The following is a 144,179-nucleotide window of genomic DNA, read 5'->3' as shown; positions in this document are numbered from 1 at the left end:
TTGAGAATGACCAAAAGAAATAAAATTAATTTAGGTATGCATATACATACAAAACACAGAATGATGAATGTCAGTCACATTTGATATCAGGTTGTGCAACTCATGATGCATCCGCACAATGCAAATCATATTCATATGTTCTGTTATTCTTCAAATAAACACTAGAAAGTATCTAAAAAAAAATTAACATATATATCTTTGCTCTACCAAAGGAAACCTATGTAACTCTCAACTGAACACTAGCATTAGATGCACAACGGGAAGGTAAGTCAATATTAGCAGGACAACTACTTATCAAATATATATATTAGGAGGAGAACTGATGTGAACCCATCAATTGGCATTGCCAAGTTCGTTTCAAATAACCCTATGTTTTTTTTTTGATAAGTAAGAAGAGAATATTATTAATAAGAGAAAAGCGAGAAAAATACAGAGAGTTCACGAAAGTGAACACATGAAAAAGGAAACAAAAAGACCGCTGATTCCGTTCAGTCCAAATAGTCCACATTAAACAGCTTGGGACCAAATTCCAAATGTCAGAACTATGCTTCCCAAGCCAATGATACCAACAAAATAATAAGTCCACAACTGAACCTAGCATGACCCAAACGATCCCAAACAACCGAAGCATATACATCCACAAAGAATGAGCTACCGGACAAAAAAGTAACAGGCGATCCACAGATTCCGCATTACAACAGCACATACAACAACGATTCGCCAAAGGACGACCACGAAGCATAAAGTTATCCAAGTTTAGAATCTGACCATGAGCTGCTGTCCACATGAAAAAAGCCACCATTTTAGGAACTTTAACTTTCCAAATGCCCTTCTAAGGAAAAGTGGAAGGAGCTGCATTTCGAATCTTATGATAAAAAGACAGAGTATCAAACTTCCCACTTCCATTAAGACCCCAGCTCAACCGGTCACACCCTTCACCCCTAGGAGTACAGGTATGGATGAGATGAAGAAGGGAGTAGGAAGCTGCTAACTCCCATTCATTGAAGCCCCTGTAAAATCTTAAACTCCACACTCTGTCATTCTCACCCATAGGAGGGCTTAACACATCCGTAATATAGGTCTCCTTATTGGCTGAACACAGAAATAGCTGAGGATAAAGCAATTTAAGAGGAACATCTCTAGTCCATTTATCATGCCACAAAAGGATACGAGAACCATCTCCCACCACAAAAGAGATATGCTTTGCAAAAATATCCCACCCTTCACTAATACTCCGCCATAACCCACAACCATGAGCCCTACGACAAGCTCTAGTGCACCAATCCCCTTTTCCCTCCCCATATTTCATGGCAATGACCCTTCTCCACAGATGAGTGGTTTCATGGCCATACCTCCAAAGCCATTTCCCTAACAGGGCTTGATTAAAAGATGCCAAATTCCGAATTCTCAAACCACCCAACTCACGCGGTAAGCAAACCTTATCCCAAGCCACTAAAGGATATTTGAAACACTCAACTGATGTACCCCACAAGAAGTTCCTCTGAATACGTTCCAATCTAGTCGCCACAGCTTTAGGGATAGTAAAAAGAGAAAGGTAATAAGTTGGAAGGCTTGAAAGTGTACTTTTCAGCAGGATAAGTCTACCACCCATTGACAAATAAAGCCACTTTCAGCCTAAAAGCTTCTTTTCCATCCTCTCAAGGATGGGATTCCAAATAGATGTTGTTTTATATGAAGTTCCCAATGGCATACCCAAGTAAGTCATAGGCAAACTGCCCACCCTACAACGAAGAATATTAGCCAAAGATTGAATGTTACGCACCTCTCCAATAGGGACAATTTCATTTTTCCCCACATTCACCTTCAAACCAGTACAAGCTTGGAAAAAAGTTAAAACCAGCCTAATAGTAAGAATCTGCTTTCTAGAGGCCTCACAGAAAAGAATGGTATCATCAGCAAATAAAATGTGAGAAACACGGATACAAGTAGCATTAATAGGACCTGCTTGAAAACCCTGAATGAGACCACCTTCCTCAGTTTTCTTCAGGATACGACTTAAAACCTTCATGATCAAAAGAAAGAGAAGGGGAGACAAAGGATCACCTTGTCTCAAACCTCTAGAGCTACCAAAGAAACCAACAGAAGATCCATTAACCAGAACTGAGATGCGAATGATAGATAGACAAGTCTTTAGCCATCTCCTCCATCTATCCCCAAAGCTCATCCTCTCCAACAAATAAAATAAAGTGTCCCAATTCACATGATCATACGCTTTCTCAATGTCCAACCCTATGTTCCACACAATTAATGAAATACACTGAGATCAGAGTCCATTAAGCAAACATAATTTGTAGAATAGATGGTCAATCCCTTCAAACCTTTATAATTAAAATTGCATGAGAAACGTAGTCCAATCATCTTTCAAGCAATTTTTTTAAAACATAAAATCTTTTTGGGGCTTCAATCAGAAAAGATGAAAGATGTGTTTGTAAGCATTTTGCTACACTTGCCATGTGCTTTGTAATATTCCAATGGGGCCTAGAATCACCATGAAGGTTATAGAAGAGTTACCTTGTTTACAATATTCAACCACCTTTATACAACCAGCGAAATAGCATATTTAAATACTTAATTAAATATTAATATCAGGAGATGGAGAGAAACCCTGGAGCTCTCTCTCTCTCTCTCTCTCTCGAACAACACTCAATATTTTCATTAGCCAATCCCAAGGCTATCCAATCGAAGACTCTTGCACTTGCTTTATTGAAACAATGCAAAATTGTAAAGACTTTATTGGCTGTTGGAGTAATACTTAAACAAGGCAAAAGTATAATCATACCAGATCTTGAGAGTTATGTCAAGAATGACTTATTTATCTCCTTTTCTCTTCTTTTTTTTCTTTCTTGATAAGCAAGAACAATATATTAAAAGAAGACTACTTCATGCACAAAGGACACAAAGCAATCAAAAAAATTATGAAAGAATCACGTACAAAAGGACAGAGACTCTAAAAACAATGGAGTGGAATCCAAGAACAACTTATTCAGCTTTACAAAGCCAATCAAGTTGAAGCTGAAAGAATCTATTATGATGTAAAAAATGGAAAGTGATCCAAACAAGTCGCCAACTGACAAAGACCAGGGCACTGTCATAATCTGTTTGGTTCAGTTCCAATTCTCTTTGTTTCCCAAACGGGAATGAGGACGGTAATATAATAACTAACAGGATAATGAACCATGAGTCCTATCCTATATTATGAAGTTGCGCAATTATTGACAAGCAGAACAATATTAACAGGGCATATATGGAGAAAGTTAGCATCCAGGTAAAATTGTCTGGGTCCACCACTATGTCTCACAACTCTCACCTAAAGACAATTCCTAACAAGAATCATTGAAAATGAATGAGAACACCAAAGAAATTTTTTAACAGAAATTTTCAAAATATATCTCAGTACAAGGAGCTGAAGAAGAAAACAGTTGCATCACTATGTTTAACAAATTCTAATTTAAACATAAGAGCATTTTATTTACAAAACAAAAATAGAAAGGGATAATATTGAAGGATGAAGAGCAAACCGTCGTAATAATGCGCAAGAGATCACTGCTCCCCGTGTCACCAATCTTATCTTGAACTTGCTTAGTGAGAAATCCTGAACCTGCCAACAACTCATAATCAACTTTTCCGCTAGAAGACACAGGTATTGACTCTGTAATTGTGAAATGGTTAGGAAGCATTGCTAATGGAAGTTTGTCAACCATCCAACTTCTGATAGAAGATCTGAATATTTCACTGGATATTTCCTCTCTTAAGACTATAAATGCTTCAAGAACCACAAGTTCCCCTTGACCTTTACTTAAAATCACAGCAGCATCAACTACTTCAGGATGTCCCCGTAAAACATCTTCAATCTCCTCCAAAGCAATACGATGCCCATTAACCTTCACGGTGCGGTCTTTTCTTCCCAAGAAAACCAAGTCACCACTCTGGAGCCGCCTAGCAAAATCACCAGTTCTAAAATAAAATTGATTTCCATGGCCAATGGAACTGCTACAAATGGAGTTCTGAGGCAATTTTACACAGTCCAGAAACATATGAGTAGAATCTGAAAAGTATCCACTAGAAACACATGCACCGGCAACATATATTTCTCCCTCATTGGATGTGTCATTTTCACCAACAAGCACTACATCGCAGTTAGAAATAGGCACACCAATCGGAACGCTTGTTAGTGTCTCCATCTCCAAAATCATTGGCAACCTCTTGCAGTCAAAATATGTGCAATCACCAGACACCTTAATTCAAACAATTGATGTAATAGCCATCAATAATAAATCCAGAAAAATGATAAATATGTTCTACAATTTGAACAACCAAATTAGAATGAGAATGTTGCTTTCCAACCTCTGTACTCCCATATAAATTCAAAATGGTGGTCTCTGGTAAAAACTTGGAAAGCATATCCCACAAGGATAAAGGCAGAACTTCACCACTTAGCACTAACACTTTCAATGAACTAGCAATGGCCCTATTACGTTGACTTTGCAAAGCAGGAAGGATTACCCTCATCAATGATGGAACAGCAGTAAGCCTACTAATAGAATAAGCCTAGAAGAAAGGTAAAAGGTACCAGTTAACAATAACAGAGAAATTATTGAATTATAAGTTCTAGATACAGTCAAAACCACAATATGCAAGCATACCTGCAGAAAGTCGAAAACAGAAAATACATTCTCTTTTAGGTCCTTGTAAGGAGGTATAACCAATGTACAAGCAGTTAGTATAGCCCCAAGAAATTCCTGCAGATGGTCAACAAAGCTAATTGATGTCTTGAACAATAGAAGTTCCTCACCATGCAGGGGATACAATTCTTGCATCCATATAAACCGATTTATAAGACCTACAAATAAAAGAAACACACAAAAAACTATAAGAAACACACTAAAAACTAAAAGAAGCACACAGGAGCTCATTGTACAAAAAGAAAACCTCAAACAATAAAAGAAACATTTATATAAAAATAGAGGCTAAAGTCTAATAATTAAAGAGCCAAGTGCAGTCTAAGATACGGTAATTTGCAAATTACCCTTTATCTTTTGCTTGGTTAGTAGCGGGGAGGGGTCATGGGGTTCAAGCCTCATACATCAGACACCACAAAGGGTACCAACATCACTGGACTGTCACTTGAACCCCATAATGTGCAAATTACCTTTTTCAGTGCCACAAACACCTTTAGGCTTTCCAGATGATCCAGAAGTGTACATCAAATAACAAAACAATCTTTCTTTTCCAATTTCACAAGGCCATAAAAAATCCATCGGACATATATACTCTTGAAGGCTTTCTTCCACAGAATAGCATAAGACGGGACAGCTGCTGCATTCTATTAGCCAATCTGATCTATCAAGCCAGGATCTGCTACTCCTCCCAAGTGAAGATGTACGCCCAATAATTAAATCAGCATTTGATGAAGCAACAACCGATAAGATCCTCTCCTTTGGCCATGATGGATCTAACGGCACGAACGCCTCCCCACACCTCAATATAGAAAGAACAGCAACTATGTATTCCACTGAAGGTGGCATGTATATTCCCACTACTTTTGGTGTATACATATCCTTATACTCAATCGATCGCTCCACACTTGACACAAAAGGCACAAAAGATTTTGCCATTTGAGCACGCTCAGCCACCTCATAAGGAGTACCATTACCTTCAAAGCCAAAAATGAAAATGAATCATCACACAACAAACCTAACATGCCTTTAAAATGTAAATTTGCAGCATCAATTACTTGTTGACTATTTCCAATAAGTTAATGGAGCCTACTTGTTGTTTCTAAGTGTGTTAAAGTTTTTTGCAATATCATAAAAGTAATTTTCAAACTAACTCCGAAAGCTTGAAAGATTCAAACACTATGATTTCTTATTTCTTCTCAGATGTTTAGTAACTTTATTTTTTGCAATTTTTTTTATGAATTCACAGAAAATTGAGGAATCAAAATCGTTTTCTTTGGGGAGGGGGGAGGTGCCACCTCATTATGAGTTATTAGTTTCAACAAAGTCAAGAGTGACAATAAATCATCACACAACATACCTAACATGCCTTTAAAAGTTAAATTTCCCGCATTGATTACTCGGTGACATTGCACTTCCAATTAGTTAATGATTTCCAAATTTTGTTGCAATTCAAAAACACAGGCAGTAAAATTACATTTCCAATAACTCAAAATAAATCTCACAAAAGTAAATTTCCAACTAACCTCAAAAACTTGAAAGATTAAAACACAAGCAGGCAGTTACATCAACACTATAATTTTTCATTTCTTCTTGTACATTTTTTGGAATAAACCAAAAAAAAATCACTCAATAAAAATCCAAACACAGGCAGTTAAACAAACGCACTTCAACTCAATCACTAAAATTTTTTACTAACTCCGAAAGCTTAAAAGATTCAAACACTAAAAATTTCTTATTTCTTGTCATATAGTTAATATTTCTTGGTATAATTATAAAGGTTTTGCAATTCACTTTATAAATTCTCGAACACAACAGACCAAACATGCCTTTAAAATTTAAATTCACCGCATCAATTACTCGGTGACATTGCATTTCCAATTGTTCATGATTTTCAATTTTTTTGCAATTCAAAAACACAGACAGGTACATCAACACTAAGAAATTTTTTTTTTTTTTTTCTTTTTGTTTTCATTTCTTCTCTTACATATAAAATTTTTACAATTCACAGAAAATGAGGAATCAAAATCACTTTCTTTAGGAAAAAAGAAAAGAAAATGCCTAACATGCCTTATTAGTTCATAATTTTCAATTTTTGTTGCTATTCATACACAGGTAATTACATCAACACTATGAATTTCCATCTCTTCTCTCTTTAAGTTTTTTTTTTGGTATAAACATAAAGTTTTTACAATTCAAAAGGCGATAAAGGTTGCGCCATTTGAGCACGCACAAGATTAACAATAAAGCATTACACAACAAATTTAAATTTGCCATTTGCGAAATCAAACCTGCTTGTTTCTAAGTGCGTTCAAAATTTTTGTTGCAATCCACACTATGAATTTTCATTATAAATACAAAGTTTTTAAAATTCAGAAAAAATAGAATATAAAATATAAAAATCATTACCGAGGAGAATAGAGCGGAGGCGAGAGGTGAGCGAATCAACGGAGGTCAGGAGATCAGAAAAAGTGAAGAGGCGGTCGCCGTCGTAAAAAGGTGGCGACACCGATTTCAAACGAAGCGGCGGCTTATCAGTGTCAGTGTTATCGACGTCGACGATGCCACTGGTGCGGAGTTGTGTGGAGATTTGGGAATGGACGACGGCGATTTTGTTAGGGTGATTGGATGCGACACTGAAGAACTCGTGTGATATACAGTGGCAATGGCAATCACTGTGCTTTCTTCTCTTTTTGCTAAGGCTTGGGCTTTCATCACTCATCTCTTTGTGCTCTCTCTGTGTGGGTTACTGTTGCTGATGATGTTCCTCGCTTTCTGAATTTTTTTTCCATTTAGCTTTATTTATATAATACTTTAGTTTGTTATCTGGTTTGAAAATTATACTTATTCAGTAAACTAGCATGTCAATTGTCTAAAACTCAAGTTCTAAGATAGAAATCAAGTTTTTAAAACTTGAGTTGTAAGTGGTGTGAAAAAAATTCATATGCAACATGAGTTTTTAAGACTCGAGTTCCACCATTTCTTTTCTTACGTTGCTTCTTCTTCTCCTGTTCTTCTTTCCTTTAGCCCACGTTCTTCTTTGTCGGATCAGCCTATGATTCTTCTTCGTGGAATTTGTGTTCTCCAGAGAGGTTTTCGGATCAATCCGTACTTTTGCTTCTTCTTCCCCTATTCTGCTTCTTCTTCCCATATCTGGTTCCCTTGTTCTGCTTTTTCTTTCCATTTTTGGTTTCTATATCTTCATCGCCATCTTCATTTGTCTTCTTCCTTGGAACTCGAGTTCCATGTGGCAAAAACTTGTCAATCTTAGCAATTATAACTCGAGTCTTTGAGGCTCGATTTTTCCACCAAATTCGAGCCTCTAAGGCTCGAGATGTTATTTTCCTCATTTCTTCCTAGTTCTTGCTAAATAATTATATAGTGTGGTAAACTCCTGCTATGACGAGAAGACTACTACCCTTGGGCTAGTTACACATAGGAAATCTCATGTTCCGCCCAAGACCTCAAGCAGCGTTGCACTCTTACATTCACACTAAGACCGCTAGACCACCCTTCTCGGTGGTTATGCAACAAGTTTTATTACCATTAATAATAGGACTTCTTTTATTTAATTTTATCTTTTTTCATACCAAAAAAACTCTCACGCAAATTCTAAAATTACATACCCTAATTTTTAACCTTATTTCCTACAAAAGACAAAATAATAAAATGTTAAAAGAGTCATTTTAGCATTCTTCAAACTTACCAAAATTTTGGCTTTCAATAACAAAAGAGAAATGTTATATATACACAATATTTTCACAACAAATTTTAAATATTAGGTTGTTATTGATTGTTATGGATGGGCAAAAAAGAAATTTTAATTGTGAATTCAAATTAGAACCAATAACAACTTATCATATATGATTTGTTGTAAAAATGTTGTGAATGTAGCGTCTTCTCATAACAAAAGCTACAACCCAACCATTAGAACAGTTGAGCTAACTAGAGCCCACACATTTCATTCTATTTGAATTCAAATACCTCAACACTCCACTTCTTTTTTTACTTTTTCAAAAATATTCTATTTGTTATCTATTTGACAAATAGATAACAAATAGAATAAATTACCAATAAAATCATAAAGTTGATGATTTAATTTTTACTTTATTAGAGGGTCTTAATTTCTTTTTGCCCCTTTCAATTGTGGAATTGAAAAAGAGGAGTTTTGAGGGAGAGACACCCTTCCAAATCTCTTTAAATTCTTTTTCCCTTACTATTGAATACCATCTACCTCTACCATTGAAAAACATCCAAACATCAATCTCAAATTAGAATGAATAAAAAATTATGACATTAAACTTGGAAAAAAATCCTCATCGCACACAATAGCAAATCAAAGATTAAGATTAAAAGTTTCAAAAGTCACTTTTAATCTCAACAATTGAATAAAAAAAATCTATAGCCTTTAATTTGTTTACCATTTTATTTCTACAATTTATTTTTCACTATTATAAAAACCGGACTAAACCGACCAATTCAATTAGTTGAATTAGGAATCAGGCATGGAACCGATCTAGTAAAAACCGGGAAAACCAACAAAAAACCGGTCAAGAGTTAATTGCATCAGATCTCAATCTCATTATTGTTGCACACACTTAGGGTGAAATTGTAATTGTGAAATGGAAATATATATATATATATATATATATATATATATATATATATTATAACTAAAATCCTATTTGTTGTGTGTAACTATCACTACTATCTATCTATCTATCTATTTATTATAAAAGTTGGATCCCTACAACTTGTGAATGCACAAAATGGTGAGATGTATCTCTTTGAAAATACATAAAACATTGACACATCTTATATTTTGTAAGTTCCTCCCATCTATTAGGTATGATATGGAAAGAAAAATGCCACGTGGTAATTTTATAGCTATTAAGTTTTTTACCATTTTATTTTTACACTTTATTTCTTAACTTCTCTCTCAAAAATAAGAGTTAATTGCATGGTGCAATTGCAATTGCACTCGATCTCAATCCCATTATTGTTGCACACACTTAGGCTGAAATTGTAACTATAAAATGGTAAAAATATTTTTACAATTATAACTAAAATTGTGTTTGTTGGGTGTAACTATCACTACTATCTATCTATCTATCTATTATAAAAATTGGAACTCTACAACTTGTGAATGCACAAACTTGTATCTCTTTGACAATACATAAAACAATGACACATCTTATCTTTTGTAAGACCCTCCATCTATTAGGTATGATATGGAAAGAAAAATGCCATGTGGTGCTAGACAACTATTGGTACTTGTCAATCTTTTTACTATCTATCACTAATAAATAAATAAATAAATAATGTTTTTATAGAGTTTTAATCTATTGTGTCTGCTTTTGGTAATTATGTTCTTTATAATCAGATCAAGACACCAATCGATTTTTAGTGTAGGCAAGAAGTTCAACCATCAGAGACTATCTCAAACCATCTATCTGTATATCTATCTATTATATATATTATAAAAGTTAGATTCCTAAACTATATGATGCACACAATGATGATACAAGTCCATTTCTCCAAAAATACTATGATGACAAGTTCTCTCATCTTAAAACCAAAAGACCCATTCATATATTTTATTAAGAATGACTATTCATTCACTACTAAATCCTTTCATTTTATTTTCTAAAAAAAAAAAATTTTATTTCATATATATTGATTATATATATATATATATATATATATATATATATATATATTAACCAATATTTATCCCCCTTAAATATAATGCTTTGTTCACTTATAATACATATACGATTTAATCAAAATTTTATGTATAGTTCTTATATAATAAATTTTAAAAACTATTATAGCCCCCTTTATGTATAATTCTATGCTCACATATAATACATTTACATATTATATAGTCCCCTTTATTATTAATGTTAGATACCGTATTTTGCCTGCCCCTAATTTGCTTGTTGGACCCCGAAAAATCCAAAAATATCATTTTCTCTCCATGGGTCCACGAGAGCATCTAGAACAATGTGGCACAACCCGTTCGGGCACCAGAGTACTAGAAGTGCCTTTTTCAGCTAAAATGACCAAAATGTCCCTAGTCAGCCCTAGTTTAACCAAATGTCAAACAACGTCCAAACTCTCACAAAGTAACACTTTTCATAGTTTTTACATTAAACTTGAGCTACTTGGAGATTTTTAACAACTTTGACCAAATTTAACTCGAAGTTGATCTTGGGTGGGCCCAAAAACCCTAATTTTGATCCGATTGTCAAAACGGGCTAAAACCAATATCATTGCAGAGACTATCAAATTCTTATTCCAAAGCTTTTCATGGGTCAAAATTAGAGTTAGAACGGCCGAGATATCACAAAAACCAAGATGATGCACCGATTGATGCACCGCAAACTTCCGAAAGCCATAACTTTTTATTCGACCGTTGGATTTTCAAGATCCATACCTTTTCGAAAATAGGAAGTTAGGATCTTTCCAGGGGTGGCCAGATTAACACATTTTTAGGCCCTTTGAGGTTGTCGGCTCTTCAACCAAGAAGGTGATTTTTTTTTCTAAAGTTTGCGCTCTGCAATTTCTCTACAAGTTTTTCTCTCTTCCAGTACCCAAAAACACCCAAAAAAACACATCAAAGTTTCTTGATTCTTCTCTCCTCACCAAAAGCACAAGGTATCGTTCCTATACCCAATCTTCCTTTCCTTTGGTTCTACACTTAAGATTTGGGGTTTAAGGGTGTAGACGTAGCTTTTTGGTTATCATCCACACCCCCTAACCTTCTAAATCCTTCTTTAGCATGTTTCTTGCTTCATGTGTGTTTCTAGCTTAGATTTCTTGGTTGTTATATCTTATGTCATGTTTTATGCTTAGATCTACACCATTACATGTTTACATGTTTAGATCTACATGCTTAGGGTTTTATGCCATGCTTCCCTTTGTTGCATTCCTCTTTTTTGCTTTATGTTGATGTTAGGGTTATATGCTCACATGCTTGTTACGCCTTGCTTAGATCTATGTGTTTATGTGTTTTTTGCCATGTTTTATGCTTGGATCTGCATTCGTACATGTCTATATGCTTGGATCCATGTTCTATCATGTCTATGGTCATGCCTTTCTTATTTCTACATGCTTACATGCATGTTTCTATGCCTCTGTCTAGATCTAGATTCCCATATGCTTGTGTGCTTGGATCTATGCCCCACATGCTTCATGTCATTTTCCATGTACCTTTGTGCTCCATGCCATGTTTATGTGCCTAGACCTAGGCTATGTTTGTCATGCCATGAGATATTGTAGCTCTTTTGTTCCTTTTATTGCATTTTCTTGTGTTTTAGGCTATTCGTTTGGACCTGATCTAGACCTTATGGTCTTTGTCACTATCCGTACACCTTGGCCCATATCAAAGGGTTTAGATCACCCTATTTGCATGTCTATGCTTGCTTGCTTCTATGCTTTATTCTTATGTTAGCTTCTTTATTTCTAGGCTTTGCCGTGCTTGATGCCCTTAGCGGGTTTGTGGTTGTGTGGTTACATCTGACGCCCATGAGACCTTGTTTGGATGTAACCACTTGGGATGCATCACCATGATGCCGGTTGCTTCATGCATACCTTTCTTATTTTTCTGCTCCGTGCAATGATATGCTTACCATGCTTTTTTGTGCCACCCATTGGCTTTATATGCATCTTTACACGCTTGCTTACATGTCCATGCATGAGTCTTGCTTGTTAGTATGTCATCTATGCTTTAACACAATAAAGCTATGGACATCCAATCCAAATCTACATTTGTCCCTCATGGACACCGCCTTTTGTTTCTTTTGTTGCCTATTTGCTTGCTTTCTCACCTTGTTAGCTTTCCTATTTGTCTGCTTATCTTGTTGCTTGTCATGTCTCCTGCCACACGCTATGCTTTGTTCGTTTTCCTACTTGTTTGCCTTTTCGTTTGTTTGCTTGCTTTCCTACTATACTTGCCATGTCTATTACGCTTATCCACTTTATGCCTCTTTCATACACTCTTTGCACCTTTTCTTTCCATTGCTTGTCTACCGGTTTCTTGTCTTTGCCTTTGCATGTACACACATGGAGCCAGGACACTTGGAGCTAAGGCACAGTCTCCCAGGTGAAAGCAAAAGGGGTGTAGACGCGAGCATGTAGATATGAGCCAAGCGGCTGCAGTTAGTAGATTTAGGAGTTTAGCCTTTCCCTTTGGTCATGTACTCTTTTAAACCCCTTCCTTCCTCCTCCCTTTCTCTCTTAGATGGTTTGTATTAAGTATATCATACCATGTACCATTCGTCCTCATCTCTAGAGCATGACGACCCCTATTTACTTTCTTGCACTTATATTTTAGGCCATGCTCTAGGGATGTAGGCATTTACTTTCCCGCTCTACGTGCTTGCATTGTGCATGATGTATGTATATATATACCTGCTCGCCCCTTTCGGTGTGATGGCCACAGTCCATGTCACCTATGGCCAATGATGCCTAATTTTCGTCATGAAAGTAAGGTGACTTGTCGCCGGATTTTCGCTGTGGAAATCTGGCACTTTGCTCGAATGCCTTAGGAAAGCATAGATTGGGACCACACTCATTCAAAAGCCAAACCTCAAACCCCCCCATGCATGCAAAGCCCGATAGCCACTGCCAAGATCATGTTTTTACTACCAATCTCCTAAAATTAAGGTTTTATCTAAACAAAGGACTATCATTGGACAGACGATGTGGGGTGCCTAACACCTTCCTCACATGTAACCAAACTTCCGAACCTAAGAATCAAGATTTCTTGCCATCCGCATTAGATTAGGAAAAATGCCCTTTTTCTTAACCTAGGATCAGTAATAAAATCAACTAGAAGCAAGTGACTAATCGCACCTTAGAAAAACCCAATGATTGGTGGCAACTCCACTTACCTTTTGTAATCCCTTAAAATTTAGCCTAGATTCCTACCATAAGACCAAAGGTAGACCTACCTTCCTACACCGAGAGAGAAAGCACTCGAAACTCTGCGCGAAACACACACATCAATCATCAAGAAGGGCCCTCCAACGGGGCCCTGCACGCGCGGGAGTTGTCGCTACGGCGGGTGATTGAACGAAGGCACGGCAATGGTAGTTTTTTCACTCCCAATAAAGGCTGGGCGTCAACAATTAATAGGTCGGTTTTTTTTAGTAACCTAAAATTACATCTATTATAATTTTAGAAAAAGCTAAATTTTAGGAGTTTTTTTAAAAAAAAATTCAAAATGAAATTTTTTATTTGACATTTATGATCATATTTCTAAGAGAAGTTTTCATTAATTAATTAGAGTATTTTTGAACTACATAAAAGTCAAATTCAAAGAGGGGAATCCTCTTATAGTAGTATAGATATTGATGTTATTTATTGTTATAGAAATGTTAGTATCTTGTGGGTTTCAGTTAGTTCAACCGGTAAAGTTTATGATGGTTAAATAAGAGTTCTGGACTTCAATTTTCGCCTACACCGAAAACCGATTGGTGTCTTAAAATACGTTTGGTAGAGTGGATTTTAAGGAGGATGAGAGAGAGAGAGAGAGGGAAGGAAATTTTTAGAAGTTTTTCGTTGAATGGATTTACGGAGAGAAAACTAATGGGGCTCGAGTATTTTCCCCTTGGACCCACCAAATGGCAATTTCTCCAAATCGAAGAGAAAAGGCAATAGAAAATGAGCTCCTAAGTATAATGGCACAAACACCTTCTTAGGAAAAACTGAGTCACGACTGAATCAAGGACGATTCACTGCAAGTTTCAGTCTAAGCCAACATTGTAAGACTTGTAGATCTTCATTGTGCATCCCTCGTTTGCAACAAATCACTTGCTCGTCCTCGCTCATGCCGCTCATCCTCTGCCAATGGTTCTCCACTTGCATCATTGTCCTCACCATCACCAATTCAGAGCTCCAGTCGTCGGATCTAATACTTCTTCGTTGGATCTAATAGTTCTCCATGGGTTTTTTCTTTTTCATTTGCGTAGGTTTCTTCACCAATAATTCAAGGGTAGGATTCTATTTTTATTCTTTGTTTTTATAAAATTTATTGCGTGATTTGTTTTTTAAATTTGTTATATGCGTGTTTTTTAGCTTTTTATTTGGTGTGGGTTGGCAAAAATGACCCACTACCACTATTTAGCAAAAAAGTAAGCAATCTACTACTGTTTTGGAAATATATGGGGATCTATCACCTTTTTGAAACTCGAGTTTGTGAAACTCAAGTTTGCGGTGAAACTTGAATTCCAAAAACTTGAGTTCTTTGAAAAAATATACCGAAATTTTTTTGAATTTTTTTTTCATGGTACTTGAGTTCATGGAACTCGAGCACCATGAAAAACTCGATTTCGCCAAACTCGAGTACCCAAAAAGTGGTAGATCCCTATATATTTCCAAAACAATAGTAAATTGCAACATAATTTGCAAAAAGGTGCTATTTGACTATTTTCGTCGTGTGAGTTTTTATTTAATTTTATAGTTATATAATCTGTGCATTTGTTTAATATAAGATAATTAATTCTAACCTTTTTGTGAAAAATATTTGTATAAGAGTATTAGGGCAAATTTATACAAATCATATTTTCCATCCTCTCACTTTTTTTCTCAACCAAACAACTAACTTTTCTATCCCTTCTCTTTTTCATCTCTCTTACCAAACACATATGAGGGAAAATTAAACATTTTCTACCCTCTCACCATTTTCTAACCTCTCATTTTTCATCTCTCCAACCAAATGAATCCTTAGTCTGATGATAAAGAAGGATCACCAAGAGCTAGGGACGGACCTAAGAGGGGGCCCGAGCCTCCTAGACTTATGAAAAAAATATTTTAGGCATATTTTTAGCCAAAACAAAATAAAATTTTATATTTTAGCCCCTCTTCTAAATAGCTTGGCCCCCCTCCCCTCCAAAATCATCAACCCAACTCATTCCAATCCAACCTAAACTCATGTAAATCCTTAGCCCATAGCATATGGATGCTTATTTGTTAATATTTTTATTCATAGGAATGTTATGTCCACAACATTTTTACAACACTTTCACAACAAATCTTAAGTGAAAGCTTATTACTGGCTGTTGTTAGTGGATAAAAATTAATTTCAGTTGTTATTGGCTGTTATTGGTGGACAAAAAATTAATTTCAATAAGGGATTCAAATTAGAAATAGTAACAGCTAATCATCCAGAATTTTGCTGTGAAAATGTTGTGAACATAGCATTTTTTTTTTATTGCTCATAGTTTGACACCCCTAGCTTGAAATCCTAGGTCTGTCCCTATGAGGAGCAGATATCATAAGTTGAAACATTCTAAAAAAAAGTATGAGCCTTTTTTTTATCATATTCTTTTATTTAGATTATGTCATTACGTTTCACTGTGATTTTTTTTCCTCCTTTTAGCGATTTCTCCTTAATAAATCCTTTTATTGTGAAAGGGTATTAGCATAGTCAATGATATTTTTTTTTTTTTGAGAAAGAAGCTGACTTGGTTTTATTAAGTTGAATCAACTACATCTAATTGTAAAATCGAAAAAATATGCAATGGGAAATCTTCCATCCATACTTGAATATCTGGTATGCATAATACATTTTTCACCAGACTATGAGCTACCCTATTGCTGTTTCTCTTAACATGAGAATATAACAATATTACATAATTATTAGCAACCCTCTTCACTTCTTCTATCAGCAAACCTATTGGAGATAGGCTACACTCCACTGACTTTAGAGCTTTAATCAGTCCAAGTGAATCCCCTTCAAGAATAGCACTTCGAAAACCCAACTCAAGTGCAAAGGACACAGCCATTAGGGCAGCCAGCGTCTCAATTTCCTTAGGCTTATATGCTTGATGGACTTTTTTTGAACAAGAAGCCAGCACAACTCCATTAGTATCTCGGATTACCACTCCAATTCCGGATTTATTAGACTCACTGAAAACAGCGCCATCAAAGTTTATTTTCACCAAACCATCTTACGGACTTCTCCATCTCGAACCTCCACTGCTGCTATCCGTAACTTGCACTTCAATAAGCTATAGATTAGCTCTAAATTGTGCCAGCATTTGCTTCGCTTGGTCAGCCACTTGATGAAGCAAAACAGCTTGTTAATTCACACGAGCTTTATTTCTTTAAGTCCACACCATCCAAGCCGTATATGCAAACAACTCGAGTGACTTTCCTTCTGCAATCAACCATGACAACAACTCTTTAACATTTGTAAACTCAACCTCAGACCTGAAACACCATTCCTCATGATCACCCCAAACCACTTCCAACTCTGTCCATGACCAAAGAGCATGCTCGATCTCCTTCATAGCAGAAAGAAACCTCTCATAGATCGGGTTAGCTGTGATTTTCCTCTTCATCAACGCTTGTTTTGTAGGAAGAGCATTACGACAAGCACGCCAAAGAAAGTTTCTAATTTTTGGTGGAACTTGCAGCTGCCATATCCCCTTCTAGACCTGCTTATCACGAATTGGTGGGACTTGTGGGCTTGCTTCCATCTCAGATTCTTGTTTGAGGAATATATAACCGGACTTGCATGTGTAGTTACTCGATGTGGAGTATGGCCAATACAAGGTGTCCTTAGTTGCAACTTGGCTAAGAGCAATCTTCTTGATCAACTCAGCATCCTCTTCCACAAATAATCCATCAATCAACTCCTCATTCCATTTTCTTGTGTTTGGGTCTATGAGCAAATCCACCGTATGATTTTCAAAACTCTCTAATGGACAAGTTGGCTGCCTTGAAAGGTGTTTTCTTGGCAGCCAACGTTGCTGCCATATATTTATTTTTTCCCCACTTCCAATCCTCCAAATTGCTGCCCTTTGAATAAGTGAAATTTGAATCATTTGGAGGTTGAAAATAACTTGAAAGGACTAAGGGGAAGATTGATATAATCTATATCGTGATTTTTTTTTTAGAAAACAATAATACTTATTAAAACACACACAAAAATAGTAATATTAGTTTTTTTAAACCGGGTTTATAATACATTATTTAACCAGAATACAATTACCAAAGGGCCTATATATCGTGATTCTAGTTGATTAAACTTTGAACAATATTTTTATATGAAGGTTGTTTAATTTTAAGATCTCTTTATTGATTAGTACATTTTACATGGTTTTTTGCACCAAAAAAATCACAATCGATTGAACTAGTTCTTGAAGATTTCAGATTTTTTTTTAATCTTAAATTAAAGGTTAAAGACTCTGTAAGAGCGAAAAAGAGAAATTTTAGAGAGAGAGAGAGAGGAAAAAAAAAGGCTAAAATATTATTTTGTCCCTAAAGTCTGCATAATTTTTTTTTTTGGCCCTCAACTTTAAAAGTTCATTTTTTTACTAAACTACTAAAAATGTTTTCACCTTTTGTCTTTAAATTTTCAAAAAAGATATATTTTCCATCTCTAAACTATTGAAAAGTTTTTTTTTAGCCCAATTTTTTATTGCTTGACTATTGGAAAAAGCTTTTTATAATATTTAGGGACTAAAATTAAAATTTTTAAAGTATAGAGATGAAAAATGAAACTTTAGCAAACTTAAGGGACAAAAAACAATATTTGAGGCAAAAAGTAAATTGTGAAGACTTGTTGGATTGAAGATAGACTTAGAGAGAGAGAGAGTGAGACTGAGAAATTTCATAATTGGAAAATCATTGTCTATAAACTATACAGTTCTATAATAAAATTGATCTAAAAGAAATTTTAAGTAAATTAATATATAGAATATCATGGGAAAAAAAAGACTACTTCTTTGAGTTCTAACTATTTTAAAAGCTAAACTTTTTACATTGTATTAGAAATCTAACGGTTAAAAACAATATTGTCCACCTTAGCTTTTTTTTTTTTTTGGTTATAAATATGATATAATTTCAACCAATGGTGTCCGTTTTATGATGATTACTTTTTCTTATCAGATTAAGATACTATTTTTTTTTTTTTTTGGTATAGGCAGGGTTATAACCTAGATCTCTTAATATAGCTTCTTTTATTATTCTCTCTGCTCATTTATTACAAACTACAAAATTCCTTCATATTTTCTCTCTCTTGCTTACCCACTATAAAACAAAATTTTCTCATGTTTGTAGTCCCTAACAAAGTTACACATTTTCTATACCATAGATTTCTAAGAAATCTAATGATTAAAAAACACTAATATAAATTTCAACTTACCTAATTAATATAGCATATTTTATTTCTCTCTCTTATATATTACAAAATACTAAATTCTAACCCTATTACATGTGTCAACAATCAATGGTTATTTTTAATGAAACAGTCAATGATTGTTGGAATATATTTCAAAACCACAATTTTAGTTTATTAGAGATCCTTAAAAGCTAAGAACCTTATTATGGTATAATTAGCTTGCACCTTCTAGTATTTTCAACGAAAATATCTAAAATTTAATTATCCTACTCGTTGTAACTATCGACTTATCAAGGAAAAAAAGAAAGAAAGAAAAGAAACCCTTAAAAAAATATACGAAGGCCACCCTTTTTTTGACATCTAATAACGATTTTAATATAAATTAGGTCATTTTTCTCTAAAATTTTTTTGGTACATATGCAATTTTTATCGAGTATTGGACTATTGTAAATAAAAGTAATAGGTATATTATTCTCTCACTTTCGACATTCTTTCAGTTATATTTTGATAGCAAGAAAATTTCTTTAAATGCTAAAAATTTTATAGTTTAATTGGTATATTTTTATGTTTTCAATGAAGATGAGGAATCAAAATCACTCACTTAGGGGAAAAAGAAAAAAAAAAGTGCCTAACATGCCTTTAATCTAAAATTTCAATTTAAGGCATACATAGATTACTTGATGACATTGCATTTCCAATTAGTTCATGATTTTCAACTTCTTTGCAATTTGAGCATGCACAATCACCTTCAACATGTTAGGATTAGTGCCCTTAAATCCTATTGTATGATACTATGTATGTTATTATGTATGACTTAATGTTATAATTAATAAAGTTCTTTTATTATTATCTAAAAATAATGGTAACATGAATATTGAGACATTATCATATAGTCCATAAGATGCATAATATGTGATTTATGTGAAAAGTCACAGAAGATATAAATCACAAGTTCTTTGTAAACTCAGAATTGTAGTTTGTAGTCGGTGATGAAATTGGGCATTTCATCTACGAAGACTATAACATATCAACTAAGATGATTTTTCTTGATCATGGAAATAGAGATTTCTAGTTGATATGTTGATATGTTTTAAGAGTTAAAACATATTGAACTGGACCGGTGTGAGATTTATTATTCTCCTAACAACTGTCAAATGATTAATAAACTCACGACTTATATTTACAGGAACTCTTAATCCTGAGAGAATAATAGACCTGATCATGAGGTGTAGGTTGCTTTGATATATCAAGAGTGAGGTATAAAGAAACGATCAAAACCTTAGTATGTTAGGCAACTACATTTAGTGTTGATGGAACATATATTCTCAAGATAGAATTCATAGTCTCTTAACGAAAATACAAAATATTCTCTTGAGATAAGTTTAATGAGTTTGTTATTTAGAATATTAGGCCTAATTACTTTAGTAAATAGTTACTAGAGTATATATTTATGAAATTGAATTTCATAAATATACAATGAATAACTTAAAGGATTAAATTGGGAACTCAAGGATAAGATATAGTAATTTACAAAGTGGCAGTCTACATTCATGACTTTGTGTTACTACGAATATTTTATGAAGGGGTTGTATGCACAATAAAGTCATGGGATATAATTTATAAATAAGGCCTAGAGTGCAACTATATTTATATAGTGGTATTAAATATAGTTAATGGTAACTTTGGACTTGTCAAGAGTTGACTAAAAAACCCAAAGCCCATTGGTGCTAATGTCTTATTGGTCCCTTTTAGTCTCACTCCAAGCCACACACTTAAGCCAATTGGAAGGGCCCAAAAGGTTAGCCCAATTAGATAATCAGTTGATACAAAGGGAGAAACATACAGAATTTTCCATAGAGAATTGTAAGAACACTATTGCGAAGTTGTGTAAGAAGTATTAGACACTTTGACATTCTCCCTTAGCAAACTAATTGAGAGACCACACATCTTGGGTATTAGTGGAATTGGAGTGAAGATTGAAAGTGTTCCCAAGTGATTTTGATCTTCGGTTTTGAAATTCACCACTCCAAGGTACACTCTCTTGTTCTCAAATGCTAAAACTTACATAGTGCATGTTAACATTTACGAATGAGGTAGATCCGCTTATTTTCCACTGCGTATGTTTTGTATGCGATACAAACATGTCATTTATCCATCACAACAAAGTCAAAGAAGATTAACAATAACGCATTACACAAAAAACCTATCCAGCCTTTAAATTCGCCATTTGCGAAATCAAACCTGACCAAATTTTGTTGCAATTCAAACACAGGCGGTTACATCAACACTGGATTTTTCTTTATAAATACCAAGTTTTCTTCTTTTCTTTTCTTTTTTGGAAAATTCACTTTTTAAATTTAAAAATCATTACTTGGTGTGATCAAGTGAGGGTGATGAGCATCAAGGAGGATGGAGAGAAGGTGAGAGGTGAGCGAACCAATGGAGGATGTCAAAAGATCAGAATAAGTGAAGCAGTCGTCGCCTTCATAGAGGGGGGGGGGGGGCACTGATTTCACGCAATCCTTGAGAAACTTATCAATATTGATATTGACGCTTTTGTGTGAAGAATTGGGAGCGTGAATGACGGCAATTTTGTTAGGGTGATTGGATGTAGCTATACAGAACTTGTGTGATATGCAATTATAATGGCAATAAATGTGGTTTCTTTTCTTTTTACTAAGGCTTTCATAAATCATATCTTGTTGTGTGTGTGTGTGTGTGTGTGTGTGTGTGTGTGTGTGAGAGAGAGAGAGAGAGAGAGAGAGAGAGAGAAAGTGTGTTGCTAAAGATGTTCCTTATGCATTCGCTTTTTTATTTGGGTAGTGTTTATTCTCACTTTTCCAAAGTATATTTTGATAGACTTATAGCAAAAAGTTATTAACAACACTAAATAAGTTGATGTCAAATGCACATCTACCATAAGTTTGAACCAATGTGTCTATGAGCAGCAATATTCTGCAAATTACATGAAAATTCATCATAAACTAGCTAGGTAAACTAGATATAAGATGATCAATCTAAAGCAACGTTTGTCTCTAATTTCCTTAGACCGACGTTGTGTCTTTCTTTGAATTTCATGTATCTATACCACTTATTCCTTTATTTCTGCGAATTCTCCTCTTGTTTCCACCAATTACTGTTTCGTTTTGAACAATTTTTATTTGTAGCTTTTTAACTCATTGTTGATCCCAATCTTGTACTGCGATCAAGAAGAGGAGGATGGGGTAGAAGTAGGGGCCTGGCTAGAGACAAAGCTGCTACTGGATAATGCTGCTGTAGGGGCAATAAGTGTTCCTGACATGCATGGATAAGGCCGAGCTGCTTCAGGATGTTTCTAGGACCTAAGTGTTGGACCTGTTTAGTCCCATCCATCTCTTCCTTGGAACCATTCTTCGTCAACGTCAACGTCAACATCCGGGTCATGGTTATCATAATAGGGGGTCATCATAACCAATAAAAGGATTGGGCATTTCCTAAAGGTCTTCATGTGGCCACTATTATCTATAAGCTTCTAGGGTGCTTGGTCCTGTTTCGGATAAGGTTCCCATATTAAGGGATTCTGCTTATGTAAGAGCACGTTGACAAGATGCCCAAGTGGTGTCCATGTGTTAAGGGTGTCATATGGGTTAGTGACCCAATGCATTTTTGACGGGTGAAAGATACCTTTTGCTCGAATGTCCTTTTATGAATTGAGCTTAGCAATTATACATCCTGTAGTAATTTTGTGACCAAATCTTGGATGTTCAGTGATGGGATACTTTTCCAATCTCCATTATAAGCATCTTTTTTCAAGATTTCAAACCAGAATTTTTGAAAATGTCTATTTTCACAGGGGAAACAAGTCTATAAAATCCTAGTTCAAAATGAAGGCACAAGTAATACTCATTGAGTAAATACCACATGTAAAGATAATGTATGACAATCCAATTGGTTATCCAAAAGGCAAAAGGGGTTTTCCATGGTTGGTCCAAGTCAGGATAAATAGCAAGAAATTGATTGTGGTGTTCCCTTAAGGTAATTATGGAGGACTTTGATGATATTTTTTAGATCTGGCTTCAAGGGTCAAGGTCTTTGTTTGATCTTTTATATCTAGAGGAAGGTTTTCTATCATGTTAAGGATATCATCAAGGGCTGAAGAGGAAGAGCCTGAGGATGAGGGTGGATCTATAATAGGATACACACACAAGGGTAGAGGAACAATTATGGTGTCAATGGCTGGAGGCTTTTTGGAAAGGTAATTAATGATCAGGTTATCTTTTCGTTTGATGTGCTTTACAGTTTCCACAATACGTGGATCCTCTGTATTAATCACATCAGAATACTAGATTAGATAATCAAGTAAGACACTAAGGATTTTGTTTTAAAGGTTTTAAAGAATCCAGTTTACCACAATCACCTTGTGGACATTTGAGCCTAGAGTTGGCATTCTTGTCCTCTTTGGTATTGGGCAAACAATTCTTTCTTAGAGAAAGCAATTTGGCTAGCTTGTCTTCCACAGATATTGATTCCTCCAAAATTCCTCTAATCTTATCTGTTAGGACAAATGTGATTCATGTTAGGAACATATGTCATTTAGAATTAGCTAATTTTTTGACAAAACGCACTTTACTTGTAATTGTGTAGATCTAAAATGTGTTTAATACTTCAAGGAACAAGAGTTCAAGTCCAAATGTTAAAGCCATACAAATTTGTCCAATAAAAAAGTGAAGAAGTGCTAGATTTTAAAACTCGATAGCTTGCTCGACAGATAGCATCTATTGAGGTTTAAAAGGTTTGTTTAGCCCGATGCTCGATAGATAACCTATCTATCAATTTTTATGAAAATCAGCTTTTCAGATCTGATTTCACTTCAATTTGTGTGTACATGTTTAGACTTTCTTTTGTCATAACCTTAAACATATATACATATTATTTTAAGGGCCGTCAAAGGTAGAGCAATTGTGAAGCAAAGTTTTGCTCATGCAAATTGTGACCGGAGACAGAATTTGCCCTAGTTCATCTTTCTCTTGAAAAAGCTGCTGCGTTTGTACACCGTTGGGTTTTGTGACCAAGAGCTTCGTGATCCTCATCGTGTTGATGAATTGAAGAACTTTGCAGCCAAAATCATTCTTAAGTTGGTAGGTTAGTCACGTACTTGGATTCACACAAAGGAGTAAACCGCGTATTGGGATCCGCGCATCGATTGATTAGTCACATACTGGGAGTCGTGTATTGAAAATGAGAGATTGTTACTATAGAACAAGTCCAATTGTGTATTAGGGTAAGAGTTCAACTGTAGGTTAGTATAAGGTATTGAAATTCCTTTACTTGTAACCGCTTGTTATGATAACAGTGGATTCTCGAGAGTGGTGACCTTAAAATCACCCAGTGATGTTTTTGCCTTGGAGGTTTTCCTCATTCGTAAATAAATCATCGTGTCAACTTTATTTTCAGCTTCATATTAACTTAGTTAATGATTTTTTTGTGCTACCACGTGTTTTGCATGTTAATTGGATTAATTAATTAACTTGGCTAATTAATTGGTTAATTCATCACAAGGAGTCAATACATTTTTGGCCTATCATTATCCTCCGTAGTTCTATTTCAAATAGACTAGACTACTTGTATGAAATATCTTATGTACCCGAAAATAGTAAGATTCCTATTACTAACTGTCCCATTGTAAATCCCAACACTATGTTTAATAAGCCCCAGTCTTCCCTTAAAATAAACCATAAAAAATATATTGGCCCCTCTTAATCCTCTACAGTAAAAAAATATGTCCAAGCTTCTAAGTTTGACTAGTTTAATATTCCAGCAAGTGACAGTGAAAATTTCATCACCTTGTGCTTCCCAAAGAATTTGTTGTTCCATGGCAAAAATAAGGGTACACACATCTTCATTTTGGTGTTATGAGATTAGCACTGACCTTTCATGGAAAAAAAGGACTCCTTGCAGTCTCCAGAATTTTACTCCTCGACTCTAAATTTCTGCAGTATCAACATGCAGCTATAGGAACAATTTAGACAACTCTCAATGTAGGAACTGTCTTTGTCACACTCTTTCCAAATTTCAACATGTTTCTCAAAGATCATCGTCTTTGTGATGCTCTCAAGGTTCAAGTCCAGATCACAGAAGTTTCTCAGGTACAAGATACATATGCAACTACACTTCACTATTAGCTTGCTTACAGGCCTCAAAATCATGCCTTTGATATGGCCGTCCCAGCCATGGCTCAAACCAAAGATGCCTTGTTAATCCAAGCTGATCCGGGGATGACCCCTATGTGTACGTTTGTCCCAAGACAACTTACAAGGGACAAGATGACTTCCCTTTTTCGTGAATCATGGATTACAAAATATGAGGCACTTCACCAAATTGTCAAGCCAATTCAATCCAATCCAATAATCCTTTCTACATCGGGAAAGAAAATGGCGAAGTGGAGACAAAGTTTGGATGTATTAAAATAATATATTTTTAAAAAAGTTGATGCTAATGCTCTAAGAAAAAAAAAATGGGGGGAGGGGGGGGGGAGAATAGAAAATGAGTTTATTACCTCTTATTAATCTCATTTTCTCTCATTTTCCTTATTATCGGGTTTCTTCTGCCATTGGGCCTTTTGTCAAAAATGGGCCTCAACAAATGGAAGAATAGAAAATGAGATACGTAGAGTGTATTGTCAAATATTATGCTAAAATTAATAATAAACTTTTAGATGTATTAAAATGATGTATTTTTTGAAAAGTTAATGCTAATGCTCTAAGATAAAATATATCTTTTGGGGGAGGGGGAAAGAAAGTGTGGATGCAATGTATTCAAATTCTTTGTTTGACATTAATATAACTGGAATCAGAATAAACAACAATAAAGAACATGGATCTACATTATTTAACAAATGAATCTGTAAATCCGTAGAACATAAGCTAAAACGTAGCTCCAAACCGATTCTACAAGGCCAAAGTCGTGCTTCAATCGAAAACCAATGAATGTGATTTGCAGAGAAGTGAAAATGGAAATCGGTCAATTATCACAGATCAAGCAAGAAAATAGCTTAGAAGCAAGGGATTTGGATGATGGGCTAGTAGCACAAACAACAATCTCTTCCTCGCTAACTCCACTTGCCCTGGCTTTGTCACATTCATCTAGGAATGTCTTGAATGCATCTTTAACATATTTAGCAGCCTCTAAAACAGTCATGTTCTCCACTAATTTGTCAGGGTAGGTTTCCTTTCTGTGGTCTCCGTTCAATACTGCGGCCAATTGTACTAACTCTTCTTGAAACTCACTAAGTTTTGCCGCATCTGGTGGCCCAGCATCGCGTAGTTTCACAGGTTCCCCTAAAGTAACTGCAATATGCATAATAACATGCATGGTCGCTTATAAGTTAGGAGAGAGAGAGAGATTACACAATGGATAAACCATAGATAGTCTTTACATAATTGCATTGAATTTAGTTACTTTTGGAAAAGATAACAGTATTTATAACTCATTAGTGGAAACAACTTACAACCATTCTTTTGAATTTAATTGAGGAACGGAAGTACTGCATTTAACGACCTGTACCTAAGTTTTACCCAAGTGACAATTATAAAATAGTTGGTGATTAAAAGATGTGAAGGTTTACCTGGACAATCAGATCTTGGGGTTTTTCTTGTCAAAACTCCTTCAAAAGTGCCAGCCCATGCATCACGCTTAGTTAGAAACTCTTTTAGATTGAAAATCTTCTTAACAGTTGCTGCAATGGAGGAATGCTCGAACTGTGAAGTTTCATATGGCCCTGAAGGACCATGCAACACTGCATTTTGATTATCAACAACATGTATTAATACTTTCCTCCCTATAAATTTACCTCATATGCCAACTAATAGTAAGAAAAATTTTAAATGAAGTGCTATAATTGGGTACTAATAATCACAGATGGTTTATTGCACACTTGTTGGACACTCGTTGTCATGTGGGCTAAAATCGTGTTTTGAAAATATAATTTTAGTTAAAATTGTTTTCAAAACACAATTTCATAAGAAATGTGTACTCATAGTGTGCAATCAAGAATATATAACAAGATTTAGCCATAATAATTTATATTTTTTCTGCAACTAGAAGTACTAAAGGAAGAAAAACAATTAATGCTCAAATGATCCAAAAGACAAGCATCTTTCTGTCCACTTTTTTTAAAAAATTTATATTAAGATTAATACACAACAAATATAAGTTTTATTACTAATTACACACCCTAATTTTGATTTGTTTTCAATTTAGTGCTAAGTTTCACCTTTTTTCTTCTTTCTCTTTGTTTTGTTTTTTGTTTTTGTTTTTTTTTCCTGCATTTTAATCCTTTAACTCAATATTTCAATTTAGTCCTCTCACATTTATTTTTCAATGATATAGATTGGACTTAGGTGGACAGAAGGATTACATTGACAAAAAATAGAAGTTTAAGGATTGAAATGAAAAAAAAAAATTTAATTTAATAAACTGAATTAAAAACATTGTCTCTAAGAAGATTATAGTTAAACACATTAACATATGTTAGTGTTTTTAATAGAGATATCCAGGATTTAAATCTTCCCTCTCCTAACAATCGAATTATCAATAAATAAAAAGAGGAAAACATGTCAAAAAAATTTAGAGGGTGTAATTTATAATTTAGTTTAAAAAATAAGACTTAAATTTGCAATTTCAACTAATTAATAACATGCTGAACATACCTGTTCCACGCTCAATCCATGGAGAAATTAAGATGGCTGGAACCCTAACACCAAGACGGTCAAATTTGAAGTAATATGGTGCGGGACCAACAAGGTCATCAGGACTAGGGACTCCGGTCACCGGTGTTGGAACATGGTCGTAAAATCCACCATGCTCATCATATGTAATTATGAACAACATTTCATTCCATTGTGGGCTTGCTCTCAATGTTTCATAGACTTCCTTGATGAATTTTTGACCTACTGAGACATCATGAGATGGGTGGTCATCGTTTGCAGGTATTGATAACAGGTCGAACCATCTTTGTTCAATTACAACGTAGTTTGGTAACTTCCCTTCCGCACAATGCTTCTTGAAATGTAGATCAAAGTCGTGGAAGTGTAATAAGTATTTCAATTTTCTAAGGTTCCTGTTGACAATTGAATTAACCCATCAGATCACATGATAATAGTAAAGAGTCCTAAGTGCAAAGAAAGAAAAGAGAAAAAAGAAAGGTAATAACTGAATAAATAATTTGATTATTGAATATCTTTTAAGTTTTAATTTCCTTTTATATCTAGTCCGAAAATTGAATTAAAGAATAAAATCAACTTGAATTTTTTATGCTATACAAGTTCTAAGCTAGAACCTGAACATCATGCACAATTTCACACTCGTAAAAAAGGCTTATTGCCAAACAAAAATTGTTAAACTTGTAAATTTACAATAGAATTTAGGGAAATTGCCTCATGCACATTCTTTTTTTAATTTACTTGCTTACTTCTTTTCTTCTTTCTTTTTTTCTTTTTTTGAGAAAAACCATCGCATTTCATTGAGCACGAGGACCTAGTACATCATTCAAGTTTAAGAGTTAGTTCTATTAATATAAGTAAAGCTTATTCTCAAAAAAAAAAAAAAAAAAAAGGAGAGATAATAATAGTTTAATATTTCCCGTCAAAAAATTAAGTTTGTACTCCTTGTCTGCCACCAAAGAGATGCAGTGGAGCCTCACGCACATGTATGTTTTTACTTTTTTTTCAATTTTTTTATTTAGAGAAACAAACACACACAATACAAGTGTGTTTTTATTTGGTTACTTATTTGGATTTTTCATTATAGAAAGAAAGTTTAATTTATACTTTCCAAAATGTTACTTGATATTTTTTTTCCATTAAAGAAGTAGTTTTGTATTCCTTGTAACCTCAAAAAAAATAAAAAGTGATTTTGAGTTAGATAATAGTTAGTTTGATGTATTTAGCAAGTCCTCCTATATAGAGCGAGAGACTCACGCTTGTGACTTAAAAATTTGCCTATATTTGAGTAGTAAAATACCTTTATATATATATGAATCAGTAGTATTAATAGTTTGTTTTAAGTTTAATGGGATTTTCTCTGAAAACAAAGTAATGGGATTAATTTGTGTTAATAAAATTTAATTGAATATGGTTATAATTCATATACTAATTGACAGTAAATTTGGGTTAGTATTATCAACATAGATGTAGACTTGAATTTGATAGAACTTTGCATCTTACATGGATACTATTAATTTCTTATTTGTACGAATGCAATAATTACAACAATACTAAGAGTCGAGTTTAAATTTTCTGTCCCACTTTTTCTGCTCCACTCTATACTCCACTAATAAAAACTTGCCACATATTCACCTAATTAATTAAATATTACCATTATTGACTTATTAATGCTACCATTATAGTAGTATTTAATTAATTAAATGAACACGTGGCAAGTTTTTATTGGTGGAGTATAGAGTGGAGCAAGAAAAGTGAGTCTTGTGATTTAAATATTTAGTAGTATTGCCCCCTTTCCTTTAGAAGAAAAATTAGAATTTAAATTCTCCCACTCATTGTCATAATAATCGAAAAAAATTATTACAACTATAAATATAACAGATTACTTGTGATAATTGAAGTGTCAAAAAAATATTTCATGCTAGACTTTGACTAGAAAGTATGATGGGGCAGTGGAGCAGAGTAATCAATGAATTATTGTAAAAGGTATGCATATAATATGATTGGTATTTAGGTGAACATAGAAAAGTACTGTATAAAAAAACAGAAGCTCCATAATGTGCCTCTTTTTCTTTTAACTTTTTTTTTTTTTTTTGGAGAATATTCTATGCCATATGCTAAATTTCTCATATGACTAACATCGATCTCGCAATCACATGGAACTGCAACAAAGTGTCTTCGGATCCAATATGTATATTATAAGAGTTTTTAAATGGACAGGTACCCTTATAAAATTTTGGTATTCTTAAATCTTTTAATTGGTGTATGAACTCTATATATTAAATAAATAAGACCACCTGTTTCTACCAAAAAAATATATATATTATTTTAATAAAAAAAAACAATTTGGGGAAACACCGTGATTTAATTGACTTTGGGGAGCCCACCAACCAACCCTGATTCAACTTTGCAAAAGAGCATCATCATTGTGGGCTCCAACTACTACTTAAAGGAAAAGAAGAAAGGTAGGAAAGATGAGAGAAAAAAGAGAATATATTGAAATCCAGAAGAACAATATTGACATGGACACATATAGCTGTCAAAACTTTTATAATTTATGATCATCTTGATCATGATGCCCTACCAAGCGACACCATATATATATGATAATGATCATGAGTATTTAATTTGTTAGTTGGAATTTCATGTGCCATGTGCATCTTATGCAGTGTGTACGTGACCATACAACTAAGAACATAACTTGAAACTTAATTACATGTAAAACAATATATAGAACATGATTCATGCAAATGGCTTTTCTTTGTTTAGTCATATTATTTAAATGGAAACAAATTGAAAGAAAGATGAATTCGTCAAAAACTAATTATGACTTATGAGCTAATGCCAAAACTAGCGTCCAGCTGGGAGAATGTAATAACAGACAGTCTTTCCTTAATCATTTTAAATTTTATGTATAGATTTTTATTAATTCTTTTGTTTAAAGAAAACTTGGATATATAACTTGACTTTGTGCATTGTAAATTATGTAAAACACCTTCACCAGTAGATATAGAAAGCTTTGCCAATGTAGAAGTTGTTTTGGACCAAACGCTAATCCACACTTCAATTCCTAATTTTTTTTTTTTACTTCATCATCTTATATGATATGATATATACCCAACACACCATTCCTCATCAACTTTTCGTTGATTTTAAGAAGCAAATGAAAATGGCCTAGACCCCAACCAAAATATAAATATGACCTACCGGTCAAAATTAACTAACATCAACCTATTCTAAAACACAAGCTCTATATTAGTTCTTAGAAAAATTATTTACGATAAGAAAAACTTATTAGCTAATATGATAATGAAGAATATGAATATTATATCAACAATATAACAAATAATTTATTTTCTCAAAAAAAATATATAACAAATAATTTTTTAAAATATTTTTATTTTATATTTGAAAGTTCACACATATATAAACTTATACAATAAAGTTTATAATAACTTCAACGTCACTCTTGTTTACAAAAGCGAGGAGTAACCTTTAAGACGTTTGGGTTGAAAAAAGCAGTCATGTTGTTTGCCATAAAATCAAAAGCAAGCTAACTTTCAAGTTTCAACAACATCTAAGTTAATAAAATAAGGCACTAAGTAATTAACAGTCTTACACTTTTTTATTATTTTTAAACAAACATATCAATATATAACTAAAAATCTTCTTGCAGTTCTACTAACATTTTTTTTTTTAACGAAAATATCGATTATTAAAATGAAATAAACCATTAAACCATTCATAAGAACCAAAGAGAGGTCTTTTTTATTTTACCTGTAGTATAAGGTGGCCGGAGGGTACTGATAGTAAATCCCAAAACTGTGACCAGCTTCATCCAAAGATTCAAATATGGTTTTCTGAGGCATCCCTTCAATAAGCAACTTAGTGTCATTGCCAGAAAGCCCATGCGACGTAGCCGAATGCACGTACTGCCGATTCGGCTGAGTAGAAGCCGGAACAGAAGCAAACCATTTATCACACAACGCAAACTCTTGCACCAACTCCTTATAAACAGCCACTTTATCAGGTAGAAACCCATTCATGACTGCCTCAGACATACCCTCTTGATTTCTCTCTGCGTTTTGAGCAAATCCATTCATTTTCGGAGGGAGGTTTTGGGTGGCGTTTTGCTCGGTCCATGGTTCGCCGAATATTTGCTCGTAGATGTCTTGGATTGAGTGACCAGGGTCTGGGACTACGTACACAGACTTGTCACCAAAGTAGAGCTGGTTTGAGTTTGAGTTTGATGTGGAAATGGCGTTGGAGAATTGGTTTGGAGAGACTCCATTGATTTCAGGGTTTAGGGACTTCATCCAACCCATTATGTGATCGAAGGAGCGGTTTTCTTGGACCAAAACCACCACTGTTTTGATGGGGTAAGGTGTGTTGGGGTTTGATGATGATGATTCGGAAGCCATTTTTGGGTTTAATTTTTGAGGGGTTTGATTTCAAAATTTGGTCTATGCTTTGGTCTTAATAAGTTGTACAATCAAGTTGGGTCTCTAACTATTTTTATAGAGAAAAAGAGTAAGGATAAGCAGGGGGGGGGGGGGGGCGAGGGGGGGCAGGTGCCCCTGAACTTGCAAATTTTTTTATATATAATTATAATATAGTATATTGGTATGTTGTGGAATATGGAGTGGACGAAGTGGTAGTCTATAGAGGAGAAAAGTGAAAAGAAAAGTGATCAAAAGTAAAGATAAAGATCGGAGAGAAGGGAAATAATATGTGTGGAGGAGAAAAAAAAAGAAAAAAATAATAAAGAAATGTGTGGATGAAGAAAAAAGAGATAAGGGAAAAATAAAATAAAAAATAAGAAGTTAAAATTAAGAAATGCTATCACAATATTTTCACAATATTTTTACAATAAATCTTAAAGGTAGGGTATGTACTAGCTAATACTAGTGAATAAAAATAATTTAAGTGGTGTGTTCAAATTAAAATCAATAACAACTTACCACACATGATTTGTTGTGAAAGTATTGTACAAATGTTGGGAACATGGCCCTTCATATTAATATTAGATGATTTTACAAGTCATTATATTATTGCCACAAGTGCTTCACTAGATTTGTTAAAAAAATACCATTGGAGAATTAAAACTATTACTGTTAGGTTTTGTTATTTTTATTCCTAAATTTAATACACGAAAACTAAACTCACGTTATTTTTTAAAATTATATATATATATATATATATATATATATATATATATATATATATATGTTTAACTTAGTTAAAAAAAACTTAAAATATATTTTTTTAATTTTTATTATTTAAAAATTTTAATTATATTATTTATGATGTTATCAGTTTGACCACCGGTCTGACCAAAAAACTGGTAACCAGTCTCTTTTTCTATTCTTTTACCGTACTGGTTTTTAAAACCATGATTTTATGTTAGATTCTATATGGTAATTACATTAGCATATAGTTGTTTATTTCTTTTGTTATTAATATTGATAAAAAATTTTCAGATTCATTTTTTTACTTTAAAAATCTTGTCTTCTAATCTTGCCCCCTCTGACCTAAATTTCTAGCCCCGCCACTGAGGATAAGGGAGGCAATCATGAGATTTTAGATTAGAAAATATGGTCGTACTGGTGGGACAAGAAATATTGGCATTTCGTTTGGGACATAAAAGCTATATAGGATATGTCATATGCATATGCCTATATTCCTTTTTTGAAGCGCGTGGCTTCATGATAGGTTCAAGATGTACGTGGGAATCAATTCTTCTAGGCTTCATTCTCAATCAATAAAATTAAAATTTAAAAAAAAAAAAAAAAAAAAACACTCTTCTAGGCTTATGATATTTGTCACAACCTTGATTTTAACTTGATGAAATAGTTGATTGCCACTTTTATATGGATTTATTATATTTTTTCTATCACTTATAATTGATCACATCAAAATCATGATAAAAATTGATTCTATATTTTGTTTATTTTGATGGCAATACTTCACTCATTTTATTTCATAATGTGACCATGTTTTCCTTTTTTGCTTTTCTTTTTCTTTTTTTCCCAAACTATTGTCATTCTTTTCCAAATTATGTATGTTCAACATAAATTAATGAGATCAGATACAAGTTATAATAGATCCTACATAAGTAATGAAAATGTTGAAAAGTAACTGGTGAACTTTTTAATTAGGAGAGTTTTATGTTATAGAAAAAATTAAACATATCACTATAGCTAGGATGAAATTCTCTACAATTTTTCAATTCTTCTCTAAAAAAGGAAGAAATTTTTAATAATATCATAGAGGGTTTTTTTTTTTTTTTTTTTGGGAGAAACAAATACACACAAGGAAGAGGAGATGGAGTTCTTTTTTCTTTTTTTTTTAGAGTTTCAACCTATTGAGTCTGCTCCTGGTGATCAGTTTTTTGTGTAGATCGGAAATTGAACCTTAGATTTCTTATTCAACTATTAAAAACTTTATTAATTATACTATTTGGAACCCACAAGAGATGGAGTTCTAATACAAAGGCATATTCCAAATTCCACTAAAAAACCATTGTAAATTTTAAAAGAGAGTGAGGTAAGTTATACTACAAACAACATATTCTCTTACGTAATATTAGAAAAATGCTCTTTTTAAAATTTTAAAAAAACAAAACAAAACAAATACACAAAGGTAAGGAAGAGGTATTAACTATTAAGTACATAATATTATTCAAAATTGATCAGTAGATTAATTAAAATCGTTTAATCCAATTACCAATATTTTGAACCCATTATTATTTTATGGTTCTAATAATGTGAGCTAAGTCTAAGAGGCAAAAGAAACTAGGTGCTGCTTTACTGGTGGTAATCCAAGCATGCCACGCGCTGCTGTGCCCAAGGGATAGTGTTTTTTGTTTGCTAAAAGGATGTCTTGTCTTCAAACTTATAACTGATAGTTAGATCGATCATACAATTAATAGATGTGAAACTTAGTCGTGATGACTATATTAATCTTAGCTACCTACTTTCTTATTTTTTAATCTTACTTGCAAGAAACATATTTACAATGAATCGTGGCTCACTGTCCCCTCCACGTGTTAAGGCATTTCTACACACTACACACTACAAACTCTCCAATTATTGTCAAAGTGATCAATAATAATAGTGTTTCCAAAATTCTATATAAACAAGTTATTATATATACAAACGAATAAAGCATATGCTATGCGTGTACAATGATTTAATAGCTTTTGTATACGTTGCGTTGGTTTTATTTAGAGCTCAAAAGTCAAACAACAAAGAGCATCCAACATAATAATTCACAATGCAAAGAGTGAACAAAATAGATTTCCTTATTTTGAACATACCGTCTGGGTGGAAAATTTACTAGTTTTTGATGAAATCAAGTTTTTTTTTTTTAAATAAACTTGTTACTCGTTAATATTATGAGCATGTTTAACCTAAAAATAACTAGAGTTAGTAGTTACCTGTGAAGATGGTTTAGCAGTATAAAGTTATTGCGACTCATCATACTTGGAAAATTTAGAAATTGTGAGTTCGAGTAATAACAAGCTCCACTATTGCGTGGATGGTTCCACACCATGCATTATAAAGTTTAAGTGGATCGAAAACAGTAACCAAACCCACAAGTCCCTTTTTTATTCATTAACAAATAAAAACCAAATAGTTCACTTCATTGATTAGGCATCATGAGTCGGCATTAATTTTCTCATCCCGCAAATAGGATTTACAAATTATAAGATTCTACTACACAGTTTGGGCTCATTGCCTATACTACTCTACCCCATTATAAGGATTGAGCTCATGGCCCATGTTTTCTCTCTTCTCACAAGTTAGGCTCCACAACCAATATACCTTATTCACATACATGGGCCAACAAATGAAAAATACTCAAACCCATATTTTAAGATACTAAATGGATTGACTTGTTAAGAAAAAACCAAAGCCCATGATTCTTTCATACCAAACGGGCCATTGGGTCCTTAAAAATGAAATCTTTAAGTTTAAGTCATTTATGAAGCAAAACAAGTTAAAAATTTATTGAAAATAAAAACGTCTAAGCCCACGACACCCATAAGTGAGCTCATGGGTAAACAAGTGCATTGAAGCCTAAAGCTAGACTATCAACAATCAAAAAAGTTGGCCAGTTCATCTTTTTCTCTCCTTCCTTAACAAGAAAACACTAGACAAGAATTGAATGATCTTTCGGTCAAATCAAGGAACACCATAGCCAAGACAATTATGATCTGTTTGAATACCGCTTATAGTTGAAAATTAAAAATACTGTAATAAAATAATTTTTAAATGTGTAAATAGTGCTGTGAGACCAAGTTTTTTTTAAAAAAAAGTCGTGAAATCCATAATTGCAGGTTGCATAAATAGTACATAGGACCCACAGAAATATGTTGGACACAATTGAAAACAAATTTCAGCTCTATCCAAACATACACTTAAAGCAAGTTGACTTTTCACAAAACTTGTGATATTTGTCACAACCTTGATTCTAACTTGTTTGAAATAGTTGAGTAGTGGATTATCAGTTTTATATAGATTTTTTTTTTTTTTTGTTACTAATAGTCGATCACATTAAAATTATGATAAAATTTGTCTCTATATTTTGTTTATTTTGATGGCAGTATTTCACTCGTACTATTTCACAACGTGACCATGTTTCCCATTTTTTGCTTTTCTTTTTTTTTTTTCCTCAAACTATTGTCATTCTTTTCCAAATTGTGTGTGTTCAACATAAATTAATGAGATCAGATACATAAGCAATGAAAATGTTGAAAAGTAACTGGTGAACTTTTTAATTAGAAGAGTTTTATGTTAAAGAAAAAATTAAACATATCACTATAGTTAGGATGAAATTCTCCACAATTTTTTAATTCCTCTTTAAAAAAGAAAGAAATTTTTAACAATAGGATAGAGGGATTTTTTTTTTTTTAGGAGAAACAAATACACACCGGAGGAGAGGAGATAGAGTTCTAATACAAAGGCATATTTCAAACTCCACTGAAAAACCATTGTAAATTCTAAAAGAGAGTAAGGTAAGTTATACTACAAATAACATATTCTCTTACGCAATATGAGAAAAATACTATTCTTTTTATAAAAACAAATACACACGCAATGCAAGAGAGAGGTATTAACTATTAAGTACATAATATTATTCAAAATGATCAATAGATTAATTAAAATCGTTTAATCCAATTACCAACATTTTATAAACCTTGAAACCCATTATTATTATTTTATAATTATAATAATGTGGGCTAAGTCTAAGAGGCAAAAGAAACTAGGTGCTCCTTTACTGGTGGTAATCCAAGCATGCCACGTGCTGCTGTGCCCAAGGGATAGTGTTTTTTGTTTGCTAAAAGGTTGTCTTGTGACTCTTGTCTACAACCTTAATAACTGATAGTTAGATCGATCATCCAATTAATAGATGTGAAACTTCGCCGTGATGACTATCTTAATCTTAGCTGCCTACTTTCTTATTTTTTAATCGCACTTGCAAGAAACATATTTGCAATGAATCGTGGCTTACTGTCCCCCCCATATTTTAAGATACTGAATGCTTTGACTTGTTAAGAAAAAACCAAAGCCCATGATTCTTTCATACCAAACGGGCCATTGGGTCCTTAAAAATAAAATCCTTAAGTTTAAGTCATTTATGAAGCAAAACAAGTTAAAAGTTTATTGAAAATAAAAAACATCAAAGCCCACGACACACATAAGTGAGCTCATGGGTAAACAAGTGCATTGAAGCCTAGAGCTAGATTATCAACAATCAAAAACGTTGCCCAGTTCATCTTCTTCTCTCCTTCCTTGAACAAGAAAACACAAGACAAGAATTGGATGATCTTTTTCGGTCAAATCAAGGAACACCATGGCCAAGACACTTAAAGCAAGTTGACTTTTCACAAAACTCATCACCCATGACAAAAGAACATGATGAGTCTCCTCAAACATCAAAATCATGAACGAAGCTTTACTTATTCATTTTCATGAAGTTAGCTGGGTTTTGTCGTTTTGATGACCTAAGTCCCTATCTACAGTACAGACTACAGAAGCCTCTCTCTCAGCATTGTCAAGGGAGGAGGAAGTAAAATTTTTTTTTTGGCATATACTTCCATATTATATATAATAATCTAAAATAGTATTCTAAATACAATTTAGTATACAATACAACTATATTGTACCATCTAAAAAATTTTAAAGATCGGTAAATAATGACGGAGCCAGAAATTTATCTTTGAGGAGGCCATATATATACATATATATATATATATATATGTATTTTGTACGTATAAAATGTAAAATAGTAATGTACAATACTTCATAACTCAATTTTTTTTTCCTTTTATTTGTTGAGGTAATTGTTAAAATACTTATGTGTTCATTTTAAAGATACTGAATATTTAGTTATTGTAATTTGTTGACATATGTATTTATTGATTCTATTTTATGTAATTGAAATGAAAATTATGTTTATTTTTAGACTCTCTTAAATATATATGTATATTATCAGGGGGAACAAAATGATAAGGTTATTTAAAAATTTTCAAATTATTTAGGATATTTCCAAAAAAAATAAATTTAATTTTTTTTCAAAAATTTTGGGGGGGCCCAAGCCCTCCTCAATCATCAAGTGGCTCCGCCACTGTCAGTAAAAAAACAACCTTTGAATGCATAAACAAATATAATTAAATAACTAATAATACGTTTTTTGTCAAATTAATAATAATTTATTATATTTATATATAATCTCAATTGAATAAAAATATATGATAAAGAAGAATAGTCAAACACCCAGGAGTAGAACAAAACGTAAACGTAGAACTAGAAAAAAAAATAGTAACTGATATAAGTTTTTGTTTTGAAATGTATGGCTTTTTGACCATATACGTGGTCACTCTCTTGGAATTGAAATAAGCATTAAAAGACTTTTTTAACTTGGAAATCTATAGAGCACTTATCAAACTACTTGATTGGACAAAGAGAAAACTAAGAAAACATAGAAGGGAGAAAGAGAGATAGAGAGAATGAGGAAATAATCAAAGATGTAAATACAGATCTATTGGTTGTATTGGTGGTGTAAATTTAATTTTGCAGATGAAGAAGATAAGTGCAGGAAAAAATAGCTTTATTCCGTTGTCAAAGCCTAAGTAAGCCAAAGTCTCGGAATTTTTTTTTTTTTTTATGAATGAGAAAAAATTTGAAACATTTTTTTCTTTCCTATAAATTTAAATATTGTAAAAGTAGGGCTACTGACGCAACTCATTTTCAAAATTTTCACAACAAAATCTAGGTGGTAAATTGTTAAAAGTTGGTAAAAAAGTGATATTAGTTGTGTCCAAATAATAACTAGTTACAACTTACCATTTAACTTTTATCGTGAAAATATTGTGAAAGTTGCACTAATATGATCATATTCAAGTTATTTCATATGGTTTAAAAAAAATAGTCAAAATATTCAAATTTTTATTTTAGGTGGTCAAAACCAAAAATAAAATTAAAAATTTTTATATATTATTTTTTTGGCCAGGTCAGTAAACCCCCCTGGGTAACATGTAATGACACACACACACATGCGTGACGTGAGACTTCTCGAGCAAGAATAGAACTTGTAACTACTCGAATCACAACTTTTGAACTTACAAGCATAATGAGTTACAAGGACTTTTATACCACTGCATAATGCATATCAACAAATTCATTAATATGTCACGTGTGAGCCTGTCACACCTCTATTCGTCGGGTGAGTTTTTGAAAAAGGTTAGTGTAAGGAGGGTTGCTCATTGGTTTGATCATTAATCACCATGTGGGTTTTTTTTAGTCGAATTGGGTTTCAATTTATTTCTGTTCAGTGCCAAATTCAAGTGGGCTCTTGAATTATCTCCATCAAAGTAATAATCAGTCAATCTTATCTTATCTTGTAAGTATTATTTGTTTTGATAATGTTCATGGTAAGCTCGTTTATAGACACATTAAAATCAAATCCTAGCCTCCTAGGTTCAACAATCAAACCAGCAGAAAATAAAGTTATGCATTTTAACTCAATATGAAACTATAAAGCCTCTTATCAAAACAAAAAAAAAAAAGCTATAAAGCCATGTTTTGACCAATTAAAATTCAACTTCCAATCATTTAGTTCAAAACCCTAATTGCCATTATATGAAACTACGATTTTATTTCTATTCCAAAAAATAGCAATTGAGATTAGAAATGTTTTTTTTTTTTTAGCCAAAACTCAAGTACCTCTTGTGGGGAGTAAAAAGACCCTAATGGAGATATGGGCCTTTGGGCCGTGCTAAGGAAGACCGACCTGCTCTTGAGTTTAGAACTTGTTAGTACTACGGGTCGGCCCATACGCCGAGGATCCGAGGATAGAGCCGAGGGTGAATTTCTCTTCGGACGGACACCGGAGAACCCGGGACTTCATGATAAACGTTAGGCAATGACATGGTCAAAACCAATGGATAAAAGGGGTAAACCCTTGAATGTCCCAGAAGCACCGATGTTAGAGAAACGCCAAGGATAAAGGTTATCACCTCCACATTAAAGACCCTGCACCTACCACCCTGGCCGCATTAATGGGGAAGTGACACCTGAACAGTGGAAGGGAAACTTCTGGTTACTATTCAAAGGCACTGAGAAAAGAAATATCTAGGCTAAGGGGGAGTGGGGCAACACGTGTACAAAGTATCAAAAAGAGGAGTATTTAAGTAGCACATTAGAACAGAAAAGGGGATCCCTTCTTTGTAACCTAAAAGAAAGAGAAAAGAGAGAGAAATAATATAAGAACAGCTTCGTCGAGCAGGTTGATTTACAGTATTTATTGTTGTTTTCAAGTGTTTACCATCTTTGGCTTGTCATTTAATCCTCAAACACTTCTAACCTGGGTTTCAAGCCCACGCTCTACAAATTATATTGTTTAAGGCTCATTGGGCCTGAGCCCGTAACTGTTCTTGGGGCCAGGTGCAATTGTGCACTTACACCTCTCATATTTAAATTATCATTTTACCCTTTGAATCATTTTTTTCAAAGTCAAATACGACTTGAAATGAGATGTATAAAGGTTGGAAGCAATCCAAATGAATTAAAAGTATGTTCAAATTGGAAGAATAGTTGGCACGAATTGTAATTGATTTAATATTTAATTTGAGATACTTAATATAAAATTAGAGCGGATTAGTTTTTTTTATTGTTTTTTTATAAGAAAACTGCAATTTATTAAAAAGAAAATAAATTTAAATAATCCTAAGCCAAAACAGATCATTCATACTGGGATTTTCCTTTGTCCAAGTTACATAACCATCAATGTTCTTGGCATATTGTGCCAAAATGTATATTGGGCAATTGCCTTGTCTTTTGACATGGGAAATAAGAATGCGCCTGAACTCTAATAGCTTGAACCATGTCCCCTCAATGATATTTGCAATAAACATTGGTGCTATACCATCACTTTTAAAAGCATCGATAACAATCCATGAATCACTCACAACCACCAAGTCTCAAATGCCAATTTCCCAAGCAAAGTTAACTCCTCTAGAGATTTTGCTTCAATATCCATAGGACCTAGAGGAGCATACAATTTCTTGCTCCAAGCTGCCTCCACCCTCATCATATGATCACATATAACAGCTCCAATTCCAGCTGACTTGTGAGTAGAGAAAGTCACCCCACCCACGTTAAGCTTGAATCAAGGCTCAGCCAGTGATGACCACTATACCACATCCTCATTCACCCAGTGGGAAATAACTAAGTGAAAACTTCAAGTGCCAGACGAAGTCCTCAAACTTCAAGTGCCAAACGAAGTCCTCAAACTCCAGGAAGTGAAAACCATGGGTGTCAAAGTCAATTCCGGACAGGGTCCATACTTCACAAGCCGTAGGACATCCCCAGGAAACATGGCCACTGCTCCCAGCTTCATCATCGCAAGCTTCACACCTAGGATTATCAATTACCTTCCAACAGCATAAATTTTCTTTGGTTGGCAGAATATTTCGACAAGCTCTCCAAGCTAAAAATTTAACCTTGTCTAGAGCGTTTAGTCTCCAAATGGTCCTGGATGATTCACTTACACTGCCATCGTTGCAGGAAGACAATGCCACCTTATACACACTTCGAACTGTGAATACTTCCTGAGGTGTTTATGCCCAGACAAAGTGATCCATGGGTAACCAAGAACTTAGCGGAATACTTAGAATAGCTGTTGCATCATCAAGAGAGAAAAATTGGTGAACCATGTCAGTCCTCCAAGCTGCTGTATGTGGGTCAATAAGCAAGGAAACCTTAGCATCAACGGGTATAGTAATAGGCTAGGAGGTGAGTCGAAAGGTTGAAAGTTGATGTAGCCATTTGTCCTCACCAATTTCAATAGAATGGCCATTACCAACTTGCCAACAAGTTCATTGTCAGACAATTGATTGAGCTGCCATTATGCTATGCCATGCATAGGAGGGGTTGTTCCCTAAAGAATTTGTACAAGTCTGAAGTCTCCATCCTTACTTCGCCAATAATGCTAGATTGAAATCCTTTAAGTCCCGAAAGCCAAGTCCACCTTCCTCCTTAGGCCTACACATTTCATCCCAACTTAGCCAAGTCATATTGATTTTCTCACTTGTTTGACCCCACCTAAACTTTCGGACCATACTAGTCATCTCCTCACAGAGAGTGTTGGGAAGCTTAAAGACACTCATTGTATATGTTGGGACTATTTGTGCCACTGTCTTGATAAGGATCTCTTTTTTCACATTTAATAATCATTTTTCCTTCCACTCTGATAATTTGTTGTTCAGCCTTTCAATCAACCAATGGAAAGTATTGCACTTATTCTTCCCTACTAGTGACAAGAGCCCCAAATACTTTTCATGTTGCTTGACAATCTCTGCTCCAAAGCGGCTTTTGATGTCCTCTTGAACTTCTTGGGGTGTATTTTTGCAAAAGAATAAAGGCGTTTTCTCTTGGTTTAATTGTTGACCTGAGGCTTGCCTATATTTTTCCAAGATAGATATCAAAGAGGAACATTCTTCCTTTGTTATCTGATAGAAAATTAAGCTATCATCCATAAAGAATAGGTGGGAAATATTTGGTCTCCTCGCACATGTTGAAACTCCCTTTAGTGTTCCAAGTTCTAACAATTTTCTGAGAAGTGTTGAAAGGCCCTCTGCACATATTAAAAACAAATAAGGGGACAAAGGGTCTCCTTGGCGTAAGCCCCTAGTGGGGGTAATATTGCATCGGGGTTTCCCATTAATTTTTATAGAATATGTAACATTTTAAACAGATCTCATCATAATATCTACCCACTTTGTATGAAAACTCATCTTGACCATAATAGTCTCTAGGCAACCTCATTCAACCCTATCATAAGCTTTACTCATATCCAATTTAAGGGTTATCTCCACTTTCTCATTCTTCTTTTGATTTATATGATGCATATTCTCGAATGCAACCAAGACATTATTAGTGGTAAGACGATTGGACATGAAAGCACTCCGATTTTTACTAATGATATAGGGAAATGACTGTTTCAATCTATTGGCTAGGATGTTTGAGGCCAACTTGGAAATCACATTGCTAAGACTAATAGGCCGATATTAGGTAATTTTCGTAGGATTCTTAACTTTAGGAATGAGAACAATGTGAGTTTCATTGAACTTAGGGGGAACAATACCATGTTTTAGAAAATCAAGTGCAATATGTATAACACAATTTCCTTCTAGAGACCAATAATGTTGGTAAAAAATATAAGGCATACCATCAAGTCCCGGTGCTTTCTTGGGATACAATTGTTTGAGGGCTCAAACTTCTTCAGTTTTAAATTTGGCTGTCAAGGATGTGTTCATAGTCTGAGATACAACTGGTTCAATAGCCTTCACTACTTCAAAAACATTCGTAGGACCACTTAAGCTAAAATGGCCTTAAAATTGTCTAGCACAATACACTACATAACCCTATTTTTTGTTTGCCACAAGCCGGCCTCATCACGCAGCCCAACTATTTTTTTTCATTGAAAACATTTAGATGCCTTTGCATGAAAGAAACTAGTATTTTTGTCCTCACTCACCAACCACATATTCCTCAATCTCTACTTCCACATTGTGCTTTCGGCATCTAACCACACATTTAAACTTCGTCTAACCTCACTTATTTCCTCCTCAAGTTTTTTTGTATAATAATTTGTTGAGCTTCCATTTATTAATTTGATACAAATTGATCTCCAAATTTGATGTGACATTGACAAGGAATCTCAAGCCTACATGATATTCATTCCTTTCCTTTGCAATTTAGATTGTGACCTCCACATTCTTCTTCAAAAAATGTAAAGATTGTAACCTCCACATCAAAAGGATTAAGGCCAAGAGAAATCATAAGCAACCCAATCAAATTTAAAAGGTGGGAGGAAAGCCCATCAGACCCACTAGTTTCACCGTCAATTGTCAAAGAAAATCATGTAGAAGATAAGAGCTTGGTTGGTTTGATAGTGAGCCATATTCCATCACTCATCACCCAAAACTCATCATCTTATAATTCACTTTTTCAACTTGAAAACTCCTAAGACCCATCTCAGCTTTGTTTGGCTCATAAGTCCGATAAAGTTTTCTTTATAAAAACTCAAATTTTTTAACTTTATGTGGGACCCACGGATTGACTATGTTTAGAAACACCAGAACAGCTACCCGTGTGTATACCTCTATGTTCAAGAGCCACTGCCAAAGTTCAATTGACAACCTCGAAAAGAAATCGTTCCACTGTTCAGTTGGAGTGGAAAATCGGGATGAGAGATAGCTAATACCTATGGGTATGGAGAGAGGAAGGGGAAGGGTTAGGAAGAGGGTTGGGAAGAGAAGAGGAAGAAAATAAAGGAGGGATCTTGAATGAAGGAGTGGCCTAGTATGGATTGAGAGAGAGTTGTTTGGGGAGCGGGGGGCGGAGTAAAGTGGCTGGCAATGATGTGACAAAACACTGATCGTGGGCCCCAATTGTTGAGTGGAATTACAAAAATGCCACCATCACTCTATTTCCATAACTTAGAAACACCATTTTTTTTTTCATTCTCACTCACCCATCACTCATTTTGGTGAGTTTTGGGTGATGAGAACTGAAAATGAGAACAAATCCAAGCAACCATCCTAGACTTGAGACCCATCAATTTTGAGTAATGGGTGATGAAAATTGAGTTATAGGTGAGTAAAAACACTAAATCCAAATAGGCTCTAAAATTCTGAAAATCAAATTCTCATATCTATAGCCTGTAGGTATTGGGAGAAATTATTCGATGCATGCAAAATTCACTTTTATGTGAGAGGAAGATATTGTATTACAATAATAGTATATACTATGTGCATCAAATAATTTCTCAGGTAGTGGAAAGTGAATTGAATTAACATTAATGATAGACACGCATTGCATTAAAATTTTGAACTAGTTACTAATGGTTTATTATTTGTATTACTTCTTTAAAATAAGGAATGTCATTTCATATAAATGTTTTGATTCATTCAATATAAGATGTAAAATTTCAAAATCCACTTAATCCATTTTGTGTATTAATCAATTTTAACTATGATTTTATCAATTTAATTTTGAATAACCTATTTTTGTTAAAGCAATGCAATTACAACAAGTATTATTAGTAAACATTAGTGAGAGATACTTACACATTACACCAGCCAAGGCATGTGAGAATGCTGGTCTGACTAGATCCAGGCCTTACATGTGGAACAGCTATGAGCAAAGGAAAAGGAATGCTAGCTGAAGGGGGGATCTTTAGTTCATGCCAACAGCATGACCATCTTGGGGAAAAGTGAGATTTGCATCTGACATGGACAACCAGCACTTGCACAAAAGGGAGATAGCAACCCCCCATAGTCAAATGCTATAGAACACCTCTTATTGGCTAGGCTTGTGCTGGACCACTATTAAAGACACGTGTATCACTCCTAACATCCCTGGTGTCCCTTTCCTTATTCAAGGTTTGCTCCCCACATAGTAGCAGAGCCGCCCTTAGTCCCACTACCCTAACATTGGCGTGCTTTATCTCTCCTCCAGCCGCTACATAGTACAATAGCTGTTTTAAGATTCAAATGGAGGAATCACAGTTTGACACATTTCCTTATGTACTTGGTAGCATTCCTTGGACTATAAGAGGAACATGTTGTTGAACCATTAAGGCAAGAACCAAGAGAGAAACTAAGAGAAAAGCTAGAAAGTTTGGGTGGGAAAGTGAGGTAGAGAGAACGGTATCCTTTGGGAAGAAATATCACCATTGTACAAAACCTTCATTTTTCTTTACATAATAGAAAATAGAAGAGAGCAAGGGTGATTCCCCTTGATCACCTGTGGTTTTTTATTCCTTTCAAAGGGTTTTCCGCGTACTTCTCATGTCTCATTTTACTTCTCATGTTACACTTACTCTTTCTCTTGACATCAAAGTGTTAAAGCTATCATTTTTAGTTTTCTTAGGCTTTTTCACTTAAATATATTGTTAAATTTGTCACCCACTCTTTTACACTACCTAATAATCTAACTTACACGTTCAATACTTATATTTAGAAAATAATCAAATCATTTATATGATTTACAGGCATCCCAGGTAATTCAATATTATGGTTCCTCATTATTTGCTATGGCATTTTTTTTCCTACATGCTCATTTTGTATAGGCTTGGAGAGGCTTGTGTCTAATGGCCAGTTCCACTGGACATACTAGGATACGGAAACGTGTTCAAAATTGGATACATGTCCGCATCGCAACGTGTTCAGTGGAACTTGCTACTGAGCACAAGCCCAACCCTTTAATTTAATGAATCTATTCAACAAACGTGGTTATAAGTAAAAATTATTGAATACATCGTTTAGGCTCATAATAAATTAAAAGTTGCTCCTACTATTCAGTCTAGACAATGTAAAATTATGATATAAGAAAAATAAAATAAATTTTAAAGTATAGAAAATTTTAATTTATTAAAGGAATTGTTGCAGGTTCATTTAACAATAGGATCACCCAAATGACCTCAACCTTCTCAAGTAAAGATAATTCATTTAAATGTAAAATAATATTAGAATTTTTCATGTCAATTGTATGTAAAATATTATACGTATAAAAAATTTAGGCAAACTTATTTACATTCCTCCTTAAAAAAAATTTTTAAAAATCATTTTCTTTAGATGTGACTTGTGAGAATAAGTTTAGGGATGAAAGTGAAAAAATGTGGGTCTAATGGTAATTAGCTGTCAAGAGATACTATATTATGAGGCATTTAGGTTGATTGGTATGAAATGTATTTACTTTAGATCCCTATAAAATATGTAATTATACCAATTATTCTATATAAGACCAAAATTATATAGGTCCTTTTTTCAATTGAAGCCTTAGAGAATCGCCTAATAACCTTGTGTTAGCGCCGGCCCAACACTAAAAACAAAACAATATCTCAGTTTTTAAAATAATTGAAATGTAATTTGCATAATGCATATGAAATAGAGAAAACGTTCAGTCCGGAGCTGGCAGAAAAGGGGCTATTTACGCCACCAATCAGGAGCTGCCACGTCAGATACACATTGAGGCCTCATTACACTCTATCACACAGGATTGTTGCTCAAACAAAACCAAAATCACCAAACATGTTCTGTTCAGAAGAAGCCCTTACCTGGAGAAAACAGAGTCCGGTGCCAACGCCTCCTCTCCTCTGAGTCTGACCAACGGAGCTCCTCCCCACCGCTAGAGCCGCCGCGGCGTCGATCTGAGCCGGCGCCCACGCACCAAATACTGCAGTCTGTTCCGATTTCCCCTTTATTGTTTGATTAGTTGTCTCTCCAATTTTGATGGGTTTGGGTTATTTTTTTGGATATCAATCTGTTCATATTGGTATAGGTTTTGTTGATTTATATGGATTTTACCTTTTTTTTTTGGGGGGTATTTTCATGGAGTGATAGGCCACCCACCTGTACAGAGTTAAATTTCTTGGAAGTTCATGGATTTCGGTTTTAGTGGATACAGATTTAAATATTGCAGAACAGGATAATACTACAGCACAGCAAAAGTATAATGTAACCCATTTGAAATTTGCCCACTAAAATATCCTTTAGCAAATGTATAAATGTGAAACTTTTAGAGATTTTGATTTTGGTTTTAGTTCTTGACAATGGATATCTCTGATTCCTAACATTACAACTACCGTATCCAAACATAAAAGGGGAATCTGAATATGAAATCAAGAATTTTTCCTTTATAAGTTGGATACAAATACAATTATACAATCGATAAACTTTGACTGAAATTAGTAACACTTATTTTATTTTTAAATGTTACCAGATCCTTATTGAGATGTATCAAAGCTACTATTCAACTGTCGAGGCTCTTTTTCTTTGTCTTTTTGGTTGATGAGCTTGATTGTTCTCCTTGTTCGTAGCTAGGATTTTGTGTTTCTCAATTTTCTGAACTATATTGGGGAGACAACTAATCAAAAAATCAAGGGGAAATCGGAACAAACCGCAGTATTTGGTGCGTGGGCGCCGGCTCAGATCGATGCCGCGGCGGCTCCGTTGGTCAGACTCAGAGGAGAGGAGGCGTTGGCACCGGACTCTCTTTTCTCCAGGTAAGGGCTTCTTCTGAACAGAACATGTTTGGTGATTTTGGTTTTGTTTGAGCAACAATCCTGTGTGATAGAGTGTACTGAGGCCTCAATGTGTATCTGACGTGGCAGCTCCTGATTAGTGGCGTAAATAGCCCCTTTTCTGCCAGCTCCGGACTGAACGTTTTCTCTATGAAATATTGGCATGAAATGTTTGCGTGTGAGTCTCATGCAGTCGTCAATCGTTTATATTTAAGGTTAGTACTTTCGTAATCAAATTGCCGGTGGTGGGTGATTATCATCGAGGAAGAAAATTATGACTATTCTAATTTTTCTACTATCCCATCATCATTGTTATTGTTAGTGAGTGACTTTTGTGACATTATTGTTTCTGGTGAGTTGGCAATATTATCACGATTTCAGAAAATCCAAATCAGAAAACAACTTATGCACAATAAGGAATGGGTTTGAAATGTGATAAAAAAAGTAAACATGCATTGTACTTTAATATGGGGCCTAAACAAAATTGATATTGTTAAGAAAAGCATTGGATCAAGTAGGAACCGTTACTTTCATAAGTAAGTTGAAATAGAAAGCAACCATTATTAGCCTCACGACTCAATCATGCCAACCATGTTCGAACCATATGCAATATTAAAAGCACATGCTAGCATATAGAACCCGGATCTGTGTTTGTGGGAGAAAAGAAACAAAAGATGGATATATTTGTGGGTGGTTAGATCAATCCCCAATATTATTTATTGTTTCCTATTAGATTTATATTGACAATCGTAGGTGTCAAAAGCCTTGTAGTTTAACTAATTGGCAACTCTTAGCGTTTTCAATAAAAATATTTTCATCAGCAAGTAACACATATTTATAACAAGAGTGCAACAAATAAGCTAGTTTACTCTTGTGCACACTTAAATCAACTTTATGTCAAGCACAAAATATACAAAAATAAAAGTTAAAATAAAAGAACAATTGACACGTTAGATGTTTATAAATTTTAGTACCATCTTACAAACTTATAATTAATTAATTGTCATGTCCCCAACGTATGGGGCCTTATTTTTCAAATATATATTATTATATTAATATGTTGTGTCCTGTACCTGCATTTTAGTGAACACATTTCTCTTGCGAGTGTTGTACTTTAAAGTTTAAAGTTCTGAGCATCACTAAAAGCTTTGTGAGATTATTGTAGTTTGTGGGATCACAAGGAGTGTGCCTCAGTTGATATTGTGTGGCACAGATCTCCCATGCCATAATTGCTCTCAACTGCTTGAGTTGAGAAGAGGCCAAAAGGAGAGAGTCTCTACGCAAATTGTCCTGCATGCTTCAGAGCTAAGGCAGCATATTATTCTTTACTCTTTAGAATGTGACATAGACATTAGAATAGTCGGTGGAATGGTTGAGCACATGAGCTCGTTAAAGAAAGTAACAGGGACCACTAGTAGTTCACTACACAACCAAATCAGTAAGAGTGTGAATTTGAACCGTGGAGCTTGTAATGGATTAACCAAAAGCTTGTAGTTTTTTATACTTAAATAATGTGATTATTTGTATAGACTCATTTTTTGTGGGCGCTCTATGCACCAAAATCCTTATGAATTTGATTTTTTCCCTAATGATAGTAGACTTCCTTAAAAAAAAAAAAAAAAAAGTAATGTTATATCAACAATATTTTTGGAACAACTTTTAAGTAGTTAGTAAATAAAAAAATAATGTAAAATTACTCTTAAAAATTAATATTAATTCAAGTTCAGATAAAACATCTCCATCGCATAACTAAAGAGTGGGGCTATTATTAAGGGCGACCTGGAATGGGAATCTTCTATGACCATGCCCGTTTGGCAGAATACCAATATCAACCCACTTGTGCATGCCAGGTTAGGTTAGTTGGCCGCCGCTAGTTATATAGTATATAAATTAGTAATATCTCTTTTCAATATATAGGGTTAATTAATAAAAATGAATATATAAATTTAGAAACAATGAACAAGACAAATATTAGCTTTCTATTTTTTTTTTTTTTTTTAATATGAACCTATTGTGGTTTAACTAACTCTTTTGGCAAAAAAAAAAATTAATATGAAACTATAGTGGTTTAACTAACTCTTTTGACAAAAAACAGAAAGAAAGAAAGATAGCTATGTTTCATTGATTTGAAATATTTGTTACATAAAAAATGACTCTGGACAAGAGGAAAGGAAAAATATCAATTTATATTAGTTACAGCTTTTGATAGCAGAAATCTTAAATATAGTAAAGTAAACAATGTTTCAATTTCTATACTACAACTTTTGGGAAAGTGGTTCCTAGTTAGAGTTAATTATTTATATATTTTTCATTTAAAATGTGTAAAAAGTTTTAATTAATAACATCTTGAAAAATAGAAAAATAAAACCCACAATGAGTTGCCTCGAGCCATGTGTGTAATACAACATGTGAGATCCAACTCTTAATATAAAATGAGACATATCAGTCCTCCAATCGCACTAACTTAGTAACTTATACCAATTATGCATAAAGAACAAATAAAACACATTAGTATGGTACTATAATCTTTGACAAATTCTAAATCAATGAGTATTTACTGACTGACAAAACTCAAGTACAGTACTTTTAAATTTAGAATTTTAAGTTTTACAATTGAATTCAACCACATAATTAAATAATCTAGATCTTCAAAGCAAGCATTTTTTTTTTTAAAAAAAAAACATTTCAGTAATTTCTGTAGAGGTCAAACCGATTCACAAGTGGAAGTTTATGCTTTCTATCAAATTATATCCAGGATCTCTCTTCTTTTGGGTATCTCTAATATGTTACAGAACCAAAGATATTTTGGGTATTATACATCTAGAAGAAAAAAAATCAATTTGGAATGTCAGAAATACTTCCTTTCCCATACCTTGTGAACATAAATCTTCCTGTGGAAATGGATCTCTTCATTCCTTTCCTATCATTTGCCTTGCAATGACTTTCTTCGAGTCCCTTTGAGGATCCAATGTCCAAAATCTCGATTGCACATTCCTCATCATTGTCACCTTCGCGTAATATGTCAGCAATTGAAACATAGCCTTGACATAGAGAATAATTCATTGAAAAAGACCTCCTCAATGGCTGAAGTCCATCTTGTCTAATTTCAATCATGTTATCTCTTGTTTGAGAAATGTCTCCATGTCCAAGACCTTGAATTGAAGTTTTAGGCATAACATCACCACTAACTACAAGGCTAACAACAGCCTCTTCATGAGCACCACCTTCTAAATCTTGTACCACTAGAATAGTATCATTGGCATGTTGGTATTGGAGAGCAGAAACATTAGTTGCTGGTGGAGTTTCTTGGCTTGGATGAGCTGGTACTTGAGGTGGCAAAGAATTGGTAGAAGCAATAATATTAATATTGGAGCGGCAAAGAGGACAACTTGAGTGAGATTTCAACCAAGTATCAATGCATGGGAGATGAAAAGCATGGTTGCACTTTGGTAATAGCCTCAGACTCTCATTTTCTTGGAACTCACTTAGACAAACCGAGCAATCAGTGCCTTCAACTGACCCGTCGCCTTTCCTGTACTTGCAAACTTTGATTGACTTAATAAGGGTCTCATCCAATCCTGAAGAAGCAGCTTGCAATGATTCATGATTGATGAAATCACGATCTTGGTTAAGGTCCATGTTTGTGTTACTGTTTCTACCTCTTCTCCTACAGTATTTTGAGATGATTGTATAGTAACATACCAAGATAAAAGCACTTGCTAAGATGCCAATGACTGCTACTATGAGAGGAGAGAATTGAAAGCCTGAAGGACCATTATCATCTCCAAGACCAAAATAAGGGGGAGGAGGCATAATGATGGAGCACCATTGTGGGCAATATATGCTACAAATTCCTTGGTTACAATCCTTATATGTTGCATAGGGTGACCAAGGATTTGGGTTGTTCGTAGAACCCATCCCCCCCTGGATTAGAACTCAATGACTAGTAGATCTTGCAACAGTGTGTGTTTACTTTCTTTCTATATGTCTTCACTTTGCCACAAAAGAAAGAGAGAGTGTGAAAAGTTAGGGAGGGAGGTAGGCAAGTTGTTATAGAAAAAAGAAAGGGCAAAAAAAGGGGCTTACATGTGAAGGGAAGCAAAGTAGAGGAGGTGGGAAATTGATGTATCTTCTTATCTTCTAGTATTCACTCTCTCTCTCTCTCTCTGCCCCCACAGCCTTTTTTTTTTTCTTTGTTTTATTAGTGGTCTATGCTTTTTAGCTTTCTTTGTGGGAGATGATTGTTTGTTGATAAAGTAGATGATTTGTTGGTTGCGTTTTTCTCTTTCTTTTTCTTTTTTATTAAAATCAAAGTGACTATCGAAATTGCAAAAGTATGGTCCAAGTTAAACGGCTAATGGTTGGTCAAGTGTTGGTAAGAATGGACTCTTTGCATTCCCCTGTGAAAGCTACAAGCTACCACGCGTCAAAACAGCCCTACCAATGAAAATTTGACAAGACGGAGGACGTCTTACCTTCAAATCTTGTACTGAAATTCATATCACACCCAAGCTATTCACATACTCTCCTCAATCTCTTTTGAGATCGTATTTTAAAAATATAATTTTTTAGTCCATATGATAATATATGTACAGTGAATATACATAATAAAGAGTATGTGACTATCAAATATCGACTACTCATCTTTGTATATAAGGGCGTAGTCACGTACAACCACATGAGTCGTTTGTCACGGACAATATTTATGGGTTACTTAAGTTTAGGGTATGAAATCTTAGCAAAGATTAAAAGCTCGAAATGAATGTCAATGGTTGCACATGGCATAAAAGCAATTTTCATTTTCCAGTCAAAGCATGACACTCTATCCTACATGTTACTCCGTCCTACTTTCAAGATTCTTTCATTTTCTTTCTTTTTACCTTTTAATATCGAGTGCTAAGAGGAAGTCAGAAGTCTATACAATGGGATAGCCTTCTTTTTCGGTTTGAAATTCCCATATCTCATCCACTATATGTGTGATTCAATGCTACATAATGCAGACACTTTTTAAAAAGAAGAGAGAAGAAACCAAAAAAAAAAAATTCTGAAATAGAAAAAAACAGAATAAAGAAATTGTACTTTATGAAGTGGAATTCACTATTTATGCTGCCAAATCCTTGTTTGAACCAAAAATATAAGATCGTTTCAAAAAAAAAAAAAAAACTAAAACTATAAGATCCTTTAATTTGGTTTAGATTTTTACCCTGTCTCATTAACTTGCATGACAATTGAAGGTGGTGGTACATGGGAGATCTCAGGGGAAAAAAAAGTTGAGTATTCTTATTTTCGTATTTATAATTAAATTATAATGATTTGGTAAAATTTAATCAACTCATTTCTAAATAAATAGATAAAATTTTAAGAATTCTGTAGTGGTTACCTTAAGAATTCTAGAGAATCTTAATCCAAAATATTGACACCCTTATTTTTATGAGCAGTCACAAAGTTCCAAGAAGAGGTTGACCAATATTTAAAACTTTTATAACTAGCTCTTAATTATTTTTTTCATTTAAAAAGAATTAATATTAAATTTTCTTTTGAGGAAAATTTTCAGAAATAATAAAGTTTTTTTCTTTTTTCCAGCATTGACATTACTTGGAGCCCATAATGTAGTATTGCATTTGACGGTTAGCCAATTCATGAAGGTTTGAACCTGACTTCCTACGAGAAACAATTTTCTTCATGCCTCAGACCCATGTTTGAGAATTGGAATGAATGGTAGACCCAGACATCTTAGGTTTAATCCTCACTAGGAGTTTCCCTAGATTACCCAATACATGGTTCTGGCAGGTGTTTTCTCAAATTTTTAAAAAGTTCATTATAAAAAATCTCCTAATTAAGAAAATCTCATGTCATGCCCACAATTAAGATGACTTTATGAACAAACGCATTGGTTAGAGCATTCACATTAAGAAAGCTAAAAAATATAATTTTTAACAACTCAAAACACTATTTTATCAATTTTAACACCTCACTTTACACTCAACATCAAAAGTTTTAGTTTAACTTCCATCACATTAAAATAATATAAACAACATAATAAAATAATATATCCAACACAATAAACAACAACCACAACCATCAACACATTAAACTACTATTTTTTTAACACCCCATATTAAAATTTTTTTTTTTTTGTTTTGAGTTTTTAAGCTACAATTAGCTCACTCAAATTATTTTAACTTTGCCTTCTTTACTATAGAAGTTGTTTTTAGGGTATTGATTGCTAAATTGACTTTTTAATCAATTTAGCAAACTTATTAGATCATTCGTAGTTGACATGGTATATGTCATATCTTGCCAAGATTTACCATTTCAGCACAAAAGTCAACAACTGGTTTGCTAGAGCTAAAAGAATTTGCAATACTGTTATAGTACCATCACAAATTTGCGATGGTACAATAACAACATTCTAAATCTAAAAATTATTATTTTATTCTACCTACAAAAATCTACCTCCTCTCTCCATTTTCTCATTTTCTCTCTTCAGAATGTATTATTTTATTATGTAGATATATTATTTTATTGTATAAATATATTATTTTAATGTGGAGTATGGTAAAATAAAACATAGGATTTTGAGTGTATTGTAAAATAGTATTGTATAATTGATAAAGTAATTTTTTAAAATGGTAAAATAGAATAGAATAGAATAGAATTATCAAACGGGAATGCTCTTAGGATGCTAATGCCATTTGATTAGCCAAGATTGAGTGTTGTATGGAAATTCACATCCACTCAGAATATTATAGGTGGACGGCCAAAACAGCATCCACATGATCAAAAATACCATCCTTAAAAGTGAAAAATATTGGAAGATTTCAGCCAAAATCAATTGCAAAGATATCTCTTGATTGCTTGGGAAACGTAGTCATGGAATCAACAAAAAATCTCTTGCATTATTTATCACTTTTTTTCTTTTGTTTTTAGGTAGATGGTAGATTACACCCTAAAGTTTAGAGATCTTCAAATTTTACACTTTAAAATTTTAGAATTTGAATTTTACCCCCTGATGTTTGAAGGTGTTTGAATTTTACACCTAAGAATTTGAATTTTTCCACTTGAAGTTTGAAAATGTTTGAATTTTACACCCTGATATTTTAGAATTTGAATTTTACCTCATACATTTTAGGAATGTTTGGATTTTACTCTTTAAAAAAGGAGTGTAAAATCCAAACACCCTCAAACTTTTGGGAGTAAAATTCAAATTCTGAAACGTTAGGATGTAAAATCCAAACACTTCCAAACTTTAAGTTGTAAAATTCAAATTCGGAAACTTTAAAATGTAAAATCCAAACACCCCTAAACTTTAAGTTTAATTTGCAATTTACCCTTTTCTTTTTCTCTCTTTTAAACTTTAAAATAGTTTCAAGTTGAATAAGTGATTGATAGTCTCATAGTCGAGAGGAAAGAAATCTGCCATTCAAACAATCAAACAAGTAATGAATTAAAAATCCAGTCCTAGGGGCGCAAAAAAATAGAAGGCATATCAATCACATACAAGTTTGTTATACAACCTGCTATGAGCTAAAATGTGATACAATTGTTATGCTTTTAGCTATGAGTTTCAATGATAATTAAAAATACAATGAAAATAAATAAATAAATAAATAAATTTGAGCGAATTATGATGTCAATCTAAATGAAATACAGAGTGTGATTCAGATTTATTCTCTTTTACTATCACCAATAAATAATGCCTATGAACATTATTTGAACGGAGAGGAGTCTAGGCTCTTCCTTTCCTCTTTTCATCTAGTGCCTGCTCAAAATGTAAAAGTTTTAAGTATGAAGGTCAGATAATCTAATTCTAAGCCATATCAAAGCATTTTGAGTCAAAGCACATAACTATGCAAGCAGTATTAGTTTCTAATCAATACAAGATAAACAAAATTGCATCTATAGTTTTAATAATATTCATCTTTTGCCTGAAGGCTATAAAACCAAAGGTATTCAAAACAACTACTGTTCTCGTTGAATAACTAGGCATCATAGATAAAATTATCAAAATTGCACTCTCAGTAGCGTATCTTCATGTCCTCTTAACAACTATTCTTTTCTATAACCATAATAGTCAACAGCACAGAATTAAGAGTTTAGCATTTGCCGGTGAAAAATTAGTAAGTTATAACAGTTAACAAGTATATACAACAGTTCTCTCTAACAGGGATAAAAACAAGTAGTCAACAATCAGGAATACCACCCACACAAATGTATGGAAAACTTCAATATTTTAATATTTTTTAGCAAGAAACAATACCTTGCTTTGAAACATTCTCGTAGTCAACACAAGAGTGTCGCGCAATCTACAATAGAAATAAAACAGCATCACAATAGACATCATTACAGTTAAGACAAAACAAATAGATTTTAGTGCATTGAAGATAATTTTTCTTTCTTCTTTTTATTTTCAAACTAAACTTGGTAGTACAATATTAAAGACATAAGGACCTTTACCATGAGGCTGATGAGGGGCATTAATATGGCAAGCAGTCAATGGCAGAGGGAAGGATATTGTTTTTTGGAGGGGTGGGAGGGGGGAACTTGATGTGCAAGCAATGAAATCCTAATTCTACCAGTATTACAAGTCTTGTAACTCTAGTTAGTCTAGGATTTGACCAACTATAAATACTCATCAACTGGTTCAATGTAACACATAGTGCTTAATATTAAAGATGTAGCCATTAAGGGCTTTTCTCTATATGGACATTGGCTGTCAAGCCAAACCACATAAATTCTCTCTTTTCATTTTTTTTTCTCTTTCTTCTGCTTAGTCTCTCAACATTATTTTATTTTCTTCTTTATAATTTCACACGGTATCACCATTCAATTTATTTCTCACAGAATCACCACAGCCAAATTCAGTCTTGCCTTAAAAATCCAAGTCTTCTAGTCAAAGGCTACCACTGCCACCACTATTCTTCACAAAAAAAATTCCAAGTTTTCTCTTCATGGGCCAAGACTCTTTCACCTCAAGGACTGCCATGTTCCTGCACTCTCATTCTGATGATGAAGATGGTTTTGATTCTGGAGTCAATGTAAACATTTGATTTTTTACAAAGAGCATGAACAAGCATATTCCACTCAACTTATGTGCTTGCATCAACGGCATAATTGGCCTGGCCGCTGATATTGTTTTCTGTCATATGGAACCTGGCAATCAAAGAATATAGGATTGTTCCCCCACCTCCTAGTTTTACAAAATATTTACGGCTCTATTACAAAGTAGGCGTGGTGATACCAAAAGAATCATAAACATTGTACTTCACAATCACCCAAATCGAGGAGCTGAAATCTATAAATGGTGGCTTCCTATATGGCCACAGGTATGGGGGCCAAGCTGTGCCATTGCTATGCATAGTGAGATTCTTTCTATGATCCAGGCTTTTACATGTTCTGTGTTAAGCTTACGTGGCCTCTATTAAGTGCTAGGTCAAGGCCCTCTCTTTCACCATCGTTGTCAACCATTCTATAGGATCATCATAATTTATTCCTTGTCATGGATAGCATATGGACATATACATAAGCATCTTTCTCATGTCAACTACATTTAATAGGCACAAGCATCTTCTTTTGCGCTTGGTTTTTTTACTTCGCTTATGATCAAATGTCTTCAATATCTTGGCTCAGTATCACGGACCAAACTGATTGGTGGCCTGATCACATTGATCGGTTGCCCCTTCCTCTATCAGTGTTCTTTTTACTCATGCATCTTCATCATCATCCTCAGGCTGCCCTACTCAGACCACACCTCTAATTAGTATCCTTTTTTTGGCTTTCTTTCTGATCAAACGTCTTTATCATCTTCGAGCAAAGTACCGCACCTCTGTTCAATAGCCTCCACAAGTATAATATGCATTGTGCTCATCATTCAAGCCTTAATCATCACACACATCTGGCCTTCATTCTAGCCTGTCATCTGCACTTCATTTGGTGCACATCCAACACATCTGATCCAATTTGGTCATGATTTCCTTCAAGGTCTTACTTTTTCTCCAAACTCAAGATGTCTTCAAGTTTCCAACTTGAGTTTGTAAGGAAATGTTATAGATATCAAGGCCCAATCATTATCAAGCCCAAGTCCAATCCTACTTGGTGTGCAAGCAAATAAATCTTAATTCTACTTTTATTGCTGGCAAGTCTTGTAACTCTAGTTAGTCTAAGATTTAGCCTACTATAAAACTTCATCAACAGGTCATTGTAACACCTAATGCTTAATAGTAAAGATGGAGCCATCAAGGGCTTTCCTCCATAGACATGTCATCAGGCCAAACCATATAAATTGTCTCTCATTCTCTTGCTTCTGCTTTGACTCTCTACATTCTTTTATTTTCTTCTTTCTATTTTCACATGGTATCAAAGCTATATCTAATCATTAGAACTAATAACATGAATATAGACATAAGAATTGTAAGCCTCAAGAATACACTATAATAAGCATAATTCGCTCCAAGATAAAAAGGATATAGACATTAATATGAATTCAACAAAAATTTCATGCTTAAAATTAACAAATTACCGAACGCTGTATGTGTTTAAGGGATAAGAAGCTCCATAAGAACATGTCAAAACAAATTGAGTTGAAAGCCCACTGGGAATTTTTATCTGCAACAACAATGACAAAGGAAATAATTACAATATCTTCTAATCAATAAAGAAAAACCTTCTCAAACAATTTCAGAAAATTTTGAAATAACAGATGCAAGTTCATTAAAGCATAGCATTCAAAAATGTCATGCATAGGCCTAGTCACTTAAGAATTTACATAGCCCCATCACATTTTTTAGTAATTGAAAAAGAAGTGCAAATTCTTGAAGATTTTATGAGAAACTAATTACAATACTATTATTTTAAGGATCTTTGCAAGTGAAAACAAAGGAATTTTGATAAGGCAGTTATCTAGTATAAGAAATTTTGAACTTTCAAGACACCTCTAAATAATTGATTTATCAAAATAGACCCTATAATAATTGTCGACTTTAAAACTCTTCTATTAAAGTCATACGATACAATTGAATATGAAATGAATTAAAAAAGATATACTACCATACTGTGTATGCTCAAACAATTTCTTTACTACCATGAAACAAAATTGTGTTGATGACAATTACAAATGAACGTTACCAAACAAGAAATATAATTAAGATAAAATACAGGCATGCTTCTCAAAGTAAAGAACTTACTGATAGATCCTTCGAAAATTTCTCATTAACTTCCACAAATTCTGAGCTATTGATCTTAATTTGGTAGCTTGACCGTTTCAATAACAAAGTAGCTGGCTCCCAATTCTCAGAAGAATCCATCTGTAAAATATGATTTAGAAAATGTCACATTATATTTAAAGCTATACAGAGGCCGCAACATAATTTTAAGACTTTAATAACATTGCACAAAAGTTAGTGACCGACATTCAGAAAGTTAGAGATTCATATCACTTCTATTCTGTTTGCATTCTCTTTCCTGGCAGGGGTTGGAACCTCATGCCTTTTTCCTCTGTTTTCTTTTTTCTATTTTCCTTTTTTATTTTGGATAAGTAGGGACCTCATGCCAAGTGAAAAGAAAGGCATTAAAACTTGCTAGAAAGAACGTAAGAGGTGTTTGGCACCGAAATCTATTGGAAACTCTCTCTTCAGCCATTCCTTGTTCATTGGAAAATAATTCATTAGAAAAATTATTGTTCCCTCAATATATATGCTAGTAGGATATCTGGTCCCCCCCCCCCCCCACCCCCCCAAAAAAAAAAAAAGGTTGTATGGAAATCATGATTTTCCCTCAAACAATCTGCATGTGGGTGCATGCATACATGAGAGAGAGAGAGAGAGATTTTTTTACCTGACTAAATATGAAGGGTTAAAATTTAGGAAAATAACCACTTTTAATCAAGCCTTGTTGGTTAAGTGGTTATGGAGGTTTAAAGAGGAGTGCGATCACATTTGAGAACGTGTTATTGCTGCTGAATATGGCGAAGCAGAGGGTGGCTGGACTACTTCGGTTGTTCATAGCCCACATGGATGTAACCAGTAGAAAGGAATAAGAGGGGAACAAAAGTAATCTACTTTTTTCCTACAAAGTAGGGGATGGTGAGAGGATTTGATCTTCCTTAAAGAAGATGTGCTTAGACTAGTTTTTGATTGCTGAAAGCAAGATACTTCTGTGCAGTCCTAGCTATGCACCAAAGTGAGGATGGGCTCCGTTATTGGAACTTAAGAAATACTTGCAATTTTCATGATTGGGAGTTGAGTTGGATGAATTCCCTCTTGGATTCATTATATTCTGATCTGCCTTTTTCTAAAGGAGCTGATTGTATGAAGTGGAGCCTTAATAGCAATGGCCAAGTTCAGTGTTCGTGAGTGTTATGCATTTTGAGAGATGCTAATAGAAGTAATTTCCCTTGGAAGTATGTTCAAAACAGTAGATTGCCCAAGATAGTAGCTTTCTTTGTGTGAACAGCTACGTTGAATAAGATTTTTGACAATCAATAATCATATCAAGAACAATCTAATCAAGAGATTCATGGCTCTGGCAAACTGCGGATGTATGTGTAAGGACAATGAAGAATCTATGGATCATCTTTTGCTTCATCAGCTCATGATTTGTGGTCCTTTGAGTTTTCTGCTTTTGGGTGCAACATGTGATGCCAAATAGGGTACGTGTCTTATCTTGCTGGAAAAGGATGTATTGACTCCCTGTCGGCCCATTGTATTACTTGGGCAATTTGGAGGGGGCAGAACTGTCATACTTTTGAAGACATGGAGATATCCATAATTCAACTAATGGATGATTTTTTGTATTTTTTATTTAAATGTTGTACAATGATTGGGGGGTTTCTTGTAATTCTTTAGTTGAGTCTAGTTTATGGATTATTAAGATATTCGGCTGTAATCTTTTGGAAGCAATTTATTTAGAGCTTATCTTTATTAATAATTGTTTATTATTACAGAAAAAAATATTTTTAAAAAAAGGCCATTAAGCTAAATTTATTTCCCTTTTTTCAAACTTCACAATGCTAACTCATACATCCTCTAAAGGTATCATAACTAAAAGGAAAACTTCAATGACATAACTATTAAATCAGAAGCAGACCTACCAGAAATAGAACACTAAACATGGCTTGTCCTCGAGCAATATTTTCGTCAATCTCCTTTTGCATTTCAGGGTCTAAAAAGTAGCTCATCAGAGAAATGCAAATAATATAACACTGGGGGAAGGGAGTGGGGGTAATGCATATAAAGAAGAAATATAAACATCTAAAAATCATTCATGCACACTGCTCTATAGCTGAGAATTAATATGGAATAACTTTTATTAAACTGCACCCTATAACACCTATATATCATATCCTTCTTCATTACTTCTTACCCAATTAGTTGGATCTATATTTGACATGAGTCGAGTTTCAGTGACTAGCACCCTTTTTGTCCAAGGAAGGCTAGAAAAACTTAAGCCTTCCAGTTACTTAATGCAACTTTCTCAGCTTCTCTCTATATTAAACATTGGTAATAAACCACAGTTATCACAATCATTGTTTTAAGTACAAAACAACAGTTATTAAATCAAATTATAACAGGCTTTGATACTATGCAGGAGAATCATATATTCAACCAAACTTTTGACTCAGTAATTCAATAAAACGGCACTTAATATATAGTAATTTATTAACTTTCACAACAACATTAATTAAGATAAAATACTGAGTGGCAAAAATTATAGGCCTTTCCAAAATGTGAGGATATACAAAACACAATTGCCATTTCGAACACTACTGTAGTCTGTCTCCATCATGGAAGGTCAAGGAACATGTTTGATGCACAACCATGACATTAAAATAATAAAATGACCTCTAACCTAGAAAGTACAGGTGTGGATTCAGGTTCAGGTGGGGTGCGGTGCGGTGCGGCGACACGGCAATTTTTGAAAACATAGGAAACAGGTGCGGCGGGATACATTTATTGATTAATTATTAAATATATTTTTATTTTCTATATATTGCTAAGTATTTATTTTTCATACAATGGTAAACATATACCAATTTAAGAGCAATAATAGATAATAAAGAGAATTGAGATGATTTTAGGGTTTTTCCTATAAAGTCTGCTGACAAAACGGTGTGTTTTGATCTAATTTTTAAGTTTATTTTATTGACAAGAATTTCTGCCCATATCGGACCGATTTGGGTCCTGTTTTGGACCGTTTCAGACCGAATCAGACTGAATTGGACCAAATCAAAAAAATAAATAAATAAAATCCATCCACAGACGCGCGTGCAGCCGCACCCACAGCCGCACAGCGTGTCCGTGCGAATCCTACTCAAGTGCGCCAGACAAATAGGCACACCCATGCTTCCCAGCCTCTTAACACTACAAAAAGGATTAAGTAAAACTAGATGAATATTTTTATTCTTGGTCAAACTCATAATTGAAAGAGATTGTAAATTTAAATCACGTCAATAATATAACAAGAAAAGAATAAACTTCAATTTCCAAACTTTAAGCATGTGGTAACAAGACTATAATCTCACTCCTAATTAGAAACTTGCCCAATGCTTGACAAATATTATGAAGAGATCTATTACACATGAATATGCCAAAATTGGTGAGTCACATTAATTATCAAAAACTTTAGTTAAAGGACATTTCAGTACAGGACACTTACCACATTTTATTTTGTTCTGATCATTAGCAAAACGCTTCACTAGTTCCCCCTGGTGACAGTAAATAATTAAGCAAAAATAATCAGGAAGACAAAATTGGCACACAACTTATATAAAAGCTCTCATTAGTAATGACAGATGCTTTTAGCCACAGCAAGTTATAAGAAAGAAATTAACTTCGCAAATTTTAAATATATAATTTCATTTGCTGCAAACCAGAACATAACTTACAAGGGATCTAATGACACTGCCAAAAATAAAGAAATACGAACTAGTTTTTCTCTCCCAAGGAGCATCATGCCAAATGTGCAATCAAAGAAGGCAGCACTATCAGATTGACTACTTGCAGCAAATCTTTAGATCCTCAAAATTTTGCAAATTTTATGAATTAAAACTAGGTACATTATATAGCACTCACAGGGAAGTGGAGAATCCTATTACTTATGAGAGAGAGATAGTGATCAGGTCTTGACACCATGCAAGGATTTTCAGCGGGACATAAACCATTCACCACATAAATGTACAAAACATCTATGAATGTATAAATTACATAGAAAACCTGATGGCCTATGTCATCCATTGGTATGCACTCAACAGCAATCAGTTTATCAACATCATCAGCTGTAACAATATATTCTGGATTTGTGGCTCCTGAATCAGAAAACACTAAATAAATCAATAAAATATACGATAAGCTTCTAAAAAATAACTATGCCACACAAAATAGCATCTAATTTACAAAAACACTACTGCAAAACTCCAGGTTCATATGCTTACCTTCAATGTACTGCCTGGTGCCATCCTGAAGATGACGAACCCACTGATTGCAAACAAATATTGTGGACATGAATAAACCATAGAACACAAATGCTGAAAAAATAGTAGAAATTGTGACCGAAAAGGATTTTTTGAGGAATTTTACCTGAAACATACACAGAGAAGTCCCACGTACAGGATATCCGCATCCAAGAAGCTTGCATCCTGGTATTGCATCACCAATAATCTGAAAGTTCTCTATGCCAGGGCCCTCTATATTGAAAAATTCATATTAGATTCTAATAACAGTTATCTCATTCTTTCTTAGATAAAAACACTAATTACCTTCAGAAACAGAGCGATTGTCTGCAGGATCAAGCACCGGTTCTGTTTCTGCTTTGTTCCTCACATTGCTGCTATAAATTGAGCCGCGGGTTAGAGGGTCAGCCATCTTCCTACAAGAATATGACTTATAGTAAGAAGAATGTCACAAAGTCTAAATGAGTAACTATTTACCATGTCAAAAAGAAGTAATTTCTTAGTTACAATAATAGATATTATTAGTATAACTTATTTCATAATACGTCCATTCCTTCAGAATTCAAAATGGATTTAGCAACAGATTCTTCAGTTAAGGTAACTCTGACTCAGATAACAGTTCATATTAAGGGAACAATTTTGCAGGTAGTCTGCTGAATTTTCAGGGAATCAATCAAGGAAGATATAGAGGAAAAGAGGCAACCATTGGCTGGTCCTGAAACTCCACATTTTATGTGTTTGGCAATATTTGTGATGTTAGTCATGTTATGCAATGACAAATGGACCAAGGTGACACATAATAACACAAACACAAAAAAACATTCAGTTGTACCTTTTACAAAGATGCTAGTCAATAAAAGTCTAGAGCAAACCAGCTCTGAAAATTCCACTTACTAAGGATTTATTCTCATAGACAGAACAAGTTCATAATGTTCAGAAACAATATTTTCTAATTACAAGACATATAGCAAAGAAATAACACAATATAACTATTCAGAAGGAGACTCTAAATCATTTTCCAAACAGAACTGCATAGTAGTTATGGGAAAAGAGGATCAAGACATTTTTTACAACATGCCAATGGCCAACCTATCATTATTGGATGAGAAAGCTTGAAGATTGTCACTATTCAGCATTGGGTTCTTTATATTTGCAAGATCATCATGCTGCATATATCTCAGCATATCCTCCAATTACTAAGGATTTATTCTCATAGACACAGCAGGTTCAAAAAAAATCTTTTCTAATTACAAGACATATAGCAAAGAAATAATGGAGTATAACCATTCAGAAGGAGGCTATAAATAATTTTCCATACAGAACTGCATAGAAGTTATGGGAAAAGAGGATCAAGACATTTTTTACAACTAGAACCAAAGAGAATAAATCATGCCAACGGCCAACCTATCAATATTATATGAGAAATCTTGAAGATTGTCACTATTCAGCATTGGGTTCTTTATATGTGCAAGATCAATATGCTGCATATATCTCGGCATATCCTCCACTTACTAAGGATTTATTCTCATAGACAGAACAGGTTCATAATGTTCAAAACAATCTTTTCTAATTACAAGACATACATATAGCAAAGAAATAATGCAGCATAACTATTCAGAAGGAGACTAAAAATAAATTTCCAAACAGAACTTCATAGTAGTTATGGGAAAAGAGGATCAAGACACTTTTTACAACTAGAACCAAACAGAATAAATCATGCCAACAGCCAACCTATCAATATTGGATGATATATTTGCAAGATCATTATGCTGCATATATCTCAGCATATCCCCAGTTGGTTGTGGACCCTGCATTGGGAGCCCCAAAATTAAATGAAGAATATTAACAAAAAAGAAACCGATGATAAAATGATAAGCACAAGTTTTTTTTTTTTTTGGATAGGTATGATAAGCACAAGTTAATAAAATGAATAATAAAATATAATGAGAGGTACACAAGTAGATTACATGCCCATAGTACCATGGGTGTATGATGAAGCTGATCTCTCAAATTGTCAAAATCTGGGCTGTCATTATCATGAGAGCTATTTCCACCAAGATTGTCCACTACAGATATTAATTCTCTCATTCTATCCTGTGACAAGAGTAAGCACATGCTTTAATTATATCTCAAGTACAACCAATGAGAAAAAAGTTATAGTATAATCCTGTTAAAGTATGAACTTATGAACATGAAGAAAGCATCTCCATGTTAAAAATTTAGGGGTAAAGAAAACTCAAAAAGCAGAAGGCAGAAATAGTCTTGATGTACTAATTCAGAAGGCATGCAAAGAAATTATGAAAATGCACATATATTTGTATAACCCACATTTTTTTTCCTTTTTTTTTTATAAGCAACAAAAAAAAATTATTAAAAAAAAAAAAACTAAACACACCGCCGTGTACTCAGGGTAAAGTACAATCAAAGTTTCAAATTACAATGCTCGATCATATCTAAAAGAGAAAAACAAGGAGAAGGGTGAAAAGCAACACTCCAGTCTAACAAGGTATGGAAAAAGAAGGCTTTAATATTTAGGATAGACCGTTCACATCCCTCAAAACTTCTATCATTCCGTCATGCCATAGACACACCACACGATACAATGTGGCACAACCTTCCAAAAGGCTATATTTCTATGCCTTCCAAAGGGTCCTTGCCAAGCTGCAAATAAATCGATAACCCTCTTCGGCATAACCCATTGGAGCCCGAATAGACAAAACACCATTGTCCACAACTCTTAAGCTAATGGGCAATGAGGAAGAAGGTGGTCTACAGACTCTCACACCTTTTACACATGCAGCGCCAATCCAATACAATAATACCTCTCTTCTGGAGACTTTTAGTGGATAAAATCTTCCCTAGAGAAGCAGCCCAAGAAAAGAAGGTCACCCTAGGCAGGACCTTTGCTCATCACACCAAGTTCCAAGGGAATGGCATGCTATACAGAGAACATATCGCTGCATGCCAATATATACATATATATGTATGCCGTTTGTGTCTATCTATCAACATAAATACACATACACATATGCCTCTGTCTGTGCAGAAACATATATAAATAGATAAGACACATCGAAAAAAATGGGGAAGCTTCATTTTAGTCAGACTCTAAATTTCATCACATATATCAAAGTTTCTTCCATCACAAATTGAGTAGATAATTCTTTTTGTATGGAGTAAAATTAATTTAAAAGCACCAAAAGAGGCAGAACCCATGTACATAGGAACTTTACAAAAGACACATTTTCTTTAAGATATTGTTGTAGGTAAGAAGCAAAGTAACTGGAGTTATAACATTAAACAGTGTCACATAAGTCATCCAAGAAAAGTGCTAGTCACATCTAGGTTATACCCCAAAGAGAGAAGTCAAGTTACAATTAGGAATCCTCATCATCACTTACATAGCCAGATCAACCTTGTATAAACTCAATGTGAGACTGAGCACATGCTTGCACAGCACCTTCAGAATCCAAATCCAAAAAATCCAGGGTATTACAATTTTGTAACGGCCCAAAAAAAAGCGCTAACCACACTTGCACTACACTTCTAAAGGACTAGTCAAGTTTCATTTGGATAATCACTAATATAAGCTAGATTGACCTAATACATATCCAATAGACCTAGCTTTGGGTCAAAATTATCCATATGTTAATGGGTAATTATTTTTAGACCTTTGAATGTTTGGCAAGAGCTTGACTCAACCCAGAGTTCCTCTCTTGTTTTGCTCTCCCAAAACATTTAATCAATTAATTAGTAACATAAAAAAAAATCCCAATCAGTAGGTGGTATATCGTTCAATTATTATAATAGATGTGTGCTGAGTTTCATACCAAGCATGTAGTAGGTAGATTTTGGCTATTTAAACAATTGCAAGGAGCCCTACTTGTAACTTGACTAGTCCTTTTCGAGTATAGCGTAGATGTGACTAGCGTTTTCCTCACATTATGACATACAAGTCTTACAAGATCTAGTTTTATGACTTACAACCAGGTATTTTATGAGCAAGACATACCTTTGAGAGGAAGGTAACTAAAGAGATGATAATATATGCCACATATAAAGGATTCCCAGAAGAAATATAAACATAACTGCTATGCATTGTCAACTATAATCTACATCCTATACACCACCAAAGTACTCATGCGAAACAAAAGTCTGAGCGACTATTAAAGATGAGTTCATCTCAGATATAAGTACTTGGAAGCAGTTTTCTGTATATTATACTAGGGGAAAAAAGACAAAGGCTGCTACAAAAAAATACATAGGATAAATTATAATTTAAACAACATAATAGGGTTCATTTCAAATTAAACCTTACACTTTGAGAAGTTTAGAATTAGACCCTACACTTTCAAAGACGTTTTAATTCAAACCATAAACCCATTACATGTGATGCTGCTAATGGAAAATGCTTAAAGTTTAAACAGAACAACACCATGTGGCCTAGAGTGAATTAGAGACCATATATAATATTCACATGTACATGGAATGTAGGTTTAGTAAAGTAGAAACAAAAATTGAGGGGATTAAGACTTGATAGTCAAGAGATACTAAAGAACAAAAGCTTTCAATATCTTGGATCAATAATCCATAAAGCTAGAGAGATTGAAGAGGATGTGAATCATAGGATAAGAGCAATGTCAATGAAACAAAGATAAGCATCATGGGTACTGTGTGATCGTAGAACACCTATTAAGTTAAAGGGAAAATTTTATAAGACTGCTATGATACAAGGTACACTCTGTGGATGGTACTAAATTTTGAGCTATTAAAAAGCAACCTATTCATATATTTGAAATGAGAATGTTAAGATGGATAAGGAGAAATACACGGAAAGATAGGATTCAAAATAAGGAAACGCACTTAATAATAGGGGTGACCCCTATTGATGAAAAGAAGAGGGAGAATCGCTTAAAACAATTTGCTTATGTTCAGGTGAGAGCGATCAAGACACCATTAAGAAAGAATGAGTTGATTCAAGTTAAAGGGAAGGAAAAAAGGAAAAGGAAAACCAAAAATAACATTAGTAAAAGTAGTAAAAAATTTCATCAATTAAGGAAGTAACAAAGAGTACAACTTCAGGTTAAATAATAATGAAGGAAAAGAATACATGTTGTTGAACTTGACTGATTTGTCGAAGATCCATAACCAACCCCAAAAATTTGGAACTAAGATATACGTGTTGAAGAAATAACCAATAACCACACAGCATCATTTTGTTCACATATTTTCTATTAACAACGTCATTGTAGATGGTTATATGGTTTTAATTGAAATTTTTAAGAGTATAGGCATTAATTTGAAACTTCTGAAAGTGTGGGTACTTCTAATCTATGGGGTTTAAAACAAAATTTGCCCAAAACTTAAATATTAAAAAGAAAAAGAACTGCAAAGTGATGAAATGAAAATGACAATTATATATAAAGGGAAAAAACAGGTCACTGCATAATTACCACATCAAGACCTACAACTTAATAAAAAAAAAAAATGAAACCATAAGTGGCAAGCTTACATGTGAAGTTCTGATCTTCCATTGCAGTTGATCATGTAATCGCTACAAAGATTCAAGAAAATTGGTTAATTGACTGATATTTAGCAACATATAGCATAGTCTCCAACTGCTCCTAAAGGCCTAAAAGCAGAGGCCTAAATGGAGCAAAAAGAAAAATATAAAGAGAAAATACCTTTCAAGCTAGGGACCAGGGAAAGAAAAACGAAAGAAAAAATACCAGTAAGTGGAACAGATAATAACTGAGATTTAAATATTGCATCCTTAAATATACTGCCCCTTTAGTACATTTCCTATGTACTGGGCTGTGCCATTTTTTTTATAAAATCTTTATGTTACTTATCAAAAAAAATATATATATATATATATACACACACTAGAATCATATCTAAATTTTTAGCTCAAGAATTTGCAATACTAAGGTTGTTACATTTGTCCAACAAAAATGTTCGACTCTACACCACTCAAAAATCAACGACATGGATTTCAATCGGTTTTCAACCATACATCGACTTTGAGAACATTTAAAATAAATAAAAAATAAAAATTGTTCATCATTATAAAACTTAACTAAATTCCATCTACAATACTCTTTCTTTTTTCTTAAAAATACTTCTTTAGAGGATTATATTCGCACAGTTTCTGCAAAGGCTCATATTCACTTTCAAGGATGTCCCAACACACTATGATTCTAAGTAACTTATCATCCAACTCTCAAAATCCACCACCTGTAGGGCCAAAATTCTTGTTTTATTTGTCCCAATAATACCATAAAGTCTCTTATCAGAATGACTAAAGTGGTTAATGTAGCGCATAGAAGCACTGCATGGGACCTTTGGATGGTTTTTGGCAAAGCATGTTAAGGCTTGGGACCACCAGATCTGCTTCCATGATGAACCATAGCATAGGGTTTGTGCTCAGTAAAAAGGATAAGTAGCACTTAAATGATGTGCAAGTCAATTCCATACAGTTTATCATTACATATACTTGTATTCCATACTAATGATACCTTTAAATTATCGGATATAACAGAGGCATTTAGAACGCGCGGCCAAATACCATATTCAGCCAATAACCCAAGCATGGAAGACATGAAGACATATCTCTCGTCCTCTGCAGCCTAGAGAATAAGCATACCATTAAAAAACAGCTAACCAAATAAAATTATAAACAAGATGTGAATAGAAGACGGGAAAAAAAAAAGGATAAACAGATAAGGAGCATTGCAAGAAAATATAAATGATTTGATTCATCCAAAGTATTCAAGGCATCACCCATTAAGCACTTAAATTCATATATCACTATCAGAGCAATCAACCAGGTTTTCTAGATTGTCTTCTAAATATCCGGCAATGACCTTTAGTAACTTTATTAATGAAAGATAATCTCTGACATCTCAATCAAGAGTACATTAATATATACAATGACATGTAACAGAAAATACATGTTTTCCAAATATTCCCATTTTCTGTTTGACTATATCATGTAGCTAGCAAGGGCTCAACTTTACACGTTATACAAAGATTAACATATTAACTTTTACTTGGAAGGACAAATTGCAAAACCTATTGAAGAAGGTGGCCTCACTGGACTTAAAAAAATGTCTAATCTGATCAGGATAATAATAGCTCAGGCTGTTCTTCAGATTGTGAAGTTTCCAAAAGCACATCCTTGTCTTGGAGTGAGGAATAGCCCGAGTCTCATCTAAGACAATTAAATGCACCTTGAAGAACTGCTGAGGAACTGGGGGACATTCTTGAGCACAGGATAGGCAATTGAGAGATAGAGCTAGCCTATTCGTTATGGGTAATCAATGCTCCAAGCTGAATAGAGCTTATCTCCGGCACCTTTCGAGCCCAAGTATAGCAAAGGGCCTCTCCACTACTCATCAAAATTGGACATTTTGTGGTCTTTTGATCTGTCGGCAACTTTTGTAAAAGGCTAATGAGCATTTACAGGTAAAAGTGTTTACAAATTCGGATTGTACAAAATCACCCTTAGATAGAAGATCAACTACTGGATATTGCACCTTTCTACAAGGGAACTTGATTACTGGAAGAGTAAGAAGCAAAGTGAAAGTGCTATGTCCCGGTCTAGTGTAGAAGCTAAGTATAGCCATAGCTCATACCTCATATGCCATATGAGCTTATGTGGATTAAGCACCTACTTTGAGGAGTTAAATCTTAACACTAAGTTACCTTTGACCATGTATTGTGGCAACCAGATAGCAATCCATATTGCTTCAAATCCTGTCTTTCATGAGCAGACTAAGCATATAGAAGTGGATTGCCATCTTGTTCGAGAAAAGATTGAAAGTAAAGTTATTGCTACCCCAAATGCATCTACAAGAACTCAAATTGCAAATACGTTTACTAAACCCTTATGAAGACTAGATTAGATTTACAATGTAACAATTTGGGATTATATGATATACCATTTATTCCCAGCTTCAGGTGGGGTTTTTAGGAGCAGTGTTTACATAATAAGGAGTAAATGTGTAATAATGTACAAGTGTTATTAGTATAAATACTAAGAATATGTGTTACGTAAATTAACATACCCTAAAAGGACTTTTCCTGTATGCAACAGATATAACAAACTATCAACATTATTGCAAGGGTACAGAGAGGCATGAGTTGACTAAGAATATATAAATTTACCTTCAAATCATGAGTCAATTTCAAATTTTCTTCAAGGTCACCTTTTCTCCTAACCAACTCGTTTAAGGCAGAGGTAATGGCTTCATTTTGCTTCTCATCAATAGCCTAAAAAGTAAGATCAAATTCATCAATCCAATTTCCAACATCACCAAGTACAACCAAAGGAGAGAGAGAGAGAGAGAGAGAGAGAATATATAGATACTCTCAAAAAGATAAACAACCATTCGTAAGTCAGAGAATTTCATCTCTAATGCATACTTCTCATTCAATAGCCGCATTTCCTGATCCAAAAGACATGTATTTCCTCACATGTCAAAAATGTAGAATTACAGTGACTAACAAATTAACATAAGCATGTAACTTAAAGCCTCTGAGGAAATGATATACCTTCAAACATGCAAGAGCAATTTGTTCACGAAGAAATTGGATCTCCTCTTCCTGCGCTCTGGCTCGTGAATAAAGTTCCTACTTGTGAACTTAGTTAGTGTAAAGGAAGCATATCAAGCATTATTGTAAGCTCAAATTCAAATATTCTGCATGGAAATGTTAGTTAACAATACCATAGCCTCTCGGTCTTGAAGATGACTAAAATTGACATCTCCTTTCAAATTTCTGGAATCAAGTTGTTTCTCAATATTAGTCCTACAAAATATGATAAAAAAGATACACAAACACAAACTTTTCAATATTGACTTGCTTCCTACCTCAAGTGGTAAAGATAGAAAGCTCTATAATGCAGACTACAAGAAGCTCAAGGAAGAGCGACCTTAGAGACCACAAAAACAAAAAATATATATATACATGCTAAATTTTCCATGCATCCCAGATAGGATTCTTCACAAACTTGTTTATATTACTGAGTCTATGATTCTAATTCCCTTTGCAAAAGTATGCAACAAGCTTATCATTGGCTTTATTCAAATATCAACGTCAATAGTAATTTGGTAATCTTACAGATTTTAGTTGTCTAGTTTCATAGCTAGTAGCTAATAATGGATTTCCGTAAAGTCCTACCAAGAGCCTTGTAGCTCAACTGGCGCCCCCTTGTGTTCTCTTTAGCGGAGACATCCAAGATTCAATTCCCCTCTCTCCCATTGAATCTATTGAATTATTAAATTTAAAAAATAATAATAATAATAATAATGATATTTAAAAAAAATTAAAAAAAATATTAAAAAAAGGATTTCTGTAAAGTCCCATTTCAGATGAGTTTGGTTAGAGTTATTTATTATCAGTCATTTATTTGTTAGAGTAGAAGCTTTTTCAAGAAACTTCCAATCTTTTGATATTTTCTGTGGCGGTATTTCTAAATTCTGCCAATCAAAAGAGAGAGAAAAAAAAAAAAAAAAAGAGAGAGAGCAATTAGCGCCTTTAATCAAAGCATATTGACCATACATACAGTTCAGAGAAGGCACGCCCCAACCCCCCCAACAAAAAAAAAAAAGAAAACTCCCATAAAGAAAAGTTGTATCTAGTATACGTGGGCTATGTCCCAACCAACCCATTCAAATGAATACGGTTCAATTCAGAATCATTGAATCAAACCAGAGACCTACCCCAACCTCATCCCACTCCATTGTCACCAAAACTTTGCACAATTGATAGGTAAAATTGTCTCCACACATGTATAAATACTTGCACTGACACATTTCTTCTTTAACAAACTTAATTCAAGTAGTACCTGTCTACAAAATCAGTGCTTTGTTTCTGAACCCCATTATCATCAAGCCGATGCGAAGCACTCTTACTTGAAGACATTGGATTGTATAAGGTCCTCTTCCAGACAACCTCTCATTGCATCATAGCTGGAATTTCCATCATCCCCAGCAGAATCCTGCATTTTACCTTACTTTATCTCCTCTTCCACATTTCTTCATCCAAGCAAAATTAAATTTTCTGTACAATCCAATCCCACTCCCAGATGTTGCAAGAATCTATAACTAACAATGAAAACTACATTATCAGAAGAAAGAACAAAATAATCAAACTTCTGTTTCATTAGGAAAAACACAATTACAAAATATATAACATAAAACCAAATATTGCTAGAAATGAGAAGGAAAAAAACAACAAATATTAGTGCTAATAGTCCATATCAATAAATAAGACAACCTATCACAATTGCTTTTTCATTAGCTGAACAAGATTTGCACCTAATAGTAAGAGCAGTTCATATTGATGATACTGCAGGTGCATGACATGATTGCTAAACTATCTGACAACCAACATCCACATCATTCGTAACGAATATTAACTTGGTATCAGTAAATCCCACAATCTAATGGGAAAAAACCATCAAATGGTTAAGAGCTAATTTATGGCCACCTGATGAAAATAGTGTACCACAATGAGACAATATTCTCAATTAAAACACATCAAAAGAACATGCCCATAGCAATAAACCAATTATTGTGGGAATATTGTATACGCCTCATCTCAATATCAACAGCTAATGCAAATTTGAGGCTTTTTTTTGGGGGGTGTAAGTTTACACACACACGAAATGGGTTTTGAACCCAAAAATTTACCCTTAACCCTTTCTTATGGGGGAAAGGAGGAATAGTTTGAGCTAGAGCTCATTGGCTTCTTCCCTCCCCCCACCCCCCCAAGAGTTATATAGAACGGAAAATTGCACAGACAAAGCTGACAGAAAAGCATTTGCTGTGCGCAAAACTTTTGTATTTTCCTGCGACGGTAAAACAATCTGACAGCCAACAGAAACAGAAAATTCAAACCAAATAAATACAGCATAGTAAAGTGAATTCAGGAGTAGTCTATGTTGAAGGGAAACTTTGAAGAGTACAATAACAGATGGATACAAGCACAATTAAGCATGGCATATTAGACTATCCCAATAAGCCAATTAGGGCTGGGGTAAAATGTGTCAAACAGAGAATTTTTTTTTTTTTTTTCTTTTCCAGAAATAAATATTAATAAAAAGACAAAAAGGCCAAGTAATATATGGAGAGTAAATAAAAGTACAACACAAATCTACTTGCTGGAAGAATGGGTATGGTGAAAGATGGAAGCATTGGATTCATTCCTGTATAACTACAGTGCATGGGTAGAATGGGTTTGCTTTGGCTAATGGCTCTCCATCAGGAGTCTTGAAGAATTCTGTGTCATACCTATACAAAAAAGAAAGGGGGGGGGGGGGTGTTTCCAGGTGGTAGAGACAAGGAGACCCACATTCACCTTTGGCTTTTCTTGTTATGAAAATATTGAGTAGAATGCTAATGAAAACTATGGAAGAGGGGTTCATATTAAGCTTTCAGATTGAGGATAGATCTAGTGATAGCTTGATGATTTTTCACCTACTTTTTCTGATAATACCATAGTTTTTTCTGTTGCAAATGTTGAACATCTCCTTTATATTAGATATGTTTTGCTATACTTTTACTCAGTCCTATTACAATATCATTAGGGGTGCAACTGCCTCCAACTTTCTATGGAAGGGTGTTTGGAAAGCTAAGATCCCTAGGAGGGTGGCATTTTTTGTGTGGACAGCGATTCATGGGCAGATCCTTACATTGGATAATCTTAAGCTTAGGGGGTGCATTTTGGCGAATAGGTATTGTATGTGCCATCGGAATGAGGAAACTGTGGATCATCTTCTCCTCCACTGTCCGGTAGCTCATTTTCTGTGGGTTTATATGTTTCGGATCTTTGGGACTCAATGGGTCATGCCAGGCAATGTGGAAAGCTTGGTGTATTGTTGGAGTTTTTGGCTGGGAAAATTTAATTCAGACATATGGAATATTGTTCTTGGTTGTTTGATGTGGATTGTTTGGAAGGAAAGAAATCGGCGCTCTTTTAAGGCTACCGAGAAATCCTGGGTTCAATTACAAGCTCTATGCCAGAAGACTTTATTTAATTGGTCTAGGTGTTGGGGCTTCTCGGATTGCTCCACTATCGTCAAGTTTATTTCTTCTCTTAGTATTGCTCTTTAAGTTTTTTCTTGTTCTTTGTTGATATTTGTTTGTTTGTTGCTTTTCCTTTGTGTTCACCATCATGAACACCTTGTATTGGCTTTCATTTGTTTTCAGTTTGATTTAATAATATTCTTATTATCTATCCAAAAAAAAAAAGGTATCAAGCCTGACAAAGAGGCAAGAGTGAGATTGTTCACATTGAGAAGAAGATGATATAGACAACTTGGCAGATATCTTGCATTGTAAGGTTGGATGTTTGCCAATGAATTATCCTGCATGCCATTGGGATCATCATTCAAAGTGAGAAGAATTTGGAATCCTACCCTAAAGAAAATGGAGCAAAGTTATCAGGATGGTAGAAGTTAAACATATCCAAGAGCGGAAGGTTGACTCTTATAAATAGTCTGTTATCCAGTTTTAGCAGCTTACTGTCAATTATTATTCACCATTCCTACCTGTGCAATACATCATGTTCTGCAGTTAAGAATGGGGAGTTGGAGATGAGAAAAATGGGTACCTTCAATCAAGCTCAATTTGGTAAATGGCTATGGTGCTATGGGAGACAGGAAACTACTTTGGAGAGGGGATGTTGGCATTAAGTATGAGGAAGCTTGGGAACAATGGACAACGAGGGTATTTAAAAGTCCTCAGGGTTGTAGCTTAAGGTGAAGTATTAAAGCAGATGGGGCGGGATTTATAGACTACATTCATTAAGCGCATGCATCGTTAGGCATGGCTTTTGTTTCATGCCTACATTAAATATATGTCCCTTGCGTGCACAGCAACAGATCCTCCTTCCCTTTTTTTTTTTTTTTACTTTGGTTTTCTCTTGAGCTAGTATATACGTTAGATGCAGCCTGTTATGTGAAATGTGAGAGTGAAGTACCTCTCTGAAGGGGCTTTTATGAAGGACGTTCTGCAGAAATCCTAGAGAAGTGAAAACTTCTCTTCATTTTAAAGATACATGCATTTGATTCTGGCATGAAATTGGCTTGAATTTCCATGCCTTCATTAAATACATGCATTGTTAAGCTTGGCTTTTGTTTCACGCCTATATCATCATGTCTTTTGCATACACAGCAACAAATCCTCTTTTTTTAACTTTGGTTTCCCCTTGTTCAAATATATATTTATTGCACTCTCCTTCGATTTGTGTGGCTAGTCTAATAGTTTGGGTGCTGCAAACTTAGAATGTAAGAGACCTCTTTGAAAGGGGCTTTGCAGAGGGGCTACGCAACCCAAAGAAGAGAATTCTTCTCTTTGTGTTTTAGGTGTGGCCGCAAACTTTGTGTTTGCTTAGAGAACTCTGTATTTGTATGAGAGAATAACTTTTGGTGTATTGAGATTTGGGTTTTGTGAGAGTGCCTCTACACTATTTTCTATTCTCTTTGTTAGTGAAATTTATCCTCATTGTTGCCTGTGTACATAAGCCAAAAGTGATACCACGTAAATTATTTCTAGTTTTCTTTGTTCCTATCATTTGTTTGGAGATCTTCTACCCATATTACACAATCAATCTTATGTAGGACTGTTATCTAAAGGCCCTTTCCTACAACAAATTGGCAATAGAACTTCTGCTATTACAACAAATTGGCAATAGAACTTCTGCTATTACAACAAATTGGTATCAGTGCTTCTGCTTTACAGGAAAATGGTCATAAAGTGAGCTTCTGGCATAACATACAATGTGGGAATCAAGCATATTATATCCATAATTTTATTCAATTGCAGCAAATAAGGATGCTTCTATTCACTCATATTTGGAGCTTCCCAATGACAGGGGAAATGTTCATAGAATATCATATTTATAAGAACCTCCAATGATTGGAAATTGGAATCAATTGACTCTGTCTGACATGCTGTATTCAAACATCTCAAGAGGAGATGAATAACAATGGTAAGTTCAACCTTTGTTTATATTATGAGGTTTAAAGAGGTTCCAATTGTGTGCATTTCTCTTGGAGGAGTATTTGGTGTAATATAGTTCCAACAAAAGTCACATTTTTTTTGTGGACAGCATGGGAGAAAATTTGAACAGGTAACAATCTTGTTAAGAGAGGTACAAGTATAACATTGGTAGAATGGTGTAATATGTTCAAATGTAATGGGAAACTGTAGATCACTTGTTAATGCATTGCGCAGATGTCCGTGAACTCTAGTCTTTTGTACTTTTTGTGTTTAGGATTCATCGAGTGATGCCTACAAGAGTTGAGGATTTAATTTTTAATGGGGATATTGCTATTATAAACACAAAAACTCCTGCTCGTGGAGTGCAGTCCCCCTTGTTAATGTGAGAAGGAAAAAGTTTGGCTCCAAATTGATTTGGAGCTATCTTACTCCAACCCATGATGTGGCAATTGAACAAACTATCCATAAGTAGTTTTAGTCACATGACCCTTTTAAAGAATCGTGTAACTTGTTTAAATAATACACATGGATAATCTTATAAATCATCACGTAATGAGTTGGAAAAGATAGTTTGGAGCCAAACTTTGTTCATGTGAAAAATTTGGAGAAATAGGTACAAGATGAAGAAAAAGAGGTGGGTTATTACCATTTTCCTTTGTTTGGTAGAGAACAAAACTTAGTTGAAAGGAAGAAAGGTGGGAAAGTATTTTATCCCAAAGCCCACATAATATTTTCTCTCCAAATCAGAGAGAAAACTTACAGGAATGACTAGCACCAAGTGACTAGCCCATTTGGTACAGCTTATTTTTCAGATTATTAAAATGGGATTGTTTGAAAAGGTTGTATTTAAAAAGAGTAAGTTCAAGTAAAATGTAAGTTGAAAAAGTGCAGTTTGAAACCGTTTTACCAAAAGGGTTATTGACAAGAATTTCATTTCACAGCACCACCAAAAAAAAAATTTGAAAGGATTTAAAGCACACACCATGACAGTACACCATTTCAGGGAAACAGAGAACCCATTTGCTTAAATCGGTATTTCACAGACTTGCATCTGTTAATAAGAGAAACTGACTGACAAATCTATCCTTAATATCAAAACCCACTTCATCATTTCATCAACTACACCAAACTTCATAAATACAACACAGAATAGATCGGTCCAAATCTCACATACTATTTAAAAAAATTAACTTAGCCACAAGCATTAATTGTGGACAGTATGCCATGTGTGAATACCCAGAAATAAAAAAGTTAAAAAAAAAAAATTTTTTAAAAAAACATAGATTCTAGGACTAACATTAAAATTTCAAAAAAGTAGTGAACAGATATATAGAAAGCAGTTATAACTGAAATACACAAATGGGTACGTACCTGCGGTTTGTTGAATTAACAGATGAAAGATCTCAAGGCTCTATATATAAGGAAAAGTTTAAGGTGTACCCAAAATTGAAATGGGGTTATTAATATGTTGTATTCCAGAGAGAGAGAGAGAGAGAAGAGAGAGAGAGAGAGAGAGATAAAGAATAGATGGAAGAGGAAATGATGATGGTGGAGAAGAGAAGAGAAGAGAAGGTGTGGGCTTTTTTGGTTTAGAAGTCAATGCGGGAAGGTCGTTATGTTTTTGCTCTTTCCACGTATCTCCTACTATTCTTGGTATGATGACGACAAAGTTGTCTTGTGTGTGTGTGTGTGTAATGTGAATATAGGACTTGTTGAAGAGAATTGTGAAAATGATACTTTTGAGCTAATTAGGGGGGCAAGATTTTGAGGTAATTTGGATTATTAGTTGACTTTTTGAGGTGTCTAGATAGATCTGGCGTAATCAAGGGTTTATGACGATGATGATCTCTTCGATATAAATCCTCCTATTTTTAGTCGAATGTGTGATACTTTTATTTTCAATGCTACATATTTTGCGTCTAAATAAAAATAAGAAGGGATTGAAGAATTCAATAGGGATGAATCTTATCTAATTATCCGACCTCTTGTTTGTGATTCAAATGCTGTTTCACCTTTCCCACTGTTTATCTATAAAAATAAAAAAAATAAAAAATTAGACTGAAGTTGTTTTCATTTCTTATCTTTTCATATTTTAAAATTTTCATTTTGACCATTTATATTAGGATAAACTACTTATTTGGTCTCAATACTCTACACCATGTTTTAATTTGGTTTCTAACATTTCAATTGTATCAATTTGGTCCTTAACTTTTCAGTGTCGTGTCAATTTAATGTCCATCATTATCTCTTGAATGAGAATTGATAACGTGGCAACCAGTAAAAATAAAAAATTAGTTTCCACAATTGAAAGGTTATGAATCAAATTGAAATATAATGTAAAAGATAGAGACCAATTGAAATATGGTGAAAATGTGACAAAACATAATGGAAGGGATGTTAAGTTGTGAATTTCCATAGTTGTTTTGTTAGCTTTATTCAATGTCAAATTTGTTGCAAGTCCATGCATTTTTTTTCCTTATATTTTGTGAAATTTTAATGTAATTGGGTTGGGTTTAAAATTGATAAAGAATTGCAAAATTTGTGGAGCATAGGACTAATTCATGAGTGGTTCATGGTTGGCAGCAGCCAGCACCCACGAGTTTTCATGTGAGAAGCACGTAAGGAATTTTGAAAGTCGGTAAGATTTGGAGAAGCCATGAGCGACACGCTAGTGTGCCCACTTGCAAGTGCTCCTAGACAACTCATCTTTAAAACTTTCAACTCTGCCTTTTGTTTTTTTTCTCCTATTATATATATATATCTCTCTTTGCCACAAATTTTAACCTTGAAAGATAAAGGGTTTTATAGATTAGAAACACTCATCTTGAGAGTTGTGTCTCTCATTATGAGAGCCAAACACCTTCGTTTCTCTATGCATCTTCCTTCTCTCAATTTCCATATCTATGAGAGATAATTTTATCATTCGCCTTCTTCACCTTATTGAGTGTTGATTGTTGTTTGAACATTCAGGAAATATTGGAGCTTGATCGCATTTTCTAACATGGAGGATCGGTGGTGCAACCAGGAGGTGTTGTGAGATCTGGAAGGCTAGTGAAGTCTATTAAAGGCTCAAACTTGTTCATTTAATTTTATTTTGAACATGAGTCGAGCTCAAGTTCATCACCAAACAAGATCAGGTGTTATCTTTGGTTTTCTCTCCCTTTACCTTTTGTCTTTTACTTTATTGCAGTGTTCAATTATGTCCACCCTTGCAATTATCTAGAGGTTCAATTAATTAATTAGCTAATTATGTAAATTTATCTTTAATTGTGTTTTTCCTAAAATTAATTAAATTGTAACTAATATTGGGGTCTACAACTGCACTTTCTAGGGATACAAGTACAACATTGATATTCCCAAAAAAAAAAAAAAGTACAACATTGATATCTTGTGTAAATTGCAAGTTTTTAAAGTTAACGCATTGATTTAGAAATTAACAAGTGCCATGTAAAATGCATTTTATCCTAACAAGTGCATATATATATATATATATATATATAAAATGTCCGTTTAAGAACAGCATTTAACTGAAACTGAATTTTTTTTGTTGAAAATATTGTAGATAAAACTAAAAGATAGCTAAAATAATATAGGGGGACTCATAAATAGTAGCAAAAATAAGCTAAATAAAAAAATATAAAAAAAAATAAAACCTGGTTTTTTAGGCTAATGTCAAACGTACACATAGTATACACACGCACGCGCACGCGCACGCGCACACACACAAAACCACACACACACACACATATATATATATATATATATATATATATATATATATATATATATATATGTGTGGGGCAAAAGGATCCTGGTGGGAACGTGGGCATTTTGGGCCTTGTTAAGGAAGGCCGACCTGCAGGGTTAGAGATTGTTGGTGCTATGGGTCGGCCTATACGCCGAGGATCCGAGGATCCCGAGGATGGTTTTCCTCGGACCGATATCAAAGAACCTCGAGACTTCATGGTAAAGGTTAGGGAATGACACGGTCAAGACCAATGGTTAAAGGGAGAGAACCCTTGAATGTCCTAGAAGCGCCGATGTTGGAAGAATATCAAAGGTAAAGGCCGCTACCTCCACATTAAAGACCCGCACCTACCACCCTGGCCGCATTAATGAGGAAGTGACACTTAAACAGTGGAAGGGAAACTTCTAGTTACTGTTCAAAGGCACTAAGAAAAGAAATATCTAGGCTAAGGGAGGAATTGGGGGCAACACGTGGATAAAGTATTAAAAAGAGGAGTATTTAAGGAGGGACGGAGGACAGAAACAGGACGGAACTTTTTGTAACCTAAAAAGAAAAAGAAAAAGAGAGAGAGAGAGAGAGATAATATAAGAACAACTCTCGGCTTACGTCCGAGGAGGCCTATTCACATTACTCTTTTTTTGTTTCCAAGTACTTGCAATCTTTAGTTTGTCATTTCATCCTCATACACTTCTAACCTGGGTTTCAAACCCACACTCTACAAATTCATATTGTTTAAGGCTCATTGGGCCTGAGCCCATAACTGTTCTTGGGTCCAGGTGCAATTGTGCACTTACAATATATATATATATATATATATATATATATATATATATGTATGTATGTATATATATATATATGTATGTATATATGTATATATATATATATGTATGTATATATCTATATATATATATATATATATATATATATATATATATATATATATGTATGTATATAAAAGTTTGGTCCTCTAACGGTTGTTCCAAGTAGATACCCTAACCAATTACTATGTGTATTACTATTGCTTTTAATAATAGTTTTATTAATAATTACCGGGGATTATGTTATTTGTTTATCTCTTTTTTTTTAATCTCCATATAGAGAGAAATTAACACAGTTTCTTTTGTTTTTATCAACTTTTTTAATACAAGGCTATGTATAATTTCTTCTTTTTTTTTACACAAAAAACTTTGATTAGGAACCGTTTTTTAATATCTTATATATATATATAATTTCTTTTGGTCTGATCTCCTTTTTTTCCATCTGGAATTCCTTTTACTATCAGCTTATTCACACACATATAATTTATAATCCAAACTCACAATAAGAATATAACTGTATGAATTTGTGAATTATACATGTTTAGTTATTGTTCAAGAAGATCTGAAAAAGAATTCACAAAAACAAAACACACAAAACAAAACAAAACAAAACGTTTATCTAAAAACTAAAATATCATATGATAATCACTTAGAATAATTAAATGATAAGAAAGATAGCCATGGATCACATGCAATATTTGCTAGCGAGCCTAGCGTTTATAATAGAATAACATTTTTGTACTTTTATGAAAGTCAATTGCAATGTTAACCATTAGATCCATTGATTAATATAATGCAATTTTTATTTGAATTAATTTTATTTTTGCATCAAGTTTTATGGTTTAATTTGCCTGTAGCAAAGCAAAAACCAAGGTAAAAATTTGTTATCAACCAAGTTTGGTTCCAAACCGATTTAAACTATCTCCTCCAACTTACTATATGATAATTTATAAGACTATTCATATGAATTATTTAAATAAGTTACACACGTCATTAAAAAGTCATGTAACCAACATTTCACATAATTTATCTTTTTAATCGCCACATAATAAGTCAGAAGGAGATAGTTTTAAACTGGATTGAGAAAAAACTTTTTCCAATAAAATAAAAAGACAGATGGGAACAGCCTTTGCTTAGTCGAAAAAAGTAGGAAATTTTTCTATTGAGATATTTCTCTATTTGATTAAGACATCATGGCTTCCACATTGTGAATTCTATACAGCTATATACTTTAAAGTAAACTTATCTCACCACTTGAGTAATGTATTTGACTTCTCATGTCTTATACTATTACACTCGTGGAAAACCATATCTCAATTCAATTATCGTCCATATTTTTAGCTGAGCATTGTGGATGATCCTAACACCGGAGAGATGATCCTTACTTCAAAAGGTAGAGACAATATCTCTTATTGCATCAAATTGACACTCCATTTGTTTGTTTATTCGGCAAACATAAATACACGTATAATTTCTTTAGTTCTTATCTAACTTTTTATTTTTTTTAAATGTTTTTAAACAATTTTTATTTATTTATTTGTGTAGTGAAACCAATTGGAGTGTCTCCCTCTTCCTCGGCTTCACTTCGAGTTTTAACTTTTAACTTTGCTTCCAATCTTTTTTCTTTTTTTCTTTTTTGGTTCAATAGTTATAATAAGGATAAGAGATTTAAACCATGAACATTTCCGTTGAAAACACTAAAATAAGTCAATTAAATTACAAGACTTTGGACATTTCCAATGTTTTAAATCTTTAGAAACTTGGATTGTTTTTAATTATTGCATTGAAATGACTTTCATTTATTAACTTTGCTTTCAATTATTTAATAATCATTCATTTAATTACTACTTCTCAAATAAATTATATATTTTATAAGTTTACCAAAATCATGCAACACATAGGCCTTTAATTAATAGTTTATTACCTACCACACACATTTGGTATGATAGTCACTCCACAAGTATAAGTACTTACGGGGTGTGGGGTGTGGGGGCCAAGGGCTAGGATTGAAGTTTTCAGGAGAGAGCTTCACACACATATCCATTTAGATTAGGCAGTGGCGGCTCTAGGAATTTTTTCCAAGGTGTTCTTCAATAAACATAAATTACACGATCTAATAAAATGAAAATTTTATATATCAACAACAACAACAATCAAAAAACACGTAAATACATAAAGTTTACAATTGCCTTTTACGAGTTTTCATATTTTGATATCATTGCATGATAGTCTCATTATCAATACTACAAGCTACATCTTTTTCAATATACATAACCAAGCAATCATTCATCCACTGATCTCCCATTCGATTGCACAGTTCATTCTTTATATATTTTATTGCTGAAAAACTTATTTCTTTGTAGTAAAAACAAGAAGGGTCAAAGCTAACTTTACAAACAAATAGACTAATGGATAAGTCTCATGCTTTCTTGTGTTCGCTAACTTTTCACCAAGTTCACTAACTCCTTGAAGCTCTAAAAACAAGTTATTGTTGCACATATCAAAAATGTAATTTTGAAGTTGAGAGTCAAGTGCTAAGATATTTGTCCCAAGAAAATCAGAGGGATAGAATTTTGCTAGACGTATCAACTTTTCCTTATCAAAAGCCACAAATGAATTACTTGAATTCAAGCAAGGCATACAAAGTAGCAAATTGGTATTTGCCTCTGAAAATGATTGTTAAGCTCTTGAAGTTGTATATCTATGACTGTGTAGAATAGCTCAACACAATAATGATGTAAATTTGTATTTTGTTGGGTGTTGCTTCGCGGCCTCCCATTAACTACAAATATTTCATCCATGTTCAAGATAGGAATATCATGTGTGGTACAAAATGAAGACACTTCAGTCAATAAAGATATCCATTCATCATCTCTCTGTTAGGATTAGTACCCTCAAATCCTATTGTATAATGCTATGTATGACATTATGTTGTAATTAATAAGTTTTATTATTATATAAAATGATGGTAACATGAATATAAAACACTATCATATAATCCATGAGATGCATAGTATGTGATTTATGTGAAAAGTCACAGAAGATATAAATCACAAGTTCTTTATAAACTCAAAATTATAGTTCGTAGTCGGTGATGAAATTGAGCATTTCATCTGTGAATACTATAACATATCAATTAAGATGATTTGTCTTGATCATGGAAGTAGAGACTTTTAGTTGATATGTTTTAATAGTTAAGACATATTGAACTGGACCACTGTGAGATTTATTATTCTCTTAACGACTGTCAAATGAATAATAAGTCTCACGACTTCTATTTACATGAACTTTTAATCCTGAGAGGATAATGGACCTAATCATGAAGTATAAATTGCTTTGATATATCAGGAGTGTGATCTAAAGTAACGGTTAAAATTTCATTATGTTGGGCAGCCACATTTAATATTGATGGAACATATATTCTCAAGATGGAATTTATAGTCTCTTAATGGAGATATAAAATATTCTCTTGAGATAAGTTTAATGGGTTCAGTTATTCAGAGATTTAAGTCTAACCACTTTGGTAAGAAGTTATTAAAGTATATATTTATGAAATTGGATTTCATAAATATATGATGAATAACTTAAAAGATTAAATCGGGTACTCAAGGAATTAAGATGTAGTAATTTTTAAAGTGGCAGTCTACATTCATGACTTTGTATTATTACGAATATTTTATAAATGAGTTGCATGTATAATAAAGTCTTGGGATATAATTTATTAATAAGGCCTAAAGTGCAATTATATTTATATAGTTGTATTAAATATAATTAATGGTAATTTTGGATTTGTCAAGAGTTGATAGAAAAGCCTAAGGCCCATTGGAGCTAGTATCTTATTGGTCCCTTTTGGTCTCACTCCAAGCCACACACTTAAACCCAATTGGAAAGGCTCAAAAGACTAACCCAATTAGATAATCAGTTAGATATTAAGGGAGAAACATACAAAATTTTGTAGGAGTATGAAATGGTATGTATGTGAGTGTGAGACACTCTAATTTTTTCCCTTGAAAACTGATTGAGAGACCACACTTCTTGGGCGTAAAGTAGAATTGGAATATAGATTAAAAGTGTTCCTAAGTACTTCTGATCTTTATTTTGAAATTCACCACGCCAAGGTACATTCTCTTATTCTTAAATTCTGAAATTTACATAGTGCATGTTATCGATTATGAATAAAGTAGATCTGTTAAATTTCCGCTGCGTATGTTTTGTATGCGATACAAACATGTGATTTTCCAATACTCTAATCACTTGCAATCGTTGCTTAAACACTTTAACAAGATCCATAACATTTACTATATCTTGATTTTTTTTTTTTTGCAATGCTATTGACAACTCATTTGTGATTCCTAAAATATTTTTCATCAAGTGTAGAGTAAAGACAAATTCAAAAAATAAAATTGACTTCATAATAGATCGAGTTTCAACTTTTTGGTAAGAGAGGTTATCTTCTTCAATAATCTCAAGTACATCAATAACAACAGAGAACATCAAAATCAAGTTAGGAATAGTCCCATAATATGATCCCTAATGTGTATCACCAGGACGTTTAAGATTTATCTCTTGATTCAAACCTTGCCCACTTCTACGTACACCATTCTCTAAATCTTTTTTAATTTTTGCAAATTGTGCATCTCGAAGAGCATCTCGTCTCTTACAAAAGCCTCCAACAACAATGACTAAATTACTAACCACATAAAAAAATTTGGCAATATTAATGTGATTTTTAGCAACAGTAATAAGTGTCAATTGAAGTTGATGAGCAAAACAATGGACATAAAATGCTGACTTATTCTCTTTCAAAATTAAAGTTTTGAGACCATTGATATCACCTTGCATATTACTAGCTCCGTCATAACCTTGTCCACATAGTTTCGATAAACTCAAATTATGTTTACAAAGTAAACATTCAATAGCATATTTGAGTGACAAAGCGGTGATACTTGCTACATGTACATTTCCAAGGAACCGTTATATAATAATTCATTTTTTGTTCACATAACGAAGAACGAGGGCCATTTGCTCTTTTACTGAGATATCACGTGATTCATCAACTAATATTGAAAAGAACTCATTGTCAAGATCCTTGATGATGGCTTTGGATGTTTCATGTACAATTGCATTCACAATGTCTTTTTGAATATCATGGTGGGTAAGCTTGCAATTTTTGGAAGCTTTTTGCAACACTTCATTGATAGATTCATTATGATTCCCCAAAAATTGTAAACTCAAGAAAATTTCCTTTATCATTTAAACCTTGAAATTCATCGTGACTACGAAAAGTTAATCCCTGACATAAAAGGAATCTTATGCAATCAACTATTGTATTTAATTGAACTCGATATTCAATTTTATCTTGATTTGATTGCTTAACCAAAACACTTTTGAATGTGTTGCTTTTCCTTCACTAGATCTTCACTCTTCTTGACAGCTTGGTTACGAGCACTATTAACTCCTCCAACATGGGAATCTAACTTCACAAGTTAATTCCAAAGTTTGAATCCCTTCATTACAAAAGTCTCACATCTTCCTTGCTTACCAACATCTTGCCCAAATAGGTAGCAATAAAAACAAAATGTTGCATCCTTGTTTATACTATATTCCAAACAATTTCTATTTACATACGATTCGGATCTAAATCGACGAGGCTTTCTAGAAAAATATGATGTTGGGTAATCTTCAACAGGTTGACAAGGGCCTTTTGTTAAATAATATCTTCTTATTTCATCATAATTCTTATGATGATAAGATGATATCTTTTCTTGTAGCTCAAGATCTGAAGGAAGATTTTTTAAGTTAAAGTCAACACGAACTCGCTTAGAAGATGAAGATGAATCTTGCACAGGAGATGAATCTTGGGTACGTGGTTTTCTTATTAAATATTTGTTTATAATTCTAGCAAAAAAATAAACAATAAACTATAAGTTCATTTGAAATATTAATAAAATTATTAATTATTATTGTTTAGTTATTTCATTAATTTGTTTGTCTTTTATAAATTATAATTTGTTATATTACTGTTTCATTAATTATAAAATTATTAATTGTTGTTTAGCCTAACATAATTTAATTTGTTTGTCTTTTATAATGTCTTGGTTAATTAAATTATTAATTATTGTTTATTAGTTGTTTTCCCAATTAATTATTGATTAATTAAATTATTATTTATTAGTTGCACATTATACTAAAAGAGCTAGTCATGTGCACATTACACTGCTTTACCCAATCACCCGGCCCCATGTGCCCATCAGCCTATCCACCCCCCACCCCCACTTAACAGACAAGCCTGCCTAATGCTCCCAATCACAAGAGCTAGCTGTCAATCAGAAAATTTCACAATCACAATTTCACAAATCACAATAACATTAGACAATTAATATCTCACCAACACCAACACCAACACCAACACACACGAACCAATGGATAAGAATCATAAGATAATTCCAAAATGCCAAATTCAAAAAGTCAAAAAATTAATAAAGTTAAAGCTTTACTGAGTGCTTTAGCTAATCATAGTTTAGATAAAGTTAATAAAGAGAGAGAGATAGACAGACTCATAACTCATTCATTTCATTTCAGAATTGAGAGAGAGAGAAAGAGAGAGAGAGACTGAGAGACTAAGAGAGAAAAAGAGAGAGAAATACCTGTGCGACGACGACGATGTGCAACGCGATGTACGAGCGATCTCCAATGAGCGATGATGTGCTCTAGACTGCGACTGGAACTGGACTAATCTCCGATGCGATGAGTGGCGATGATGTGCTCTGAAGTCTGGACTGTCGCTTGCGACTGGACTGATCTAACTTCTAAGGGGAGGCGATGTTGCTCTGTTTTTACTTTTTAGGTTTGCTTTAGCTGTAGTGATTTCTTTTTCTTTTTTTTTTTGGAGAAAAGCTTTAGTGATTTCTGATGTACTGAACTACTGATTTACTGATTTGAGGTTTGTGATTTGTATTGGGGGTTTTTTTTTTTTTTGAAAATCCGTGGGTTTGCTTCCTCTGTAATCTGTTGGGCTTGCCGTCCGTTGTTTTGCTCTGTTACAATTTTTTTTTTCAGATTTTAGTTGAAATTTTTTTTTGGACTTTTTTTTGCTTGAAAGTAGAACAAATATTTATATATTTTTAATTTGAGGGTGTTTCTAATTTTGATTGAGGGTGTTCCTATTTTTTAAGGGTAAACAAATAAAAAAAATTTAATTATTATAAAAAAATAAAAAAATTCAAGTCAGGGTGTTCTTGGGAACATCCGGAGCATATTAGGTTAGAGTGAAATTCTTATCTCATATAAAAAAAAATAGTATATTATAAAAGTTAGATTTCAACAACAAGATGACGCAAGTAATGATGATACACGTCATTATGCCAAAGCATAAGACAATGACATAAGTCAAAACTCCCATATTCATATCTCATTGTCGTCAAAATTATTATTTACCAGGTTGTAACTTGTGCTAACACATGGAAACATTTCAACAATAGTGATGTTGAGGTGATCTTATTTAGGTGAGTGAGGTAGTCATTTCAACTTTCATTAAGAAAATTAAATTGGATACATAACGCAGAAGACAAAGATTATAAAGTAATTTGGATTTCATTGGAATTCTAGTTGTGCTTCAACTTTAATATAATATATAGAAGGTTCAAGTTACACCTAATGTAACTTCACAAGAGTTACACCTTTTTTGGACCATTGATTACTATTAGATTTAAAGGTCAAAAAACGCTTATAGTAATGTCATTATTACTCCCTAAAAATTAGTGATTTAGACATTAATTCTTCTTATTAAAGGGGAAAAAAAACTACAGCATTAACTCTCCATGTCTTCCACGTCATCATCTTCTTCCTTTCATCCTCTCTCACATCTTTCTTCTTGCACTATGTACTTTTAGGCTATCACCATTGATTTCTTAACAATATTTTGTCTTGAGGTACTGGAAAATTTTAGAAGTATATGGCCAAAGTCACAATTGTTTTAGAGAATGATTGTTGAGGCTAAGTATTTCTAAAACCCTCATGACAAATTTGATTCAAGGTACTGCCAAAACATGGATGGAAAAAAAAATTTCTCCTTTTTTCAAACCATATACTATGGTTAAGTAATGGCAAAACGATTCTCAAAAAAAAAAAAAAAAGTAATGGCAAAACAATACTCCCTCCATAATAAATGAGTTCACAAAATGGTAATTATGTTTATTAAAACAAAATAAAGATAGCTTGTATTTACAATTTAATCTTGAGAATTTTATGAATGGTGGAGGCTTGAAAGTATAGTGCAAAAGGAAAGACAAGAGGAAGTAGATGATGATATGGAAGAAAAAAAAAAGTTAATGTTGTAGTTTTTTTTTTCTAATAAGAAGAGTTAATGCCTGTTGAGGGGGAAATTGATGCCTCTGGATAAAATATTGGGAAGCCAAGCTGAAACTCAACGATGGGCTCTTGAGATGATGCCCAAAGGCTTTCGGTATGGTGATAAGCCTATCCAAGCAAGAAATAAAGGCTGCACTTGACAAAATAACAATCAATAAAAATACTTCACAATACTTAATTAATACATTAGTTGTCCTGTTTTGATAGTGCAAGAAAAATAAATTCTCCAGTGGTAGGGTGAAATAAAAGCAGTCAATTATTAAATAAATTTAAGAAAATGTTTACTTCAGGGGGTCCTTGTGTGTCTTGGTCAGGAGAATTTATTGTACCTTCAGCCATCATTATATCAATATGAGGGAAGAATTCCATTATTACAAATACATTCTATCCTTCAATAGTAAAATAAAAAAGTAAAAATTAAAGGTTCAATGGGAAAAAGAAAGGGGTTAGAGTCCGTTTGGATAGAACTTATTTTGCTGAAACTGAAAACTGAAAACTGAAAACACTGTAGCAAAATAAATTTTAAATGTGTGAATAGTACTGTGGGACCCATTTTTAATGAAAAAGTTGCTGAAAAGTGAAATTTGTGGGACCCATGAACAGTGCATTTGTGCACTGTTCATGGCTGAATAGTCAAATCTTGCGGCTGGGTTTAAAAAAAAAAAAAAAAAAAAAGGAAGCAAAACGCGGACATGGGACGCAGACGTGGGATCCAAACGCCCTCTTAATTGGCATGATGTGAAGGGAGAGAGAGAGAGAGAGAGAGAGAGAGAGATTCCAACTCAGTGCAACAAGTATTAAACTAAGATTTTGGTGTGCTTACCCTTTTATAGTGGTGTTTAGGGGGTATTAATTAGCAAAAGTCCAAAAATGTAGGACTGATCAGGGGGTAGAACATCAGGCTTAATCATCCTAGGATTGGACCAGAAGTGGTAGATTTGCTTTTGGGGTTGCTTTGCTTCTTTGGGTAATATGACACATGGTGGGTTTTTGGGGTGTTTTGCATTAAATGTCAAGATTTTTTGAAGCTGAGTTTAACCAGTAGGATTAAGGCAAATATCAAGAAGGAATCGTAGTGCTGTAACTGAGATTTGGACCCCAAGAAGGAGGATTCAAAGTTTAAGCCCATTTCAAAGGGTTCTGCTGGAGATCCCTTTTTGCCCTCCAAACCACATGTTCCCAAATTTTTCCCTTTAGGATTCATGGGCTTGGCACATGAATCATGTCTTGAATGATTTTGACATTTATAGCATTGATTTGTTGAGATTTGGATAACTTGGTTTCAGCTCTCCTTCCACTGGAGATATAGTCTTTGAAGAAAATGATGAAGTTCCATCATAGCTGATATCACAATCCTTGGGCACTGTTCACGTCAGGTAGAGGGTGACAGAAAGTTGATAGGACAGTCCTTAGTTCATCATCAAAGACTTGGTTCTATTGTAAAGGCCTCTAGCTATACCTTGGTCAAGGATGAACAAGAGTTGATTGTCTATTTTTAGTCTAACTCTTGCTGGAGTCCTTTAGATTGGGCTTGCTCATGTGGGTTGGTCCTTTAGGGCTGGGCTGTGGACATCAACAACACATGTTGCCATGAGTTTTCATCCCTCATGGACTTTTATTATTAGTAAATATTTGGGGTTTTCATAGATATTTGTAATGGGTCTTTGGGCAATTTTGAAATAATAGGATAAGTTTCAAAATGCCTTTGTAAATAATATTACTATTTTTGAAAATGATGAATTCCATATCATAAGTAATGTTCATGATTTCTAGTAATCACATCATAATTTAAATGGTGAGCTTGTGGGATTGAAAAATTACCATGAGCTTTGAAGATAAATATTATGGATACTGTGATGTAAATAATGACCACACGTTTCATAGGTTTATAATATGAGATGAATATCATAATCGTCAAGATAACTTTCCACGAGCTTTTATAAAATGATTGCCATGGTTTTTGCCATAGTAATGTTTAGGAAACATTGTTCATCTCTTAAATGAAATAATTATAACATAATATTTTTTTGTCAAGCGTTAATAATCTTGGGCTTTTGATAAAATAGTGCCAACATAAATTAGGCTTTTGATATTGGTAGTGAAAAATAGGTTTTTTCTTTTTTTAATGTTACCAACAAGAATTGGGTTTTTGATGTTGCCAATGAAAATTGGGCTTTTTGATATTGCCAGTGAGAACTGGTCTTTTGATGTTGCCAATGAAAATTGGGTTTTTGATAAATAATTTGTCATGAGTTTGAATCATGGGTTTTGATTATGGGGTTGAATCCCATTGATAAAATAGTATTACCATGAATTTGAATCACGGGCTTTGGTTATGGGGTTGAATCCCATTAATAAAATAGTATTGTCATGAATTTGAATCATAAGCTTTAATTATGGACTTGAATTTCATAGGTAAAATTGTTTTGCCGTGTATTTGAATCATGGGTTTTTTCTCAAATATTGCTAAGCATAAAAATTCTTGGGCTTTTGAAAGAATGAGATTATAACTTGCTCAATAAATAATTTAGGCTTTAAAAATATTGGGTCTTATAGTGTTTTACATTTGTAGCCTAATTTTGTGATGGAAGGAAGAACGGTTGTGGGACAGTATAGTAATAGCCAAAAATATTTAGGTATGCCCAATAATTTGTTTGTAACGTTTGAAAAATAAATAAGTGTTATACAAATAATATTAGGTGAAAAAAACGTACTCTAACAATGCCTAAATTATTAATTTTTAGGTAGCAATAATAACACTACTATAAGTGTTTTTTGACTCTTAGATTTAATAGTAATCAATGGTTTACAAAAGTTGTAACTTGAACTCATCTCTACTATATATGATAATATACCACGATGAAAGAAATTAATCTCATAGACGTTTTTGGAAAGTCAAGTAAAAAAAAAGTTGACAATTAAAGTTAAAAAAAAAAAAAAAACGAAAACTATTGTCACAAGTTAAATTTTTTCCAACATGTTTTCAATGGTCCAAGTAAGGCAAATAAGTAAGAAGGCTGACCACGTAGGGAGCAAACTAAAAAGCTCAACTTTGTGGAGCGGATAAGTCTTCCGTACTGCCCCTTTTACTCGCTCTCTAGTAAAAAAAATTCATGAGAAGTGTGAAGAGCCAAACAATTGTTTGGAAATTTGAATTTTGGTGTAAAATGATGAAATTTGGTGATTAGGTGAAAATTCAAACATTGTTTTACCTTCTATGAACTTAGCCAAAGTTCAATTTTTAAAGGACATTTTGGTCATTTTAACTTTAAACCATTAAATTCAACATCTAATTGGGACAAATTATGTTTTTTTTTTTTAATATCTCCAAGACCTCATCGTGTAAGATACAATTTTCAACATTGTTAAAATCAAAATTGAAAATATTGAGATTTTTGCTTGTAAAACTAAGGTGCACAAAATATTGCATCAACAAATATATGAAAGACAAGCAATATAAACCTGTAGAAAGATAATTTCTCAAGTTCAACGTTTTTGTTGAGTTAGAGAGCTTCTTGCTCTAGGAAAGGCAAGGTTTTAGAGTGTGTTGGTAATTTCAACATTGTTTGACCTTCAGTGAACTTAGCCAAAGTTCAATCGTCAAAGGGCATTTTGGTTATTTTAACTTTAAACCATTAAATTCAACATCCAATTGGGACACGTTATGTTTTGTTTGACATCCCGAGACATCATTGTGTAAGATAAAATTTTCAGCATTGTTAAAGTCAAAATTGAGATTTTTGCCTATAAAAATACGGCGAACAAAATATAGTATCAACAAATATATAAAAGACAAGCAATCTAAACCTATAGAAAGATAATTTCTAAAGTTTAACGTTTTTGTTGAGTTTGAGAGCTTCTTGTTCTAGGAAAGGCAAGGTTTTAGAGTGTGTTACATGTTTATTGTAGTTGTGGATGGATTTTACACAATTATACATAAATTGACATGGGAGGTTTTGGTGGCTTGTTGGGAAAATTGTGGAGCTTTTCTATTTTACAAAGACTAATGTGAATGCTCTAAAATGCCCTTTGCTTAAAGGTAGGTTTCCAAAATTAACCTTGCATTTAGAATTAAAATCTATTGTTTAACTTTTTAATTAAAGAGTATTTTAAAATGTTTAAACTTTTTTTTTTCAACTGGTTGTGGAGAAATTTACCATTGCAAGTCTTTTGATGTTTGATAAATTTTGCGTTTATATTATAGATTTATCAGTTTTGTTTTTACAAAACATGGTTAAACTTTGGTAAAAAAAATATTATATTAGTAATATAAACATAAAGAGGAGTGTTATATTCTTAAAGCCTCAATGGAGATGAATGTTTTTCATAGTAATAAAATTTGAAACGGTTAAAGAACCAAAATTGGGTCTAGTTCTCAGTTTTTATCGATTTTGACTAGTTTATCAGTTTTCTACTACACTGGTTTAGGGTTCGATTTCCAATTGAACCAATCGCTCCAGTTCAATTTTTAAAATAGAAGTTTTTTTCCTTTTAAAGTTTGAAGTAGAGCGTCATTCTTGCAAACTTAAAGAGAGGAATGTGTAACTAGTCCAAAAATTATAGGTAAACTGATTCGGTGCAAACTTAAAGAGAGGAATGTGTAACTAGTCCAAAAATTATAGGTAAACTGATTCGGAATTTTTTTTATTTCAACCCAATACTATATGACAGTCCAAAAAAATCCAATGACCTACCCAGCCCTTGGAAGCAAAGCCCAATCAGTGGGCTTTAAAAAATACTCATACTAATCAATAGTATTGTATATACCTGCCGAGTTGGGAACTCAAATAGGTTGATGAAGTTCTAAAAAAATTCCAGGCATGGATTTTAGTCCCCTCACAGAGGCTTTGGCTTCTAAATCGTATCAAAACATCGCTGATATCTGTGACAACCTCTTGCTTCAGGCAATTTCTTCTTCTTCTTCTTCTAATTTTTCGTTTACATAATAGTAATTTTGTAATTGAGTTGATAGTGTTTGTTTGAACAGGCCGCTGCTGAGGGCGTTGCTTATGAGGACGATTGGCCCTACTCTATTCATCTTCTTGCCCACATTTACGTTGATGATATGTATGATTCTTTTTTCTTTTTGTTGAAACCCACAATACTTTGTTTCATGATGCACCCACTAGTTGATGTTTTTCATGTTTTTTGTTTTTGCTTTTGTTGTTATAATATTGGGTAAAACTTAGATACAGTTGCGTTGGTGTAGTACATTTAGTTCCCCAATTAAATTCAAACACATATTTGGATTGGATTTAGAAAAAAATTAACACTTTTTATAATTTGTTGGCCAATGCAACCATGTTTTTTTGGTTTATTTGGAGAACCTAAGCTACTGCACTTAAGAACTGTATTATTAAGTTTTGTTCTTTCATATCATGCTTTTTTGGTTTTCCTAATTGGGGTTTCGTGTAAGCCCTGTTTTGCATCAATGGGTTTTTGTTTTTTGTGTTGTTGTTGGTCTGTGAAGTGGGATTTAGAGTTTCATCCTTTGATTGGTATATTTCAGTAACAGTGCTCGGTTTCTGTGGAAATCGATACCTTCTGCAATTAAGGAGAGTCAGCCAGAAGTGGTTGCGGTCTGGAAAATCGGTCAGAAGCTATGGGTGAGAGATTACGGTGGCGTGCATGAGGCTTTCCGTGGGTTTGATTGGAGTCAGGAAGTTCAGTGTCTTGTTGCTGCATTCTCAGGCAAGTTTTAAAACTACATCTTACACAATACCATATTACTAATATTTGGCATTTACATGCTTGTTTGTTTGTTTGTTTTTGAATGTATTGATGTGTCATGGGATCAAAACCCATTGGGCGCATGTGTGATTTACCAATAAAAAAATGTATCAGTATTAAAGAGTTAAGATTAGGTTTAACTCCTATTAGGTGCTAGAATCTCAATTAACACTTTGCTAGGTGTTCTTGCTGAAAGCACCTCAAGGCATCATATATTCTATCTATATTATTCTTCAATGGAAGTTGCAACTTGCAAGCTTATAGCCTCACTAATAGGTTGAAGAATAACCTATTTTCAACCTATCAGTTTAGATTAACCCTCAAATTCGTGGCATCCATGGTCAATGCCTTTTTCTTTTTTCATATATATATATATATATATTAAATAAAATCTTGGTAGCATTATTGGCTACTCAACCTACTTAAATATGTAGCTCACCAGCTCCATAATACTCAACTTCTTAGTAAACTCCTTGGTGAGTTTCTATGGTACTGAAACTTGCTCTTTCTTTCTTTCTTTTTTTTTTTTTCTTTTTTTTTTTTTTTTGATAAATAACGGAATTGAATTAATCAAAGATCTAGGTACACTAGGGGTGTACATGGATAACAGTACATCAAACACTTAAATTACAAAAATCAAGCATTTCTAAAAAATTAGAACAAGGAAAAAGATTAAAGGACGAAGCATTTTTGGAACTTGCTCTTTCATCTTCAAAGAAGAAAATTATACGATCTTTTGACTATGTCTCTAAGGGTGATTGATTTTTTTTGGTTTGCTGGCGGAGATGGTTAGCGTAATGGCAAAATCTGGAAAGCTATTCCTTTATTTGTTATCATATTTGGAGAGAACGAAATGCTCAGATTTTTTAGGGCTGTGAAACATCAGCGGTGAGGCTCGAATTGCAGTTTGCTGAGAGCATTTTATTTCTGTTTGGCAAATTCTCTTGCTTTTTTGAGTTTTTGTTGTAGTTCACTGAACTCCTATATTTTAAGAACTGACCTGTGTTTTCCTTCTTGTCTATTTCATATATGCCGTTGTATTCCAGTAAAATTATTTATTTATAAAAGAAAATTGTAGGATGGTTTCCCCTTTTTTCTCTTTTGGTTTTTAATGGTGGGATCAAAACAACCCTTGTGGCAAGATTCCATTAGGCTTAAATGAAGTTAGTAAGGGGGCTCTTGTTTTGTGAGGCAAATCGTCTCAACTTAGATCTATTTGTTTGTTCCTTCTCTTTCATTGTAATCTTTTGGGACCTATTCAGTAGCAATTTCAAAATTTTTAATTGAATAAAAAATGGGGTTTGGGAGGATGGTGATTTGGCTCGTATTGGAGTATCCAAAAGTAATCAAAGCTAATTCATGGATCCATAAATTTGGGATAGGTGTATGGTTGGGTGGCTAATGTTGTGTTTAAGAAGAGATGAAAGATGGAGGGGGGGCTTAAATTGACATATCGTGAAAAGGGGGCCTCATTGGCTATGATCCATGGTCCATCAGAAAGATCTGGATAAGTTGGAGTTTTCAAAGTGATACGATTTGGTCAATGGCCATGCAGTGTGGGAGAGAGGACTTTTGCTTCTAAAGTCCATATTCTGTGATTCACAGCAAAATTTGAGAGATAAAAAGAGAAAAACGGGGGGCAGGGGGAGTGGGGGGGGGGGGGGTTTAATGATGGGCATTGAGAGAGATGAGTAAAATAGTAATCATATTTAATCTCCCCATTCCCCACCTAGTTTTCATCCCAAGGTTGGGTGAATAAAACATTGGGGTCTGGCTTCCTCCCTTCCCTTCTCTTCTATACCAAATGAGAGAATTCTCCATCCAAATGGAGCTTTCTCCTCTCACAAGTGTGGGTGGAAGGTGATGTGGGTTTAAAACACACTGGACACTTGTGTTACTTGCCAATAAAATAAGCATGGTTGGATTGGATAAAAATTGTAAGTATCAGAGCTCTCAGGACTCTTCAACATTATAAAAACTTTTAGCAAATTTGATATAATCATCATTTTTGTTTATAATACACCAAGTAGTTCCTGTCCTCATAATTAATCATCTTTTATTTGTTTTAAAATTGTGAATTTATCATTGAAATGAGATCTAAAGCCTTAAAAAGATTGGTGTAGGATAATTAAAAGGAACTACTACATGTTACATCCCTTAAGTTCGGCTCAAGTTTGCGTTTATACATATAAAAAGTTGTAATTTTGTGCTTCCGTCCATATGTTGTTAATTGTATGCCTGACCTTATAGTTTTGTGGTTAAGTGGGTAAATGATTTTTATTTATTTTTGATAAGTTGTTAGGTGGGTAAATGATATGATCTTTTGGTCTTGAGTTTGAGGTTTGACATAAATTTAATCAGCTAAGCCATATAATGGATTCTATTTAATTCTGTAAATACGTTTTCATTTTCAAATCACTATCTAAGGTATATAGAATTATTACTTCTTTGGTCAACCTGAAACATTGAGATTCATACTTGAATGATGATTGTTTATTGTAATAAGGAATTTTATAATTTTCAAATATTAAGGCTGCGTTTGTTTTAGTGTAAAATATTTTCTGAGTGGAAAATAATTTCAGGTGAAAATATTTTCGGGAAAGGAAAATATTTTCTAGTGTTTGGTTGCATTTTAAAAAATACTTTGAAAAATATTTTTTGGTGTTTGGTTGTGTTCTTGAAAATACTATAGAAAACACATTTTCTACTTGTTGCTCACATTTTCTTAGCTTCCAAACAAATATATAACATCATTTCTCAATAGATAAACACAAAACAAACAAAACCCAACAAAAAAATTCATCAAATCCGGTCAAATTGAGAGAAGAAGGAAGAGAGACCGGTGCGATTGGGTTTGATCTGGAGGGGACTGAGTTCGATCTCGCGGAGTGGTGGGTTCGATCTCGCGGAGTGGTGGGTTCGTCGGAGTGGGTTTGAGGAATGGGTTTTCTGGGTTTTAGGGATGGGTGTGGTAGGATGCAATCAAATCGGGTTGAGTTTGAACAAGAAAAAATGGAGGGGACTGCGAAGCTGGAGGGGAGTTTAGACGACGCCTTGTGGTTTGGGCATTGCTCGATGAAGATGGAGGGGACTTCCAGCGATGGTGGGTTTGAACAGATGGGTTTACGCAAGCAACTAAAAGGAAGGAAGAGGAACAGAGCACTCACCATCGCGTGGAGGGGACGAGGACGGCGAGCTGACTGGTGAGGATGAGTTTCAGGTGGCGTGTGCTTGAGCTCAGTCTCAGTCTCTCTCTTCTGGGTGTGGTTTCTGGAAAATGATTGAAGGTAAAATCAAAACGGAAATGATTTTACGCTTTGGCTGGGTTATTTTACGGTCAATGGGTTGCTGATTTTCCGTTGACCGTTTTTCCGTGGGTGCCCAAACACACACAAAGGTGTAAAACAGTTTCCGAAAATTGAAATCATGTGAAACAAACGCAGCCTAGGGCAGTTCTTTGAAATAGAATTAGAATGAGGATAGTATATTTTACTTTTTCAAATTTTATTTACCTTGTAGTTTGAAATTAATTTATTTCAAAAGTTTTGGGATTGGATTTTTTTGTTATTGTTGCTGTTGTTTTGAAATTGATTTATATGAAGATTTTATGGGTATTTTTTTGCACAATTGTTTTCATCTTTTGTTACAAAAAACTTGGTGGGTCTTAAACCCATTTCCTCACCCCCACTTGACTCTTACGAGGGTAGATGCCATTTGAGCTACATCTCATTGGCTTGTACAATTATTTCTACAATTGAAAAATCAACGGGCACAAAAATGGGCATGTTGTATGTATTAAATTTTCTTGAGTGTACTATAGTTATATTCCATGTTTTTTGATGATGACCTTCTTTAAGTTGATTGGCACCATGACACTTGGGATCACCTACTTATTAGTAACAGTCTTCTGAACCTCTTGCAGAGCTTTACACAAAGAGGATGTTTCACCTGCTGCTTTCTGCTTATTCTACAATAAGCATCCAAGACACTGCTCTCTTTCTAGGAATGAGTGAGGATGATGCCACTAATTGTAAGTATTGTATTTTCCAAGTTTGACTTAAACGGATATTGCTGCCTTCTTAATTCAATGTATGAATGTCTTTCCTTTACTATATTCCTTTCTGATTTAAGCATGTCTATCTTCCAGATTGTGATCTTATTGTTGTGAGCTGCACAATTAGAAATTACAAAGATAAATAACTATCCAAAGGGGACTTGTACTACCAGAACCTCAAATATATCAATGACTTCGTACACTTGTGATGGTGGTCCCCCTCTATTTAAAATTTTGTTAGGTTCCTGTGTTGCTTAATTCCATACAAAAGATTTTTAAGACCTTTTCTAAAGGTCTTGCATTGTCTTGCTGGGCCTCATAGCATGTTGGCTGATAATGCGCATCTTGTTGGTTGTAGTTTAGGTCCTATCTTTGCTGTTGCTCAGTAGAAAAAACTGTCAGCACTGCCTAATTAGCCTATCCTAATTAACTATCAAAAAATTTATAAAAAAAAATAGCCAATCCTAATTCCTGAGAACTTACGCTGGACCATTCACGTGAAGGCAGCGATTAGAGAAGAATGAGGTTCCATGATTGTTCAAAGATAGTGACTGTTGATATATAAATCCAAACGTGGCCTGCAAAATTATGTTGCTTCTGATGCTATTGTTATGATCTGTGGACATTCATTATGGTTCTGCAGAAGAAAATTTTTAAGTTAAAATCTTGTAGTAGAAAAATAGTTAGTCACCTAGATGTAATGCCATCGGTTGTGCAATGCTTAATTTTTCAGTAGTTCCCATGCAACTATTGTTAAATTATTGTTGGCTAGGATTTCCTGATGCAGGCACATTGCTCGCAGTTCCATAGGCTTTTTGACAAGTTGAATTGGCTTGATTTTCATTGCTAATGGACTCTTGGTTGGCTGGCATATGCAGATGTCCTGCAGCAAGGTTGGGTTGTGGACCCTGCTTCTCGAATGCTTACTGTGAAGAAGCAGACTATTGTGACAGAGCAAAAACTAGATGCTACTAAATTGCAGCGGTTGACAGAATATGTCTTCCACCTTGAGCATTAATCGAGTTTTGGAGAATGTATGAGCTATGAATGTCTTTTGCTTAGGAGATTGCCTTTCGGTTCAGCATTGTCGTGTATGCTATATGCCATCACATACTTGAAACTACTCGTAATATTTATCTCGGTGAAATTATTGGAAGTGAAAAGCATTTTTCATTGGATTTACTGTTGTTACTTGAGTATGATGAAGAAATATTTTATGACCTATACAATTTGCTTTTCCAGCTTTGTTGCCAAAGAAAAGCAAAAATTGGTCAAATTTCATAATAAAGAGTGTCAAACCATTTAATGTTAGCTAAAATGTGGAGAAAACTGTTCTAGAATATAATTTCTAAATTCCTCTCTCTATTTTCCCCATTGTGCAGAATTGAAAAAAGTCTTTACCAAATGCGATGAACATGAACACCACGGATGGAGACAAAACAAGAAAAACTCAATTAAATAGATAAAGCTAACTTATTTATCACTATTATCATTAAACAGTCAACATTTTGAGTTCCTGATGATGAGTTGAAACCTAAATAATTGGAAGTAAACTTTGCCTAGTCTTTGCACCAACTGAGCGATGAGTAGATTTATAAATAAGCCAAGAACTAGAATTTTCAAGTTTGATTCATTTATTTTGTTATAGAGCCTGAGCTAAAAATTTAGAATTGAGGCTCAACTTTTTCTTTTTCTTTTTCTTTTTTCCTTTTTGTTGTTGTTGTTGTTGTTGTTCAAGTCGGTTTATTAATTTCTGTTAATTAAACTAACTTAATGAAGATTTATGTATTTATTTTTAAAAGTAACTAACTTAATACCAGTTTTATGTAATAAATCAAAAATTTTCCTTTCTTAGTGAATATTAATGATCAAATTCTACACTAAGAATTTACTAATTCATTCATTAAAACTTCAATATTATTTTTTTAAAACAAGAAATAGTAATGCATTATTTATTTATTTATTTATTTTAAAAATTCTTATATAATCACATTTAGAGTTCACGCACATAGAGTTTAACTTGACTTTGTTGAGCTTCGTTTTTTAACTTGAGTTTAACTCGAGCTTGGTTATTTACTTATTTTAGGGTATGAATGAGTTTGATTGTCATCTTAACGGTTCAAACTTGAGTTGTTTGCAACTCCCAAGTAAACTGGTTCATTTTATCATCAAAACATTATGGTTTGAGTAGTTATTTAATGTCTTGATAAATCAATCAAATATCCATAGTTAAGAAGTTGGTAAAGTTGCGATAAAATTTTCATGACTAGATTCACTATAATATTATTTGCCACGAGAGCTTTTAGCAATAAGATTACTTCTTTAGTAGTTTGAGCACTGGCTAGGCTAAAATTTGGTAAGCATATATTCTCTGCCACCAACTGGCCCATGTGATCCCTTAATTGCAACAAGTGTAACTGCAATTAACAAGCCGAATACCTTTATTTTTTGGTGTAAATAGAAGTGGGTTTTTCAACATTTGGAAAGCAGAACAAACAATATAAACTAATGCATTCAACCAAAAAAAAAAGAAAAAGAGTTGGGTATTGCTCTTTACCAACACAAAAAAAAGGAACATATTATAAACATAAGGATGAGTTCAAAAAGTATAATAATTTTACTCTGATGTTTAAATAACACAATTCCAAGTTAGTTTACATTCTAAGAGAGTGAGGAGTAGGAGGAGTCAGAAATTAATTACTTTACAAGAACATATATAGGCTTGGTGGAGTGGTACAAATCATAAATTAATGGATCGAAACCTCTTTTTCCTAGAACTAAAAACTTGATATTCTTCTTCTTCTTCTTCTTCTTCTTTTTTGATATGTGATGATGCCGAAAAATCACTAATAAGCTACACGCACTCCCAAATCGAAACAACACCTACAAAACGAAAAGCGAAGACCTAACAGAGAGCACCGGTGTGGTGCCGGCCAAAAACCCTCCGAAGGTCAAGTTAGAACTTTTCACAACCCTAAAGTGCTAGAGTTGAGTCAATAATGCATACTTTGATTTATGAGGGTTTTGGGGTATTTATATTAGTATAGGGTTAACATCCATGCCTTGGCCAGGAAGCCCTTTCCTTTTAGGATAACGCCTCTTCGATTCTGCATACCTTATAGAGTTCTTTTCCTTATAGGAGTATTTTGATTATGGTTAAATGCGTGCCGCAAGAACTTTCCTTATTCACGTTTGCGTGGAGATCAAGCAAAGCCATATCAGACTTATCGTGAGATGCAAGTTGATTTCAGTTAGGAATCTTTAAAGCCTAATTAACACAAATGGAGGCCAGATGTTACAACCGTCCACTATGTGTCCTTGTAACATCGACCCGTCGACTATCCACATGTCAATACTGTACTGTCATGTTTCAAGAAGCGATCCGTCTCCTATTTTATCCTCTTCAGTTGCCCTCTCACTCCTTGAGTCCGTCACTACAAACTAGACGGACCCATGGAGTGACAGTCTTCCTTTCTCATGGTAACCTATCATGACAGGCTGGCTAGGGTTATTTATGATAAGGGACACGTGGCTTTCATCTATTAGCTATTCACCCTAAGTGAGGCGTCCTTTCGTATTCTGTGCCCTTTGCTCTATAAAAGCTTGCCTTCTCTTCCTTCATTCTCAACTTCTTATAAAAATTTTGCAATCGGAGCGCCATTGTCATTTACTTTACGCGCTTGTACCGTCCTGCTAATCTATCCGTTGTCTCATATTGCTTGATTTCAATCCAGTATGTACTCCTTTCATTGAACTTTTTCTTTTTCAAATCCCCGCACTTTCTGTAGATCCGTCAGTGTTTTAGGTTTTACCGTCACATTTAGGTAATGTCTAGTGCGTCGAGTAATCATTCGTTTGTCCGTGACGGGGCGGGCTACGATGAAGGATTCCCGTTAGGTCAAAAAGACCTTGACGCTTCAAGCGAAGAAAGGAATCCGTTCGCTACTTCCCCTTCCTTAGATGACGAAGGTTTGGAGTCGGATAGTTCAAAGGAGGCTTCAAGTGATGGCCTAGATGGCGTTGATCCCCCCGTCCAATCTATAATTGGTCCTGACGGCTTTAGGGAGTTCGTAATGCTACCCCTGTGGACGGTCAATGACTTTAGGTCCTCAGTCAAGGAATCTCATTTCAAAACTATTAGGGCCAAGTACCAAATTCCTGACAACATCCGTCTTTGTCTCCCTTATAAATCCGAGAAATGTTACTATAAGGGTGTTGAAGGTGTTGGGGTTTATGAGCAAATGCTAAAGGCAGGGCTCAGATTTCCTCTAAGCTCTCTCCACCGTTGACTCCTTCAGTATCTTGGTTTATCCGTTGCACAAATCTCCCCAAACACCTGGAGGGTTTTCATAGGCATGGAGGTCTTGTACGGGGCCATGTTTGACGGTGCACGAAGGCTGACGGTGGAAGAATTCTTTCACTGTTACTGTCCCAGTGAGATTACAAAGTCAAAGGGTATGTATAGTTTCGTGGCTAGGAGCCCGTTGTTGAGGCTCGTGCGTGATACACCCGACTCTAATAGGGACTAGAAGAGTAGGTATTTTTTCATGGAAGGGGACGAGTGGATGTGTCGTCCAGGTGATAACAAATATATGCCCGCCGACACAACATGAGGCATAATGCCTCCGTCGGGTATGCACTTAGTTTAGTATTCCCGTGTATGCTCAAACCTTGCTTTTATTTTTTGTAAGTTACTCTAAACGTGTTCTTTTGCAGCTCGAGACCGTCCGCAAGTTTCACTGGAGCAGTGGAGCTTTTTGGAGAGGATTTTTAATAAGACCAAGCTCGAAGAGAGGACGTGGGCTAAATTAGTTACCCTCGACACACTTTACTGGTATTGTGAAGGTCTCAAACCTACTTTAGCTGCCCGTCATTAAGATACTAGAGTTCGCAAATGTAAACCCGTCATTAAATTCTTTTAATTTCTTTTGTTCATACTTTTCTAATGCTGCACATCCGTCTTTTCTTTGTAGAAATGGACGATGCTAAAAGAAGAGCCTTTATCAAACAGCAAGTAGCTAAGAAAAAACAAGAGGCCAGTTAACAGATCAAGGGGACGGGTCACCCGTCCTCCTGTGAGAAGCTTCTGAGTATGCCTTGGAAAAACTCTCATCCATCATGACTGTTGACGACTATGAGGATCTTGGTAACCATGCTACAGAGGTGATGGGAGAGACGGGTCTTTTTACCATTGCTCAGGTATTTTACACCCGTCCTTCCTTATTCATCATTTTTGCCATATTCATATTGACTTTGTTTTCAGGCCATGTGGATGATAAAGGGGCTGATGGGTCGTTGTCTGAATCATGAGACAACCTTGGACCGTCTTAAGAAGAAGAATAAGTTGATGGAAGACGAGCTTCATGATTTGAAGGCCTGGAAGATCAACATGGAGAAAAAGCTTACCTGCTCTGAGCAGGTCAGAGGAGAGCTAGAGAAGTAGACAAAGCAGCTGACACAAATCTTAAAGGATAAAGAAAAGGAGGTTACGGACGCCAAGAATCAGCTTCGTGAAGCCAAAGAGGAGGCAATACGGGAGTATCATGACTCCGACCTTCTTATAGCAAAACTTGGGAGCTCCTTTGCTGAAGGATTTGATGATGCCCTCCGTCAGGTTAAGGCCTCGTATCCAGATCTAGATTTGTCCCACGTCTCTATAGACGTCCAAGGGCAGACGTTCGCCCATTCCGTCCATTCAGAGAGTACAGAAGACTTATTTGCTGTTAATGCTCCTCTTGTGGACAAAGGCCAAACTCCTGCTCAAAATCAAGAAAAGTCTGTAGATGATATCGTCCATCAACTAGATAACGAATAGAAGCTTGAAAGCACTCCCCACCAGCAGCAGTAGTTTTTTTTTTTTTTAGGATGTTAAGGATAGCTTTTAACCGTCGTATTTTGTTTGTGGACATAATCCCTCTTATAGGGTTTAACTAGCTTATTTGCTTGTTTTTATCCATTTGCTTGTATTCTTGAATGGCTCTTATCCGACGTGCATTTCTGAATTTATGGCTCGTGCAATAGGTATTCTAATCAAGTCGCAAGGGTCCATCCAAATGTGGACTTATATGTACGATTGAGTTATCGTTCACTTGTGAGATCTATCCGCCTCACAATTTGACTAATACATTTAATCCTTGAGAGGATGATCTGTCCACTTTTTGGACTCACATATTCATCCTTGAGAGGATGATCCGTCCGTTTTGTGGACTTGTACATTTCGTCCTTGAGAGGATGACCTGTCCATTGCGTGGACTCGGTAGGTTTTCATCCCTCTTGGGATGACCCTTCCAAATCATGGACTTGGTAGGTTTTTATCCCTCTTGGATGAGCCGTCCATTGTATGGACTTGATAAATTTTTATCTTTCCTTGGATGATCTGTCCACATCATGGACATTGTAGACTTTCATCCTTCTTGGATGTTCCGTCCACTGTGTGGACTTGATAAATTTTCATCCTTCTTGGATGATCCGTCCAGTGTGTGGACTGTAGATTTTCATCATTCTTGGATGATCCGTCCACTGTGTGGACTTGTTAGATTTTCATCCTTCTTGGATGATCCGTCCACTATGTGGACTTGTTAGATTTTCATCCTTCTTGGATGATCCGTCCACTATGTGGACTGTAGATTTTCATCCTTCTCAGATGATTCGTCCACTGTGTGGACTTGTTAAACTTTCATCCTTCTCGGATGATCTGTCCACTATGTGGACTTGTTAGATTTTCATCATTCTTGGATGATCCGTCCACTGTGTGGACTTTGTAGATTTTCATCCTTCTCGGATGATCCGTCCATTGTGTGGACTTGTTAGATTTTCATCCTTCTTGGATGATCCGTCCACTGTGTGGACTGTAAATTTTCATCCTTCTTGGATGATCCATCCACTGTGTGGACTTGGTAGATTTTGAGCAAAATATATTCCATATGCTCTGAATAAACTCCTCTTATTATAATGGATTGGTAGAATATTGTTCATAAAAAAAATAAGAAAAACGCCTTTTGGCTTTAAAAGTACTTGTACGAAATAAAAACTAAAAGATAAACTAGAAATGAGAAGGTAGATGTTGATGTTGTCTTTGTCCTTCGTCTACTGGTAGTATTTCTTCAGGTGCTCTGTGTTCCATGGATGACTCAGCTTTTTTCCGTCTAGTGTCTCTAAGTAGTACGTTCCATTCTTATGTCATGAAATGATCTTGTACAGTCCTTCCCAGTTAGCTCCTATCTTTCCTTGGGAGGCATCTTTTGTAGCGCCGAGTACCCTTCTTAAGACCAGATCTCCCACCTGGAAGTCCCTGTGCCTGACCTTGGAGTTGTAATGCTTTGCCATCAAGTCCTGGTATCGCGCTAGTCTCTGCTCCGCTGTAGCCCTGACTTCGTCCATAGGATCGAGCTGCAAATGCATGGCTTTGTCATTTTTGTTCTCGTCGTAGCTTTCCACCCTGTAACTTGTTAGCCCCACTTCTGTCGGTATAACGGCCTCACTACCATATGCCAATCGAAACGGCGTTTCCCCTGTCGGTGTTCTCGCCGTTGTCCTGTACGCCTATAAAACGCTTGGTGAGCCGGGCCTTGATAATCTTGAGCAAGGACCGGTTCGTGACTTCAACCTGTCCATTGGCCTGCGGGTGGGTAGGTGACGAGTAGTGATTCTTGATCCCAAGCTGGGAACAAAAGTCTCTGAATGCGTCGTTGTCGAATTGTTTTCCGTTGTCTGAAACCAGTACCCTCGGAATACCATACCTGCAAATAATATTCCTCCATACAAAACTTCGGATTTTCTTCTCCGTGATAATGGCCAAAGCCTCTGCTTCCACCCATTTGGTGAAGTAATCAATGCCAACTACTAAGAACTTCAACTGCCTCACTGCTGTTGGGAACGAGCCCATGATGTCTAATCCCCATTGTGCGAATGACCATGGAGCCGTCATAAGGGTGAGTTCTTCCATTGGTTGCCTTATGAGATTGCCAAATCGTTGGCACTTGTCACAGGCCCTGACGTATGTGTGGGCATCCTTCTGCATTGTTGGCCAGTAGTATCCTGCAAGGAGTAGCTTGTGCACTAAAGACCTTGATCCAGAATGGTTTCCGTAAACTCCTTCATGGACCTCCCTCATGACGTAGTCTGCTTCGTCGTGGTCGAGGCATCTTAGATACGGTCGGGAGAATCCTCTTTTGTATAGGACATGCTTAATTAAAATGAACTGGACAACTTTAACCTTCAACTTTCTTGCGACCTCTTTGTTGTCTGGCAGTTTGCAATCCTTGAGATACGCCGTTATCGAAACCATCCAACAATGCTCACTACTTACCTCCTGCATGCTAGTGCCATCTAATATTGATGATAGTTGGACGAAGGATAATACCTGGCCGGGGATGATCATAGGTTCTACTGAAGCTGCTTTTGCGAGTTGGTCGGCATCTTGGTTCTCTTCTCTTGGGATTTGAACCAACTTGATCTGGAGATTGTTTGCTCAACCCTTTACTTCCTCGAGATACCTCTTCATTCTCTCATTCTTTCACTCGTAGCTCCCATTAACCTGACTGATCACAACTTGAGAATCGGAGTATATGATCATACTCTTAGCTCCTGCAACTATCGAGAGGTTCAGTCCTGCTATTAAGGCTTCGTATTCCGCCTCGTTATTGGTGGTAGAGAAATCCAGACGGATCATGCATTCGATCTTATCTCCTTCCGAGGTGTGGAGTACCACTCCAACCCCTCCAACATGTCTATTGGACGATCCGTCCGTATAGATTTTCCATAAGGGAGTCTCCTCTGCCTCCTAGTCTTTTATGATGGTGAACTCAGCGACGAAATCTGCTAATACCTGTCCCTTCACAGCCGCTCGTGGTTGATACCGAATGTCAAACTCACTTAGCTCAATTGCCCACAATGCCATCCGTCCGGCAGCTTCGGGGCTACTCATTGCTCTTCGTAAGGGTTTATCTATCATGACATTTATGGTATGTGCTTGAAAGTATGGTTTGAGCTTCCGTGCCGTGGTCACTAATGCGAAGACGAGTTTCTCCATCTGAGGGTACCTTTCTTCTGCTCCTCTCAGTGCCCGGCTTATGAAATATACGGGCCTTTGTATCTTATCTTCTTCTCTGATAAAAGCCGCACTGACGGCTGTTGAAGAGACGACAAGGTATAAGAACAATTCTTCCCCCGGCATAGATGGGCTTAGTAATAGTGGAGCGGAGAGATACCCCTTTAAATCTTCAAATGCTTTTTGGCACTTGTCTGTCCATTCAAATGATCTTCTCAGCGTGCGAAAGAAGGGGAGACATTTGTCCGTTGCCCTTGATACGAATCTATTCAAGGCTACTATCTTGCCGTTCAAATTTTGTACTTCCTTTACCGTCATTGGAGGAGCCAGTCCCATTATCGCCTTCACCTTCTCTGGATTGACCTCAATGCCCCTTTGGGATACCATGAATCCTAAGAATTTTCCTACAGTTACTCTGAACGTGCATTTACTCTGATTCAGCTTTATTTTGTATGACCGAAGAGTGTCAAAAGTCTCCTGGAGGTCCCTCATGTGATCGGACTCCCGCACGCTTTTTACCAACATATCATCTACGTAAACTTGCATGTTTCTGCCAATTTGGTGTGTGAACATCTTGTTCATCAATCTCTGATATGTGGCTCCTGCGTTTTTAAGCCCGAAAGGCATTACTTTGTAGCAGAAAAGCCCCTGACTCGTTACGAACGAGGTTTTCTCCTGATTAACCTTATCCAATTTAATTTGGTTGTAGCCGGAGAAGGCATCCATGAAGCTCAAGAGTTCATGTCTTGTGGTGGAGTCTACCAGGGTGTCAATACGTGGAAGTGGGTAACTATCCTTAGGGTAGGCCCTATTCAGATCTATGAAGTCAACACACATTCTCCACTTCCTATTGGCCTTCTTGACCATTACTACATTTGCCAACCAATCAGGGTAGTACCCCTCGCGTATGAAGTCTGCTTCTTGTAGCTTCCGTACTTCTTTTGCTATGGCTCGATCTCGTTTAGGGGCGAACACTCGTTTCTTCTGTCAGACAGGAGAGAAAGAGGGTGACACGTTCAACCTGTGAACCATGACCGACGGGTCTATCCCCGGCATGTCCTCGTGACTCCATGCAAAAACATCCTGGTTTTTCTTGAGGAATAATGCAAGCGATTGTCGGACTGTTTGGCTGGCCAAGGTGCCGATTCTTGTGGTCCGTTCGGGCCTAGAATCATCCAGGTGTACTTCTTCTAACTCTTCCACCGGTTCTGCTACCGTTCGCTATTCCTTGATGTTCATTGCTTGTAGGTGGTCGTCCATTTCCATCATGGCGACGTAGCATTCCCGTGCAGCCACCTGATTTTCGCGCTGCTCTCCAACTACGTATTCGATGGGGAATTTGACCATTAGATGGTAGGTCGAGGTTACAGCCTTCCATGCATTGAGAGTGGGCCGTCCGAGGATGGCGTTATAAGCAGAAGAGCAGTCGACCACAAGAAAAGCTACATCCTTGGTTATTTGATATGGGTAATCCCCGACCGTCATAGACAACGTGACGATGCCCAAAGGGTATACCCTTGTCCTTCCGAAGCCAATGAGGGGTGCATTTGTTGGGACCAGTCGTTCTCTACCAATCCCCATTTGCTGGAATGCGGGGTAGTAGAGGATATCCGCTGAGCTTTCGTTATCCACCAAAAATCGATGCATGTTGTAGTCCCTTGGCAGTATGCTGACAACAAGCGCGTCGTCATGCGGGTGGTGAAGGCGTCGCGCATCTTCTTCCGAAAACCCGATGCTGGGATTATCACGTCGCGCCATTTTCGGTGAGGAACTTGTCAACTGGACGCTTTGAACCATCTGCAAATAGGTTTTTCTGGCCTTTTTGGATGACCCTGCAGAAGTAGTGCCCCCTACAATCATCCATATATCTCCTACAAGTGGTCTAGGACGCTCGTTCTCCTGTTGGGGATTTTGTTATTGGAGTTAATCAGTTCTCTCATTCCTCACAAACCTCTGCAACCTTCCTTGCCTAATGAGGGATTCAATTTGCTGTTTTAAGTCATAACAATCCGTCGTATCGTGGCCATGATCGCCATGAAAACAATAGTATTTGTCTTTTGGCCTCTTGTTCAGATCTCCCTTCAGCTTGCCAGGAAACGTTAGGGTTCCTTCATCTTTGATCTGCATTAACACTTGGTCGATTGGAGCTGTGAGAGGGGTGAAGTTCGTGAATCTTCCAGCGGGTGGTTTGGGTCGTCGATCTTCCCATCGCTCTCCGGTTCTAGCTATCTTCCATCCCTTATCCGATCATGTATCTTCCTGCCTTTCCCTTTTTCTAGGCTTTTCCTCTCGGGCCAACAAGGCATCCTCTGCGTTCATGTACTTCATTACCCTGTAAAACACTTCGGACATAGTCTTTGGGTCATTCTTATACAGAAAAAACAGGAACTTACCCTTTCGCAGCCCGTTTGTGAACGTTGCTACAAGTATCTTGTCATCCGCCTCGTCTATTGAGAGGGCTTCCTTGTTAAAGCGAGCTATGTATGATCTTAGAGTCTCGTCTTCTCGTTGTTTAATGTTCATCAAACATGTGGTAGACTTCTTATGCCGGTGACTCCCGATAAAGTGTGATACGAACTATGCGCCTAATTCCTTAAAAGTGCCGATGGAATTAGGCGTCAACCTACTGTACCAGTCCCTCGCAGGTCCTTTCAATGTGGTGGGAAAAACCCTACACATGATTTCATCCGATACACCTTGAAGATGCATTAGGGTCTTGAAAGATTTTAAGTGATCCAATGGGTCCTTGGATCCGTCATAATTCTCCACCTGAGGCATGCGAAGTTTTGGGGGAAGGGGGCATGAACTTACGAGCGCTGTGAAAGGCAAATCAGTTCTATGGACTAGGTCATCCAGGTCGTTGGAGATTTGACCTCTTAGGGCGTTCATCATCACATCCATCCGTTCCCTCATCTCCTGCATCTCAGCTGCTATGTGAGGTGGTAGGGTGTTTGAGATGGATGGCCGGTTAATGTCCTGCCGCTCCAGTCTACTTGGAGCATTGCTACCCTCAGGCCCTTCCGGGTTCCTCCCATCCGCGCTTGCACCTTCCTGGTCTTCCTCTGGTGCGCTTGGGTGCACATTCCTTTGCCGCAGTTGCTCTTCTAGATCATGATTCTGCTTGGTTAGACGCTCAACCGCCGCCGCAAGCGTTTGGACTTGCCTCTCTAAAGTTGTGGCGTGCAGTTCGTCGCCTTGATTGTTGGTTGTTGCCATCGATCGAGTGAGTACCATGCAACTTTTTGTCTTAGGGATAGAGCAAAGGCTGATTACCCTCCAGTGCTGATGGAATCCCCACAGACGGCACTAACTGATGATGCTGAAAAATCACCAATAAGTTACACGCACTCCTAAATCGAAACAACACCTACAAAACGAAAAGCGAAGACCTAACAGAGAGCACAGGTGTGGTGCCGGCCAAAAACCCTCTGAAGGTCAAGTTAGAACTTTTCACAACCCTAAAGTGTCAGAGTTGAGTCAATAATGCGTACCTTGATTTATGAGGGTTTTGAGATATTTATATTAGTGTAGGGTTAACATTCATGCCTTGGCCAGGAAGCCCTTTCCTTTTAGGATAGCACCTCTTCGATTCTGCATACATTATAGAGTTCTTTTCCTTATAGGAGTCTTTTGATTATGGTTAAATGTGTTACGCAAGAATTCTTCTTATTTACGTTTGCGTGGAGATCAAGCAAAGCCATATCAGACTTATCGTGAGATGCAAGTGGATTCCAGTTAGGAATCCTTAAAGCCTAATCAACACAAATGGAGGCCAGATATTACAACTGTCCACTATGTGTCCTTGTAACATCAGCTCGTCGACCATCCACATGTCAATATCGTACCATCATGTTTCAAGAAGCGATCCGTCTCTTATTTTATCCTCTTCAATCTCTGTGATTGAGAAATCCATGCACTTCTTCTTCTTCTTCTTGTTCTGGGTTCTTTTCCTTTTGCACGATGATGATGATGTTGCTGCTGCTGATTTCGCCATTACTACTTGCCCGTTCAGAAATAATATAAATGAACCGTACGTTTAAATTAAGATCGACTTGACTTCTATTTGGGACGCAATCTTATGCCTATGTCAATGTGTGCATGTGTATATATTATATATAGCCGTGTTGGAAACCGCCTTGGAGGCTGTTAGGATGTGTGCCCTTAAATCCTATGTATTTTATTATGTATGACATTATGTATGACTTAATGTTGTGATTAATAAAATTGTTTTATTTTTATCTAAAATAATAGTAACATGAATATTGGGACATTATCATATAGTCCATGAGATGCATAGTATGTGATTTATGTGATTTACTCACAGAAGATATAAGTCACAAGTTCTTTGTAAACTTAGAATTTTAGTTCGTAATCGGTGATGAAATTAGGTGTTTCATCTGCGAAAACTATAACATATCAACTAAGATGATTTGTCTTGATCATCGAAGTGGAGACTTCTAGTTGATGTGTTGATATGTTTTAAGAATTAAGACATATTGAATTGGACCGCTGTGAGATTTATTATTCTTCTAATGACTGTCAAATGAATAATAAATCTCACGACTTCTATTTACATGAACTCTTTATCCTGAGAGGATAATGGACCTGATCATGAAGTGTGAGTTGCTTTGATATATCAGGAGTGAGATCTATTTTAACGGTCAAAACCTCAGTATGTTGGGCAGCCACATTTAGTGTTGATGGAACATATATTCTCAAGATGGAATTCATAGTCTTTTAATGGAGATATAAAATATTCCATTGAAATAAGTTTAATGGGTTCAGTTATTTAGAGAGTTAGGCCTAACCACTTTAGTAAGAAGTTACTAAAGTATATATTTATGGAATTGGATTTCATAAATATATAATGAATAACTTTAGAGGATTAAACTGGGTACTCAAGGAATTAAGATGTAGTAATCTATAAAGTGGTAGTCTACATTTATGACTTTGTATTACTACGAATATTTTATGAAGGAGTTGTATGTACAATAAAGTCTTGAAATATAATTTATAAATAAGGTTTAGAGTGCAATTAAGCCAAATTGGAGCTAGTGTTTTATTGATCCCTTTTAGTCCCACTCCAAGCCACACACTTAAGCCCAATTGAAAAGGCCCAAAAGACCAGTCTAATTAGATAATCAGTTAGATACAAAGGGAGAAACATACAGAATTTTCTGTAGGAATCTTTTATAAGAGAATACTATTGTGAAATGATGTGCGTGTGTGAGAGTGAGACACTCTAATATTCTCCCTTGAGAACTGATTGAGAGACCACACATCTTGGGCGTTAGTGGAATTAGAGTGAAGATTGAAAGTGTTCCTAAGAATTTCTGATCTTTGGTTTTAAATTTCATCGCTCCAAAGTACGCTCTCTTGTTCTTAAATTTTAAAACTTCTATAATACATATTATCGATTGTGAATGAAATAGATCCATGAAATTTCCGCTGCGTATATTTTGTACGAGACACTTAACCAGCATAAGCTTGGACGAAGAGTATATATTTGTTGATTCGGAAATCAATTAAGGGGCCCACCCCAATATATTTATTTCCCACTCCTACTAGCTTTAGGAAAGCTATTATTATTACCGTGTGCGTGTGTGCCACGCGATTTTTATTTTTTATTAAACTTAAATTTTGAAATTATGTATTTAAGACATAATTTCACTATTTTGCCTTTTGTCAGTTTTGTGTCTTTGTGTGTACAACAATAATTTCCCAAACTTATTACTTAAGTAAAAACTCTTATGGAGTACAATGCACGCCTGTTAAGAGTTTTTTTTTTTTTTAACAAAAAATTATAAGAATTTAATTTTATATTTATCATCTATCTTTTATTAAAAGATTGAAGGCTTTATTGATTAATATTTATCCTCTATGCCAATGGTATAACCTTTTAAATCTTTATATATATAAAAAAAAACTGTATACTCATACAACTATATATATAAATTTTTTTTATTAAAATTTTTGGATCAACATATACATTCTAGTCTTTTTATATATTAAAAAAAGAAAGTCAATTTGGATTAAAAAAAGATCTATCCTGTATTATTAAAAAGAGTACAAAAAGGGCTAAAATTTATTTTAATCCCTTCAATAAGGGCCTTGTAGCTCATAATATCTTGGTGTCTTCATATGAAATATCCAATGTTCAAACTCATTTTCCATAACTATCAAATTATTAAATACTGGTCAAAGGAAAAAAGAAAAAATGGGCCAATGTAATCAAGATAATATTGATAATCATGTATACCCAATTATAGTATGAGCTTATTTAATTCAACCCATTTTGAGATCTATACTGCTATATCTAGCAAAATTGGACTTGGATTTGATAAGTTGACCCAAATTTGAAGGAAAATACCTAATCTAAATATAAATTTTTTGACCAATATAGTAAAAATGGGTTGCCCCATGGCTTGGCTTGTTTTTTAAACAATTTCTTTTAGTAAAAATCATACCATATGCTACCATGTTAATGTAACATAATGTCAATTATTGAAACATAATGATTACATTGAATTAAATAGAAGCCACTAACTAGTTTTCTTTTTTAGTTAGACTACTTGGTAACAAGATTTACAATACAAATTTTGAGAGAATGAAATATCTTAGATTGAAACAATATCAAATTCCTTCTCCTCTAACTATCGATGTAAAAAAAAAAAAAAAAAAAAAGAAAGATTGAAACAGCATCTCTAAATCTTTGGTCTAAACTCCAAGATTTTGCAATAAGACTCATAGGATCTTTGCTATTGTCAATTTCATTTATTGTAAGTGAACTAATATCTTTTTCATTGTCTCAAAGTGAAACAAAATTTGGATTTGAGAGGATAAGAGTTGAAGGAATAGACTGTCGTTGCTTGAAATTGACACCAAAATAATGCCATTTACTGTTCTATTTCTTTCTTCTTTTTTTTTTTTTTGTTTTTATCTAAAAATATATATATATTTATAATATTATAAAAATTTTAATGTAAAAAAAAAACCAAAACTACATCATTTCGGAGCATTTAACCGTAAATTACCAAATTTTTATGGAGATAATATTATTAATAATGAATTTAAATTATGTAAATTTTAAGAATTTTTTAGTATTTTATTATTTTTGGCTCATGACTCATTGACTCCATTTACAAGTTACAAGTTACAAGTTACAACCCTTTCAAAACCAAACCCGACCGTACCCTACCCGATTGACATAATACTAAAAGAAGTGGACTGTGACTGTGAGTGGAGCAGTGAAGACGACCTCGTCGTTAAGGGATCTTCCTTCCAAATTGTAATTATTAAAGTTTCATTTACTCCAAAAACTCCTTTTTTTTTTTTACTTTAACCGGTAAATCTCCGGTTACCCTCACATTTCCCCCCCCCGGAACTAACCAGTCAACCTCCTCCGTCTCTTCTTCCTTCACAACTTCTCTCTTTCCATCTGATCAAAATCAATCAATCGCACACACAAACACAATGCCAACTTTATAATCAAAACAAACCAACCGAAAGAGAACCAATTTCACAACTCAAATCAAAACAATGTCTCAGAATTCAAACACAAACCCAAACCCAAACCCAAGCACAAACACAAACAGTAACAGCAGTAACAGCAACGTGATTCCGGTGAGCGAATTGTACTGGTCATTGGTGGACAAAGCTGACAAAAAATTCTCTAAGATCAGAGACTTGCCCTATTATCAACGCAACAGGTTTTTCAGTTTCCCTTTTCCACTGTTTTTTTCTTTATTACATTTTACTTAGGGCTTTGCTTTTTTTTTTTTTTTGAAAAAAAATAATAATAATACAACATTCATAGAATTGATTGCAATTGTTATAACATATGGTTACTCAACTATCAATTAAGTTTAGATTAGTATTAGTATCTTGTACCAGACATAAATGCTAATTGTTGGATTTGGCTTTGAGTCTCAAATGGACTTAACGATTTTCATGACATTTTTCGCAACCGCTGAGTTGTCACGTTTTTTTTTTGGTTTTTATTTGGGTCCATTACTGACGTCATTTTATTGTTTACCATTTCAGGATTCGATATTTATCGTTTAGATTTTATTATTAGTATGTTTTAGAAGACTTGATGCTAATTGTTTCATTTTGGCTTAGTCAAATTCAAGGGGGAGGGGGTGATTCTCGTTACATTTTTCACGACAGTTGAGCTGTCTGGTTTTTATTGGTTCTTATTTGGGGCCGTCACTGCTGTCACTTTATTATTTAAACTTTCACAACTTGCCACCTCAACAGTTGTAAAATATATATATATTTTTGTGGAAATTGTTGTGATTCTAGATTTATTGTTCGGTGGAAAAGGATCATCTCCATTTGAAATGGATATATTTCATGGTTCAGATAAAAAAATTGTCAGTCTATAGACTGTTAGATTCTAGAAATAAAATCTTAACAGTGAAATGGAGAGGATATTCTTCCGTAGTTTTAAGAATACAGAATTGAACAAGTAGAAGTTAATAATTTATGAAGAGAGACATTGTATTAAAATTAGTGTGAGGAGTCCACATATAGTGAATAATAATGTGATCTACAAGAGGATGGAATAAAATTTCATCATTTTGAAGAAACAAGCCTATTTGTTATTGATAAAGTACTTGTTATGTTTTTTGTGGCTTCGTTTTAGGTATGATACATACTTCTATAAGGTATTCAAAGTGTACACGCAGTTGTGGAAGTTTCAACAGGAGAATCGGCAGAAATTGGTGGACGCAGGGCTTAAGAGATGGGAGATTGGTGAGATTGCGTCTCGGATTGCGCAGCTTTATTTTGGGCAGTATATGCGGACGAGTGAGGCGAGTTATTTGTCGGAGTCCTATGTATTCTACGAAGCAATATTGACTCGTGAATATTTCAAGGAGGGATTGTTTCAGGATGTCAATCTCGCGAACAAACAGTTGAGGTTTCTTGCTAGGTTTCTCATGGTGTGTTTAGTTTTGAACCGGCGGGAAATGGTTCACCAGTTGGTTAACCAGCTGAAAATGTTGGTTGACGAGTGCAAGAGGACATTCCAGGTCTTTTAACTTTTTAACTTTCTTTTGCATGCATGTTTTGGTTTTGAGCTTTATGGCTCTGTTGATACTCTCTCTTGGGGTTTGTGTTGATAGCTAATGAGAATTGAAATTACTTCTTGTGTTTTATATATAGTTTTGATTGTGAATTCATGGTTTTGAAAATATGGATAAAAATGAAGGAATCGGCTTTGTGAATGATGATATACCATGGAAATGGTGTCATTGTTAATTTGACAATTTTGTCTTCCCATGGGAATTGGAATTTTCAAAAGCTCTTTGTTTTGTTTTTGGGTTTTTTGGGGTCCCCCACTTTTTTTTCCCTCCTCAAATGTACTATTTATTGTGCAAATTCATCTTTGGAGATTGGAATCATTCTAGGAATTGAGGGCCATCTCAATAAAATTTGAAAACAAAAAAAATAGTCTCGTTTATGATTCTATAACAGATCATGATGCAAATAGTAAAGAGTTTGAGGAAAAACAATAGCAAATACCAAAAGGTTTAAGAATAGTGGTTTAGTTTTGATGTGTGGAATTCTTGGCATCTTTCATAGGATGCTGTAGTTATTATTGAGTCTTAGTATTAAGTTTCTTTAGGAAAAAAAAAGTTGCTGGTTTAGTTTTAATAAAGTCTTACTAAATTATGGGTTGTTTATTTGGTTTAGAAGTTCTTAATTACCTTCCATTATTATTAGCAAACCCAAAAGGTTATTTAGGAGTCCTAGTCCTTCTAGTAGTAGTAGTGGCAATTTTCTAGGGTCTATCTTGCTTTGTTTCTTGTTATATTCACTATTTAACACCAAACAACCATCAAACTCATTCAAGATTCATTTCTTTTTATTACCTCACACTACCTGAACCCTTGGACATTAAACCCTATTCAAGAACTCTAATTTAGTGTTGAATTTGTAAAGATCAAACATAAAAATTGGTATTAGAGCATGTGAGTTCTAATTAGCTCAACTAGTAAAGCCTGTTGTCGTCAAATAAGAAATTTGGGATTTGTACCCTACCTATATCAAAAGCCGATAGGTGTCTTGGATTGATAATAAAAAACAATTATCATGGACTAGATGCCATAGGTTGAAATTTTATTGTGTCTAAAAAAACAATTGAAAAAAAAAATGGTAATAGAGCCCTTTAAGACTTATGTCTTGCGTTAGATCATATACTGTTAGATTTGGTGTTGCTTTTAAAATTTTTAAGTGGTCTCACTATAGATGAGGGATTCATGTTTCCAAATGCTATGTGAATACAAGGGAAGTGTGGAGCCACTCAATTACGTTCCTTTGAATTTAAATTTCCGTGAATCTCAGCATAAATTCTTTTCACATTTGTTTGCAGAATTGACAGTATCTTTGGATAATTTCTGTTTCCAGGAAACTGACTTTAAAGAATGGAAGCTGGTGGTTCAGGAAATAGTTAGATTATTGAAAGCTGACACAGCGTTTATGAATATCAGGCCCTTGAGATATAGTCTTGTATTGGACCCTCATCCTGATTCACTATCACATGTTCTCCCATCTGTTCCATTGAGAAATTTAAGATTACGAGATGCAATATTGAGTAGCTACCATCATAATGAGGTATTACTATATTTCTTTTCTGCTTTCCACCATCATAAGTGTTTAATTGGAACTAATATATATATATATATATATATATATATATATATATATATTAACCAATTAAAAGATATTGTTCTATAGAGCATGCTAAATTATGTTTTGAATTTTCCTTTTTCTTGTCTTTGTTGTTCTTTCCTGATCAGGTCAAGTTTTCAGAGCTTACTCTTGACACTTTCAGGATGCTTCAGTGTCTGGAGTGGGAGCCTAGTGGCTCATTTTATCAGTCAAGCGGTGCAAGAATTATCCAGAATGGAGCCTCAGGGTCTAGTCGTATGAACTACTCCCAGGATATTGCCGATCCTACTTTGCCACCTAACCCTCGGAAAGCCGTCTTATATCGTCCATCTGTTACACATTTCATTGCAGTAAGTGAGCAGAATTCAGTTACCATTCTAGCACAATGATAAAGAATGTTAGATTGGGAGCTTTGGAGGATTATGTTTTGTGATTCTAGCATTCACAATGTTAAATGTGATTTAACTTTCTATGTGCAGGTTCTGGCCACAATTTGTGAGGAGCTTCCCCCTGATGGAGTTCTCTTAATATATTTGTCAGCTTCAGGTACATAAATTCTTTTTATTTCTCAACTCATTGTTTCCACTTTTTGGTTTATTTGGAGTGTAAGCCCGTGAGGTGTTCATGCCTCTTATGTCATTAAATTGCTTCAGAAGAGCTGGACTTACTATTTTCATCAACATCAGGTGCTGGAACTTTTATTGACACAACAGGGAATTCTGCCAGGAATCTTCAGTTGCATGCTGTTTACTCTGATGCAACCTCTGCTTCACCATTTGGTCCCCAATGTGATGTCTTGGACCCTTCTCAGAAAAGTCAAGGAGATTGTTTGCAACACCAATCTGGTTGCTTGCAATTTGGAACTCGTGGAAGTGGAGGTATTTTCTCAGAATTTCTTTGATAAACTCTCAATCTTTTACCATTGACTGAGATGCATTCTCCAATTTCCCATTATTTCATAGAATCCTCTTTTGATGGATGTCTAGGCGATTCTGTTAGTTTCCATATTTGTAGTATTTTATTTTTCAACTTTTATTCATTCCCTCTTACCCTCTTATAAGTGGTGTGTTTGTAATGCCTTGAAGCTTCATGCATACCTTTGCACGTGACATTTTGTCCTCTAATATATGAGATGGATTAAAGCTAGCAGCAAGCAAAGGAAAATAAACTAATTTCAAAGGTAGTCTGCTTTGTTACTTCAGTGTATTGAGAGAAATTGGAAAAATCTTTAAGGATTACAATTGTTCATAATCAAAATTTGTTTCTTTTTTTACTTGTCTATAAACAGACCCTTTTTTTTTTAGCATTTTAGGAAAATTTTCAGTAGGCCAAATCTAGACTGCTTCAATTTGATGTTTGACCTTTCCCTGTTTTGATAAAATTGTCATTCATTTAAAGAATATCTTCTTTAATTAGTATATGAACAAACATTAGTTCTATGTAATCCTTTAATTATCCTTTTTTTTTTTTTTTTTTGTGGCTAAAATGCATTATACTCCCTCTGAATTTGATGTTGTTGTCAAATTGATTTCACAAGTTTCAAAACTTACAACTAAGACCTTGAACTTTCAAGTTATTGTCAATGTCACTCTTCTGTCATGAATCATCAATTGTTAGAACTTGGACGGAACTGCTAAGTGATGCAAAGTATGTCGTTTTATCATAAAAAATAGACATAATAAATGAAAATAAATATGGAAAAATCCAAAATTAATTCTCCCTCTCCCTAATCTTTCTAATTTATTCCCCTGTTGGCAATGCCACCTCCAGCCTTTGATGATTCCATTGTCTCCACCCCTAAGCTCTAATACATGTCATCCTCTATCAACTGCACTTTCCCTTTGCACTACCATTCCTAAAAGAAAATTTATTAAAAGAAAAGAAAGAGTGCACCTGTAGTACATGGGTGCTTGATATGCACCACAAATCATACAAGGAACATAAGACGATGAGCTTAAGATATGTTGTAGCATGTTCAAGTCTTTCAAATGTCTTGCAATTGCGTGTTTTCCAAATAGTCCACATTATGTATCTCCAAAGATCACCGTTGCGATGGATAGCAAACTGCCCCTTTCAACAAGCCAACAAATGAACTACCCTATTACGCATAACCCACTGCACCTGAAATAAACATTACACAAGAGACCATAACTCTCTGCTGATATCCCAATCTAGTAGTAAATGATCAACAGAGTCCATCTTTTGTGCACGTACATCACCAAACCACAACAGTTAAGTTTCTTTTGTGTGTTATCTTCCATAATTTTTTCATTAAGCAGCTGTCCAAATGAAAAAAGGTACTTAGCAGGAACTTTAACCCTCCAAATGTTTTTCCAAGGAAAAGAATTCATACCTCTAGCATAAAGCATGCTATAGGACTTACTGTTTGGGATTAACTGGGTAATGCCAGGATCTATTTGGAGCTTATTGTTTAGTTGGAGGAATTGGTTCAGGAAGCATGGCTCGGATGTCTGGAACTAGGTGCCGGGTTGTTTGATGTGGACTGTTTGGAAGGACTGGAATCGCCGTTTGTTTGAGGATATTGAATGCTCTTTGGATCAATTAAAATCAATGTTTGTAAAAGCATCAAGTGCACATCAACACTTGTCCCTCCTAGAGCTTGGGTGTAAAACACAAAGCGCAAGCATGTGTGTGATTGAAGTAAAGAGTATATTTTTCAAGTACAATTATAATAACCTTTATCATAAATATTCATAATAATTAAAAAAAATTAATAACCTCAAAATATTAATATATGTCTTGCCTATTTACTCAAATGGTCAATGCAGTTGAACAAAGTCTATAAGTTTAATTTTTTACAAAAATTGTTTCAATTCCTTAAGGTTCTGTTTGTTTGACATGATTTTGATTCCTAAGAATTTAAAATTCTCATGAGTTTGAATTCTTGAGAAATTAAATTTCAGTGTTTGGTAAATCCTGAGAATTGATTTTAAAAATACTAATAGGTTAATATAAGTTGTTTGGTAAACTTACAAAATCTTCATACATATATACAATTTCATCTAAAATGAAAAAAAAGGGTGTCAAATGAATATTATGAGTCTCATTAAGTCATCTCCTTACATACTACACCAAAAGAATAAAAAATGTTATTTTTATATATAAGATCAAAAAATGTGTAGAACACCCATAAATTTTTATTAACAGAGTTAAAATCTGTACATTTTGTAACATAGCTGAAATAAGTTAGTTTGTTATGAAATAAAATCTTAGTGATAACTACCAAGTATACGAGTCAAAACAAAACTCTATCTATTGGGTATATGAGTTTTTTTTTTTTTTTTTTAAACACTACATAAGTATCAGCCAATTTGATGTAAAAATAAATAAATAAATCTGGAAAAAATGTTTTGATGTTAAGGTTTTTTTATCTTTGAAGAAAAAATATACATTAAGTAAAGAAATCTGTCATTATGAAAAAAAAAATCAATATGATTCACTCAAAAATAAAAACTATCAATTTGGAGAAAAAAATTCCTAAGTGCAAGGAGCAATTTTAATGATTCCCACTTAAGCATAATGCATGAGAGATCAAAATTCCTATGTTTTAGGTTAGAGTTCAGAATCCATAAATTCTAGGAAATTGAGATATCCCGTGATTTTCAAACTCCCACTATAAGGTTCAAAAGAACATCTATAATTTAGGAAACTCCCAAGAATTATGAATTCTCCTTTTAACAACTGAATACTTCCAAAATTTTTTTATATAGAAAATTTGAAAACTATTATCAATGGATAATATGATAACAATTTTGTCTTATAGAGTTTAGACATGAACAGTCTATTCTCGAGATTAAATCTTTTTTCCTTCACACTAAGCTTGAGTGGAGTTCAGTTTTACAGAGTTACTCATGTTTTTCAATTTCTGTTTGATCTTTGTAATTTGGGGTTTTGATTGTACTGCCCCCATAGTACATTCCCACTGTACTTGGGTTGGCTTTGTTTTTAAATAATATTTTTCCGTTACTTATCAAAATAAAGTTTAAATGTAAACATTTTATATAATTTGATTATGCTTTATATAGCAAAAGACTGAAAAGCACAAGAATAGTAAATTATCATTGTTTGTGTCTTTTTATTTGTAGACAAAAAATTATATGATAGTACCAATTTTTTGGGTTCTATTTCATTCACGATGGAATAGATTGTTGCGGTACATGAACCACTGCATTAGTCATTCATTTTGGGCAGAGTATGCATTCTGGATTGAAATTGCTTTTATGGCTTTCTTATAATTTTTTTAATAAGAAAGAAACCAACTTTTTATGAGATTTTATGAACTTTTTTTGTTTGTTAATTATGTATGAGATGTTTTTTTAAAAAAAAAAAAAAATTGTGTGAGATTTTGTGAACTTTTAGTTTGTTTAATTATGTCTGAGATTTTATGAACCTTTGTATTTTGTTTTGTTTTTTTTGTTTTTATAATATTTATAAATGCTATGAATTTATGTTGGTTAATAACATGGCATGAATTCTATGGAATGAACTTATTATATTGTTATTGTTATATATAACGGTAATCCCAAAATAGTACTTTAGTATGATTCACATTTTTCAACATAAAGGTAAAAAAGCGAACCTGCGTGCTTTGTTTTTCTTCAAAAAAAGCAGAAATAAGCGTTCTTAAGCGCGTTTCATTAAATGAGTTTAGATCTTGGGCTTTGACCTTTGATGTTTTGAGTTTTAAGTGTGCCTAAGCATGCTTTTAACAAAACCATTTGACCGTTAAAAGAATCCAAAATAATTCCCATGGCAAACTCACATAGGTTAAACCAAGTGAAAAGGGTGATTAAAGTATTCAGACAACACCAATTTGATGGGTTTGGTCTTGGAGCTTTGCTTGTTGTTCCTATAAGTTGAAGATTACAAGAATGAGATGATGAAAAGTGATGTATGCTTGAATTAAAAAAAAAAAATTGGAAAGGCTGAACTAGTAGAGTATTCTGTGTCTAGTGTTTGATAATACAGTTCTATTTGATTAATGTTATGATAGCTGCTTTCCCATGTCATTAATACTTGAAATCTCAAACAATGAGTTTGCTTTTGAATTATTTCGCCCATGATTTTCCTGGGACTATAACACTATTTTTCTAACATGAAATAACCTTTTTCCAGGATTAAACTGCATTTACCCTAGTGACTTTGTTCCGTTTACAAGAAGGCCACTTTTTTTAATTATTGACAGTGACAACAGTGAAGCATTCAAGGCAAGTCTCATGCTCTGCATTTTTGACATCATGAGTTTTACATATATATACCATATGCAAAGTAATAAGTATCTCCCTCTCCCCCAACTATCAAATTATATATATAAAAAAATATTTATTTCCAAATTTTAAAATTGTTGATATAAAGAGGATTCTGAAAAAAGAGATGGTGTTGATAGATTGATGGTTAATAGAAGTTGAGGTTATCTTGGAAAGTGAGGATAGTCTTGACATTTTTTAAAATTATTTTTTTTTTTGGGGGGGGGGGGGTGTTGTCTCCAAAAGCCATATGTTTAGAATTTTTTTTAATTATTTTTTAAATGCCCAAATGCTGGCCTAGGTTGGTCTCATGGTACTGGTTTGATGGGTGATATAGCTGGGATGGTGGCTTGGGGTATAGTTTGCATGTTGGTTTTGTGTCTGGCTGTTTTGGGATGATTAATGGGTGGGTTTGGTGGTGGTGATGTGGGTCTCAGTTTTAGTGGTGGTGGCAGTGACATATTCATGATGGCTTTATGGAAGTTTGGAGGCTATAATTGGGTGTTTATGTGATTGGGGTTGGATTGAGTAGCCTTGAATCTGCACTGGGTTTTTGGGTGCTTTTGGTTTGTGGGTTTGCCTTATATGGTTGGTTGGTTGAGGCTAAAATTGTGGCTGGTGATGGGTTTTTGATGGTGCTGGGTGCTGGCTAAGTTGGAGATTTCAGTCATGATGTGTTTGACGGAGTTTCATGGGAATTTAGAGTGGGTTTTTGATAGAAGAAAAAAGGAAAAGCGCATGCCGTGTACCAATTACCATGTTTTCCTGGTTTATACCATTTTTTCTTGTCTTTATTTAGTGAGAATCAGATTGATATGTGTTCAGAATCAAGTCCTCAGAGAATGTCTTTCTAACATGATCTTGGCGAAGCAGATGTACCAATTGGTCTCAATGTGTCTTAAACCAGCTCAAATTTTAATTTTGAATTCAGCATGTGCAGCACCTTTGAACATGAATCTTGTTCAGCTCATGAGCTTTTCTCTAATGTAACACTTCTTCCATTTAAACTTTAAGAGAGATTTTCTGCTTCCAAAGAAATCTGTAGCAGTAGTTGACATCCCCTGGTGTCTCTAAAGGAGATGGCCAGGGTTTAAATCCCCACTCTCCCAATTATTGAATTATATATAATAATAAAAAAAAAGAAATCCATAGCAGTGAAATCCTGATGATAGTAAATCATGTCAAGATACAATTTCAAAATGGATAATTAATTAATTTTTATTTTATCTTTTGTCCGCTTGGCCACATCAATAGAATAATGCAGAAATTGTGTCTTGAAGACACAAGATTAAGCTCAGAAATACATGATGTAAAAATAGCACCAGATTTTCAGTTCCATATTTACAATTTTTTTTTGAAAATGCACTATTTTCCCCCCCTAAAGCCACATTTATTTAGAGTCACTGCCAAACAACTTCAATCTATTGCTAAACTCATGCGAAGTAATCATCATGCTCATAATTATGTGCAGGCTATAGTTGGAGCAGAAAAAGGAGAGCCAGTTGCTATGCTCTTATCTCCAAGCTCTTCATCTCCCATTGCTGCTGCTGATTCCTCACGTCACACAAGTGGAAGGCTGTTCACCATTTTTCTCACTGCTCCGTTGCAGGCTTTCTGTCTGCTACTTGGTCATTCAGGTTCTGATATTGATATGGTGTGTAATGGACAACTGTCCCCTCACTTGATGCTTTATAGTTTTTTTTTTTTTTTTTTTTTTTTTTTCAAAATAAATTTATAGAAAAAAAATGTTTCAGGATTTGTTTAGCAAGGCTGAGAAGCTGCTTTCCTCATCATTGAATGCTTGGGGATCAGCTTTGGCAACATCAAACACTCTAAATCCTGTTTGGGCACAGACCCTGAGTGATCCATTCCTAAGACGAATTGTCTTAAGGTATTGTTCATTTGTTCATAATGTTCTTTTCTAAAGCTTGAAATTTTGGGGCCGCACAAAGTGGAAAGCTTCATGACCTCTATAATGTTATCTCTCTCTCTCTCTCTCTCTCTCTCTCTCTCTCTATATATATATATATATATATATATTTTTTTTTTTTTTTAAATTTTCTTTAGCCTCTCCAAAATTGGGGGTAAGGTTGCCTATTAATCACCTCTCTTAAATCTGGCAGAAGTGAGAATTTTGTGCACTAAGTATGATTTTTCTTGCTTTTTTTTCCCCCCCTCCTTTTGTTGTGCCTATTAGATTACCTAAGACCTAGCTATTCTGCAACCCACTGCTTATTAATCCTAGACCCCACAGAAGCAAGAGCCTTGTGAACTAAATACAACTATTTTTTGAACCAAGTGGAATTTGACCAATTAATAGGCCATATATGGACTTTCTTAATATTGCAGTTCTGTTTTAGTGTGTGTTTTATTTATTAATTTTTATGGTGGTAATCATGATCTTATTGAGCAATAAATCACACACAGTTTATGACTGATTTCTGGCTTAGGTAGGTATTTTTAACACTTCTTAGATGCGATTTGCTTGTGGATTGTTAAAATCATTGGCAAGAACAGAGTTGAAAGAATTTGCATTAGAAAGACATTGTACTTGCAAAATTGATGTCTATTTATGTAATGCTGAAAGCAGATATTAATTTGTGGTACAGGACTTGCCAAATATAGCTTGCTTATTGGTATAATTTGCAATCCTGATCAATAGAAATTTCTATATGAATATGATATTATAAATATAACTTTTGTTTATTTGTAGATTGTGTATTGTTTAATTTTATTTTCTGTATGTTGATCCTAGATGCCTGCATGTATTTTATTTGTATCATGTAATTATTGCTGTAAGTTGGTGACTCAAAATTTTCATTGTGATATTTAAATTGGCTGCGGCTTTTTTTTATTTAGTCTAAAAGTGTAAAATGGTGGCCTGTTTTTGTATTAACTCATAAGTAGTGTTTTAATTTTAGATTCATCATTCAGCAATATATTTGATGACTTGAATATGATAATGAAAAGAATCGTGATACACACTTTATGACAACTTGCACGTCTCATGTGGTAATTGGATTAATAATGCTTTATTTCAATATTTCATTTTTAGATTTTCAGTGGATAATTTTAGATTGTAACATAGTTATTTGTTTAGTTTGGATTGGTACCTGAGTTTGGTTAGGATTAGTTGTTCATCATTATCCTTTGTTTAGGATTATCAAATTAGTATTTGAAATTGTTTAGGATTTGTTTAGGAAAGTTTATCCCTATCATTGTGATTCCTGGAAGCTACATATAAAGTTCCAAATGATTTCTTTTGTATTCAGAGACTATGATTATTATTATTGAGATTATTCGCAGAGATTGTATTGTGTTTGTTTGGTGGTGAATCCGAATACCTTAGGTGGGAAGCCTAAGGTCTACGGTAGGACTAATCTAGGTGGGAAGCCTAGGTTGTCTTGCATCAACTTGGTATTAGAGCTTAATTCGATCTATCAAAATTTCAGCAACCCAAAATCTGTCGTTCTTTCAACCACTGTCAATCCAGCATCCTGTGAACCCAGCCTTTCAAGCCAAACAGGAAAAACATCTAGCCACATCGATCAACTCTACAGCCCAACCACCAGTACAACCCACTATGAGCAACACTCCAAGTATGCCCCACGAGATCTTTGCAATTACAATCAATCAAGCTGTTCCTGCTCAGAAACAGAGAACATAAATTCCACCCAAAAAAAAAAAAAGTCATGTAAAGTCCAAAAGCAGCAGAAGTTCCAAAAATGTTCCAAAAATGTTCCAATTCTGTGTTTTGTGCCCTATGTCTGAGCTAAAATATGACTTCCTTTGATAGAGAACTTGAGAAGCAGCTTAAGGAGGCTAGGAATAGACTCCTTAACCCTCCTTCCTCTATTGATGACCTCCTCACTCTTCTTGATGAAGTTGAAAATTTGTTAGCAAATGTGGAGCAAGCACCATCCAAATCAATGCGAGGTGCACTTTTACCTTCAGTGAAGGCACTGATTAATAATAAACTTTTGAGCCATGCTGAAGTGGATATGAAGGTTTCAGTTGTATCATGCATTATTGAGATTACAAGGATAACAACACCAGATGCCCCATATAAGGATGAGCAAATGAAGGAAATGTTTTAGTTGATTGTGGCAGTATTTGAAAATATGTCTCATGTGTCTACTCGCTCTTATAAGAAGGTGGCTTCAATTCTTGATACCATTGCTAAGGTCAAGTTATGCTTGGTAATGCTGGATCTTGAGTGTGATGCATTGATTGAGATGTTTCAAAGTTTCTTAAAGATAATTAGTTCCAACCATCCATTTGCTGTACTTTCAGCCATGGAAACAATTATGAATCTGGTCATACATGAAAGTGAAGACATTTCCTTGGATCTTCTCAGTTCACTTTTTGCTAGCATAAGAAAGAAAAGTCAGAATGTTTCACCTACTTTACGTGGAAATTTGGGGAGCAAATAATCACTAGGATTAATGCCCAGCTAGAAAAGATAATGACACCCACTCAAAAACTACTCAGCAAGCTTGAGGATGCACATAATCTGAAAGTTGAAGTTGTTGAATGTGCTTCTAATCAACCCCCTGTAGTGCTTGAAGATCTACATCTCAGTGAAGTCAAAGAGTATAAAACCACACTGCTTCCTATGGTTCATAAGGTTCAAGATGAGATTATACTGACTGAACGCATTGATTTTGTGTTCCCAGAGGAGTTCTGTGGTGTTGTAAAATTGAAGGTTATTCTACTCTCAGTGCTTTTTAGGGTGATTACTGATCTGAAGGAAGTATTAAGCACCAAAGTCTTAATTCTTCATCACTACAAAACTCGAGGTCGAGTTTTCTTAAACCAGGAGAGTATAATGCAGGAGCTTAACCAAATGTTATTTCAATATTTCTTTTTTAGATTTTCAGTGGATAATTTCAGATTGTAACATAGTTATTTGTTTAGTTTGGATTCGTACTTGAGTTTGGTTAGGATTAGTTGTTCATCATTATCTTTTGTTTAGGATTATCAGATTAGTATTTGAAATTGTTTAGGATTTGTTTAGGAGAGTTTATCCTTATCATTGTGATTCCTGAAAGCTGCATATAAAGTTCCAGATGATTTCTTTTGTATTCACAAACTATGATTATTATTATTGAGATTATTTGCAGAGACTACGTTGTGTTTGTTTGGTGGTGAATCCAAATTCCTTAGGTGGGAAGCCTAAGGGTCTACGGTGGGACTAAACTAGGTGGGAAGCCTAGGTTGTCCTGCAGCAATTACATTTCAACAAGTACTAATGGTTGATCCATGTGTAAGTGATATAATTCAATCACAGGTTGACACGTGCAAGTTGTGGTAAAATGTGTGGTCGTAGAAGAATTAGAAATTTAGAACGATAGATTTCTTCTTGTGAGCATGCATTTGCAAGTTTCACATTCATACATCTCTCTATGCATCAAATATGTACATTTTTTTTGGAGAAAAATGTCTTAAAAGAAAATTTATTTATTTATTTGTTTTTCTTTTGTTTTCTTTTTAATGCTTATACATAAGTTAAAAACACAAGCCTCGGGGTTTCTTGCAGATTCCTCTTTTGTCAGGCTGTCCTAACGCTATATGCCCCAACCTTCAATAAGAAGGAATTCCATCCTATGTGTATTCCCCCTCTTCCGGTATCTGTCCTGCCAACAACCACCAATTCTCAAATGGTAGTAATGCAGATTGCAAGCATCTTTAATGCAGTGAACAATTTTATCTTCTCTGAAGAAGTGGTGCTTCCTGAAGATAAACATGATGACACTGATGCGATGTCAAATTGATGAAGTACATTTCTTGCAGAATATGAACTTCCAAGTTTAAAATGTGTTGTTATTTGTGGGTTTTGTAATCTTTTCATGAAAAAGGTCCTAGCATCTTAGGATGGGTTCTGTGCAGGAACATAATTGCACAAATACAGAGCTTCCAGGTTGTGAATTTGTTATTTGTGTAGAACAACTGGGTGATGTTGATATTTTTTGAGTCGAGAAAAAAATATGATGCCCGTAAGAAAGGGGAAAAAAAAGGGGCCAAACATGCAACTTGTATATTTCTAGATTGTGACATCATACGAAGCAAGCTTGCAACGTCAGGTTATTTGTGGTGTTGTCGCAAGTTTTCTAGCAAGGATGTTAGGTATTTTTTCCGATAGATACAATATAATTTCAATATATGGTGTTCACGACGATGGATTCTAATATATGAATTTGAATCATGCAAATATTGTATAGGTGGGTGAACATTATTACATTATGTTAACTTGGGTTATGTTAGAGATAAAAAAGAAAAAGGAAAAGAAAACTAAAATAAGAAACGAGGGTTACCAGACAGCATGGCGCAACCTATCATCATATTTGATGTAGCTCAAAGTCTAAGATAATACGAAAATGAAATATAAGATTTCATTCAAAAATTCTCTTTTATGGTAAGAACTAAAGTTACAACATGCAAGTGACTAGTTTTCTCAAGTGATAACTTCAACTCAATCGAAGGAAAATTCTTAGGTACTCGTAGAACATGAAGAAATGATATTCATTCCTCTTACATTTATAGTGTATCTCACCATGAATTTAATGAGTGAATCTCACCATGAATGTGAGAAAAGAAAACACAATTTTCTATGCTTCAAGATTACTTAAGAATTACTCATGACCCATATCATAAATGCAGTCACGCAAGCATGTACATGGGAAGGGAATATCCGGAATTGATGTGCATGTTGTTGGTATTGATGGAAACTCACGTACTTACATATATGGGAGGACTTCAGTCCAAACCGTGCAATAGGATTCGAGTGAACTTCCATGGAAAAAAAAAGGAACAAAATTTTTAAATAACTATAAAATGTAAACAATATTATTAGTTGGGCAACATTTCAAACTAATTTGGTTTCTAACAAATCGAGTTCATTGAACTCGATTTTGGGCTTATAAATCAAGTACAATGTACTCGATTTCTCCGTCGCGGCACCGGCTGATGTGGACAAAATGTCCACGTAGATTTAAAAATCGAGTCTATTAAACTCGTTTTAAGAACTCGAGTCTAAGAGACTCGATTTGTGTCTAAGATATCTCTCCAACACTCAGTCTCGCGCTCACTCTCACCAAAACACTCTCAAACACCTCACACACTCAGTCTCTCGCTCTCACTCTCAAAGCCACTGATCACACTCATCTCTCACTCTCAAAATCACAAAAATTCAAACACTCACTCTCTCTCTCATAGTCTCTCACTCCCAAACACCCAAACGCTCAACTCATCGGCGGCTCTCCCTCTCTCTGTCATTCTCCTCTCAACTCATCGGCGGCTCGGGCTCATCGGTGGCTGGTTCTGTCGTCGGTGGCTCCTCTCAACTCATCGGTGGCTTGCTCTGTCGTCGGTGGCCCCTCTCCTCGTCGGACTGTGACCATCTCTCTGACCCACCGTCTCTCTCTCACTCTCAGGTAATTGATTCTTAAATTCATTATTTATTTAACTGTTTGCTTATTGAGAAATTTGACAACATACCAACCACACTACATTTCATGTGTTTTTGCCTACTTCATAAGTGATTTCCTTCAAGTACTTTAAAGAGGATGTGGCGATTATTTTGTATAAATCAGCTCTTACTGGATGTTAGGTTGATTCATTAGCTTAAATAAATTTGTGTCCTACAATTATCAAAAAAAAAAAAACGTGTGTCCTACCAAGCACCTACAAGTTTGCAATTTAAACCGTGGCTAGCCTTTAGTGTATTACTCCATTTCTTGTACTATTTTGTTATGGAGCTACTATTTTATAATGGAGCTTCTTCCATTAGATTGTGAGGGTAGATCTAGTTGCACTCGTATTCCAGTTCTTAAAATTCTCTTATTTTCAAGAACGAAACCCCCTAGTTTCAGCATTTAGTTAATGCTTTCAATATTTTTCTTGTCTGGCCCTCTTGAGAAAGAGGGATCATACTGCACTCATATTATTTTCTATTAAAAAACAGGATCTTGAATTAAACAAGAAGCTAGTCATTTCAGCTTTGCTTTTATTCTCAAAAAAAAAAAAAAAAAGTATAACAAAATTTAAAGGATACATCACTGTTGTTGAAGCTCTATTTGACTTGTTCTTTTTTTTAATTTCAAAAAAGAAAATGAAATGGTGAATGCTTATAGAATGCCAACTACTTGGTGAAGACTTTCTGCTTCATTTAAAATAAGGGAAGGGGAGGCATAGTTTATCCAAGCATTGTTGAACGATGTAGTTCCATTTTATTTCTAGATATATTCAATTTGAGGGAGGTTGGACCTTGGTGCAATGGCAAGTGCCATCCATGCAAGGGATTTGTCATGGGTTTGAATTTGGGAATCGGCTTCTTCAAAATTAGGGGTAAGGTTGCCTACCAACTATCATTTCCAAACCCAGTAGAAGCTGGAGCCCTGTGCACTTAGTACTAGCTTTTTAGATTTATTGAATTTGAGTTTTAATTCTTTGGGAGTGGATAGATACATATCATGTGTATTTGAACTATTTCCACTTTTTTAATAGAATTATTTTTACTTATAAAATAATATGTAATTCCATTTTTGTGTTCATATACGATTTCTTCCCTATTTCATGGTTTTAAGTTTTTATTTTTTATTTTTACATGTTTATGGATTTGGGGTTTTTATGTTTTCTTAATGAGATATGTCTACTAAGCCAATCCCCCCATCTCCTATATCTGTTTGCTTCTTGCCTACCAAAGTGTTTTGTTTTCATAGGAGTAGCGGCTCCTTTTTCCTTTCTAATTTCTTTGTAAGAAAACAGTTTTTCCTCATGTCCTTCCCTGACCTTATATGGAAAATGAAATGCTTAAGGAAAAGGGCCCTCCATGCTAACACAATCCTCATGAATGTGATTGAAGTTTGGTGATTGAGTTTCAAACATAAATGGATTTAGATGAGTAGTTGATAGAGAATTTATTGGGTTTTTGAATGAAAGGAGGGTGTGTGATTGGCGTGTTTGTGATGGTGGGATTGGATGCTCTAGCAAACTGTCATGTAGTTCTGATGACTGAGAAAAGGGGGAAAACGTTTCTTCAAAGTCTGAAACCAAAATGGCTCCCATCTTCTTCCATCAGTTGCTCCCCAAGATGTAATCCCAATTTTCTATCACTTTCCAAGTCAAAAGCCAAGCATGGGATTTTTTTTACAACTAAAACTGAAGGACGATCTTCAAGTATTTGACAATGTCAACACTTAAAGCATGAATGACTGCTTTTTTGTTGTATGTTTCTTTTTATTTTCTTATGTTTTTTGTTTTCAAATATGTATGGGTGCTGATTCTGACCCTTCTCGCCACTTCACTTTTTTTTTTTTTTTTCCAAATATATATAGGTGCTGATTCTGACCCTTCTCACCACCTCACATTCTTCTTAGGAAGTCTTTATAGAAAATAGAGAGATAGAGAAGAACAGAGTCATGGGGGTCAGGGAAGGGGGTCAAAGTAGGCATAATTTATCATGCCATTTTGGAAGAGTAGGCATAATTTAATGGGACATGTTTCAGATCTTTAGAAACAGCTTAATACTACCAACAAATTTGGTCATGCCAAAAAATATCTGGTAATATCTGAGAAATTCCTTGTATGTATTTGTTTGTGGGAAATGAGACTTGGGACGGATTTACTTTAAAGAAATCATGCTAACTTCAAAGATATAAAGCTTTAGGCAATTGATGCATTTTCTTCTAATTTAATATGTAGTATGGTCCGTTGCTTCCGGGGTGGATGATGAGTTCGGTCCCTGTCCCCGTGTTCCTTCGGTGTTAAGGTTTCTAACAGAACATCGATCATCTGCTATTTGGGAAGGCCAGGTAAAATTAAAATCGACGACCTGCTAAATTTCTATATTCTTTTCTTATCCTTTCACATTATGTTGATTTTTTTTTTTCATTTCTAAAATCCTAAGTTTGTCAATGGTATCACTAGCTTTGAATGCATAGTAATGTTCTTGCAAAATGGTCTCTAAATAATTATCTACCTCTTATCATTTTCGTTTTAGGCTATACTCCTGATTTTGTTGATGAAATTCTTCTTGAGCATAACCTTAATCTTGATATATAGCTTTTGTATTTTTGGTTTTTGTATAAAAAAAGTAAGGAGACTACAAACGCTTCGTTAAATAAGTTGTCATAAACTCATGGAAATTCCAATTGAATAATTTATAGTCTATTTTCCCAACAATAGCTACAATCATTTATACAAAGGTAATGACATATTACATCTCATCACCATGGTTCTATCATGTGCAGGATCCGGGGGTATTGAAATGTCGTGGTCGTAATGAGGAGTTTCGAAAACGAAGTCCGATGGTGGATGATCGCGTCCTCGACATTGTCAAGAGAATTGGATTAGAGGGGCTGTAAAGGACCCCATTTAGAGAGCTTGATCATAATTTGATAACGGCCTTTGTTGAGCGATGGCGGCCTGAAACCCACACCTTCCACCTTCCACATGGTGAGATGACGATCACATTACAAGACGTGGAGGTTCTGTTGGGGATTCCAATTGATGGTGAGGCAATTGTTGGAACTTGTGCCTTGAGGTGGGCTGTTGAATGTCAGGAGATGCTTGGAATTGTTACTAATTCAGTGGTGCTTAAAGGACAGAGGATCCAAATCAAGAAGCTACTTGAAAAAATTGACCAAGGGTTGCCCGATGGTGCAGGAGAGGTTGCTGTGCATCAGTATGCACAGTGTTATATTCTAGCACTCCTAGGCGACACAATTTTCGCTGACAAGTCTGGCGATAGGGTGCATACGATGTGGTTGCAGATGTTGAGGGACCTTCACAATCCACCTCGGTACAGTTGGGGGAGCGCTTGCCTTGCATGGTTGTAGCAGTTATGCAGGCAACCGACAAAAACGCTAGTCGATTTGGTGGGGCTTTAATACTCGTTCAATATTGGGCATGGTCCAGATTTCCTTTTTTGTGCCCAAGGATGGACCTCCCACCAGATGGTGCATATGGCCCACCATTGCCATCTTCGCCATTGTCTATTAAGTAAGTCTCTTCCTTGGCCGATTCTCTCTATTTTTTTTGGATCCATCATTTTAAACGATATGATACATTGAACTTAGCATTATTCAACTACTTAAGTTTTTGAACTTCGCATTACAAAATAATTGAACTTAGCATTATTCAAGTATTATTCTACAACTAAAGATGCATATGTAGTGTAGTAGTAGTATTCCAAGGAAAAACTCGATAAAATGTGGATTTTTTAAGCTTCCATCAGCAAACAGCATACATATCCTTTTTCTTTTTTATTACATTGCATAATTGGTAGATATTGATTTCCTCTTTCTTCATTGTAGGTTGGTTTGGGTCGTGAGCACGAAGAATAGCCCCGCCGAAATCTGTTTGGTTCGGTACCGTCAGCTTCTAGATTCTATGTATCCCAACCAGGTATCCAAATTATGTTTCAATCCCTAATGTTATCTTAGTGTATACTGTTATAACTGTAAAATATGTCAATTCAAAATAATGGAACATTGCATAATGTGCTGTGCTTTTTTTTTTACTACAACAGGTGGTGTGGCAACCATATGAAGCCGAATTAGGCCACCTGCCTGCGTTCTGTGTAGCAGGAAGGGACATGTGGATGGCGAGGGTGCCGCTTGTATGTTTCTGGCTAGTAGAGAAACATACACCGGATCGTGTTCTTCGTCAATTTGGGATGGTGCAAGAAATTCCTGAAGATGTTTGATGAGAATCAACAAGCATTCAAGGATCCATTGCATGTTCCAGTTGGGCCTATTACAAGAGCAAGATCCAAGAAGATCCAAGAAGCACTTAATGGGCTGATTCAAGAGATTTGGGCTGATTCTAACGCAGGACATTCCAAGCTTGGCCCAAAGGAAGACGAAAGTGTAATAAATTTAATTCAAGCTACTTAGGGCTTACATCCGACTTAATTGGGAGTGATTTATGGCATGAATTAATGGCTGATTGACTTTTCACTGTATCGAGTTAAGTGCAGATTTTTTCCTATTTTGGATCCGCTAATTTCAGACCAAATCAGCTTTTATTTAGGGTTTTATTATTTAGTACGTTTTTTAGGTATTTTCCTTGTTTTTAGGTGCATTTAATGCTTTTTAGGTCAAACTTGATTCCTGATATGGTAAGGTATCAATTAGGAGTTATTTCAGAATATATTTTCTTGTCTGTCAAGTTTTGTGGAGTCCTTAAATAGGCTCTGAAGTCTGTAAACGTTTTTTGAAGATTATTATTGAATAAAATTCAGAAAAGGTGAGGCTTTGCTCTCTTTTGGTTCTTCAAGAACTGTGAACTTATCAAGGATTCTTCCTTGTGGCGTTCAAACTTTATACCTTTGGTTCGTGATTCTTTATAATCATTGGGTCAAGGTCAACTTATACCTTTGGTTCGCGTTTCTCTTATAAACGTTGGGTCAGGGTTTCTATCATAAATCTGATTTTTAGCTTTCCTGGGTTAAATATTCCAATATTTTTGTTGGGTCTCAAAGCGTGTCGATTGAGGTTCGCATCATTTGTTGATACTGACGATGCCCTTCATAAGATAGACCTGAGACCTTTGGAGGGTGGTGTTGCATCTGACAACTACAAGGCTATGAATCTGACAAGGCTATGAATCTGACAACTCTTAGCTATACTTTAAACCTTGTATCATACCTTTGGAGGGTGGTGTTGCATCTGGATTTAAAACGCCTGAGGAAGAAGTATTTGAAACACGGTTGTATGTCTGTAGAGGAAAACGAGTTGTCAGAATGAAGCAGGCATTGCAAATTAACTTCATGAATTCAATGAACTTTAGATGTAGATTTTCACAGATCAAGGAATCATCATTCTCCATTTTGCTTGTGCAGGTCCCTTTTGCTCGATCCTCACTGAATCATGATGATGTATTTATCCTGGACACTCAGAATAAGATTTATCAGTTCAATGGTGCAAATTCCAATATTCAGGAAAGGGCCAAGGCCTTGGAAGTAATTCAGTTTTTGAAGGAAAAGTATCACGATGGAACTTGTGATGTTGCAATTGTTGGTAAGGTCACATGTATATATGATTTTTATGATGCTATTTTTCTATCTACTATTCTCAAAAAGTTTGCATTTTCCTGCCACTATTTTGTTTTCATTCATTTTTAGTTGTACCCATGGTTCTCAATTCTTCATTTGATAACTTGATTGTTCTTAATGGTGTTCACCGTGACAGATGATGGGAAGTTGGATACTGAGTCAGACTCTGGTGAGTTCTGGGTCCTCTTTGGTGGTTTTGCTCCTATTGGAAAAAAAGGTCACTAGTGAAGATGACATTATTCCTGAGGCTACTCCTGCTAAACTTTATAGGTATTTTATTCCATCTGCTTCTTTCTGCGTAAGAGTGAGGCTTTCTCCAGTAAACTTTCTTCCTTTTATATTTCTCTAGTATAGGAAGGAAAAGATCACAAGTTGATTTTAAATGTTTGTCAGGCAGCTTCAAAAAATCTAATTTTGTTTGCATTTATAACTTACTGGTATAAGAGTAAATGATATTACTTACATCTTCAATATTGTCCTTGAGGTCAAGCATATAACCAAGAGGCTGATAGTCATATATATTAACAACTTAAATGAATTTCTTGCCTCTCTTTTGTTCTTTTCATTATTTTGTTATTTCATTCATTCCATATTAAATGTCTTGCTTTCCTTTTGGAGCGTCCCTTAGTGAGTATCCACTTTCAAAAAGTAAAAGCATTTAAACCTTCATCTTCCAATATTATCCAATAGTAATTCAAAAAACCAATCAGGACACATTTTAACTTTATTAAATATCCTGCCTTTTCAAACCAAGACATACAAGTATTAGGATGGAGGGCCTATGATTTTAAAAGGTATATATTAGGTTTTTTTTTAATGAAAAAGGTATATATTAGTTGCTCTTGCTCCATCATTTTCTTTTTTTTGTTTGGATGAAAGATAGCATGCCAGTGTTTCATGTTGACTAAAGTTATCAACATAATTTTAACTTGGCTTGCTGGTTTCTACAGCGTCACTGACGGACAGGTGAAGATAGTAGAAAATGAACTATCCAAATCCCTGTTGGAAAACAACAAATGCTATCTACTGGACTGTGGTGCTGAGGTATTTGTTTGGATTGTTTGGGTAACGCAAGTGGAGGAGAGAAAAGCTGCCATCCAAGTGGCTGAGGTAGTAGCTTGACAACTGTACTAAAATCTGGGCTGCCAAATTGCCTTTCCTTTATCTGCTATATCTTAAAAGAAATTCACAAATTAATTTTCTTTAACATGCATTTTATCGTTGCATTTATTTAATAGCTTCTACCCTATGCCTCCTAAGAACAATCTTGATATTTTTACCCCAACTTGGTTTACATCATCAACGTTCTCCCGAGAAAGGATGATGCAAAATTGGTCGGCACCAAAATTCATCTCTTTCATTGCAAATTCTTCTTTCATTTTGGACTGAATAACTGGATATTACTAACTTCTGAAAATGCAACATTCTTACGGATCTTTATGTGAATAACGGATCTTCATGTGTGTGCGTGTGTGTTTGTTTGTTTTATTATTATTATAAAGTGGCAGACCTTTGTTTTGTGGGCAAGAAAACAACATTTGAAATAGAGCTTGTGAATGTCAATTATATACACCTGTTTATGGGCACCAAAGGTGGGAAAAGGGGTAGCTTGTCAGAAGACCAAATCCTAGAGGCCTAAGTAGATCCTTGCTTGAATTGATATTGAATAGATCATGGCTGGTTTTCTGGTTTGATCTTCATGTGAATAACTGGTAATTCTATGTTGGTTTTTTGGTCATTAATTTCCAGGCCAGTGGAAGAGCATTGCCCTTGGCTGCTGGGTTTGTGGGTCAGGCAGAGGCAAGGGAAGCATCTGATCTTGTAGTTGATATGATACGGCAGAAGAAAATGGCTGGGCGGGCACTTCTACCGTTGGGCCTCCTGTACCGGAAGACGCTCTCTCGGCTCTTGGAATAGCGCAGGAAATACGCGACAAGGTACTTCTCACATTTTATCTTAGTAACTTGTTTTTTTATTTATTTATTTTTTATCAACATTTTTTGTGTTTCCTTGGTGAGAGTTCTTTGTTGATGTTTCATGTTTTTCCCCCATTATGATATTAGATGATTGATGGTCCCCCATTGGGTCAGAAGTGTACTCATCAGAAGTAAAGAAAACTGAGATTTTGATGGAAAACTTTCGACGGGCCATTGGTCTACGTATCAAGGAAAATAAAGAAGTCTATGAAGTTGAGGCAAGTTACTAATGCTTCTTTGATATTAGTTTGATGTGACCATAATCTCTGTGTTATTTTTATCTTTACTTCTTAATTTTTGATATGTTGCCGTTCTTGTCATAGATTACTGAACTTTCCCCGGAAGAAGCTGAGAGTGTGACAGGTGGCTATGGTAAAAGTATAAGCAAAACTTTTGGAACTTTGAATCTTGGGAGAAGAGGAAATCAATTACAATTCAACTACCTGCTGGAAGGGTGCCTGTTGGTGACACTCGTGTGCAGTTCCACTGTGATCAAGTCCGCATGTTGGTGTGCCATGAGACTCAGCTAGCAGTCTATGATGCTTCCAAAATGGAACGAATTCGGCAGGTAAAAGCTGTCATTTATGTCTTAACAATCTATTTTTATGGGTGTTTGGGTAATGAACTCACTAAAATGATTTCTAGTTCATATGAAATTTTACAGCTAGTTAAATTTGTGAATATTAGATATTATTCTCTGACAGTAGTGACATTTATTAATTTCTTGAACGGTTTAGTTAATTCTCTGCTTCTTCTATTTTATTTAGAAATTTGCTTTTGTTGGTTGTGTATCTTTGGGAGATCGGAATACCTAAACACTCAAATTGCTTGGTTTTTTATATTTTACCTCTTTAGGGAATTAATACTCAATGTACAATGGCTGATTTATTGTACTTCAGATTCATGGATGCTAGGTTGTCAGGGCTTGGATTGTGTTAGATTTAATTGATAGGAAATTTAAATGTCTTTTTCAAATAATTTTTTTTTTTAGATAAGTCTTTCTTCCTATCTTTCTCAGTAGTGGGCTAAATTTTTATAGACGCCAGTATTGATAGCCAGGGTCTCTTACAAAATTCAGAGGGCGAAGGGTTTTTCATAGGCTGAAATTTTTTGTTTATATCAGAAACCAAAAGGTTCTTCCAAATTCTTAAGGATCCCATATGTCAGTCTAAACAAACCTCAAGAGGTGGCACATTTGGCTGGAGATCACGCCTTATTAGGTGGAGGTCACTAGTTCGAATTTTCTCCGTCCCTTGACCAAAAAACCTACTTATAAAAGAAGCCTAAATAGTATGGGGTTTACATTTTGATAACCTCTCACATATTTGTCAAAGATAACTTAATGTTACAAAATATGATCTCAGGATTGGTGAAAGAAGTTAAGATTGGAGGGCAGCGAAGTTGAAATGGTAGTGGTATTTAGGATTCAAGTCTTAAGTGAACCCAGAATGGAGTTACTAGCTAGTTTGCTGTAAAAGGACTGTGTGTGGTAAAAGGACTGTGTTTGGTGAGAGGTTAGAGCTTTCAAGAGCTCCTCATAGCTTCCTCATTGAGTAATTTGACCACCATTCATAACCTGGAAAGTTAAGAAACAGAATACTATTAGCTATGGATAACAAAAATTTATGCATACAAAATTTAAAATTAATCTTAACTTTTAGAATTTAGTAAATACTTCCCAAAATTTTATCAACTTCTGAGAGAAACTCCACTTGGTGAGTCACTAGAGTGACAGTTTTGTTTTCAAGAGCAGCCATGACACAATCCTGCAATTTCATATTTTTTTACTTGTTTAAAAAACTACATCAAAGATGAGGATTCTTTCTTGGCTCAACTATTTCATAATCTACAAACTTTGTGTATACAACTTCATCCAATCTGAAAATCCACATTTTCGTTTTGCGCTTTATAGTTTCTTTTATATAAATTACATAATAATTTTATAGGGTGAGTCCCTTTTTGAGAATTACATTGATGCTTCTCCCATACAACAACAATTGAGGAAAAAAGAAGGCAACAACAAATTGATGCTTCTGTCAAATCCTCAATAAGATTTACCTCAGTGATGATTAAAACTATGTCATAGGCTAAGAAAGTTGGTCGATGGAATTTCAACAATAAGGTATTTCCTTTTTTTGTTACTATTTCAGATTTTGATAACATATATTCTTACGGTATTTTCAACATTCCATGTAGAAAGTAGTGCAGCCCACAAAGATTGAACGCTGGGCTGTAGTGAACTTCTCAGCGTGTTGTGATACACAAAGTCTTGTACGGGATCTAATTAAATATGAAGATCTGAAAGGAATTGTAAGTATATGTTCCTGATATGAATGCTATAATGCCTTGTTTGATAATTGATAGTTATCTCTCTTATGTTCTTGTAGCAAATAAATGCTCCAGTCGATGTGTTTCAAGAAAATCTATGGAAGAGACACGCTCCACCCATGGCTACAGTGGAGAAGATGTTTGAGGATATACAATCAAAACTTCCTGGTGGTCCACAGTTTCTTCTATGCTTGCTTCTCGAGAGAAAAAACTCTGATCTTTATGGTAGAGCGATATTATCCATTCCCACCTTCACAGATGGAGTTGTCTTCTATGCTTGTTATCTATAGAGTCTACACCTTTCAAGCTTCTGGAGGAAGTGAAAGATTTGAAAGAGTTGGCTGCTAAATTACATGGTGTAAAAGAAATTTGTTTGAAAATTCGATTTTTGTTATTATTTCATTTCAACATGTTGTAACCTGCTTGCTTAATCTTACTTTTTTGAGTATAATCTTATTTGGAACTGTTAACTGTTATTTGTATTTAATTTTTGGTGCCCACAACAATCATTAACAAGTAGAACTTAAGCTACTTCTATTGGCAATGTGTAAAGTGCAAAATGAGTACATGTGGTGTGAAGGAATTTTGTGCGTATGTTGAACTGGCAATCTCAACAATACTTATGTCCACCTATTTTAGCAAATGAGTACTCATAACTTGTGGGAACTTCTAATACGGCCTTTTGGACAAGTCAATCTCATTTATAAATCATGTCATTCTTTAATAAAATCATGAGTGAGGACTGAATGGGGCAAGATTTTTTTGTGAGGTTGACACATAGGGCTTGACAGGAAACCACCAGAAGGGAAAAAAAAAAAAAAAAAACACCAATAAATCGAGTTCAGTAAACTCGATTTATGTGGCCTTATAAATCGAGTTCATTGAACTCGAGTTCTACATATTGAGTACTCGAATACCGAAAATTCGAGTTTCCAGGCAGAGAGTTGGGACAAAGTCGATCCCTATGAAGTTGATTTTTACGTTTTTTTTTTCTTTTTTTTTCCTTACTTTTTTTCGTATCCTTTTTTTGCTTGGTTTTTTTCCGTTTTTTTTTCTTACTGTTTTTTTTTCCTTTCTTTTGCTTACTTTTTTTTCTTACCTTTTTTGTTGCTTACTTTTTTTTTTTTCCTTTTGTTTTCTTCCTTTTTTTTTCCCTGTAGTGCAGAAACAGATCCTTTTGCTCTCTCTATTCAGTATGTTAACTAAAGTATAAGCAAAACTTTTAGAAAACCACCTTATTGGTTATTTTCCTTCCTCACAAGTAATGACACCATCAACTTAACAAGACTAAAAACTATAAAAAGTAAGTGAACAATGTCATGCAGAGTAAAAATAAGACAAGACTTGACGAAAATAAGGTGGTAAAAGAATCCAAAGCTATACAGATGAGGAAGAAAATGGGTACATTGGATACAGAATTCTTCGATTACAAGTGCATTCAGTGATAAAAGAAAATAATAATTGTGCCGATACAACCCAAAGAGTAAGTTCAAATACATAATAAAGAGAACCACAATTTACATCTA

At 34.6% G+C, this 144,179-nt stretch overlaps 6 protein-coding genes across 18 annotated transcripts in view; 2 read left to right on the top strand and 4 right to left on the bottom strand.

Annotated features, from left to right (window-relative positions):
• The window catches only part of LOC142617161 (putative acyl-activating enzyme 19), a 19,332-nt gene extending 11,847 nt beyond the window's left edge, over positions 1–7,485 (bottom strand). For 3 of the 4 annotated variants that reach the window (XM_075789885.1, XM_075789886.1, XM_075789887.1), the window contains exons 1-5: positions 7,107–7,485; positions 5,171–5,674; positions 4,665–4,861; positions 4,366–4,569; positions 3,540–4,256 (exon numbers count right to left, since the gene is read on the bottom strand). In XM_075789885.1, the coding sequence (XP_075646000.1) occupies positions 3,540–4,256; positions 4,366–4,569; positions 4,665–4,861; positions 5,171–5,674; positions 7,107–7,419 (1,935 nt within the window). In that variant the 5' untranslated portion in view covers positions 7,420–7,485. Of the gene's footprint in view, positions 1–3,539; positions 4,257–4,365; positions 4,570–4,664; positions 4,862–5,047; positions 5,675–7,106 lie in introns of those variants that run through there. The other variant, XM_075789888.1, reaches the window with a different exon arrangement.
• Positions 7,486–25,667: 18,182 nt separating this feature from the next.
• Positions 25,668–32,065, bottom strand: LOC142615199 (non-specific phospholipase C4-like). The gene is made up of 4 exons (XM_075787911.1): positions 31,308–32,065; positions 27,519–27,928; positions 26,435–26,605; positions 25,668–26,156 (listed from the first exon to the last, which is right to left on the bottom strand). The coding sequence occupies exons 1-4, from the start codon at positions 31,949–31,951 to the stop codon at positions 25,831–25,833; spliced, it is 1,551 nt and encodes a 516-aa protein (XP_075644026.1). The 5' UTR covers positions 31,952–32,065; the 3' UTR covers positions 25,668–25,830.
• Positions 32,066–47,826: 15,761 nt separating this feature from the next.
• Positions 47,827–52,306, bottom strand: LOC142614849 (RING-H2 finger protein ATL52-like). 2 transcript variants are annotated; one of them, XM_075787492.1, is made up of 2 exons: positions 50,998–52,306; positions 47,827–48,273 (listed from the first exon to the last, which is right to left on the bottom strand). In XM_075787492.1, exons 1-2 carry the CDS (start codon positions 52,041–52,043, stop codon positions 48,030–48,032), a joined length of 1,290 nt encoding a protein of 429 aa, XP_075643607.1. In that variant the 5' UTR covers positions 52,044–52,306; the 3' UTR covers positions 47,827–48,029. The 2 variants fall into 2 exon arrangements, with proteins under 2 accessions (XP_075643607.1, XP_075643608.1); XM_075787493.1 differs by lacking the exon at positions 47,827–48,273 and having other exon boundaries at positions 50,637–52,293.
• A 3,297-nt stretch (positions 52,307–55,603) lies between these two features.
• Positions 55,604–79,191, bottom strand: LOC142615671 (uncharacterized). 9 transcript variants are annotated; one of them, XM_075788422.1, is made up of 20 exons: positions 78,951–79,190; positions 73,421–73,679; positions 72,300–72,351; positions 72,127–72,204; positions 71,961–72,020; positions 71,740–71,844; positions 70,089–70,199; positions 69,083–69,124; positions 65,542–65,664; positions 65,302–65,378; positions 63,877–63,986; positions 63,698–63,804; positions 63,553–63,595; positions 63,326–63,426; positions 62,778–62,826; positions 61,213–61,283; positions 59,309–59,428; positions 58,645–58,730; positions 56,386–56,431; positions 55,604–55,887 (listed from the first exon to the last, which is right to left on the bottom strand). In XM_075788422.1, exons 2-20 carry the CDS (start codon positions 73,495–73,497, stop codon positions 55,855–55,857), a joined length of 1,491 nt encoding a protein of 496 aa, XP_075644537.1. In that variant the 5' UTR covers positions 73,498–73,679; positions 78,951–79,190; the 3' UTR covers positions 55,604–55,854. The 9 variants fall into 9 exon arrangements, with proteins under 9 accessions (XP_075644537.1, XP_075644530.1, XP_075644529.1 ...); XM_075788415.1 differs by having other exon boundaries at positions 72,300–72,381; positions 73,421–73,692; positions 78,951–79,188; XM_075788414.1 differs by having other exon boundaries at positions 72,300–72,381; positions 78,951–79,188.
• A 16,016-nt stretch (positions 79,192–95,207) lies between these two features.
• LOC142614440 (COP9 signalosome complex subunit 8-like) lies at positions 95,208–101,477 on the top strand. Its single transcript, XM_075786958.1, has 5 exons — positions 95,208–95,419; positions 95,503–95,582; positions 96,025–96,206; positions 100,168–100,275; positions 101,178–101,477. Exons 1-5 carry the CDS (start codon positions 95,336–95,338, stop codon positions 101,315–101,317), a joined length of 594 nt encoding a protein of 197 aa, XP_075643073.1. The 5' UTR covers positions 95,208–95,335; the 3' UTR covers positions 101,318–101,477.
• Positions 101,478–116,647: 15,170 nt separating this feature from the next.
• On the top strand, positions 116,648–131,484 carry LOC142617388 (uncharacterized). Its single transcript, XM_075790214.1, has 10 exons — positions 116,648–117,057; positions 117,996–118,383; positions 119,762–119,968; positions 120,154–120,375; positions 120,505–120,571; positions 120,712–120,903; positions 125,162–125,253; positions 126,764–126,946; positions 127,047–127,183; positions 130,832–131,484. Exons 1-10 carry the CDS (start codon positions 116,888–116,890, stop codon positions 131,064–131,066), a joined length of 1,893 nt encoding a protein of 630 aa, XP_075646329.1. The 5' UTR covers positions 116,648–116,887; the 3' UTR covers positions 131,067–131,484.
• Positions 131,485–144,179: the final 12,695 nt, after the last annotated feature.

Source organism: Castanea sativa, chromosome 11 (genome assembly GCF_040712315.1).
Source record: "Castanea sativa cultivar Marrone di Chiusa Pesio chromosome 11, ASM4071231v1".
Taxonomy (NCBI): Eukaryota; Viridiplantae; Streptophyta; class Magnoliopsida; order Fagales; family Fagaceae; genus Castanea; species Castanea sativa.
This window is presented reverse-complemented; position numbering and strand designations above follow the sequence as displayed.

What these genes read in the sequence shown, in the direction of transcription:
- LOC142615199 (XM_075787911.1), bottom strand. Translation starts at nt 31,951, where the DNA reads ATGGCTTCCGAATCATCATCATCAAACCCCAACACACCTTACCCCATC. An exon ending in CCGGCCACCTTATACTACAG is followed by an intron (nt 27,929 to 31,307) that starts GTAAAATAAAAA and finishes AATTGTCAACAG; the next exon opens with GAACCTTAGAAAATTGAAAT. An exon ending in ATGGATTGAGCGTGGAACAG is followed by an intron (nt 26,606 to 27,518) that starts GTATGTTCAGCA and finishes ATCAAAATGCAG; the next exon opens with TGTTGCATGGTCCTTCAGGG.
- LOC142614849 (XM_075787492.1), bottom strand. Translation starts at nt 52,043, where the DNA reads ATGGGTTCTACGAACAACCCAAATCCTTGGTCACCCTATGCAACATAT. An exon ending in GGAAGATTTATGTTCACAAG is followed by an intron (nt 48,274 to 50,997) that starts GTATGGGAAAGG and finishes AATATTTCATAG; the next exon opens with AGAAAACGTTCAGTCCGGAG.
- LOC142615671 (XM_075788415.1), bottom strand. Translation starts at nt 73,497, where the DNA reads ATGTCTTCAAGTAAGAGTGCTTCGCATCGGCTTGATGATAATGGGGTT. An exon ending in TTCAAGACCGAGAGGCTATG is followed by an intron (nt 72,205 to 72,299) that starts GTATTGTTAACT and finishes GTTCACAAGTAG; the next exon opens with GAACTTTATTCACGAGCCAG. An exon ending in TGTTTAGTGTTCTATTTCTG is followed by an intron (nt 59,429 to 61,212) that starts GTAGGTCTGCTT and finishes CATATTTTACAG; the next exon opens with ATGGATTCTTCTGAGAATTG.
- LOC142614440 (XM_075786958.1), top strand. Translation starts at nt 95,336, where the DNA reads ATGGATTTTAGTCCCCTCACAGAGGCTTTGGCTTCTAAATCGTATCAA. An exon ending in GTGACAACCTCTTGCTTCAG is followed by an intron (nt 95,420 to 95,502) that starts GCAATTTCTTCT and finishes TTGTTTGAACAG; the next exon opens with GCCGCTGCTGAGGGCGTTGC. An exon ending in TGAGGATGATGCCACTAATT is followed by an intron (nt 100,276 to 101,177) that starts GTAAGTATTGTA and finishes TGGCATATGCAG; the next exon opens with ATGTCCTGCAGCAAGGTTGG.
- LOC142617388 (XM_075790214.1), top strand. Translation starts at nt 116,888, where the DNA reads ATGTCTCAGAATTCAAACACAAACCCAAACCCAAACCCAAGCACAAAC. An exon ending in AGTGCAAGAGGACATTCCAG is followed by an intron (nt 118,384 to 119,761) that starts GTCTTTTAACTT and finishes TTCTGTTTCCAG; the next exon opens with GAAACTGACTTTAAAGAATG. An exon ending in TGGAACTCGTGGAAGTGGAG is followed by an intron (nt 120,904 to 125,161) that starts GTATTTTCTCAG and finishes ACCTTTTTCCAG; the next exon opens with GATTAAACTGCATTTACCCT.